This window comes from Gasterosteus aculeatus, chromosome 5 (genome assembly GCF_964276395.1).
Source record: "Gasterosteus aculeatus chromosome 5, fGasAcu3.hap1.1, whole genome shotgun sequence".
Classification (NCBI taxonomy): Eukaryota; Metazoa; Chordata; class Actinopteri; order Perciformes; family Gasterosteidae; genus Gasterosteus; species Gasterosteus aculeatus.
In genome coordinates this window covers 541,122-682,086 of record NC_135692.1, presented here as the reverse complement: position 1 = coordinate 682,086, position 140,965 = coordinate 541,122, and the positions used below count along the sequence as shown (strand labels likewise).

Genomic DNA, 140,965 nt, shown 5'->3' with positions numbered 1-140,965 from the left:
ACGAAGGTGGCAGCGGTGCTCGAGTGGCTGAGACCTGAGACCAGGAAGGCCCTTCAGGTTTCTGGGATTCGCCAACTTTTAGACATTTTATTCGAGATTACAGTCGGGTGGCAGCACCCTTGACAGGCCTCACTTCAACTATTAAACCTTTTATTTGGCGTCCTGAAGCAGAGCATGCGTTTGTCTTGTTGAAGGAACGGTTCACTTCGGCCCCTATTCTCTCCCAGCGAGACCCATCCCAGCAGGTTGTGGTCGAGGTGGACGCGTCCGGTGTGGGAGCGGTGCTGTCCCAACGGTCCGACAAGGGCGGTAAGCTCCACCCATGTGCCTTTTTATCCCAATTTGTCTCCAGCGGAGGCCAATTATGATGTGGGGAACCGGGAGCTGCTCGCAGTAAAGATTGCATTGGAGGAGTGGCGTCACTGGCTGGAGGGAGTGAAGAGGCCGTTCGTCGTGTGGACAGATCATAGAAACTTGGAATACGTGCGGTCCGCCAAATGACTCCACTCCCGGCAGGCCAGGTGGGCATTATTCTTTGGACGTTTGAACTTTTGCCTAACCTACAGACCTGGCTCCAGAAACTGCAAGCCCGACGCGCTGTCTCGGGTCTTCACCAAGGAGGAGACCCTCAATAAGGTTGACACCATAGTACCTGTATTGCAGGGGCGGTACTTGGGCGGCCTGGACTACTGGCGTTTTTTGTTATTTTTGGAACTTTGTGAATAAACTATTCTTTATTCTCCCCACCAATGCAGTCTGCGTTTGGTTCCTGTTCGAGCTTGAGCAGATGTGAAGAAGATGGGAAATATGGGAAAATCAACTGTTCTTTCAACATTCTTTCTTCCTTAAGTGATAAAAAGCAGGTATTGCTTCAAAAGGTCGTAGCGCTCTACTGTAAATAAGTAAATATGATTCACAAGCCACGTAAGTGATCGGAGGGACAGCCGGTGTTTGATGGCTGAAGCTCCTCAGCAGGTCAGTCACAATAACACCACCTCGTGGATCCTCTTGGGTTCTTTTCAGTGCCCGTTTCTGTCCGCAGCAACTCAGTTATAGACACTGACAGAGGTTATGTTAAATTAAACCAATATATGCAATATAGCACTATTACAATGTATTATAAGAAACACAAAGGGGTTTCTCTAACCTGAATACCCTCACGTGTAACAATGACTCTCACACAGCATAGTAGAAAACCGTAAACTCCACAGCTTTCCATGTCTTTGGAGGAAGCCGCTGTGAGCTTGTGTACGGGCTGATGTGTGTACTTAAATATACAAAGGTAGAGAGCAAGAGATCCACCATTGGTGGAGAAAAGGTGCTCAACGTCAGTCACACATCATAGAGAGAAGCCAGCAGACATGTTCACAGGGAGTCGGGCACACGGTGCGGTTTCTCACTGGGTATTGGCCTTCCATCCATCATCAAACCGCTTACCCTGCACACAGGGTCGCGGGGGGGCTGGAGTCCATCCCAGCCAACTTCAGGTGAGACGGGGTACACCTTAGGTTGGTCGCCAGCCAATCGCAGGGCTACACAGAGACACACAACCATTCACACATCTACGGGCAATTTAGAGTTACCAATCAACCTGATCCCCAGAGCAGGTCTCTGGACTGTGGGAGGAAGTCGGAGAACCCACGCAGACACCGGGAGAACCCGCAGACTCCACACAGAAAGGCCACTGGGCGGAATGGAACCCAGGACCTTCTTGCTGGTAGGCGACAGTGCTGACCACCATGCCGCCCTCGGATATTGGACTTGATAATACTACTGTACTAATACTCACTAAATCTTCAATCTTACATTTCATTCTGAGGAAACACTGAATTCATGATATTTTTAACGCAGGGCACATTAGAACCTTAAAATGTTTCATCGCAATCAATATCATGGAAGTTGCGTACTGAGCACTTTGTGCACACACATAAGGTATGTTTTAACCGTAGTATTCCCTTTACACAGTACCAGTTAATATATTTCTCATAAATCTCAAGTTAAACTTTTTGAAATAAAAATAAAAATGTATGGAATCAAAGCAAATATAAAAGGTATTTTCCACTGCCAGTGTTTTATCTATTCATCATATTATGAAAGGTACGTGCCTGTCAGAGTGGTCCAGCACTAAGGACACAGCTGGGACGAACTGCAGGGACGTTTTAGTCTGTGACGTCCATGTTTGTTCTGGGTGTCCTTTGGAGAATCTTTAAGACTCTAAATTTAATGGTTATTAATAACTTTGGTTCTGTAAATGTATGTTTATAGTATAGCGGCTTCATGTCTTACACTTTATGACTACTAAAGGTGTTGACATACATGTCTGACCACTGAAGCCATTCAGAGGGGAAGGTGTCACAAAAACACGTTTTCCACATATTGGTTTATAGTAGAATATTTTCTTTAAATGAACCAAAAATGTGTAATGTGGGAATACATAAGCAACACCACACTAGGGTTTCAACCTGATCAAATAAAAAGCTGAAACTATAGAAAATTGGTCTCCTATGTATCTTACAAATGCCTGATCCTCCACCTTCTGACGCCCCCTGGTGGGCCTGCACCGAGGAGGAGCCCTGCTACATGTTGGAGATCGCAGTAACAGACAGAAAACAGACAGCGAAGGAGATTGAAGCCATACAACAAGCTAAAAGAAGAAAGATGGAACTAGATAACGAGAGAGACACAAAGAAAAGAGGTGACTTCTTACATGTGCCAGGGTTCTGCTGTGCAGAGCGATGGTGGGTCTGTACTGGTGGAAGTCAGTCTGGATCACACACACTCTCTTCTCCATCCTCACAGCTCACAGCTGTCCATGATATCTTCACCCAGCGGGTTGTGAGGAGGAAGTGAAGCATGTGTGTGCTCTCCTGGGGCTGTGGGAATAGAGAGGGTGTGTAAAAGGGTGTTACGCCTGCAACCTGAACCTGAGCGGGAGGGAGGGAGGGAGGGAGAAAGGTAGGTGAGGAGCAAAAAGAAAACCCTCCCGCCCCCATTCCATACACTTCTCCTGCCTGGAGACGGCCGTCCGCCACCGGAAGACTGACTGCCGGTACACAGCAGCAACACACCGCTCAGAAAATGACAGAAACAATGTTGTATCAGGGTTTGGCTCAGATTCATTTGCACTGCTCTGATACTGACGTGGTCGGGTAAGTAGCAGTAAATCAGCTCCAGCTGCATTGCTGTTGATGAAATTAGGCACAGTTGCACAAGAGGGGCAACAATGAGACAACCTCCAAAACAAGACTGGTTTTGCCCGTCGAGGCCAATTCAAGTTTCTCCCTCTTGATCTGTTTGACTGGTTTTCCACCAGCGTCGGCTTTAGCTTCAGTCATTATCACTACTACTCCTCACCACTAGGCGGGGAAACGCCGCCGTAGCTTTAGGAGCTCATAATGCCATATTAGAGCTGATCCATAGATGCTGGTTACTTGTTGTTCCTACAGTCTCAGAAAGTAGGATGGGAGCCTTCAGGTATCAAGCTTCTCTTCTGTGGAACCAGCTTCCACTTTCAGTCCGGGGGGGCGACAGTCACCTCGTTTAAGATGAAGCTTAAGACTTTCCTCGTAGATTACGCAAAAAAGTGTAGCGTGGCGCATGGAGTAGGGTGGGTGCGCTGGGAACCGAAGGGTTGTTGGTTAGAACCCCGGCTACTCCCGGCTATGTCCCGTGCTGAAGTGTCCCTGAGCAAGACACCCAACCCCTAATTGCTGCTGGATGGGTGAAGTGCAGAGAGGAGGTCGGTGTGTCCTAAGAAGTCCCCCGGCAGTGTAGGCCTATAGCAGCTTATATAAGAATTCACATCTCATTGATGCAAATCTGGATCTGGTTATATCTGGACCCAGCGTGGTCCTGGTCCTGCTGTGTCTGCTGCTGCTAGCGTTATTATATTAGTCACAAAATAAAATGAATTGAATTGAGTTGTTAACTACAGATACTTTCTAGAGAGCTTTAAATAGAGTGCACATTGAATTTATTGTGCTCCAAACAATAACCCATTATATTGTTGTGTTCAAAAATGAAGAAACGCCGGACGGACAGAGGTCATCGCAGATCAAAAGGTTAAATCAAATGTATTTAATAAAAGAGATGGTGTTGTGGTAAAAAGAACATCTCAGCTGAGGAGCCGCTGGTCTCAGCGACCAACAGGCCCCAGGTCAGTCCTTTGACCCCCCATAGTGCCCGTCTGTAGCCTCCACCAGCGAACTCCAGAACAATGGTTCCTACAGGTATTTATAACAATGCTTAAAGGTGTGAAAGTTAGTGTCCACACCTCTGGGAGTGGTCTTCTGGTGAGTTTAATGTAACTCGGATTTCGAATGACCCTTAGTCAATATCAGTTGTTGTTCAAGTATTAAATGCATGCATTCCAGTTGATCACATTACATCAAATACAATCATAACTGCATTGGTATTATTCTATTACAGTTGCAGATTTACAGTGGTTTTACAATATTGTCATTACTTTATTCATTACAGTACACTATATGCATTTTATTAATTTATGACCCGGGTCATCAGTTTATTTCTAATATCCTACAATATCTTGGCAAGTTTCCTGTTCAATGAGTTTTCAGCTCGTCTCATTGGCATTTGGGGACAGAAAAATCAATGAATACATGTTTTCAGCTGCACTTATCAACATGGTTTTGATCACAATTTTCCATCCACAAAAGACTCCATGACTACAGGCCCGTCGCCCTGACCTCTGTAGTCATGAAGTCTTTTGAACGGCTAGTCCTGACCCACCTGAAGTCCCTCACCGACCCCCTCCGGGACCCCGTGCAGTTCGCCTACAGAGCCAACAGGTCTGTGGACGATGCTGTCAACAAGGTCCTCCACTACATCCTCCAGCATCTGGACTCCCCAGGAACCTACGCCAGGATCCTGTTTGTGGACTTCAGCTCTGCCTTCAACACCATCATCCCGTCTCTGCTGCAGGACAAACTCTCCCAGCTGCACCGCCCGACTCCACCTGCAAGTGGATCACAGACTTCCTGTCTGACAGGAAGCAGCACGTGAAGCTGGGGAAACATGTCTCAGCCTCTCGGACTATCAGCACCGGTTCCCCCAAAGGCTGCGTTCTTTCCCCTCTGCTCTTCTCCCTGTACACCAACAGCTGCACCTCCAGCCACCAGTCCGTCAAGATGGTAGCCGACCCCTCTCACCCCGACAAAACCTGTTTGTGCCCCTTCCATCTGGCAGGAGGCTGAGGTCCATCAGGACTAAGACCTCATCAACAGAGCCGGTCCCCCACTGACTGACTCTGACGTCCCACCGGTCACTCCCTTCACACTGCACATGCACACACGCACACACATACACACACAACACAGTTGTGTAGAGTATAGTCATCACTTTATTTTTAGATTGTCTGTTCTATACCCCCTTAGCACATTGCCTTTTTATTCCGTAGTTAAATTGTACATTTGTAAATTGAACATGTCATTTTCTTGCACTAAGTTGTCTTATCTGTCTCGTTGTCCATCGTCGTACTGATGTCACGCACCAGCCGCCAAGTCAAAGTCCTCGTATGTCCGACGTCCTTTGGCAATAAATGTGATTCCTTTCCAGTAAAATAGATCACTGCTACAGAAGGTCATAGGCGAGGGTGCGATTCCTGCTGTCTGTTCCAAGCCAACTTGTTCTTTTCCTACATCGAGACAGTTGATTACACAGTACTTCACCGGTCCAGAGTTAACGGTTCTATCGGTACTTTAGAAGTTATGGAGTGCGTAAAAAAAACTCCTGCATGTGTGTTTGGAGTTGTGCCTTACTGACACACACACACACACACACAGTGCTCTTTCTCCCCTGGTATCAGATAAACACACAAACCAGTAACGCACAGCTTCTTTCAGACTCAAATTCAGGATTATACGACGTAGTCAAAAGTCATTTTCCATGAAGCAGCAGGAGAATCACTGGCTTCCACCCATCGATTGCAGTGATCCAGGGTCCTTCTATCAGAGTGATTCTACTATTTAATCTGCTGCTGCACTAAGACGTCAGCCTACAAAGGGGTCGCTTCCCCCACAGCGACCAGGGCAGATCTGGATTAGTTACTGTATGAGGGGGATCTCCGCTCTGTCTGTCTTGCTCCGGCTTGTTCGACACGTCCCTGCATGACGCACGTTTATGGAATGTGATTAATCAACCTTTGACATAAAAATGACAACTTTGGCACAAGAAGAGGTTGTTAGCAGCTGTGTGTATACATCCAGTGACATTTCACACAAGCAGCCGAGAGGAAAATCTCTGACAGGTTGAAATTATTAGTCGTTTATTTGGGTTGGGGTTAAAGGAGCAGATCCTCCTTCAGCGTCCATCGAAGGAACACTGTGTAACATTCAGGGATTCATTGGCAGAGATGGAATATAGAAACCCTCTCACTAGTGTAAAAGCACCGGGACTAAGAATCCTTGTGTCTTCTTGGTCATCTTACCGTCATACGTCCAGTAGGCCGCGATTAAAAGTTTGTTTTTCTTCTTAAGACAAAATCTTAAAAGTAATGAGTTATGACTTTAGAAAGCGTGCATTTTAGACACTGTCGTTTAAACACAAAACGTACTTTGATTACCTGGGAGGCAGAAATCCACCTGGTGGAACATGTTGAACCAGCGACTCTTCCTCGTAAAGCCCTCAAATGTCATTTGTGATTTTGGGCTTTACTAAATAAGATTAACTAATCATATCTAAATCTTTCCCAGGATGGTCTGCCATGCAAAGCCAGAGATCGAGTGACTCTACGCGAACGTCACTAGCAGTGAAACGTCCCTCCTGACCGACCGTTTGCTATGATGATGCTCGCTTCTCTCTTCTCCTCCTCCCTCTGTGATCTTTACTGTCTCCTTTCTCCTCTCCTCTGCTTTCCTCTCCCATCTCCTCTCGTCTCCTCTGTCCTCACCTCCCCCCCCTCTCCTCTGCTTGCAACGTGAACAACTGTATTATTCAGTGTTTCCAACAATGAGAGACGGGAAATAAAGTTCAGGAATCACTAGAGTTGTACGTGACGTCCATAAGGCCTGATTTACTACAGGTTGGTTGTTGAGCTTCAGCTGTTATTGAAATATGGATGTTTTTGACACTAGTCTGTAACTTGAATGAACAAAATAAGCTGTACTACGCACCTGAACATGGATCCAGATATATTTTACCGGGTATCAGTAGAGAGGCAGCTCAGGAAGACCAGGCTGAGCAAGGTACTGGTTGCTTTGTTCCTGTTGGAAGATCTTCTTGTCGTGGATGTACACTGCCGGCCTGCTGGCTGCAAGTACGGCTCCTGGCGACCCGGCGGTCACCAGCCCTTCCCCGGGTTCCCGATCGCCCGCCGGCCCCGGCACGCTTCCTGAGCCGCGGGGCGGGAGTGATGGAGGTGAGGGCAGCCGGGGACCGGGGAGTGGCCACTGATGGAGGTGGGCCAGGCAGTGCGGGTTAACGGGCCCCCAACACCCTCCCCCAGTTACGGATGGGTACCGTTTGGGGGTTTCTGATACCGGTGCCTAAACCAACACTTTTTCTTTTCATTGTTTTGTGCTTTTAAAAAAAAAAGAAAAAATTAAATTAAATTAAAAAACCCTATTTCTTCAAATTGAACAATATCTTAACACTTTGCTTCAAACTACGGCTTTGAACGTTTTAACTTCAAACTATGAAGAAAATATGAGCTGTTTACAGTTTACAGCAGCGGTGCTTTAAGCCACTACATCATGAGTACAGTCATATGATTAATATCTCAGCAGCAGGTGTCAGGACCAGGGTCCAGAAGGAACCACGATCTACGGAGACCTGCTGGGGGAGGAAGCACAAAAAACTGAGTCATGTGCTTTAATAAAACGTGGATTATTGTAGATTATTGAGAGCGTGAGAGGAGCTGGGTGTTGATGACCGAATCTGCCCCCCGGACTGAAAGTGGAAGCTGGTTCCACAAAAGAGGAGCTTGATAACTGAAGGCTCTGCCCCAGCCTGCTTTTTAATACCATAGGAATATGGAATATTATTCCATATGGAATAAAAAGTACTGAGAAGTAGTTTAAAAATACTCAAATGATATAACAAGAATAAATGATGGGAGAACTTGTACTCGATGAGGTCATCTCATGTCCAGTGTGTCTGTTCACTCGTCAGCTGATGTTTAAACATTATTAAATCATTATTTGAATGCACTAACTAATGATTACAAAGTAACTAAGTAAATAAAGGCTCCTTCATTTACTTTTCCTTGTGACCCACCAGTTGAGAACCGCTGCTCTAAACTATTGGACGTGTGTCTGTCAGCGAGTGATTGACAGGTGAGCCCTGTTCACCGTGGTCCTCTGAGGAGGATCAGCAGCTCTGAAGATGACCGACTACACAAAGTACTTTTAGGAACGATTTATTGGCCGTACTGTGTCACATGTGTTTGTGTGAGACGTCGTGAACTAAACGGCTGTGTGTGTGTGTGTGTGTGTGTGTGTGTGTGTGTGTGCGTGTGCGTGTGTGTGAGCGCGCGTCAGATGCACACGGTCCGTGTTGGATGATGCACGTGGCGACTTACTGACTTTATTTTACATGAGAGAACAGTACATGTAGTGTACACTCACCAAATATCAAAGTTACACCTACAAAGCATTTACCGCTGGTCAACGAGGTAAAACAAACTTGTGTATGTAGAATGTGTGCGTCAAAAACACTGTGTAGTCAGCAACTACGTCAGCAACTACGTCAGCAACTACGTCAGCCACTACGTCAGCAACTACGTCAGCCTTCGACCAGAGCTGAAAAAGGCAGAAGACGACTTCTTTAAGTTAGCAAGAAGGTTACAGTGAAGATGGATATTATTGTGACTGGTTCCATAGAACACTGGTGTTGAAATGTCATTTAGTGTTTAACTGGCAGACTGACTGGTTTATTTATGCTTCCTTCATGAAATCATTGTTATTGCTGCAAAAGCCGACGGACACGAGCGCGGATCAATGACAGCGGCTGCACTGGGATCAGCTGCAGGGACAGACGGGTGGACAAACCTCGCCCTGGATTCACGTACTCCTGATTATACGACATGTACCATCTCACAGCGTTCTGAAACTACACCACTTTGTGAAAGGACGACGCTCGTCCACCCGCCTCAGTCCGTGACGCAGTAACGCCGCTTCTCGTTGTTTACAGGGACGTTTCCTACTTTCCTACAAAGAACTGTTTTCCCCCAATGCAACGAAGACCAGACGGATAATCTAAGTGAGATCAAGGGACACGAGGCGTTTTACATAAGGTGTCTCTGCTCTTAGAAGAAGGACGTGTCTGAGGAGAAGGCCCCAGCCAGCCTGAACTCCTCCTTCATCAGCACGCAGAAGAGGCGCTGCGGCAGAGCTTTGGAGTACGGCGCCGGCCGAGGGACACACGTTCGCAGCAGGATCTCCCGGCCCGCCGGAGAAGGGAAGTCAGCCACTTTGTGGCTTCCCCCTGTGGGCTTCTGGTCCCGGCACAAGTCATCGTCCAGCGGTGGCAGGAGGGCAGCCTGAGGGTGGGAGGAGGACACGTTACTCGCTGGCACCACATGAAGGGTCTTATTCTGACGTCTGTGACAAACACAAGCTTTGACACCAACTAGGACACTTTAGTCTTTTCCAACCGACGGATGACGAAACATCTGGAGCTCCATTGTAGGACCAATTACGTGTAATAGAATGCAAACCAATATAGTACCTGTGGAACGTTCTCATTCAATGTTATTTATTTTATTTCCCAAGAAACACCCGTTGCATTTCCAGCATTATCGGGACCGGAGGCCACTGAAAGCCGGTCGAAGCGCTTTTGTTTTTCGAAACATTATTATTCGCTTCAATCGCACTTTTGAGGCCTTTCCCATGTTCAAAAATTCTGAAAATTTGGCGTGCGCATCGGAACTGCAAAACATTTAGATATTTTCGGGTTTGCGCATTTGGGTATAAAGCTCTATAGCGCCCCCTAGAAAACTGGCATGTTTGCGCTGCAACCAATCGCCGGATATTTGCATTCTTTCCGTATTTTAACAAATTCTCGTAGTTTGGCTTTATAAAGAAACTAAGAGTTTAAATCCGATCAAGTCGGGCAGTGTGATCGTGACGCCTTTGTGGTCAACAGGGAAAAATGGCACAGCTCCATTTTCCTCAAAAGGTTCTCAAACACATTCTCAATTCTGACATTTCTTATTTAAGTGGCTTGTGTGGGCTGTGTGACACATGTGTGTTACCATGATTTATTATTAAAGCGTCACCTACTGGCAAAGGGAAATAAGTTTTACCCTTTGATGTGCTACTGCCAGCCATTTAACCAGATCAACTTAAGACTGACCAAGTTTACCAAGAATATCGGTACAAAAAACTGATTAAAAGTTAAGAAAATATTCTTAGTGACGCACACGTTTAAACTATTTTAATGCTTCAAAAGGACAACTGAGGACACAATGTAACTACATACATAATATTTTTTCAGCCTTTTCTAACAAACTCCGCAGTGCTTTCATGCACAGACATGAAGGTTGAACTACTGAGTAGTGTAATAAAGACTGACACGAGAAGAATCATTAGCCATGCGAGACATGGGGATGCTTTTTGCTGGAGTTCTACTTCTAATACACATATTACTACGTGTATTACTACGTGTATTACTACGTGTATTACTACGTGTATTACTACGTGTATTACTACGTGTATAACTACGTGTATAACTACGTGTATAACTACGTGTATAACTACGTGTATAACTACGTGTATTACTACGTGTATAACTACGTGTATTACTACGTGTATAACTACGTGTATTACTACGTGTATACTACGTGTATTACTATGTGTATAACTACGTGTATAACCATGTGTATACTATGTGTATTACTATGTGTATTACTATGTGTATAACTACGTGTATACTATGTGTATTACTATGTGTATAACTACGTGTATAACCATGTGTATAACTACGTGTATAACTACGTGTATAACTACATGTATAACTACATGTATAACTACATGTATAACTACGTGTATAACTACGTGTATACTATGTGTATAACTACGTGTATAACTACGTGTATAACTACGTGTATACTATGTGTATTACTATGTGTCCTCGTCCCTTGAGCCTTTAGCTCTGTCATTCTGCAGGTCACCTGGCATGTTGATTGGCAGGAATGGGTTGAAACGTTCCACAGGCTGAATACGGGAATATTTGGATCATTAACAGTGAGGTTTCACATTTATGGTCATGATGCTACGAGGCATCAGGATATCCCATAATAGACAAAAGCACTACACAGAGACTGCAAACGTTGGTGAATAAATACACGAGCAGTCAACTGAATGTCGTGGACACGAGGACGGAGGTTCAGCCACTGACGAGTTCTTCGGAAGAAAATATTTGTTATTTTTATTTTGGAGGTCGACGGTGAAGCTCGAAGGTTGTTGCCGACTGGTTTAATCGATCTCAGTGAGACTTATTGCCTGAATAATGGACAGGCTGAAGCTATATACAAACATATTTAGTACATATGAAAATGGGTCACTAGGCAACCCCCATTACTACAAAATGTAAATGTTATAATTGGAGCAATAAATTGGTAAAATGAATAAAAAAGGTCCCTTGGAGGCTCGATTGCTTGAGTCAATCATTTCTGCGTGCGTGTTGCTGAGGGTTACGGCCTACTGGTCCTCTACCACTGACTATGCTGGTTGCTGGAGCTGTACTGGGAGTTACCTCGTCACTGGTGAAGTCAGCCAGCTTGATGTAAGCAGCAGGGGAAGAAACAACACACAAATAAAGTCCAACAGAGGAAACACATTTAAAAAAGAAGCACGTTGTGAATGTCTATCTTGCATACGTCTTCACCCCCCTGGACTTTAGATGTTTTCCTGTTTGATCAACTCCACATGCAACGTACTGAAAGTAATCGTGACACAAACAATTATGAGAACAAAGTATTGACTGTATTCCCTGAGTCAATAATTGGTTAAAGCCCCTTTGCTGTAATTACCAAGTCTCTTTGGGTACGTCTTCACCAGCTCTGCACATCTGGAGATGGAAATGTCTGGATTGGATGGAGACCTCGTTAACCCCCCCTGTGTTAAACCGTGTTAAACTGCGTTAAACCTCATTAAACCTCATTAAACCCCCCCCCCCGTGTTAAACCGTGTTAAACCTCCTTAAACCCCCCCCCCCCGGTTGTCGCGGAGTCTTTCCGATGGACACATTGCCTTGAGCCCGATGCTCGGCCCGCTCTGTGCCCTTTGCACTTGGTATTATTTTTGTGAAGGCAATTGGCTGCACTGGTTTCACAGTAAACTTTCCCTCAACTTCTAGATGGACTATTTGATGCAATGAAATGCATATGAATCTGTGACAAGATGTAGAAAAGTCCAGAGGGGGGGGGGGGGTGGGGGTGAATACGTATGCAAGGTGCTGTACATTAGTGTCGTAATGCAAAGGAGCTTAACGGCTCTAAAGCTCCATCAAAAAAGCACAGCTCCACTCAGAAGACGTGTTGCATCTATGGGAATGAATTGGTGAGCTGCTTACCCTCTGAGCGTTGACAAACAGCCTGTGGATGATGCTGCCGGCCGGCCCCTGCCCGCCCCCCATCACCACCACCTCCGGCTCCTCCAGCAGGGAGCTCACAAACCTGGAGGAACACGGGGAACGTCGGTGGGTCAGTGCACCTGGGTCACCTGGTGGAGAGCGTCCACTAGTACATTCCAGTCCCATTCACATGTGGGCCCACTCCACCCTCCTCCTCCTCCTCCATCTCCACCTCCCTCCTCCTCCTCCACCACCACCATCCCCACCATCTCCACCATCTCCACCATCTCCACCTCCTCCACCATCCCCACCATCTCCACCATCCCCACCTCCTCCTCTTCAGAAGCTAGATCAATGTCTCAGTACGCCACAAATACATTTACAATCATTTCTATTGGCAATTTGGAGAATTTACAGATCTTCAGTCCTATATTTTTGACTTAAAAAAAGTAAACGGTAATGTTCAACCGTTTATTTACACAAACACCAGCAGACAACAGCTGTTGATTAACTGATCTCTACAACTTACTTCTCCAGCTCCTCTGCGTCCTCCTCCTTCCCGCCCTCACAGCTGGCAAACTTGGCCTTGAGGGAGCGAGCTCTGGTGATGGCCGTCTCCATGAGCATCAGCTGATTGATGAAGTCCTACACACACACACACACAATGGAGGAAGTTCACATTAGATTGTACTCCATCGCAATGGCAGGTAGAATGACGTCTACATGTGTCAGCATCATCACAGCTTCTCTTTGCTCCCTTTAAAGGAAACTGTAATTTAGGGGAAGCAGGTCTTCTTCTAAGGCTCCGTCCATCTTGGACCACCACGTATCCACACTGGCTTCATGGAGAGAGTAACATTCTGTATTGGTAACACTAATGTGCTTTGTCTGCAGCCAACTAGTGGTGAAAAACACCACGATGACTCTTCATTGAGTCACCAGGCTGACGATCAATGGCTGTACAGGCATTCCTCACCACCGATGGGAGGAGCTACTGTCCAACGTACAACCTGCTGTAGGCCCGTACCTCCTTTTGTATGTCTTACGAGTAGAGAGCACGGCGTGTGTTGTGTTTCATTATGCAATGACTCAAGACGCCTCCTGGGACCGAGCAGCTTCTGGGCTCACTGACCTCTAGCTTCTTGTAGTCATGGTTGAGGGGGTGCAGCAGCTTGCTGGCTTGGCCCGTAGCTTGCTGAATGGTCTTTCTGACTGATGGAAGGTCTTCTATGGACTCTGAGCGGGGGATCCAGAGGAGAAGGAAACCAAACAATCAGAGATGAATAGTCATGTGGAAAATGTCCCACATTGAGCTGTAAGCGATGTCCTACGTCATCACACTTTGGATTGAATGTCATCGGCTTCTTGCATCATGACAAGAGAAACAAACCCTGAAAAGCACAGCTACATCTAATGAACTATTGTTAAGTAACAGTTACATAATGAATTAAATAAGCAATCTGTGCACCAACGAATCGGCTTTACATCACGTCAGCTCTCGCTACGTACTTATTGAGTGACAGCATCCAACCCTAGAAGCACCCTTTGCTGTGTGTGAGCTGCTGCTCAGTTCTCTTCCTGTCGCCCCTCCTTCAGGCGGGACTGTCCTACCAGCACCCCTTCATTAGCAATAATGAGAACAAGGTCGTGGTTCTCTCAGAGAGACGCAGTGTACCGTAGACACAGTTACTGATCGCTACTCCACTTAACGGAGCGTAGATGCACACGTTGTCCACTCTGCGCTCTCAGGCTTTTACTGTCTGACGTCATAACAAATCCAAACCACCTGGACTCACCTTCCTCCTTCAACTTCAGGATAGCCGCGTGCAGGATGCAGGGCAGCAGATGGCGCGTCAGGTCAGCCGGTTTCTGCACCGCCAAGTAGTGCAGAACCTGGAAAGACAGTGAGACCCTCGCATCACTTTCCCACGTCCATCTGCTTGTGTTGGATCCCACAGACCTCCCCAGGTCCTGAGTCTACCTTTTCGGCCTCCTTAGTGTCGTCAAACAGTCGTCTCTGGCGGCGTGCAGGTGTAACCCTGGCCGTCTCCCAAGCCTCCACCCACATGTTGCCTGGGATCTTCATCCTGGGACTGAGCTCACCTTTCACCGCTCTGTTACCCGTCTCATCGACCAGCTCCTCCTCCACGTAATCTCGCGGGGAGTACCAGCGCACAAAGTCCTCCAGGACACAGCCTGGGTTTGCTGCCTGAGAGGAGACAGCTGGCGTCAGTTTGGGTTAAAGGACCTGGTCTGCGACCACCATCTTCTCAAGAACCATGTGATGAGGAGCTGGAGATGCAAGAATCCTTGAGCTACTATTTGACCCCATAATCACAAGAAGGTCCCCTTTGGTCCCACAGTCCGTTTTTAAGTCTCCAATGCGCACAGAACGCTAATTAGCTACATGTGCATATAAATGATTGTGAATACATTAACGCGTTATAAGTGCATCACACAAAGTGGACATGGACCCTGAAGATTAAATCCACTTCACTCTGACAGGGACACGTGCTGCTGTTATTGATACATCGTCTAACTTGTCTATTAAAACTAGATAAAGGCTTTGGAGGAACTTGTGTGTATGCACACACACACAAGTTGAGCTTATAAAGCTCCTTATTTGCTCAGCGCTAACACATGTATGCTACCTATGAATAGTGGAAACGTTGTAGTTCAAAGTAGATCCGGCTCTGCAGCCTCACAGGGAGTCCATGTGGACTGGAGCTGGTCTCAGCGTCACCTTGAAGGACTCCATGTCCGAGAGCAGGCAGGCGCTCTGCATGCGAGCGCGCAGGTGGCTTCCTTCAGCCGACGTGCCCAGTTTGGCCAGAACCTCAGACTGCTCCTCCAGCAGGTCCTCCGTCATGGGAGCAGGTTCCTGGAGACACACAACGCGCACAGGTCACGCAGCTGCACGGATGTCCTTCGTCACGCCTGCTCATCTTCATCACTTCAGTGCAGTGATTTAGGTCACATGTTTTAAGAAACACACATCAGCGTTGTGTTTACTTCACTACTACAATATGTACTACATATAATATATATATACACACACGCGAGTCATACAAGCCGAGGCGGACCTGAGTGACAGGAACGTAGAGCGGCTCGGCACAGCGCAGGAGGGTGGTGTTGTTGAAGGGGTGGAGCCGTCCCTCTGCTCGACTCTTACTGCCGTCCTTCTCCGCCTCCATGTCTCCTTGGTCACTCAGGCACTCGAAGAACTCCTCCTCGCTGTCGCTCCACGAGTCCCACGACTTCCCCGGGGACACCTCCCTGGCCGCGGTGGGCTCCGGCGGGGGCAGCCGGCGCTCTCGGCTCCCCTCCAGCACCTTGCGCGTTTCCTCTCTGGCCCGCTTCCTCTCGATGCAGCAGTTCAACATCTGCAGGACACGGGACACTTCAAACACGGACGCTTCCAGCGTCCTCGTGACGGGAGACAATTCGCGTTTGGGCCTCATTTAGTCCACTTCTCACCGTCCTCAGTCCTTCCTCCTCTCCTCTTCCTCACCTGAGGTGCCGACCAGTGTTCACAATTTCTATTCCTCTGACAAATCTCTCTTGCACTTGGATAATTATTCTATAAAATACATGCTGAGCCTCTGAGTCGTTTAGTCTCAGTCAGTGGCGTCTGATGGCGTCTGATGGCGTCTGATGGCGTCTGATGGCGTCTGATGGCGTCTGATGGCGTCTGATGGCGTCTGATGGCGTCTGATGGCGAAGGCTCCTTTGTGCTTATATACACTGACATCATTACGGTTGTAAATAATAACTTGAATGGATCTAAACACAGATATGTATTTATCTGGCTGATTCTAATGGAAACCTCCAAAGCATTGAGTGAACCCACTGGTTCTGTTGGTGCCACGAGGAACTTTCTCCTATAACCTGTTGCTCTTTCATTTCTCTTGTGTATTCCTGAATAATTCCATGTAAACACCCCGTGTGGGTGTCGTATCACTGCCTACCTGGAGCTTCTGGTGCAGAAGACAACAGCGAAGGTCTGGAGGCCCAGCAGGCAGCCTGTGGGAACATGACAAACTACTTCTTCTATGGCTTCAGTGCATTTACTCTTTGTGCTTTTTGCCGAGCAGCACCAGCTTCTCTGTGCACGCTGGACCTCTGACCGGGCCGACCCACCCGTAGATGAAGTGGTTGTTCTCCCAGCGGTAGCGCAGCTCCAGGACGAACTCCTGCCAGAGGTGGGCGACGGCCCGCAGCCCGCCGTGGTTGTAGTTGACCAGACAGGCGCACAGAGCCAGCCGGTAGGTCAGACTGCTGCTGGGCGCCGACTTCAGCTGGAGGGAGAGGTTCTGGACACGGGGACGCAGAGAAGGCTGCGTCATTTAACACATAGCGCACTATCTCAGGCCTAAAGGGTCCTAAAGGGTCCACGTACACAGTCAGCGTTCTTATTCTGCTCATCTCCCCCACAGCCGCTGGGTGCATTCGTTTTATTCTTGCGGTTCTCTGGTGATTTCTCCACAGCAGCATCTGGGAAGAGATACTGAGACAGAACACACTCACATTAAATATACACTCAGAAGAGACCAGTGAGGATGGAGGAGACAAATCATGTTAAAAAGCATCTCATTTTCCTCCTGTCGTCTGTGTGAACGCATTCACCCGCTGTCACTCACCAGGGAGGGACAGGCGGATACTTTTCTATTGGCGTTGCTAAGCTTACCAGCAGGATGGAGTTGAGCACGTCCGCGTTGAGGGGCGACTCGTCGACGCGGCGGTGGCGGCGGATGTGCTTGCGGGCGCTGTGCACCATGCTGGAGACAGACAGTTTGGAGATTGGCACGGTCGCCGTTGGCTCCGTCAGCTTCGACAGCGCAGAGCTAATGTCGCTGTTTTCTACAAGGAAAGAACGTCAGATCTTTACAATCATTTCATACTGGATTCATTGTGTCGATGGAACACAACATCTTTCTTTGCTTTGTGGAGTGAGAGGCGCTGACAAACACCAGTGAATGTGCGCTGTTTAATGACAACGCTGTCCGTAACCTGACCTTTGCCCTCTTCATCGGCCAATCCTCTTCCCAGAACCTCTTCTGTCGACTCCTTCCTGCAGCAGAGCTTAAAGAACTCTGTGAGCAAGTCACCTGCATGGAAGTGTAACAACGGGTACAATAGTTCAACCATTGATGATACTGCTCAACTCTAAAAGCAGCAGATTCTCTGGTTCGGTCCAAAGGAGCTGGACCCCCACGATCAATGGCGGGCATGAAAACGGGTCACGGGTGAGAAGGTGAGAAGGGCATCGCCCCTCTAGGGGTTTTCAGCTGGTTTTGTCCCAGGGACCATGTTTTGCGTACCGACGAGGGGGGGGTGGGAATTGACAACAACTAATAGGGGACACGTCATTAAATACTCGTCATGCATCATATTGCATTGCATATAATATGTGCTGGTCAACTAGTCTAATTAACTTTAGACAAACGTTTGCGTAGTTTAGAGACAAATGGTACCAGCGTACTTTGAACAGGTTGGCAGGTTCGCTTATTGATAGAACGGTGGAGCACTTCACCTTCTGCCTCGTCAGCCTCACCTCAACATCTACCTCCTCAAGAACGCAGCGTTAGCTAGCTGGCCAACGCCGCGTTAAATGACTCAACTCATCAAGCTGTAGCTAACGTTAGCTAAGTCTATGTCCACAAAGCTCCTGGGTAACTTAACTTAGACTAGAACATATTGAAACCATCACTCACCCTGTTCGCAGTATACTGAGCACGAATACCCCCCAAAAAAACTCATTGAATCTACAAGATTCACGTAGGTCACCTATTTTGGTTTCAAGGAGACGGGACGTCCTGTATGACAACTACTGTTATCAGAGGAGCTCAGAGAGCTGTGATGCAGAATGAGAAGTTAAGGCCAGCTGAACTCAGCAGACTACGAAATGAGAACGTTCAGAATCCACAAAGCGTATTTAACAAAAAAACTGGTGAGAGAAAATGTCTGGCTTTGCAATGAAAGTTCCGGTTTGTAAGTGAAGTTATCACATCATCATATCGTTTTGCAGCCAAACATCCAAATCTGAGAAATGTATTCTAAGGGTTGATGTTTTTACTTGATTGCAACGCAAGAAATCTGCTCTCAAAACTGTGTTTGTTTGCATATGAAGACAAATAAACCTTGGTATCAATCAAAGGGTCATTGCAGGTCCCAGTGGGCCTGAGGAGGACGGCTCAGCATGGGACGCCTACTTCTAAACAGCACGTGTGAAAGAGCATCGTCTGATCTCCACGTCGCTCACTTACCCAGGAGACACTGGGGGTTTTCAGCTGAGCGGATCCGGACCGACCAGTGAGGAGCTTGGAGAGGGTCGAGGTCGCTGCCGGGTCACACAGAGACACACACAGACACACACAGAGACACAGAGAGAGACACAGAGAGAGACAGAGAGACACAGAGAGAGAGAGAGAGAGACACACACAGAGACACACACAGAGACACAGAGACACAGTAAGAGGACGCGTTATGTGGTTGAAGCACATGGATATCGTGTCACACATGATGACTGTTCTCCCTTAAAAACAACATTTTAATGACACTGGGACGAATATGCTGTGACTGCTGCATTGTTCATTGATCACACAAGAGGGTCGATGCATAAACGTCTCTGGTAGCAGGAGCGACCTGTCAATCAGCGCGTTGTGCAATCAAATCCATGTACTAGAATCCACTTAAATATCCACGATAGAAATGTTGCATCAGAACATCACAGCTTGGTTGTTTTTAAATACACATAAAACGTGAGAACAAACTGCTCTTTGTCCCCCTGGTGGACACTTTAGACAATGCAGGTTTTAAGAGAAGGAGCTGAAGAAGTCTGTGTGTCAGCAGGTGGAGGCCCTCACACCGTTACCTGTACACGTCGTTGTCCACAACGATGCCCTCCGTCAGGTGAGGCCAGGTGGCTGCAAGGTGAAGCTCACTGAAACATCAAAAACAGATCATTGGATAACAAAGTGCTCTTCTGTTCATTCACATCCAGCCGGGTGGTTTCTTGTGTAGTTGCCTTTACCCGATTGGCTCTTCGCAAGCTCCAAACGGAAGCTTCCCAAATTCCACGCCTCCCACCTCACCGCCAAGGAGCGTGTCAAAGTCTGCAGGGAGCCAAATCAACACACAACAGTGGTCATCACAAGGGAACGCGGGTAGGAAATCCTCCCCAGTGGGTCCGCCGGGTGTTACACCTTCATCCCGACATGAACGCTCACGCTCGTTGGCTCCTCGGCCACGTGATCCCGCGTGTCCGTGTCTTGCTGCTGGAGTAAACACCACGTGTACTCCAGCAGCAAGAGACGGAGACACACCAGCACACTGCAGCACCTCCAACACCTGCCTCATACCAAGAGGGGTTTGCTATCCCCACCTGGAGGCTGCTGCGGCCACGAGTGCTGCTGCCAGTCCTGGAGAATGTAGGTGAAGCGGATGGAGATGTTGATCGGAGGCAGAGGGGAGAGGGTACAACCCTGAGGGGAAGACAGAAGGAAGCGATTGGTGAAGCAGCGCCATCTACATCCCCATTGGTTCCACAGGAGGAATTATCATTTATAGGGTCAATTACCAGCACTGTGTTAGGTAGAGTCCCTCCCCGTTTTAGCATGATTATCTTCCCTTTACACATCCTGCTCCTGAAGAAATAAACCTTTGCGTAGTTGTGACAGGTACAGCTCGCAGCCTCGTGACCATCGGTCGGAGTTAAACAAGGGGGCTCCACAATCGCATCACCCAGGGGGCCAAAAAGCCCCTGTGGGGGACGTACCGTGGTACTGGAGACCCCCGGTCGCCTCCTTTTGTACCCCTGACACAAGTATTTGGTTTGTCCCTTCAGGGCTCCTGTAGGACATGAGGACTGAGGCAACGCACACAGCTGATGATTTAACGCTGACAATAAATGTAACAGACTATGCCTTTAAACATTCTAGTTACCAACATCTAGAAAAAAGGGCCAGTCCATCCAGGAAATAAAATGACCCTAATAATGTCCCCTGTGTATGTTCAGCACGTCACTCATAAATGTGGTCAAGTATTTAGATGAAACGTCACTCTGGTTTGATTTGAATCGATTGAACCAGCTGAACTCAATAAGGGAAACGTGCAGTGAACCTGCAGGACGGAAAGCTGAGAACAAGTAGATGGAACAAACGTACTATCTTGGACTTGAAGACGTCGAGCAGGCCGGACAGGTGGTTGTACTGGCTCGGCACCTTGCGCAGGTGGACCATCTCGTAGTCGGTGCGCACACCTGGACCCTGGCACTCTCCCGCATAGACGCGCCTCCACTTCTGCTGGATCTGAACAAACACGGGCACCTGGCTGAGGGCACAGGAGCAGCAGGATTACAGCGGCTCCGAGGCAGCGCACAACGCTCCACCCGCTAACCCTGATTCACCACCGTATCTGGACCTGGACCCAGACATGAGAGCACATAGCTGCTGAATGTCCAACTGTCCTACATACGTGTGACAAACACGGCTCAAAAGAATTAAGCAACACATCAGGTCTCGATGTGAAACATACTGATGTTGGAGATCTATGATGACGTGGACAGTTTAATGTCTTCGGGACAAAAGGATGGCGCATCTTCTGATGCACGCATGCTCCTAATGAGACAACGGATGGCGTCTTGTGGGACGTCCTCCCAGATCCGCCTGAGGCCTTCAGTGAGCTCCCACACAGAATGTCCCGGAGGCGTTCAGTTACATCAATTCCTTGGTCCTCCAGCTACTGCCTGCAGACTCTTGCCACGCGCAGGGGTACAAGTCCTCTGGTTCTAAGGAAGGTGGCCCCAGCAGGGGGTCTTCCTCGGCCAGCACTCACCTGCCGCTGTTGGCCAGAGAAATGGAGATGGAGCTAAGGAGCAGATTGCATTTGGACTCGCTGGTGATCGCCTCACAGTTGGTTCCAGGGGAGATGACCACAAACTCTCGTATGCCAAACCTGTCAAAGAGTCAAAGCCCAACATGTCAGCGTCACGTTGATGCTGCATTACATAATGTCCTTCATGGAGTAAGACGGTCAATCACCATCAGCTGTGGTAGAAGTCAGAGGAGATGGAAAAAGGTATTTGTACACATAATATAAAGCATATATTTAGTCTTAGTCAACATAAGCTTTACAGCAGGTAATGTAAAGGGCTACGGGCAGAGTAGTGGAGGGGTGCGTGTCCCAGGAGACACACCTGGACCTCCTCTCATCAAGGGGCGCTACAAAGAGAAGTAGAGGTGAAGGGGAGAGGACCTGGGTAAGCCGGAGATAACCCTAGTTATTGGTTTTGTTTGATTAGAACTGCTCCAACGACACGCTCCGCCTCTGGACTGCAGCGCTGCCATTGATTGAATCCTCTGTGCCATCCGGTTAGTGTTTTCATTCAAAATCAGATGTAATAATCATGGAGTAGGACTTCCCTGCCATTAACACGGCCATCGAAGCTCTGATTGGTCGACTGCACTTTAACCGTGAGGAGCTTTGCCCACTTAATCATAATCCATTTAAAAGGACCAACTGATGACGATCCCAACGTCCAGTCAGTCGGGCTTGACATGAGACAAATAGAACAGGGGGTAAACGGTGACCCTCGTCCCATAGAAGGTCGGCGCCGGCTGAAATCTTTCTACTGAAAGCCCACGGTGGTTGGAAACATCGGTCACCCGCGGTTTCTCTGGGTAAAACATAAAGAACAATAGCACTCACCATCTGACCAGGCAGTGGGCTCGAGGAGGAAAGTCATTGTTCATGCACAGAAGGTCCTGCATTGCCACTGGGAAGGCATCTGGATCAGAGAACAATGTTGGGAATATAGAAATGTAAAGTGTACAAAGACTAAATGTGAACATTAACTTCAGTGCATTAGGGGAGCTTCATATTACTATTCAACACACGCTTACCGTCCTCCAGCTGCTCCTTCCCATCGTCCTGCTCACACTCTTGCTTCAGGAAGTGATGACTTATGTAGAACTTAAAGTCAGCAAATTGGATGTCCTGAGACGTCTCCCCCCAGGAGCCACTGGTGAATTCCCCCTGCGATGAAGGACGCAGCGTCACACCAGCGGGACGCTGCTCACCGGCTCACTGGCGGCCATATGGAAAGTTCCGTACGTACCTTCTGTGGGGTGGAGCTTCCTGCACGGCTCCCAATCAGCTTCCAGTCATTCAGCACCTCCTCCAATCTGGATACGAACCTTCGAGCAGATCAACCAGTGGATGCGTCAGCAGCGTCGCTGCTCCGATCAACACTGTGCTTTTAATCACGTAGGCTAATACTTTGGTGAAGGCTCCTCACGCAGTGAAATGACCCGGACGGAAAGGAGCTTCCATGCTTCCCCACTCAGCTCCTTTAGCATAGGAACCCCTGGACCGCCCATTACGAAAGGACGGAAATCCGTCCCACAATTCCTTGCGGCAGCAATGTTTAAATAGTGACGAATCATTGGGTCGCATGTAAGTAACCGTTAGCATAACGCTTATTTCCTTGTTAAAGGAGTTCAAGCAGCCTGTAATAATGTGCGATCAGGACTAGTGGTACAATGAGTGTGTGTACGTGTTTTATCACCTCGTCTCACCCAGAAACGCTGTCTGGATGGTGGACAAACTAATCCAATCCACACGGCCCACATGAATCACACTTTGATATCACAGGGCTAGAAAAGCATCAAATGGGCCACTTCTTAACACGCGTACATGCAGGAGACCAGAAGGGGCTGAAAGAAGAAAGACATTGGACGAGGATGCTGCCAAATGTGCTGAGCTTACAGATTTATTTTCACCTGGTAAAGTGAGACAGACTAAAGGCCGCCGCGTGTTTCTGTGTCTTTACGCGTCGACGCACTGGTTTCACTTCCTGGTTGTAAAGTCCTGCGTGTGTTGCAGAGCGATTCACCTCCAGAACAACAGGTGGAGTCACGTGTTTTGTTGAAGACGACCTGCAGAGTCACGTCTTTGTGTGTGGAAGTCGCTGGTTGCTTTATTCATTGATCACAGACTTTATCGCCCCGTGCATCCACACTGCTGCTTTTCATCAAGTACACATTTGTCCCGTATTTTCCTCCACGACTTTGTCCCCCTCGTTTGTGGAGATCTCCCTCCATGAATCAGAGGCCATCCGGCGTCCTCATAGTCCGCCAATGACGGCTTGTACAAGCGCTCATATTTAAAAGCTCTTCAATCTGATCCGTTCTCTCGTAAACATTCTTCCTTTTAATAACGGCCGTATTGTGCTGTGAAAACGGAGACGTGAGACTCTAAAGGACGTAGTTGGCAGACCGATCACAGCCTGCTGCTGCAGGACGCTGCAAAGCTTTAGACGCTAGTCTACAAAAATGGGTCGACGCACGCAAGGAGGCGTGAAAAGACACGCGAGGGGCTCTTGCGTGTGCGTGTCCTTGTCTCTCTGAAAACACAGAAGCATAAACTAGGCTTAATGATTAGCAACGTAACTATTCGGCTATCGTTGTAGGGTTGTCAACCGATTCACAAGCAAGGTATTAAATTGAATTAAAATATTTGCCTTTTTAGATCACCCACTAAATGATGATCCATATACTTTGCAAATATTGAGCACAAAAGTCAAACTTTATCTGTGTAGAAACATGCACAGAGAAGACAACATGAATTAAAGAGCAGTGTGTGACAGTACTTTATGAACCAATATGCATGGGTTGCTCAGAAGTGGGTAAAGGAGTAAATCACAATAGCCATGGAGAAAAATGACCATGACGGCCCCCATGAGGTCTCATTCCAACCAATCTGGCCTACTGCCTAATCTGAGCTACTAAAGAACACATCAGACAAACACGGCATTGACGTGTGTGTGGGAAACTGCCCTGGTGCTGCAGCAAACATGCAGGGACTGTATAAAGGGTTCTCTGCATTCCTGTCTGACAGTCTCCAACAGGTGTTATGCACAGGTTGTAAATCTGGTACCGGCAGACCCAACAGGTAGTGTCCTAGTTGGTGCATCTCTCTCCTTAATGATCCTCTCCTCAGGGAGTCTTATAAACGTATGCAGTCTTGGGAAGAGAGAAGTGAGGACAAACCTCACAGGAGCCCAACAGGACCAGACGCTCACCGAGGTCTTTGGGTGTTAATACCCAGGAAGCAACAGAAGACGGAGAATAATAGAAGTCAACAGCGAGGGTCAGAGCAAAGGGATTCATTCAAAATCTTCTGAAATATGAGATTATCCTCTTTGCTCAAACTTTCCATTGCATTTTTCAACATACATCCCCCTCTCCTGCAGACACACAGAACGGATCACATTGTGTCAGCCTGGCGTGCGGTTGAGGGGACGAAGCCTTTGGACTTTGAGGGGGTGAAAGTGCAGCTGATACGTGTGAGTTGGGCCGATGAAAAGCTGGACGATATGGACAACTATGCGCTGGTTGTGCAGACTACACCTGCACAGGAGCCTGTCCGAAAAAGGGAAACAAAGATTTAAGATGATCCGGTGCTGCCTTTGAGTGTCCATAACGTTACTCTGGACACCAGCTAGCATGAATGGGAGGTTCCCAGATTTCGCTCGTCTTGCCCCTAGAAACTTCCCTGAAATGAAGATAGATGGTTCTGACTCAGCACTCACCTCGTGGGGGTCATTTACCTTTACACTACTTGTTGAGCCACGATTCATCTTAAAAAACTCATTCATACAATTTCCACCAGCATGGAAAAAGAAGGTCGGCCACACGAGGCTGTTCCGGGTTTATTTCCACTCCGTCTCTGACCACCGCGCCCCCCACAACCCACAACCACGACCGGAAGTCTACTCTGGTGGATGACGCGCTCCCGTCCACAATGAGCCGTTAACCATGACGTCACATGTCGTCATGGTTTGGCTGAAGCCGACCGATCATTTCAAACCCGCGTGTGTCATGGCGGCAGCTCATAATACTAACGTTAATAATAATAATGATAATGATAAGTCCATATCGGTGTGCAAAGGGAGCCTGAACTAGCGGCTCGTCGCCGGTGTCACTCACCGTTCCCACTCGGACGCGGTGGTGAAGTCGGTGATCTCGAACACCTCGGACTCGGGCTGCAAGAGAAGAAACACTTCTTAAGGCCACGAGACGCCACGCTGGCCTCGTGCAGCGAGCTGAAGTTGAGTAAACTCACATCGCTGTCGGCGGCCATGTCGGTGTTGTTGTTATTCCTCTGCTTCCGGTGTCCTGTTTGCGGTTGTGCGGACGCTAACCGGCGGTCCGTTTTACCGTAAAAACATAAAACGAAAACACTGTTGTTGTTGTTTTTCGTTTTAAATCAAAACGAGAAAACGGATGAGGGCACTCGTTTTCTCTTTTTTAATTTAGAATCACAAAACGAGACAAGCTGACAACGTTTACATCCGGAGTTTTGCCCATAAAACGAAAATACGAAGCGTAGCCGCTAAACCGGAAGTACGTAGATTTTCACAGTAAAGGTCGACGCAATGGAACGTTTGAATGCCAGAAATCATTCTGCGCTGTTACCAGGGTAACGGTCATTAAATATATGCACACGGCGATACTCATCGGTTCAAGGAATATAGTTGATAATGTTGATAATAGAGCTAATAATATAGTTAAACATATTGGTTCAATCAAAGTGGTTTGCGGTCGCACACTCGCATTGTGTCGCTTCAGTGAACAGAGCAGAGCGAACGTGTTCACATCTCCACCACTAGGTGGCAGAACACGTGCATTCAAACCATCGATTTAATTATATTGAACTGTGTTAGGGTTATTTAATGCTGTTTATTTTATGTGATTTTTAGGGTTCATTGTTCATCTTGTTATATTTATTTAATTTAAGAACATGCCTCTAATGAAGAGGGATTACTTGTCACAATGTAACGCAGAGCTGCCAACTTTTCAAAAAACCTTGGAGTGAGATTTTGTCGGGGGTGTCCAAACATTTTGCCGCGCACGCAGCCACACACGTTGGTGGCTCATATATCAGGAAATTGGAATTCACTTGGCGTAGTACCCATGTTGTACGCTGCACTCTGGTGGTTTGTGGGGCCCAAAGTGGTTGATAGGGGCGGCCTGCTGGAGATGGACACTGGTTACATTCTGTGAAGCAGACACAGCTGAAGGTTCCCCCCCAGGACATGTTGGTTTAAGTAGATGTTATTTCATGCATTCTAGTGTATTTTTGGGTGGTCTGCCTGAACTTATTCTGATTCATGTTCATCTGCTCATGACTTGTGGGGCCTTCTAGACTTGAGCTGAACATTCAACCAGAACACTATTGCTGTGCCTCAATGACTGTCTATGTACCACAATATAGCCTAATTAATAGACCTGTGTTTAAGATTTGACCAATTTAGGTTGATTGACATTTTGATTACAATGGTATTTAACTAATTCTTAACTGAAACCTCACCTATACTGTTAATAAATTGCATTATTAAGAGCACTTAATGTTTTATGCTCAGCAAAAAATGACAAATGCTATGTGAGCAGCCTTAATAAACAACGCTATGATGTTTTGAGCATGCAGTATATACGAGGTTAACAAGGTTCTCTCCTGCTGCTTCGTATCAATTCAATTCATTTTATTTTGTAGAGCCCATAATCGCAAATTACAAATTTGCCTCAGAGGGCTTTACAGTCTGTACACATACAACATCCTCTGTCCCGAAACCCACCATCGGCACAGGAAACACTCCCCAAACAATGAAAAAACCCTTACAAGAGGGAAAAAAGGGAAGAAACCTCAGTGAGAACGTCAGAGGAGGATCCGTCTCCTGATGGACGACTACAATGATGCCATGTGTACAGAATGAACAATGTATAATACATGAGACTATATGACAGAGATGATTCAAGTAACTGTGAGTAGTAAACCAGACGCACAGCAGGACCACTGCAGGGACCACCACCATCACATAGAACCACCATCAGATAGAACCACCATCAGATAGAACCACCATCAGATAGAACCACCATCAGATAGAACCACCATCACATAGAACCACCATCAGATACAACCATCATCAGATAGAACCACCATCACATAGAACCACCATCAGATAGAACCACCGTCACATAGAACCACCGTCAGATAGAACCACCGTCACATAGAACAACCGTCACATAGAACCACCGTCAGATAGAACCACCGTCAGATAGAACCACCGTCACATAGAACCACCATCAGATACAACCATCATCAGATAGAACCACCATCAGATAGAACCACCATCACATAGAACCACCATCACATAGAACCACCATCACATAGAACCACCATCAGATAGAACCACCATCACATAGAACCACCATCAGATAGAACCACCATCAGATAGAACCGCCATCACATAGAACCACCATCAGATAGAACCACCGTCACATAGAACAACCGTCACATAGAACCACCGTCAGATAGAACCACCGTCAGATAGAACCACCGTCACATAGAACCACCATCACATAGAACCACCATCAGATAGAACCACCATCACATAGAACCACCATCACATAGAACCACCATCCACAGAAGCATGTGGGGAGGGAGAGCACAGAGACTTTAGCAGAGGGTAATGTTGGTTTATGAGTACAGTAATATGATTAATATCTAAAATAATAATGATGATGATGATGATGATGATGATGGCAGCAGCAGGCGTCAGCAGGGCCACGGCAGGTGTCAGGACCAGGGTCCAGAAGGAACCACGATCTACGGAGACCTGATAGGGGAGAAAGCACAAAAAAAACTCCCGGAAAGAAGCTGAATTAGTCATGTGCATTAATACAACGTGGATTATGGTAGAACGAGAGCACAGTATCACAGTTTACATTCACCACTCAAACTCACACGCACAAACACAACTAATCATTTCTTTCCAGATGTAAAGTTTAAGAGAGTGAGTACTTAATTGAAGCACATGTCATTAATGTACCTTAGTCTTTGCTCCTCCTGAGTTTCTCCCGTGGTTGTGTCTGTTTGAAAACCTTCTTCTGTTGATAACTTGGGGACTCTTTGGGGTCAACAGGATGTCTGTGCAGCGAATAGGTTTACAGACGCGCTGCTTAGCGCCTCAGTTTGAAAAGGAACAAACGCACTTTGGCCCAAAATCAGATTATTTTTTGGGGTTTCTTTATATTATACATTAAGAATAATTAACCCACATCATTATTTGTCACACTTCAATCCTGAATTGAATGGTTAAACCAAAGAGGTCAAAGGATGAGAAGATCTAATGTTGGCAAAAGGCTGTATTCCAAAGAAAATGACTTCAGGGCCCTGTTCTTCGTACGTGGTTCAACTAAGTCAATCAAATGTCCAATTACCGAGATGATTGACATCAGGCAACTCGGTTCCTCGAAGGCGGATCGGCGCTCAAACCGTCTCATTAGTTTGAACCAGATGTCAATCATCTTACGTCAGAAGGCGGAAGAGTCGATCACTGAAACCAGGATTTTTTAACAGTATAACGGCAAATAAAGGAAGCGTGTCTTTCTTCTCCGCTGACGAGCAGGAGATGATCATGAACACATATGATGAGAATGTGTATTTGAATCATTTCTGTTGAATGAATTGAACGTATTATACATATTTTACGTTGTTCATTGTGTACGTCCATCAGTCTGTCCGTCCCTGGAGGATCGTCCCGTGTCTCTAAAGGTTTCTTCCCTTTATTCTCCCCATCAAATACTTTTTCCTGTCGATGTGACGGTTTCTGGACAGAGGACGTCACATGTGTACACACTGTAAAGACACATGAGGCACAAATAACATTAAATGAATCATATAATCATGGCAGAAACTGACAGCGCCCCCTGGAGGCTACAAGCCCGACGAAGTATCACACAACTTAACGTTATGCGTGTTGGTAAAATGTAACGGCTCATTTAAGGCCTCGTCACTCTAATCAATCAGATTATATTTAAATGTGTCTGTTTGCAGGAGGCTTCATGATGATCATCATCCAATGAGAAAAAAGATCTGAACTCTTTCAGAGTATGTCGATGAAAACAAGCTCAAAGCATCAGATTGATACGAATGAATAGGATCTATGTATCATCTTATGTATCTCGGAGAAGTCTCTCCCTATAAAACGTTTATCTGATGTCGCTCCTTCATCAATAAGGAGTGAAGAACTGATCCAGTAGCCTGAACAACTCATCTCATCCTGACAAAGATCCGGCTAACTCAGTTAACCACGTACGAGGAACAGGGCCCAGTTTTATTGCCTCAGATTTGTTGCTATTTCGAAAAAAATAAGCCTTAAGTTATCACTGATTGATACGTGAGCGGTATCAACAAGAGGTGGGCTCACCAACACACATGTCACACTTTGGCACCAACAAAGCGCCCAGAAGCAGAAAGCAGCAGAGTTGGAATGTGCTTTACCCAGATGTTAGCTGGACAGTGCTCTCAATAATTTGCCACAATTTTTCAAGATGGACTCAAATGCCTGATTGGTGTTACAATAAGACATTGTCAGCACTTGTTATCTTTCATCTACTTGTAAACAGGACAAATATAGAATGTGAAATGATGTCATGACCACCATGTTTCACTGTTGGGATTGTGTGCTCAGGGTGATGGGCAGTGTTGGGTGTCAACCACATACAACGTTTGGCATTGAGGCCAAAACGTTCAGTTTTGGTCTCATCTGACCAGATCACCTCTTCCACATGTTTGCTGTGTCTCTCACAAGGCTTGTGGCAAACTAAAAATGGGATTTCTTATGGTTCTTTCAACAGCGGATTTCATCTTGCCACACATTCATAAAAGGACATATTTATGGAGGACATGGCTAACAGTTGTCCTGTGGACAGATTCTGCTCCTCAGCTGTGGATCTTTTTACCTCCTCCAGAGTTACCATGGGCCTCTTGGTTGCTCCTGATTAATTTACTCCTTTTGTGTCATGTCAGTTTGGGTGGACCCCCTTCTCTTGGTAGGTGTGCGATTGTGCCATATTTTTTATAACCTAACCCTGCTTCATACTTACTGTAGCTACGACTTCATCCTTGAGCTGTTTGGTGTGCTCCTTGGTCTCCATAATGCTCTTTGAGCTCCTTGGTCTCCATAATGCTCTTTGTTCAGAAATGCTCTAAAGCAAACTGAGGCCTTCACAGAACAGGTGTCCTCATGTCGACCCTATTTACACATGTGATTTGCAAATGTGACTTGTGAAGGCAACTGTAGTAGTCATGAAGTCTTATGAATGGCTTCTCCTGTCCCACCTAAAAACCCTGGAGATGGTTGTGGATTTCAGGAAGAACGCAGTCCCACCTTCCCCCGTCACCACTGTGGATTCCTTCTGTTTCCTGGGCTCCATCATCACCCAGGACCTCAAGTGGGAGCTGAACATCAGCTCCATCACCAAGAAGACTCAGCAGAGGTTGTTCTTCCTGAGGCAGCTGAAGAAATTCAACCTGCCAAAGACGATGATGGTCCACTTCTACACGGCCATCATCGAGTCCATCCTCTGCTCCTCCATCACCGCCTGGTACGCTGCAGCCACAGCCAAGGACAAGGGCAGGCTGCAGCGTGTCATCCGCTCTGCAGAGAGGGTGATCGGCTGCAATCTGCCGTCCCTGCAGGACTTGTTCGCTTCTAGGACCCTGAAGCAGCTATAAAGATGGTAGCCGACCCCTCTCACCCCGGACAAAACCTGTTTGTGCCCCTTCCATCTGGCAGGAGGCTGAGGTCCATCAGGACTAAGACCTCCCGCCACACCAACAGTTTCTTCCCGTCGGCAGTCGGGCTCATCAACAGAGCCGGTCGCCCACTGACTGACTCGGACATTCCCCCGGTCACTTTCTTTCTCACTGCACATACACAGACTTGTCACTTTCACATACACTCACAACACAGTTGTGTAGAGTATGGTTGCGTTCGCTGGTGCACTTTATTTACACATTATTATAAATTGCACATCTTTTCACTATCAACAGTGGATTTGTCCACTCTGTCCTACAACAGACTCTAAATGAAACTCATGACAGACTGTGAAGAATTAGGTTTTAATCTTCTTTGACATATAACATACAAAAACATCAATGCCCATCAATTTCCCCCCACGTAACCCTCAAAATGTATATAATAAAAAATAAAAGATCCCTACTGCAACATAAACACGACTTTTACACTCAAACTTACCAACAGCACATGACAGAAGACAAAACAATGTTGGGCCAACTGGGAGGTCAAAGAGGACACAGAACTTGGTCACGTTGTCCTCCATGTCAATCTCCTCCTGATAAACCATCAATGTTGATTTCAAAGGGAGTTCACCCGGTTACTCATTTCTGGCCAGATTCTTTCAATTGTGTGATTCTGTAATTGCAAATAAATAATCATTTTATCCAGACAAATTTACTCGCTCAGACACCTTTTAATTTCATTCTCAGTTATCCACTATGACAAATAAATAGAAGCTTGAATTAATGTTTGAATGACATGTTGATTAAACTGTATAATCAGCAAAACCATTCAAATGTGTAAACAATTTTTAGCTTTCACTCCATGGCGACTATTCAAATAAAATCACCTTTGTAGATGGTGTTTGCCGATATGATGGTTGGCCAACTTCTGTTGCATGAAAAGAGTTAAGTAGAACTCTTCTCCATGATCCACCTGGACCTGAACCCACATCCCATTCTCCACTACCGCACTTCTGTGAGATAATTGAATTGTTTATTGTTAAAAGGATCCCCAGTAGCTGTCACCAACGTGGGACGAGCTTCAGCACAAGCAATTGTTCTCTCTCACCCAATCTTCTCTTTTAGATCATCAGTGTCTTTCTGGGAGAATTGCGGGCTGCTTTACACAAGTTTACTTATAAAATATAGCGCCTCAGAGTGGATATTTAAAACAATTAATGTTCCTAAGTTAAAATCAAACAATTTAACGTCAAACGTATCAGTATCAGGATCTACTGGGTCTGGACCGTGAGCGAGACAGATTACGAGCATCAATCACGTTACCAAGTAGGAGACAGTGGTGTGTACGGCGAGGCTAATGGGTCATTGCTATCTGAAAACATGCGTGTGTCTCGTCAGGTACTGATGAGGTGAGTGGAGTTTTAACTTGCGGCTTCTACAGTTTTCAACAGAAACATATTTCCAGACTACTATGAATGCAATTTAAGACCTTGTTTCAATTACATAGTATAAAAACTCACATTTTGAATGGGTTCTTGTGTCAATGCCAAATCTCAGCTTTTAGTTGCTGGTAGATGTTCTGACGAGAACGTCTGATGTTTAAGACAGCCGTGTTTTCAATTACCTGTGAATGTTGTGGTAGATGGTGAGGTTGCTCCTCACACATCGTAGATTGCTTCTCATGCAAAATTGTTGCACAATCAATTGCCAGCAACTGTTATGTCCAGCCCTGAGTATTAAGTTAAGTTGGCTGGATATTTATAATTTATTTTTCGGTTATGTGTTGTTATTGTTTACTCACCTCTCCTCTCGTTTTGTTTCAGACTCCTCACTCCCCCCCTCAGGTGTGTGGGTTCCACCTGGGTGATTGTCAGCTCCTCCCTGATTGTTTGCACCTGGTCCTCATCACCCGGTGTATTTAGTCTGTGGGTTCCTGTCCTCTGTTGCCAGTTCGTCTGTGATACTCCATGTTCCTAGCGTTCCAGCATTCATTCCTGATAGCCTTCCTGTCACCGATCCCTGCCTGGTTAACGAGTTACGTCTCTGCCTTTTCCCTGCCGGATACCTTGCCTAGTGATCGACTGCCTGCCCGTGGACCGACCTTGGACCGTAACTTTTACGAACTCTGCACCTGCCTGCCTCCTGTTGGGTTATTATACCCGTGTTTGTACTGCCACCCGACAGTAAAGTTGGTTAACTGCACCTTCTTGTGTCTCCGAGTCGTGCAATTGGGTCTGCACACCTCACAGCAACCAAACATCACCAGTTTCTCATTTTGGTCAATGTGGATTTTGTTACCCACGAAGCCAGCGTGATATGGAACAGGGCTGAGGTTCCTTTCTCCCTTTGAAACAGACACAAAAGGACCTCATTACGTGGCACATTGTACTCATCTTTGAGAAAACTGCCAAGACAACATAAAGCATGTCCTACTTCAGTTTGGTGTGCTTGGGTTACTAGATGTTAACGTCCAACATAACGTTAGCTATCAACGTGTCAACGTTAGTTGATGTTGTCTGGTCATATGCACATAGCTCACACCAACTCCGTTAGTTAGTGAAAACAAAATGTCTTATTAATCCAAGGTTCACCGTACAAGTTGTTGAATCCAACTTCCCTTTTTCCTAAACGTATCTGCTTGTCTCTACACTCGTAGGTCCATAGAACAGTCCAGTTCAAGTTACGTAAGGTAATCAAAACAACACGGTCGGGCTCCATGTGCCATGAGCCTCTGCACAACACAAATCATAACGCAAATTAAATCCATCGCCGCAAAACAGGGGACAAAGTAGTCTTCAATTGTGACAGTTTTTAGTAAATCTTGCTTGCGCGAGATGAAACGTGAACAAGCCTCACTGGAGAGGATAAAAAAGATGCAAACATTATCTTCCATTCAGGTTACCTTATGGGAACAATCCAGTATACCAAAAAAAGGACATAATGGTGCTTTAGCCTCTCACAATAACCGAGGACCAAGTTCAACAGCCTCTTCCCCGGGTCCCTTAACCAACTCAAAGACAGAAATACAGGAAATGTATGAGGAGCACCATGAAAACAAAAAGGGGGAGACTAAACAATACACATTTTAACGGCAGAAACAACACAAACCCTGGAATGAACACAATACATTTAACTAAATTTAGAGAAAAACTAAAAAGTCAATTCAAAAATCATTTGAAAAAAAAACCGAATCAACATTTGACTTACTACGTCCAAGTAGGCTAACAGTCCATATCGGCACACTTCAGTCCAAGATCCATGTGCTCAGACTGAACGATGATGTCCGTTACCCAAAGTTCAACACGGTGAAACGTCAACCGCAGACTTTTAGAAACGTAAATTTAAATAAATATAATTTAAGTAACTTGGGTTTGATCTGAGCAGTCTTTTAATGTATTTTATGTCTAAGATAATGGACCTTAAAAGGTACCATTAACCTAAATTAAGTTACCAGTTTTCGTTGATGGTCAATTCCTGTCGCTCAAACTAAAACACGTGGAACTCCGAGCATACTGCTCATTAGCACAGCGCGAGACCAGCGAATTTGAACTTTAGCTAACATTAGCAAACCGTTTCCAGCATGAACAGGTAACCCTTTGTTTTAAGGTTAAGCGTTGGAATGCCTGTCGCCACAGAGGTCCTGCAGACAGCAGCACCCCGAGCTGTACAATACATCCTCGTACTTATACCGCGACCGGTCCAGGAAAGAAAATCCTGTTATTAATTATACTGAACTACATGGTGAGGGGATGTATGCTACAGTATTACAAGTTTAGCATTGGGATTCTCTATATTCTGAATTTTGTGTAAAACATGACTTTATTTTATATTTTTTGTTTTATATCGTGAATTTAGACAGACATTTGTGTACTATGATATAAAAAACGTATTATTTGATATCAGCCCTCTTTGTTATACGTGTGCTTTCCCAGACTGGAACAAGCATACCAAAGCTCTCCTAGAGGGATCTCCTGAGGAAGCAGTGGGAGTCCACCAGCCCAAGCTTGTGTGTTTAGGGCACCCCAGGACAGTAGCTCAGTACGTGATCATTGCAAGGTTTGACATGCGCCATTGACAAACTGTTTTCGTTTAAAAAAAGTTTTGAAAATTTGAAAGAACTGGGATATGATGTCAGTACTTGCAGCACAATTCATGTGGCTACCTATGTCTGTGTGCATAGTCCGATGTATAGAACAGGTTCTGTAGTTACTTTATACTGACTACAGAGGCGAGCGCTTTTTGGAGAGATTGTACACCTGGTTCCCAATTATGATAAAGAAAGGGTACTCATTTTTCTTAGGATTTTAACTGAAATACTTTGATCATTTGTATTCATATGAATGGAGCGGAATGATGATTATGAAATGATTAGTCTGAAGGATATAGCAGACATCAGACCACTAGACTTGCTGTCATCTTTCAGTGGAAACCAACTCCATGTGAATCCTAGATACAAATTGATTGTTTAAATTTGCATTACTTAAGTGCTTAAGACCTATACCAAAACCAACAACTCGTAACAGTTAGCAGAAATGTGCATGCTGCTTTTCCTAACTGTTTAGTGATCCTGCAGATTTGTCGGTGTGGCCTGATCTTCCCTGCAGCGATCCCTTTTCAGATTAGCAAACTGTTATTGAACTACCTCCTATTATTCAGAGGAAACATTTGGGTTCAGTTTCTGTAACTTGATGCTCGTATTTTATTGTTCAGTTAGATTTTTTTTTACTAATTCTTCAAATGAGTTATTTATTATGTATTTACTGCATTTTGTCTATAAAATGTTAGTTTACAGTGGTCATTAGTGAAAAACAAATCTGTGAACATCCGTCAAATGTTTTAATATGAAATTAATGAAATAAAATAATTGTGACCTAAATGTCTTAGTTGTTTATTTTGAGGGTTTTAGAGCATATTTACCATGGAAAAATTGCATTTTAAGAATGCTTTTTAGAAAAAGATGTGTTAAAAAGAACACATCTTTTGTGTTATTTTAACACATAACACGTTGTGTTGAAATACAGAACGTGTTAAATTAGCTGACACTGGGTGTGTTAAAAGCCACACAGAATGTGTTGTCCTTAACTAGACACACAGATGTGTTAAAAATGAACACATGATGTTTTGAATTCTATTACTTAACATTGCATTTAAAAGTGAATGCTTCCGGGCTGTCGCATGAAATACTCGTCGGCCCGCACTGCATGCTGGGCCGGAAAGGACAGATCCGATGTGTCCTCCAAATCGGCCCCCAGCGGGCTGCGTCCCTCGACCGCGTTCGGCGGAGCGGACAGATTGGGACAGGCGAGTCGCGGCAGAAGTGACGTATGCGGTCGACGAATGCGTCCTTAAAGGATGCAGCCAAGCGACTTTGAGACACAGTCAGCATTACCCTTTTGAATTGAATCTACGTTGGATTGGATTTGTTTTTACCGATAGCTTGACTTGTTGTTAACCGCATCTGGCAGTGTTGTGTTTAACAATGAAGAAACCCTGGACGGACAAAAGAATCTAGAACAATGGGTGCCTACAAATATTTACACCGGTCAGAAAAGGTTGGAAAGGCAGTGTCCACGCCCCAGGGCATGTGACTTCTCCTGGTGTGCTCAAGTTCACTAATTATATGGAGTTTTACAGAATATGGTGGATGGTGCATGTCTCTCGGTCAATATCGGTGGTGGTATCAAATGTTACATGCATGTATTTTGTTTGATTCCATTACATTGAATACAGTCATAGTCTATTTTTGAGTCCATGACTGATGATTGTGTCAGTGTGATTAATGTTTAATGAACAAAGACAGAATTTATTATTTGAGTTCAATATTGACAGCTGTTTGGGGGATTTTTTTTATGGGGCCAAAATAGTTATAATTTATAATTTTCTGTACTGAAAGGTTGCTAGCCTACCTACTTTATGTACTTCCTGATGAACAATTCAAGTGAAATTGATGAATAAATATAAATACTGTAAAATGCATGATATAAATGTTGTATTATTTAACTAATTTTAGTTACCTAGTTTTATTACTGATATCCACCCTCCTGCTGGGATCAGTTTAATCCTTATTTTTGGGATCAAAATGATTCCAATCATACCAAAAAGTTTTGAAAAACCCAACTTCAACAAGATTAGATTACGCGATCCAATCCAATTTCTGAATCTTTTTGAACTACCCATTTTCAAGATTTGATCCAATTTGATAGCCGTAATCTGATCAGATTACTTTTGAAGAACCGGCCCCAGGGGCCTCATTTCTAAACAAAAGAAGGCGTACGCCGCTCTCTACGCAATAATTGGTATTTATAAAAAGCAAACTTGACGGGAAAATTTGCAGTCCTTCACACAAGCTCGGACCCACACGTACGCACAAAAACGGGTGAAATGAGAACCGTCGGCAAACGTGTGTGAAATTAGACTGTTGTAAAAGAAATGCCAATACTGCCTCTCATAAATAACACGAACACCCGTTTGTTCGATCTGCAGAAATACAAATTAACACATTTTCAAAAAGAAAAGTGAAATATGTTCTGCAATAATATCGGCATGTTATTAAATTCATCCTCTAAACACAGCTGTTGCTTGTCAGATGCAATCAGACGGACGGTAATAAAATGCCATGATGCCGTCACAATGCGTAATGACGCTGAGTTATGCGTGAGTTAATACTTATGCAGGGTTCTCTCCAGTGTCACGCATTGAGCGTGAGTCACTCATGTCGGTCTTTAGTCACGCACTCCCGCCGCACATCCAATTTGTCACACAAAAAAAAAAATCAGACTTTGGTCCGGGCCGCTAGTCCAATAATTTAGCCGCTATATTTGGTTAATTGTAAATGGAATATGATGCAATCTGCCTCTGAGCCTGTGCGTGTGTCTATGGCGGCAAATCACTGTCAAAATTTGAGAGCGCAAATCAGGTTCACATGCGCACGTAATTAACACCCGCGAGCAAAAATCCGCCTCAAGAGCGAAAGTCCGTCTCGCACGTGATACTTGCTCGCTCGCGGGGTGTGAACTTCCTTACGAGGCTAATCTCTGCTCGCGCTCAAAGGTGTTTTCTGCTTCCGTGCCCTTTTCTATTTGACAGTAAGGGGGCGGAGCCAGTCACAATGCTATTTCTACATCTGATTGGACTAAAGTTGCCAGAAGGCGGGATAAAGCCAGTTTGCGATCGATATTTACAGAAGACGCGGAAGTCAGTATGCATGTAGGCACGGCTGACCAAAATGAGGTATAACTACATCTTCTAAAACGTAATTATCAAGCGATTGTTAACTGTAAAGAAATGAACGTGATACACAAGTAATTTGAATATCTCACATTAAGTTACTCCACTCCATAAGAAGACCGTGAAACTACTTTACTAACGTTAGCTAACGTTAACGCAGTTAGCAAATCTGCGTAAACGTGACGTTAAATAACAAGCTTGACTTAGCATTAGGTAACGTTTAACTAAACCAGAATAGCTATCTAACCAGCGTGTATTCGTTGTTATTGTGGAAGTCTACCAACATTTTGTTTATCTGTATAACTGGCAGAGTTACAAAATGCTACCAGGCGTGTTGTAGATTTGGTAAGAAGTGCCTTCTCAAAACCGTAATCAGGATCAGGAATCAGGAAACATTTATTAGCCAAAATATGTCAAACATACAAGGAATTTGTCTTGGCGGTTAGTGCGCGACAGTAGACAGACAAGACAACAGTGCACAAGTAATAAAACAAAGTGGAATGAAATGCTGATGCAATGGGTTAGTAGAATAAGGCTTATGGGTTAGTATAAAACAAGGGAATAAAGGTAAAAAAATTTAAATATTAAAAAGTTAAAAAGAAAAATATTAAGCATAAAGTGCACTAACAAACAAGTAACAGACAAGAGACAAAGTGATGAATTGCAGTTAAAGTGGCATGTGCAGTATGAGGGGGAGTGACCGGTGGAGTGTCATAGTCAGTCAGTGGGCGACCGGCTCTGTTGATGAGCCCGACTGCCGACGGGAAGAAACTGTTGGTGTGGCGGGAGGTCTTAGTCCTGATGGACCTCAGCCTCCTGCCAGATGGAAGGGGCACAAACAGGTTTTGTCCGGGGTGAGAGGGGTCGGCCGCGATCTTTTTAGCTCGCTTCAGAGACCTGGAAGCGAACAAGTCCTGCAGGGACGGCAGATTTCAGCCGATCACCCTCTCTGCAGAGCGGAGGACACGCTGCAGCCTGCCCTTGTCCTTGGCTGTGGCTGCAGCGTACCAGACGGTGATGGAGGAGCAGAGGATGGACTCCATGATGGCCGTGTAGAAGTGGACCATCATCGTCTTTGGCAGGTTGAGTTTCTTCAGCTGCCTCAGGAAGAACAACCTCTGCTGAGCCTTCTTGGTGATGGAGCTGATGTTCAGCTCCCACTTGAGGTCCTGGGTGATGATGGAGCCCAGGAAACGGAAGGAATCCACAATAGTGACGGGGGAGTCACACAGGGTGATGGGGGAGGGTGGGGCTCTGTTCCTCCTGAAATCCACAACCATCTCCACTGTCTTCAGAGCGTTGAGCTCCAGGTTGTTCTGGCTGCACCACGACACCAGATGGGCGGACTCGTCCCCACCAGAGATTAGTCCAATGAGGGTGGTGTCATCCGCAAACTTCAGGAGCTTGACGGACTGGTGGCTGGAGGTGCAGCTGTTGGTGTACAGGGAGAAGAGCAGAGGGGAAAGAACGCAGCCTTGGGGGGAACCGGTGCTGATGGTCCGAGAGGCTGAGACATGTTTCCCCAGCTTCACGTGCTGCTTCCTGTCAGACAGGAAGTCTGTGATCCACTTGCAGGTGGAGTCGGGCACGTGCAGCTGGGAGAGTTTGTCCTGCAGCAGAGACGGGATGATGGTGTTGAAAGCAGAGCTGAAGTCCACAAACAGGATCCTGGCGTAGGTTCCTGGGGAGTCCAGATGCTGGAGGATGTAGTGGAGGGCCATGTTGACAGCATCGTCCACAGACCTGTTGGCTCTGTAGGCGAACTGCACGGGGTCCAGGAGGGGGTCGGTGAGGGACTTCAGGTGGGTCAGGACTAGCCGTTCAAAAGACTTCATGACTACAGAGGTCAGGGCGACGGGCCTGTAGTCATGGAGTCCTGTGATCCTGGGCTTCTTGGGGACAGGGATGATGGTGGAGGCCTTGAAGCAGGCTGGTACGTGGCATGTCTCCAGGGAGGTGTTGAAGATGTCAATGAACACCGGAGACAGCTGGTCAGCACAATCCTTCAAGGAGTGAGGGGAAACGGAGTCCGGACCGGCTGCCTTACAGGGATTTAGTCTTCTAAAGAGCCGGTTAACGTCTCTCCAGAATAGAGAGGGTCGTTGCTGGTGGGGGAGGGGAAGGTGATAATGATGAAGAGGCGTGAGCACCTGATGGGCTGGGGGAGGGAGGGGAGGGGGACTGCAGCAAGTTGGTGGAGCTGTGGGGGATGGGATCAGGACATTGTCTTTCAAATCTGCAGTAGAACTCATTGAGCTCGTCTGCCAGGCGGAGGTCATTCATGGAGTGGGGGGTTTTTGGCTTGTAGTTGGTGAGGTGTTTGAGGCCTCTCCAGACCGAAGCAGAGTCACTTGCTGAGAACTGTTGTTGGAGTTTCTCAGAGTACAGTCGTTTAGCATCTCTCACCGCCTTGCTAAACTTGTATTTTGCCTCTGTGTACAAGTCTTTGTCCCCACTCCTAAATGCCTGATCCTTCTGCAGGCGTAGTGTTCTGAGTTCCGCTGTGAACCAGGGTTTGTCGTTGTTGTAACTCACCCTGGTGCATGATGGTACACAGCTGTCCTCACAGAAGCCGATGTAGGAAGTTACAGCCTCTGTGAACTCATCCAGACTGTCAGTAGCAGTCCTGAAAACATCCCAGTCTGTGCAGTCAAAGCACGCCCGAAGATCCTCCAGCGCCTCACTGGTCCACTTCTTGAATTCCCTCACCACAGGTTTGCAGAGCTTTAGTTTCTGCCTGTATGCAGGAATCAGATGGACCATGACGTGGTCAGAGTGTCCCAGTGCAGCACGAGGGACGGCGTGATACTGTGGTGCAACAGTGATCCAGCGTGTTCTCCTCTCTGGTGGGGCATTTAATAAACTGTCTGTATTTAGGAAGTTCATGGCTGAGATTTCCTTTGTTAAAGTCCCCGAGGACAATAACTAAGGAGTCCGGGTTGGTCCGCTCCACACGCCGTATCTGGTCGGCGAGTGTCCGCTGAGCCTCGTGCACGTTGCACGCCGGCGGCATGTAAACACCGACCAGGATGAATGAAGCAAACTCACGGGGGGAATAAAATTGTTGATGTTGATGAAAAAAAGTTTCCAGATCAGGAGAACAGTGTTGTAGGATCACCGTTACGTCGTTGCACCAGCTGTTGTTGAAGTAGAAGCAGATTCCTCCACCCTTTGTCTTGCCGGAGAGCTCCGTGTCGCGATCCGCTCGGAGCAGCTGGAAGCCCGCCAGCTGGAGCGCGGAGTCCGGTATCGATCCGCGTATTTCCTCCAGTTTGTTGCACAGTGAGCGCACGTTGAAGAGAAAGATGCCTGGCAGCGGAGTGCGAGAACCACGCCTGCGGAGTCTCACCAGCGAGCCGGCCCGTTTTCCTCGCCTACGGCGTCTCACCGCGTGACGAAAGGTGAGCGCACCTTTGACTAGAATGTCCAGTAATTCCACGGAAGAAAGCAGGAAAGTTGGAAGTAACTCCACTGGAGTTGTTCCACGGATGTTCAAGAGCTCATCTCTGGTGAAAGAGCTCCGGGAATCGCAGCAGCAAACGTAATTAACAACAAAAACAACAAAAAACAAAGCGCACCGAAGCACCGTGGCGGCCATCCATGGCGCCATCTTGGATGTATACTTGGGTAAGTAACTTGTGAGACAACATAGCAGACAGCGTGTTCCATTCCCATTGGCTATATAGGCTACTTCTGTACAGCCATTTAAAGCAATACAGATAACATAAATATGCCAGGTGGAAGCACATGTATGTTTAAATGACACCTGATGAGAGAGGGCTACAGTAGTAACTGCACACTTTCTTCCCCTTTCCCCATACATTTCTATGATACTGATGGACATCTAAAAAATTGTATCACCAGAAGGGGCCTGGATGCTGCATAAGGCTGCTGGTAAAATTCAACTGAGGTGTAATATGCCAGCAGTTGAATACAATTTAATTTCTGCATTCTACTATTATAATGGCCGTTGTTCATTACAATAACTTAAAACACTGTACACAATTCTACACGCTCCCACAGAGGAGGATCAGGCCAGCGGAAGCTGAGTCTTTTGGCACTTGAGGCAGAAGGTTATACAGGGAACCACCTTACCAAAGCTTTGAGTTGACTATATATAATGCCCATCCAGGACACCTTGGACACATCCCCCTTGCCGTACTCATCCAAGGAAAAGATGCCAAAAGCGCAATGTGCCGAAAAAGTAAACTATGGATGGTGTTACACGCCGACACGGCTCCAGGACATATTGTACTGTTCACGGTTGCAACAACTCGTGGCGATTGCTGAATGTTTGGTCGGAAGGAGAATGTTTCGACCATCAACCATCTACAAGGGAGTAAAATGCTATAGATTTGCACTCAAATACGGAAGGCTTATCATTCAAAGTCAACACAGTCTACTAATTATTACGCAGACGAATGTCAGCTTTTTCATAGAAAAAAAAAAGTAAGTGAATACCTTTATCCATTCCGAAGCTATTAATAGATGTGTCAGGGGTGCGCACTTTGAAGGGTTAAATGCTTTTAGTGCAGGCAGGCTTGAGGGGATTACTTTTTCTTTATATTACTCTTCGTGTTCTGTTATATATTAACACACGGATACATACAAACATCTTAATACAAGCATAAGATGGGCTAATGTACCTTCCAAAGCGCGGCGGCTGCATGGCTACAGGCACGACGTCAATACGTGGAGACACACAAGGAGCATCAATCCAACATAAATGCGTTCAATACAAGTTACATATCTTTAGTTCCTGCACAATGATCATAAATTAAATGATTAATATTCCCAAAATTCCAATGAAGTAATACATACACTTCCGGCTCTTACAGAGACTGTATGTCTACTGTAAACTGTTAACAGTTCATGTATTGTGCATAATTTGAAGTAAAATAATGGAAAACAAGTATTGTTTAGGCACCGGTATGTTTTATAGGTATCGTTTTAGCACTGGTATCAGGAAAACCCCAAACGATACTCATCCATAGTGGATAATTGTATAATTATAACATCTTGAGACTGAATTGAATGGTGCAGGAAACACTGTATGCTTTGGTATTCTCATTGTTTAAATACTACATTTTCTCACTTTTTCTGAGATTTTACACTTATTTGGTCATGGAAATTTAATTTAATGTCATGGAAGAGTCATCGAAATCCACTGGTTAAAATGTGTATGACCCCTGTAGTTAGTGTTTTAGTGGAGGTAGAGTCTGAAGAGTGAAATGCTGTCTTACCTTCCTCGAATACCCATCCACTCCACTAAAGATTACAATGTTGTATCAAAGAAAACAGAAAAATTCCAACAGCACCCCTGCATTAAAACACTAATAGATAATTCGGTTGTTATTTTTCCTGCCTATTTATCGCCCCAGAGTTCCGTTTGTGACGGTAATGCACCAAACACCAAGAAGCTGGTTAGTCAAGCGCCATTAAAACTTAACATAAAATAAACGGACAAGGATTGCAGCTTGATTGGACGTGGTTGTTACCACGTTGTCCAACTCCTCGTCACTGATGGAGTTATAAAGTTCTGAAATGGACAATTCAAACGCCCTCATCCTCCTAAAGATTGTGCTGACTGAAACTCCAAGCAGTTTTGCAATGTAGGGCACCGAGCAGTTTCCAACATCTCAGCCAACTGCTGTCTCTCTAAAACCTAGGACGTCCGCTCAGACCAATTACTGGTACTGCTGTATCTGGGGCTGTCGAGTCTAAAGAGCCCCTGCAGTCCCTGTAGTATTTCTTGGGGTATGTCAACACGTCCCGAAAGAGCTTGCAGGAGGTTCATCTCCTGACGACACACAAACTCCAGGAAATGAATATCAAGTGGTGTTCGAATGAGTGCGAGCTCCAATTTTGACAGGAGAACACTTGACGGCGGAGAACATGCTGTGGAGAACAATGATGTACACTTTAGGAAAAAGCACACCTCAAATATTTATTGACTACTGTACAACGTCACTCTACCGTTTTGTGGGGGTGGTGGATATTTAGAGTGCAATTAGCTTCTAAAAACGACAACATGTGAATGTACTTCTTAGAATTGTAGCATCTGTGAGATGCGTGTAGTGGTAAAAACATTCTGTAAATAGTCTTGTGCTAAAAGCCAGGTCGCAGTGGTTGACCCTGAGATGGAGAGATAGAAAGATTTAGGGTTTGCAGCTGTGTTTGGGGAAGGGGGTCATCTCGCTCTCACGGACCTTCGATCAGAGGAGCATGGTGTGTTACCCTCAGCTTCACCTAAGTTCTTATCTCAACTTGATTTGTGGCTTCTCGAGACTGGCGCTAAGAACTGTCGGCAAGTGTATAAAAACTCAGCGTTTTCACTGCTCGGGGACGTCATTACACAGAGCACTGGAATACGTGCTGGTGTGTTGGACCTCCTGCTTGCAAGCAATAGTTAGAGCCAGATATCTGCGGGGAATTGCTCATGTAATCTTTTTCTCACACATCTTATGTCAAATCAAAAATTGACTCATTTTGACTGCAAAAACTACAGGCCGCCGCATCTTTCTGCGTCGACGCACTGGTTTCACTTCCTGGTTGTAAAGTCTTGCTATCACAACTCAGACAGAGACCCAAACGCAGATATGAGGAAAAAGGTTTAATGAAGAGGAATTCGGGCAGGCAGTGTCGTTGTCGGAGGCAGGCAGGAGTTCGGTGCACGGGAGATCAGGGGTTCAGAGGTGGCAGGCAGTGTCGTTGTCGGAGGCAGGCAGGGGTCAGTACACGGGGATCTCAAGAATCGACTGGAAACTACGGGTATATAACGCTGGTAAGACCTGGTGAAACACACAAGACGAACTGGCGACAAGAACAGGGAGAAGACACAGGTTATATGCCCAAGGGATAATTGACAAACAGGGAACACCTGGTGGTGAGGAGACAGGGGAAAAACAGGTGAAAACGGGTGAACACAATTAGGGCGTGACACTTGCGTGTGTTGCAGAGCGATTCACCTCCAGAACAACAGGTGGAGTCACGTGTTTTGTTGAAGACGACCTGGAGAGTCACGTCTTTGTGTGTGGAAGTCGCTGGTGGCTTTATTTATTGATCATAGACTTTATCGCCCCGTGCATCCACACTGCTGCTTTTCATCAAGGACACATTTGTCCCGTATTTTCCTCCACGACTTTGTTCCCTCGTTTGTGGAGATCTCCCTCCATGAATCAGAGGCCATCCGGCGTCCTCATAGTCTGCCAATGACGGCTTGTACAAGTGCTCATATTTAAAAGCTCTTCAATCTGATCCGTTCTCTCGTAAACATTCTTCCTTTTGATAACGGCCGTATTGTGCTGTGAAAACGGAGACGTGAGACTCCGTAAAGGACGTAGTTGGCAGACCAATCACAGCCTGCTGCTGCAGGAGCCTGCGTCGCTTTTGATGCAAGTCTAGAAAAATGGGTCGACGCACCGGTGTTTCATCGACGGAAACTATAATGATATTTTTTTCGTTAACGACCTTTTTCCCATGACTAAGACAAGACTAAGACATGACGAAAATGGATCTTTGAACTTTCGTAAACAAGACGAGATGAGACAATGTTGGTTTTTGACGAAGTTGTCCTGTCTCCATACTCCACGCCCTCCCTGCAAGTGAAGCCCTAGGGACTTGTTCAACATTGCATGACGGCTCAAGGACAAGGTCAAGCGTCTGGACAGAAAAAAAGAATGGATATTTGGACACACTTGAAATGTATGGTGACGGAAAACAAAACCCAGTGTGCTGGAAATAAATCATGTGGTTTTAAAATCAGTGGGAAAAACACGACGGACCTCAGACATCTGAAAGCCCACCATCCTGAAGGTCATGCCATGGTAAGTTCGCTCGTAACTCTCAATGATAGCTAGCTAATATTAACTAGTTATAAGCATATATTTGCTAACGTTAAGTCCATTTCAAAAGGGGCAGTTGAGTGTATAGGATGTCAACTTGGATAGCTACCTAATAAGTATCGATTGAAGCCTTCTGTTAGCCTTGGCAAATGATTGACAACATTTTTAGATAGCTAACCATGAGGTAGCATAGCCAACTTAAACTAGCTATCGATAGCTAGCTGGTAAGCGTAAATGCATTAATCAAGAAAAATACGTTATTGTGTGATTGGTTTACATATCCTTGTCTATTTGGGCAATTGTTATTATCATTGGCACCATTTTCCACTGTCACATCTAGCCGGGTAGCTAAATCGGTTGTTTATCAGTTTATTAGATGAGGATATGTGTTTGATTTAGCTCTAAAGCCAGGAACGCATAGAAGTTGCATTGTGCTATCACGTCATTTAAATCTTCAAAATCTAGACTTGATATTCTGTCATATTTTAATGATAAAAATGTTAATTAAGCATTGTCGTAAAGAGATTATTTACATTTAATTGATTGTAATTCAGCAGTAGGCATTTAGTAGTGTTTTATGATCAGATGCAACAACTCTATCAAGCATTCTTCTGTTCACCAGTGAAGTATAAAGCCGACTCAGGCGAACAACAAAGCAAAGAAGAGGCTATTGCCCCGTGGATCGGGCGCACTGGCCTACCTACCCGTTCGGTTGAGGACGAAGATTTAGTTAAAATGATGCTGACCATTGATAAGAGGTTGACCGTTCCCAAGAAAGCTAAAATAACAAATGTAGTTGATAAACTTTACAATGCCGAAAGGCAGACATTTAAAGACAGACGCACGCAAAGTCACGATTGGGCTGGACATATGCACGAAAGAAGGGCTCACGGCAGCATTCCTTCCTATTATTGCACTCAGCAAAACGGGGCAACAGACATACTGCTGATGCTTGAGCAGATCTCCCACCCACACACTGCAGAGTGCATCATTACATTACATTACATGTCATTACATTACATCATGTCCCACTGCGCAATGTGACGTCACAGTGACGTCTTTTATATGTCATTTTGGACGTCCAATTCTGGTCCACTGAAGGGGTTGTTTTGTAACGCCAGGTGACGTCTTTTTTTGACGTCTACTGCACGTCTAATGGTCACGTCCGTGGGACCTCCATATAAGGGCTATTTATAGTACAAATGTGGTCGTTTTAGACGTCTTTTCAACGTTAATTTTAGACTAATTTTAGACGTTTTATACTACTTCTATAACTTTCAAGAGGGTGGGGGACATGTTTTCTGTACCAGTTAATTTGCCTTTGTTTAGCTCAGCAGCTAGCTTGAACAGGGAATGGATTATACTTTTGTGTGCATCTCCAATTAACACCCAATGCTGTGAAAATCAAATGGGATTTTTTGGACAATTATCTGTAACAGTATGCCACCTTCTGAAATGGGACTAGATCATTTACCAAAAACTCCATTTGATTGTCTCAGCAACAGATAAGAGAAGCATACAAAGGTGTAATAGATTCAAACTAGCTGTCCTCCACCCTCTGGAAACATGAGACTAAAGATACACACACACAAATAAATCATTCCATCTTTATTCAAAAACAAATGGCCCTGAATGGCATAGGAAGGGCACCAGACTTATCAAGCATAACACAGTTGAAGCAGAATTATAAATATATATGTATATATATATATATATATATATATATATATGGATGGCTCATGTAGCTCCCAGTGTTATAAAAAAAAGGGAAACACAATCTTGACTAAATGTCCACGCCTCTGTCGCCACATCACTGGTGAGGTGGAAGCCGATATCATTTAGGACCGTCTTCCTGCATGGAGTGAGGGGGCTGGCTTATCAGGGCGTTGTAAATCCTCCACGTCTTTGCGGCGCGGCTTCAGGTGCTCGGACACGTTCACTTTGATCTTCTCCTCGGTGGCTGTGGGATCGAATTTCATGAGCCCTTCTGCACGAGCAGAAAAAGACAAATGATTATGCAAAGTCAATCTGCAGTCATACACCCAAGTCCCCAGATTTGTAAGCAAAAATATGTTTCCTGTACATCCACTACCAATACTGGATAAATACAAAACCATCAACTAACACTAAGGCCACATGAGGGCTTACCTTGTATTGCTCTATAAAGCTTTGTTCCCTCTAAAGGACGTTTCCCCATTTTCCTCTTGCCCTTAAATTAAATTTGGCCGTGAGGCTGTTGGTGAAGAGCCTAAAGAAAAATACATTTCAATAAATGAATGTGAACACATTACAAATGCAATAAATCCTTTACACTAGTTGATCAGTGTCCCCTAGTCTTCTTTTGGAAATTGATCTTGATCAAAAAAATAGGACAAATCCAACATTTAAGGACCCCAATTTTCTTTATGAATGAAAGCTAAAATAACAAATGTAGTTGATAAACTTTACGATGCCGAAAGGCAAACATTTAAAGACAGACTCGCCACAGCACGCAAAGTTTAACATAGAGGCAGGCAGATTAGCATGGGTGTGTAAACTAATGGGCACAACTGTATTAACGTGACCTATTCTGACATGCTCATGCAGATACCTGTCCAACACTTTGTGGGCACAGTCCTTGGTGTTCCGCCCACCATTTCTGGAAATTTGCAGCACCTGTTGAAATAAGTGCATAATATAGTTGACTGACACTCCACAGAGGAATCTTAACAGTGTGTGAGTGCACTGTTTTATTTTATTTTAGGGTATCCATTACTTTGAGACTTGTAAAACCTACTAGGGTATCAAAGGTCTGTGCGTCAGAGAGGCGTTGCTCCTCAAACTCCTCCATGGTGTCAATCCTCTCAATATGGACAGCTGAAGAGGCAGGCTGTGTTTCCTTCAGGCGATTGCGGATATCCACCTGTAGGTTCAGGACTCTTTTCTGGAACACTGAAATAAATAAACACATTTATTGATTATAACCATGTTCCAATTACAATAAAAAGGTTAGCTTGCTTACAATTGTTTTTGTAATCAGCTTCAGTGTTAAAGAAAGTCCAAAGAAATATCATCTGACATGATGGAAACCAAGCTACGCCTATTTCTGTGGACAGGGAACAGTGAATGAAGAGAGAAGGTGGTACAATTAAAAGGGTTTTGTAGCAACTGAGCGACTGCTCCAGCTGTGTGGACTTACTCTGGTCAAAGACTGGTCACTAGATGGTCCAGCTCATATCAGATGGTCTCCTGCCTTCTTGAAGTGAAGGACTCAATTGTCCAGGTGGCTGATGGGATGGACTGGGACTGTCTCCTGCCCAGTGAGTGGCAGAAGCTGGCTGCTGTCAGAGACCTGCTCCTCCCCTTTGCAGAGCATACTAGGATGCTACAGAGCGACACCATGTCCTTATCCCTGGTGGTGCCCGCCCTCTTGGACCTGAGTGCTCACCTGTCCCGCTTCCCCCAGAGCGCTGGGGAAGATTACATTTCTCAAACAATATGACCACAGGAGGAGGATGACGCTTATGAGGAGGAGGAAGAGGGAAGGGAGGCACCAGAGACATCCCCATCTTCAAAGTACAAGTCGGCCATTAAGACCAAAGTCCTCTGTCAGGCAAGAGCTACAAAAGTCCCAGAAACCCTTTGCTTTTGACCTTCTGGCAACGCCAGCATCCCAAGCATTTGCTGAGCGGGTTTTTAGCATAACAGGAGACCTCACTCGTGGTCGGCGAAATCGAGCAAGGCTCATTTTAGAGAATAAATAACTTGATGGGAAGCCTCATTCTGCTGAGGTGGGGGTTCATGTTGCTGTTAAGACTGACCCATATAATTGTTAAAGCGTGTGTTGTTACACTGTTCTGTTTAACTCATTTCTTGTCCATGCACACATAAACCCCAAAACCCCACAAACAACGAGCCTACACACTCACGCACACACACACACACACACACAAAACTTGTTTTTCTGTACGCACACATAAACACTGTTAAAAGTTTGAGATATTTGTGATGTGTTTTATGTAAATATGTGTTACGTTTTATTTGTCAGAAAATAAATAAACCGACTAGACAAAGACTTTTGTTTCTTTTTGTTGGAAACTGAGATTTTTCTAAACTCTTAACACAGACTCACACCTACAAGACACAATTGGCACACACAATTTTCTTCTCAAAAACACATTTTGTTAAATATATACTAACTCTTAATTTCTTTCTCTGCACACACTAACTTTACCAAAACACTGGAAATCTGACTCAAAATGAAATTATTCTGTCATAACATTTGTTTTCACTTCACAAGGTACATGCAGTCAAACGAAGTACACCAGGTTTCAGAATTCTGGCTATTGTTGACATTATAAACATTGCATAGACGTATGTTTCAGGTAACATGCAATGCACCATTTACACTAAATGTATTGGTTTGGAACTGTATGTGCACATGTGCAGTAATGTTCACACTCAAACGCATTCCAGTAAAAAGCAAATTGGTTATTTTTTCTTAACTGTTTACCAAAGACGGTACAGTAGAAACAGTATAATAGAACAGAAAAGGTTTATTTTAAAAAAATATCCATGAAACACACGAGCATTCTGAAAAAAACAACAGCCAAAAGCCCAGATGACAAGGGGGGAACTAAAAATGGCAAACAATGTATGCATCTAATCCCTGCGATCTTCAGGGTTCGGCCACATGTTTTCGTCAACATCACATCTGACATCATCTAAGGCGATGCACCTGGGATCAACCCGCGTGGCATGTCGGATCCACCCGTGGCCATCGTGAACTGTGATGTCCCTGCAGCCAGCATCCATGGCTTCAAGGAGGGACATCGGGTCCTGTGGCTGATGGTCAGAAGAAGAAGAACTCCTCTTCCTGCACCTGCAACTCTCACTGCACCTCCTTCTACATCTGCACCCCTTACTCTTCCTCTCACTGCACCTCCTACTGCACCTCTCACTGCTCCTCTTCCTGCACCTGCTCCTCTCACTGCACCTCCTACTGCTCCTCTCACTGGACCTGCACCTCTTACTCTTCCTCTCACTGCACCTCCTTCTGCATCTCTCACTGGACCTGCACCTCTTACTCTTCCTCTCACTGCACCTCCTTCTACATCTCTCACTGCTCCTCTTCCTGCACCTCTTACTGCACCTGCACCTCTCCCTGGACCTGGTCTTCTCCCTGGGCCCCTTGCTCTTCCTCTTCCTCGTCCAGACATTACAGTGTTTGTCTTTTTCTGTTTCCAAAAGCATCACTCCTCAAAGTCCTCCTTAAATAAGCCAGACTGGAATCAGCTGTTGTTGATTTACCAACATAAATCAGCTGTCAATTATTCAATAGTTTGTTCATTATCAGCTGAGATATATTGTTTTTGAACTGATATCATTGCAGAAGCAGAGGTTTTTATTCTGTATCTACGGTTTGGAATATTGTTTTTTCTATTGTGGGATGGTGTGTGTTAACATTTGTGAATTCTACTAAAACAATCCATCGTTTTGTTGGGAGGTTTGACTTGTCTGTTACGATACATGTAAGCATTGTGGACATGTGTTCACTGACTGCATATTGTGTGAAAACGACGTGAAATGTGTGAATGGTTTGGCCACAGAACACCGATGCTGTGCTAATTGTCTTTAGAGTTTTGAAAATGTGACTGTTTGGACAAACGCTTGTTAGCGGTTGAAAAAACTGTAAATGTGACTAAAACTAATTACCTAGTCTAGTTTTCATCGATGAAAACTAGACTAAAACTAAGGATTAAAATGACTAAATGAGACTAAAACTAATATGCATTTTCGTCTTAAGCCTAAATCAAAAATAGCTGCTAAAATGAACACTGGATGCACGCAAGGAGGTGTGAAAAGACACGCAAGGGGCTCTTACGTCTGCGTTTTCTTGCGTAGCTCTTAAAACGCAGAAGCATAAACTAGGCTTTAATGCTCCTTTTAATATTACATGTATTTAGAAAGAAATTTTAATACAGTAGATTTTCTAGGTAACTTAGATTTCAGGGACCCAATATAATCCGTGTATCGTTCTTTCGTTTAATTGATAAACCAAAAACGAAAACGATTTGTTTTTTTGTCATTCAATTCAGAATGACATTCTCAGTACTGAGGCAACGAAATGCAGTTTAACATCCAACCAGAAGTGCAAAATAGCAAAAAGTGCAGAGTGAGTGCATATGTAAAGTGTAATAAGTGAATAAATAGATATGTACAGTAAGAAATAGTGGTGCAACATGAACAGTAAGAAATGGATATACAATAACAGTGCAAATGTTCAGGAATCAGGGATCATTTGTTACCAAAATATGCCAAACATACAAGGAATTTGTCTTGGCGGTTGGTGCGTGACAGTTCAGTGGCTGGAGGAGGGTGTGTGGCAGTCAAGCCAGGGTGGAGGGGGGAGTACAGTCACTGAGGGAGATGTGTGTGGGGTGGGGTGGGGGGCAGAGTTCAGTAGAGTGACAGCCGCAGGGATGAAGCTGTTCCTGAACCTGCTGGTCCAGGAGCGGAGCACCCTGTAGCGCCTCCCAGGGGGGAGGAGGGCCAACAGTCTGTGGCTGGGGTGAGAGCTGCGCCCTCCAGACATCTCTTGCTCCGGACGCCTCGATGGTGGCGAGTGAGGAACCAGTGATGCGTTGGGCGGTTTTCACCACCCTCCAGCAGTAGGCGGACCTCTTTGTTCATCCATGGCTTCTGGTTGGGGAAGGTGGTGATTCGTTTAAGTGTGGTGACACGGTCGATGTTGATGAAGTCCAGAACGGAAGAGGCATAGGACCCCCAGAGAGGCATAAGAGGCATAGGAGTCAATGTCCGTGTGGGAGTCCAGTGTGGCCTGAGTGGCAAACACACTCCAGTCCGTGTGTTCGAACCGAAGCTGTAGTGCAGCGTCTGCTCCCTCTGGCCACACTTTAACTGTCCTCACTGTGGGTTTCACACGTTTGATGAGTGGTGTGTATTTAGGGAGAAGACACAGGGAGAGGTGGTCAGACGGTCCTAGGTGGGAGGGGGGCTGCCATGTAGGCATCAGCCATGTTGGTATAGACCTTGTCCAAAGCAGCGTCTCCTCTCGCGGCAGGAGACATGTTGGTGGAATTTGGGGAGTACAGTCTTCGGGTTGGAGTGGTTAAAGTCACCCGCAACTATGAAGGCTGCCTCCGGATGTAAAGTCTGTTGCTTGCTAATGGCAGTATGCAGTTCTTTCATTGCCAGTTTAGCATCCGGGGGGATAAGCTGCAGTCACAACAGTAGATGGAAACTCCCTGGGCAGATAGAACGGCCACAACAGACCTGGGCATCTTACGGCCCGCGGGCCACATCCGGCCCTTTGTGCGTCCCTGTCCGGCCCGCGTGAGGCCAATCATAAATTACAACATAAATAAAAAACATATCCATGTCGAGGGTGCAATACAACTGTGCTGCTTTTATTTTGAAAAGTGTTATTTATGGACGTAAGTCCGTGCGTAACCTGTGAGTGAAGGTGCACGGCGACAAGTGATGACGAATGCAGTGTTTTCAGCAAGACATGGACCGCCAAGTATTTCTTTACAGAAATTAAAGGTAAAGCCGTGTGCTTAATTTGTGGTACACAGGTTGCTGTGTTTAAAGAGTATAATTTGAATCGCCACTACACGACGAAGCACGAGGATAAATACCGGAATCTGATGAAGAACACGCAAGGGAGGCTGATGCGTTGATGGTAAAACTGCAAACCCAACAAGGACTTTTTACCAAACTTCACACCCCCAGAGATGCAGCCGTCAGGACAAGTTTAGTCATTTCTCACAAAATCACCGGCCGACTTTGACTGTTTTTCTCTGGCTTTGGATGAGAGCTGCGATGTACGTGACACCGCCCAGCTGCTCATCTTCTTACGTGGGATAACTGCACTTTCAAATCACGGAGGAGCTGGCAGCCAATTAAAGGGACAACCACAGGTAATGACTTGTTCAGAGGTAAATGCGTGTTTGGACATGTTAGGACTGAAATGGGACAAGCTGGCAGGCGTGACAACAGATGGTTGTCCAAATCTGACGGGGAAAATGTTGGACTTTTGAAGAGGATGCAGGATAAAGTGACAGAAATTAACCTTGTGCAAAAATTGACATTTTTGCATTGTATTATACATCAGGAACTGTTGTGTAAGACAGTGTTAAAATTAACCATGTTGTTGATGCTGTAACTAAAACAGTTAACTTTATCAGAGCGAGAGCGTTAAATCATAGACAATTTGTTGCACTTTGAGGAAAATGAGCGTGAACATTGTGACATAAGCTACCACAGCAACGTCAGGTGGCTCAGCCTGGAAAAGTCCTGAAAAGTGTCTGGAACCTGAGAGACCAGATTCAGAATTTCTGTAAGAAGAAAGGACATGTCATCCCAGAACTTTCAGATGAAGACCTCGGATTCTCTGTGGATGTGACTGCACTCATGAATGGACTGAATGTCAAACTGCAGTGCAAGGGCCTTTTTGTGCATGAGATGTACAGTGCAGTGACGGCTTTCATGAGAAAGTTGCAGCTTCTCTCAAGCCAAGTGAAGGACAACATTCTGACCCACTTGCCAACACTAAAGGAAGCCACAAGATCAGCCGATCACCTCCACAAGTACTCAAGCAAGTTTGAAGCACTCCATGGAGAGTTTGAGGCATGCACATGGTTTCTTCTCCCTTCAACTGCAGTGTGGACAATGCACCAAGCGATGTTCAGATGGAGCTCATTGACCTGCAGCCAGATTTCAATGCCCTTGTTCAAGCCCAGAACAGGCTGGATTATTCGCACTGAAGAGGTAAAACGAGGTGGAAAACATAAGTTATTGTATTGCAGTATTTCTATAAACGTGTTAAGTTGTTTGTTGTTTTTCCTTGTTTGTGGAACAAAGTTAAAGTGACAAGTTAAAAATAAATTGCAGTGATTCAATGATTGTTTTTGTTTTCTTATTTCAATATATATATATTAGGCTAAGAGTTTAAATAAAACCATCAAAAGCAATCTGCTTTTGTACAAAGTTAGGTTAAATTAAATTACATTTTTTATCTTACGGTATATCAAAAATAATATTGAGCAAAATTGAATTGAAATATTGTCGATGTGGCCCTCCAGCAGTGCTCGGGTTGCTCATGCGGCCCCCGGTAAAAATGAATTGCCCAGCCCTGGTCTACACCGAACCATGAGATACTCAAGGTCAGCAGGGCAGTGTCTCTCGATGATAGCAGTGTCCGTACGCCAAGCATTGTTCACATAGATGCATAGTCCACCGCCTCTGGTCTTACCGGAGTCCTCTGTTCTATCCGCCCGGAGGATGTAGCGCCCCTTTAGCTCGATGGCGCTATCGGGAACGCCGCTGTTGAGCCATGTTTCCGTGAAAATCATGACGTTGTAGTCTATGATCTATTTATGAGTGGTGATCCGCAGCCGCAGTTCATCCATTTTGTTCGCCAGAGACCGAACATTGGCGAGGAAAATGCTGCGTAGAGAAAGCCGGTGAGGAGTTAGCTTTAGCCTAGCTCGTAGCCCTCCTCGCTTCCCCCGCCTTTGTTTACGGTCTCTTGTGAGCATTTCCGGTCGGCGTAGCCGGGTTGGTAGCTACCGCTGTCTTGGAGATCTCTGGAATGAGCCGGAGACCGTCGATAAAGTGGTCGAAATCGCCATCTATTGTCTATAATTAGTCAAATTGTCCTCCATGTTTATGACTTGTTGGCCAAGCAGGTGTACCAGGGCCTGTTTTAATCAGTAGTTCTGTCAGGGCGGTATCCGTGCGAGGGGAGAGGGAAGGTAGGACTCAAGACGCAGTGGGGCCGGAACCGGCGGGGTCGGGGCCTGGAGTCGGAACCGGGGTCGGGCCATAAAGTCCTGGGGCCGGGACCGGGGTCGGGTCAGGCGGTCGCTGCGGCCCAGCGTGGAGGCCTTGGGAAGCCTGGTGTTGGACCTCGAGGTCCATCAACCGGTCCCAGTACGATCCCCCGCCTGAAGACCAGGAGATCGGAGGATGGCACAAACGGCACTGGGTCGTTGGAAGTTGGCGTCATTCTGTCAGGACGGTATCCGTGCGAGGGGAGAGGGGAGGTAGGACTCAGACGCAGAGTTCTTTCAGGAAACAAAAAGGGACTTTAATAGTCAAAACTTCCAAAAACTTAAAACTGCAAAAACATGGTCAGAAAACTGTGACAAGGACAAGATCAAAATCAAAAACATGAGCATGGCATGCGCTTCGGACCCCCAACAATTAGTAATGACGCGAAGTGACAACAGACACACGTGGCTTAAATACGCTAGGGAGGTGCAGGTGATTGGAAACAGCTGGAAACAATCATGACATGACAGACAATCACAGGGGACGACAGGACAAGGCAGGAAGTGAAGTGACCCAGGGAGAACAGAGGCAAGAAACTACGAAATAAAACCAGACATGAACCCAAACTGTGACAGCGCTCCCCCCTCAAGGGCCAAATTCCTAACCTGACGAGGAACAGACAAGGGGCGGGAGGGAGGCAAAATAGGGACGAAGGTCAGGCCACCCGGGGGACTCCGGCGGGCGGCCCGGCGGGCGGGGAGCCTGCAGGGGTCGGTCTGTCGCTTGGCCCGGGGGGCGTCCGGAGGTTGGACCGGCGGTCCGTCGCTTGGCCGGGGGGCGCGTGAAGACGCTGGCTGCATGGCACCCGAGACCTCCGGAGTCGGAGGCTCAGCCCCCGCCATAGCCCCCCCCCCAGAGCCGGATCCCAGACGGCCCTCAAATCACCAAGGGGAGGGCGGGAGAGGACCACGGGATGGGGGGGAGGGGGCCGCAATCGAGGAGCGGGGCCTGGAGTCGTGGAGCCGACCGACCGGCTGGGCCTCTCACTCCCTCACCCCCCTGACCAACCGGCTGGGCCTCACCCGTCCCCACACTCACCCCCTCGAGAGAGAGTTACTGTTCTTTACTCCTGTTGGCGGTGTGCTGATATTTTCTTGTGGATCCACACAAACATAATTACTATATATATATATATATATATATATATATATATATATATATAAAATTACTATAATCACAACCCAATAAAGAAGATTGGAATCACATCTGCGTTGTGATTGATGCTCCACATCCAGCTGTTCCCCTTCGTTTCTCCTGTTAGGGCTGCAGGTTAGAAAAGGAATGCTGCCTCCTGGTGGTATGAACGGAAAACACCTATTTTCTTAAGTCACCTTTAGGACATTGTGGATATGAAACATACTCATGTGTTATGTATTCAAATTCTCAATTTAGACACAACGTGCTTCTCTGAGAGCAGAGACTCTTTATTCCCCTCCGGTTCATACGGAGGGTAAAAGGAAACATAAAAGAATGTTTAACCAAACTAATTGAATGGTTGCATGAAATAAATGTAGTCTGTCCGAATATATTTGAATGGACGTTCTGGTAAAATAAACCTGAGGTTTGTGTGTTGCACAATCAACGATGCCAAATCCTTTTCCTAGTAATTAGAACTAAACTACACTTATTCCTCTTCGCCATCACAGTTGTGTCTTCCCAAAGTCGTTTTTCTTCTTGCAGTGGCGTTTATTTGTATTTTTAATTTTGTGATCTTTTAATAATTGACACAAGTCAGAATGAAGGGATCAGCAGAACACCTTTATTAGTCATGAACAACAATACTGGACATAAGAACTCGATGCGGCCCCTTCCTTCTCCTGCTCACCACGAGCAGCCTGCAGGCCCCCCGTCATAGACCACGGGAAGGTCTCAGGCTGCAGGGCCTGGGGGGCTGCTGTGGTGAGGGTCTTCGGAGTCAGAGGCCGCTCCATCAGTGACACTTGGTGCTCAGTCACAACTCAAAGGTGGATTCTGGGGAGGAAGTGAGGATAGGAGACAGCACGGTGCCGGTCACCAGGTCGCCCCTCACAGCACCCTGCAGCAAACAAACCAACCTGCTGGGAGGAATGGGCGTGGCCTCTTTGGCCCGTCACATGACATGGAATCCGACCCATAAGGACCGTGAACACAGTGAACCGGACTAAATGAAACATCTTCCTCTGTAGGAAAGTTGGTGCCATATAACAACATTAACATTTTTAATTTCATTAGTATCACGGCATTTTAGGAAATAGGGGAACTTCAAAATAAAGAGAATCCCCTTGTAAACATCTATTTTATAAACCCCTGTGTCCTGTCGAGGTCATTCTGTAACATTACTTCATGGTGAAAACCAACACATGAATCCAAATAACCGACTTTTAGTTTGACGCCAGCGGGACAAAATATATAAAACATCCAGGGATTCTCCCCCAACAGTTATTTGCCACAAAATAAGCCAATAATAAATATTTGATTAAAATAAAACTGATTACCAATGCGGTCAGGTCAACTAATGCAATCGTGCTCGCTCAGCATTCATTTGTGTGTGTGTGTGTGTGTGTGTGTGTGTGTGTGTGTGTGCGCGCGCGCGCACACACACACACACACACACACAGCTTTTGGTGGTAAAGGACATGAACGTGTCAGTTAACATAGAGGTTAGTGGACTGTTGTGTCCAACAGCTGCCTGTTTGTACACTGCTGAACTTGAGTTAGCTATGCTATGCTACACGCTACAGGTGGGACACGCTTTGTAAGACTATTACAGTCCAGACGGCAGGCGGCTGGTACGATCCTCTGCAGCCGATTGAAGGAGTTTGTCGACCTCTTCCAGCTGTTAGTCAGCCTCGAATGGCCCTTCTGCTCCTCTTGGTTTGAGTTGCAGTGCTCGTCTCCCTGCGAAGGTCTGCAGAGCTACTCGCGTAGCATCTTGCTGAGTGCGCGATGACTTCCAGCGGCCCCACAGACCTCTGTGACCTCTGTGACCTCTGTTCATGCTGCCTGACACGGAGCCCGTCTTTAGATGTGAACGCCATTAGCGCTCAGGGGGCGAGCTAGCTTTGTTAGCAGGGAACGTGCACCGGCAGCTCATTAAGGGGAGATTCATAATGCAGATGTTTTACTGGTATTTTCCATATTCTGAATGTGAACAGTGTTAATTATTAATGAATCGTGGGGCTAAAATGGACTGTTGGGTGGAGAGATTTCTGCTTCAAAATGAATCCCTGTTATAATTCAAAACACGGCGGAATGTAACATACGTGTCCTTCAGCACACAGAAGCTGTGACAGCTGCTGGAACGGACGATTAGAACTAAATCAGAAGCGACGGGTGCAGTAAGGTGCGTTTGGGACACGGGGGAAGGGGCTGTAGAACAACGTGGTATCAGTCCGATGGTCAGCTGCCCTCTAGCTCGCCCTCGCACCGAGCCCAGCCAATGAGCTGTGGATGATGCTGCAGATGGACTCCGCCCCCTCCCCTTCCAGGAAGGAGTGGTGGTCCCCCTCAATGACGTGGACCGACAGGTCGCCATCGCAGACCTGATGAAACAGATTACAGTCTTGTAAGGGGGGGGGGGGGGGGGGGCTGTGCAACAGTAAAAACAGAGGATTGTGTGTGATATTTGAATGATTAATAAGTGTTTATCTTAAGATGAAACACTTGTGTATGGTGTGCATCCTGTTGATCCGTCCATTGATGAAGGTCTACTTAGGGTTCGTACAGCTGTGACTTCATCCTACTACAGATGTTACCTCGCTGAGCTTGTAGTCGGCTCCCAGGCTCCGCTCGTAGTCGCTGCTGGTGTTGGCGCGCAGTAGCGCCACGCTGCCGTGCAGCTTGGACGCCGGCACGTAGCAGTCAGCGGCCTTCAGCTTGTAGTAGAAGGTGGTGGCTGCAAAGTGCAGCGAGTCCCGGCTGATGTTCTTGTGGCTGGAGGCGATGAGGTCCACCGCGGCGTTGACCCGGGCCTCGAGGTCGGGCAGCGGGAGGAGAGTCTCCAGGAGCTGCAGAGGGACACAACGTACACGTGAGGACGAGACGTGTCTCTCATGCTCCGGGATGCAGGAGCCTTCTGACGATAGAGGTGATGTGTAATAACTCAGGCCGATTAAAATGAACTAATTTAATAGTATTTAACACAAACTCCACACGCGTGATCACGCGGGGAACGTGTTGAACGGGCCACAGTCTCATAGTAATTAATCATTTGTAGATTCTGATCTGAGCCAATGAAAAGATGTTGTTTGATTAGCATCTGAACTCTTCCTCACAGGTGGTCCTCAGAGATTAAAGCTAGCTAGCTAGCTAGCTAGCGGGTCATTGTGGCAGCACTGCGAGTACCTTGTTGTACGCGATGCTGGTGAACTGCTGGACGAAGGCACACAGCGCCTCGGTCTCCGCCTCGCACTCGTTGCCTGGTGTCAGCTTGGCCCGGTAGCTCTGGAGAAACAAGCGGGGAGTCGGCATGAGCCACTGGAGTCGGCGTGGCGGCGTGCGCGCGCTCTCACCTGTGTGTACGCGGCCACATACGAGTGGGAGCCGTCGAGCAGGAAGAGGTTCTCCACGGGCAGATTGTGGCTCTGCAGCTGGGCGCACAGCTCGAAGGCCACGCAGGCCCCAAAGGAGTAGCCGGCGATGCGATAGGGCCCGACCGGCTGCACCTGCCTCACGCAGCCCACGTAGTAGGCTGCCAGGGCCTGGATGCTCTCCAGGGGGGCAGCTGGGGGGCGACAGGAGGCTCATTAGATGATCACATGGTTGGTGATGTGGCACGTGCAGCGGTTGTGGCGAGCGTTACCCTGCGTGCACTGCAGGCCGTAGCACGGCACGCTCAGCCGGGAGGCCAGAGTCCTGAAGGCGGAGACGGAGCCCTCGATGGGATGGACCAGGAAGAGAGGCCTCTCCTGGCTCTGGACGTGGTTGAGCGGCGCCACTGTGGGGCTGCTGGGGTCGACCAACAGGAGGCTGAGATCAGACTCCAGCGACGAGCGGACGCCGCTCCCCTTCGCCGCTGCACTTTGACCTTCTGGATACAAAGAGAAGAATATCATTGGGTCCGTTTGAAGAGCGGCTTCCCGCTGGGAGTCCTGGAGGAATCGTACCGTCCGGGCCGCCGGGCTTGCTGCTGGCCAGCTCGCGCAGCTTGTTGATGGTGACCTGCCGGATGTCCCTCATGGCCATGACGATGTCGTAGTCGCGCTCCAGCGTCTGCCGAACCTCGACGCCCATCAAGGAGTCCAGGCCGAGGTCGGCCAAGGAGGCGTCCGCGTTCAGGCTGCTGACGTCACGCACGCCTGGGAGAGAAGAGCGCGGTGAGCGGGACTCCCTCCACAAACTAGGGCGCCCACCTTTAGTGCAGAAAAATGAGGGGCGATCTGGACGCGGGGGGGTATGAGGAGCTGCCTCCGCCATGAGACCCGCCCTCCTCTGACTGGTTTGCTTCAAACCAACGATGGCGGCGAGTATCAACCAATCAGGGGCCGAATAGGACGGGATTATTTGCATTGGATTTGATTTGATTCTCAAATACGGGACGACTCCGTATTTTAAGGGAGGGGCGGCGCGCTTATGAAACAAACATGTCCGACCTTCCGTCAGTCAGCATGAATACAAGCACCACGTTTACGTTACTAATCTACTCACAGCGGCCGTCCTGCTGCTTGGTGACCTACAGATCAGCCACGTCACACTTCCATTGGTGGAGCTTACCGAGGATGTGAGCCACGGCGTCCACCAGGTCCCGGCGGCTCCCCGCCTCGCTCTTCGCCGCCGCCCTCTCTGCCAGAACGAAGCTGGACATCACCGGCCGCCGCTGGCAGAGGAAGCGGTCCAGCACCTCCAGGCAGGAGGCGATGCGCTGTGGGAGGGTGCCGCCAATCACGGCGTCGTTGCCGCCCATGGTCTCCAGCACCACGCCCACGTCGCCTATGGCCCCCCACTGCACTGCCAGTCCAGGGAGGCCGTCGTGGCGGCGCTGCTCACACACGCGCTCCATGGCGGAGTTGGCGTAACCGTAGTTACTCTGGCCGGCGTTGCCGCGGCCACAGCTGACCGAGGAGAAGGCCACGAAATGGCAGAGGTCGGGACACGAGTCTCTGGTAGCTCTGTGGGGGAGGACATGAGCGTCAGCACCTTCACTCAGGGGCCGCGGGTCAAAGGGAGGACGGCCGCGCTGGTCTTACTTGTCCAGGTTCACGGTGCCGTCGTATTTAGGCTTGTTTACGTCCAGGAAGAGCTGAGGAGTCAGATTCTCCAGCATGCCGTCTTTCAACACCTGGCAACGCAGCAGACGGACACATACGGTGGAGTCAGTCAAATCAGTAACGCACTGGAAGGGGGCGGGCAGGACGTGAACAGGACTATATGAAATAAAGCATGTTTCCCCCTCGTGGACAGCCCCCTGCACGTAACGGAGATCAGTCCGTCGCCAACGTGGTGCAGCGACACGGAGCCACCATAGCATGCTAGCTGGCGCGGTGGCTCCATGCTAGCTAGCTAGCTGGCGCGGTGGCTCCATGCTAGCTAGCTAGCTGGCGCGGTGGCTCCATGCTAGCTAGCTGGTGCGGTGGCTCCATGCTAGCTAGCTGGTGCGGTGGCTCCATGCTAGCTAGCTGGTGCGGTGGCTCCATGCTAGCTAGCTGGTGCGGTGGCTGAGTTTAAAGGTGTTATTTGGATACGGAGAAGGGCTTCGATCTTAACTAAGCTTTAGCAGTTTAGCACACGGATGTTCAATGCGTGTAGCTGGCAGATGGAAGAGGACAGCATCCATGAAGCTACGCTACAAGCTAACGGTGAGCTAGCTGCTCCTTTAGCCGTCACAGTTGGACATGGATTCTGATTTTTACTGCCTGGGTGGGACTGATGATGCGTTACCATGGCGAGGTGGAAGACCCCGCCCACTGGGCCCAGTGAGCTGGCCTCGGCGATGAGTCGCTGCGTTCCCCCCAGCGTGCTGACATCATTGGTCGACACCAGCACCTCCACATCTCGACTCCGCCATTCACGCACTCGCTTCGCCTGGTAACCTGGCAACGATTACACAAGGACAACCTGTAGAGCTGCAGCACACTGGAGGAACACTCACACGAGCCACTAGCTTCTCCCTGATCCCCAAGTGGTCCATAGACTCCGCAGGGGAAGGACGCATACAAACCAGCTGTGGCGTGCATGAGGCCGACGGATACCACCTATGATACCAGCTCCTCCTTCGGCCTGCTACACCGTCCAAAGGGGACTCACCAGCTTTAGTTCTGTCTCTAAGGATTGTAGTGGATTCATTACTAGATTCACCCGTTTCATTCTAACATAGTAACAATGGTCCGGAGCCTTTCCAGATAAAGCAACGGGATTAGAATAGATGGAGGAGGAATAGAAATAAAGCCTCCACCCAATGTGTAGAAGCACTCAGAGACATCGGGCTCCTTACCGTTCTTGATGCCCGACCTGGAGGTGAGCACTAGTTTGCGGGCTCCTCTCTCGGTCAGCCACTGAGCCAGCTCCAGGCCGAAGCCCCCCAGGCCCCCGGTGATGATGTAGGCGTGGGAGGGGGGGCAGAAGGTGCGGCAGATGGCCAGAAAAGACTTTGTGGGAGCAGTTTGGGCCGAGGAACCGCTCTCCTCGTGACAAACCTGCGAGAAGAGACGTGCTGTAGTCACAGTAACATGGAGCAACATGGAGACTTCATGGAGTTATTATCAGTCTGACCTGCAGGAGAACCTTTCCAATGTGTTTGCCCTGAGCCATGTATCTGAACGCTTCCTCCACCTGGTCCCTCTCAAACACCGTGGTCTTCAGCGGCTGGACTACACCTCCCACAATGCCTTGCTTCAGCAGCTGGGACACTTCCTCCCACTCCCGGTTGCCCTCTTCAAAGAGAGCGTCCAGCAAGATGCCGTGGAAGGCCACGTTCTTCAGGAACAGAGCCATGCCTGCAGAGATCAGACAGCGGTCGTTGGCAACGCGCTTTTCCTCCGGTCATCACAACGGGCCACAACACGGCGAGGGGGCCCGGCGTTGGTAACATTTGCCCCGCCACGGTTTCTGATTTCTTTGCAGGTTCCGGGTCAAACGAAGTGTGAATATTGGATAAAGATAATGATGATTTCTTAACAAGGGAGAGAATGTGTGACAAAGTAACGTGACCCAGTAGCTGCTTGTGCCTCTGATGAGGAAACGAACTCTTCATCACTGTGACGGGACGTTTCTCTCATGGACGCCATGTAACCCGTCGCGTCTCGATGGTGAGTCATGACCTTTGACCTGAACTCAGGCCTGCAGTTCTGTGGCCTGAGAAATGGCAGTAACTTTTTCACATGGGGCCTGGTGGGTTTGCATATTATTTTTCCCTTAATAAATGCATCATTAAAAAAGATGTATTTTATATTTACAGTGTGACAAATGTACAAAATAAAAGAAACCAGAAAAGGGGAAAAACTTGTACGTCAATGTGTATTAATTAATGAATTGATCACTGGGAGACGTTTCGGGGAGAGCCTGGTCTGATTAGGAGGGACGGCATCCATCCCACTTTGGACGGAGCTGAACTTCTTTCTAAGAACCTGACCCAGTTTCTTAGTGGACTTAATCCATGAGCCAGAGTTCAGACCAGGGAGCAGAGTCGCAGTCTTACACACTTCTCTGCGCTTCAATCTGAGCAGTCACTCAGCATAATGAACCTTATAGAGACCTTGTCTGCCCCACGGACACACTTATCTAAGTTAAAGGTAAACAACCCAGGAGTTGTAGTAAATAACTTAAAGTTAAAACTAATAATGCAATAGTGCAACAAAATAGGAGAATTAAAGGGGGTCTTTTGAATATCAGATCTCTGTCATCTGAAGCTGTTTTGGTAAATGAACTAATATCAGATCACCATGTTGATGTATTTTGTCTTACTGAAACGTGGTTGTTGAATGGGGAATATTTGTTTAAATGAAGCGACTCCTCCGAGTCATGTTAATACTCATATTCCCCGAGGCACAGGCCGAGGGGGGGTGGCAGCTATTTATGACTCCTGCCTTTTAATAAACTTTAAACCTAAGGTGGATTGTAACTCATTTGAAAGCCTGGTTTTCAGTCTTTCGCAACCGACCTGGAAAATAATCCAGCCGGTTCTCTTTGTAATAGTGTACAGGGCCACAGGTCCTTATTCAGAATTTCTTTCTGAATTTTCACAGTTCTTAACGAGTTTGGTCCTTAAAACGGACAAGGTAATTATTGTGGGTGACTTTAACATTCATGTGGATGTGGACAACGACAGCCTTAGTACTGCATTTCTTTCATTGTTAGATTCAATTGGTTTCTGTCAGTGTGTAAATAAACCAACTCACTGTTTTAACCACACTCTCGACTTGGTTCTTGTGTATGGGATTGGGATTGAACATTTAACAATTTTTCCACAGAACCCTCTCCTGTCGGACCATTGTCTGATAACCTTTGAATTTCTACTATCAGAACCACCTCCTCCTGCCAAAGGTTTCTACAGTCGACGCTTATCGGATACCGCTGTAGCCTTATTTAAAGAAGCCATTCCTTCTGCTCTAAGTTCAGTGCCCTGCCTCAAGATACAAGAAGACTCCTATGAAAACCTCAGTCCGTCTCAGATCGATAATTTTGTCGATACTGCTACAGGCTCTTTGAGAGTGGCGCTGGACGCCATTGCTCCTCTGGAAAGAAGAATAGCAACAAGAAGGAAGTCTGCTCCGTGGTATAACCCTCAAACACGGAACCTAAAGCAAACTGTGCGGAAGCTTGAACGATTATGGCGTTCCACCAAATCAGAAGGATCTAGGCTAGTTTGGCAAGACAGCCTTAAAACGTATAAGAAGAATCTTATTACTCATCATTAATAGAGAAAAATAAAAACAACTCCAGGTTTCTCTTCAGCGCTGCAGCCGACTGACAGAGTCACAGCTCCGTCGAGCCCTGAGGTTTCTTCCCTTTTCCCCATGGAAGGGTTTTATCTTTGGGGGGAGTGTTTCCTGTGCCGATGGAGGTTTCGGGACAGAGGATGTCGTATGTGTACAGACTGTAAAGCCCTCTGAGGCAAATTTGTAATTTTGGGCTGTACAAAATAAAATGAATTTCATTTCATTTTCTTACTTGATGGGAAATAGAAATATTTTACCCAGAAACTATTCTCCCATTTCTGATTCTCTGAAACCATTAAAACGCCAGGGAGATTTGTCCTGATGTATGGAGGAACGTGTAGTTCTACAGGTCAGTGACAGCGTGATGACACGGTGTGCGTGTCCTGCTCACCCAGGGGGGAGTTGTTGGACAGGTCAAATTTGCCGATCTCCAGGAAGCGTCCGTGTCGGGCCAGGCAGCGAATGCTAGCATGTAGCTTCTCCTCGGCCAGAGAGTTCAGCACCACGTCCACGCCTGAAACACAGGTAGAGTGACCGCTTGTTCGCCAAACTAAAACACCGTGCAGCGAGCCCGCTCTGACCTTTGCCCTTTGTGTGGAGCAGGACGTGCTGTTCAAAAGACGAGTCTCTGGAGTTGGCGAAGGACTCTGCTGAGAGCCGGGGGAACCTCTCCTGGAGGTAGGCCCGCTTCTCCGCCGAGCCTTGGGAGGGAAGGTCAAAGGTCATCAGCGTCTTAGATACTGCTCACATTTCCGTGAGGGGAACGTGAGATGGCGCCATACGCACCGACAGTGGTGAAGACTTTACAGTCCTGGCTGAGTGCGATGGCGATGGCAGCCTGGCCGACGCCCCCCGACCCTGAGTGGATGAGAACAGTCTCTCCGGGGCGGAGCCTGCCGCGCACCACCAGGGAGTAGTAGGCCGTGGCGTAGACCACCGGCACCGAGGCCGCCTGCTCCAGGGTCCTACACACACACACACACACACACACACACACATCAGCTGCTGGGAGACCCCCCCCCCCCCCCCCCCGAGTACCACGGCAGGTTGACCCATGCGGCACTGACCAGCTGGAGGGGACGGCCCACAGGAAGCGCTTGTCAGCGTCGACGCTCGTCGCCAGGCCTCTGGCAGGCAGCAGCCCCATCACACGCTGACCCGCGGGGTCACGGCCCGAGAACTCCATACCCAACATGCACTGCTGCAGAGCCAGGTCCCCTAAACACGCAGAGCAGCACGTGTCATTTCTCTGTGAGCAGAGGAGACTTCCTGCTGCAGGTCTCCACCCACCTGGGATGGCGTCGGGCGGCAGCTTGCCGGTGGCCAGCATCACGTCTCGGAAGTTGAGCGAGCTGTAGTAGACGCGGCACAGCTGCACGTCGGGGCTGCTGGTCACAAAGTGGCGCAGCGGGGAGGCGATCCAGCGCAGAGACGAGAGGTCGCCTCGAGTCAACACGTTGACGTAGGCCTGCTCCGTCAGCTCCTCGTTCAGATCTGAGGAGCACGACAGGATGAGGGGAGGTGGGACACATCCGGCTCCTCTGGACGGACCTTCTGTAAACCAAGTCGACCCGGGTACACAGAGAGAGACCCACTGTTCCACAGCGCTGACAGAATGAGAATGAGGGACCTTGAGCGATGAGCTGATGCCTGAAGACGCCCCAGCGTCCGTCCCGGAACACGTTCATGACCAGGTCCCCGTCCAGCACCGACTGCATGGACTCGTGGGCCGGCTGGAGGGTCGGTGCTGACGAAGACGCGTTTAGATTGGACACAAACGCACAGCTGTTGAAGAGCACACAGAGGCTCACTGGGGGATCGATACTCCGCAGTCCGGCGCCAGAGCAAAGAGCGGCGTGACATTGGACTGAGCTGCATTGGGTTTGCTGGCGGAGGACGTGTCCTACCGTATTCGGTTGCCACCTGGCTCCTGCCGTAGACAATTGACCATCCCCACAATGCCGCAGTGGGACTTGGAGGCCGTCAACCACACGGGACAGTCGGGCGACGCCGCCATCTTCTCCTGCAGCACAGAACCACGCGGTTATGAGCGATGACTCAGGGTCCTGCTGGACAACACAAGGTTGGAACCCACCTTCAGCGTCTCCACCCACTGGTAGTCGGCGCCGTCCACAGGAAGGAAAGCAGGCCGCTTGCTTGGAGACTGGCGGCGGCGGCACAGAAAGAGGGCGGAGCCATAGAAGGACTTCCTGACGGCCACCAGGTTGAGGGAGGCTTCGGAGAACACCTTCTCCCACTCGGCCTGCGAAGCAGAGGAGGACGTGTCAGCACCTGCCGTTAAAGGTACCGGGGACGTGGACGCCGTCTCCACCGACCTGGGTGAGCAGCCCTCGCTGGCCGCTGCTCGCCGTGCTGCTGGAGAGGAAGGCAACGGTCTCCCCCAGCGTCTCTCCCTTGAGCAGCGTGTGCAGGAGAACAAAGCCCCCTTTTTTGGCTCCAGAAGCCAGATTGGCCATCAGGAGCTCGGGCTCCGCCCTCAGAGGGCCCCAGGCGTGGTTACACGCCACAAGGTCCGCGCCCTCCACCGCGCCTCCAGGAGCCGGCCCCCCCGCCGGGTCCCACTGAGCGGACGAGATGGCCAGCTGCTCCAGGGCGGCCTGGTGAGGGGCCAGAAGGTCCAGGCTGGGCGCCGTGGCGGTGTAGTCCACGCGCAGCATGGGCTGGATGCCGAGCAGCGCCGCCACGCGGGGGAAGAGCCGGCCCTCGCTGGAGAGAGCCTGGTGGCCGTCACAGGGGAGAAGGTTGGACACTAGATGTTCTGGGACTCACCGTTGGTGGAATCTGGTTTTCCGTCTTACCTCCAGGATCTTGATCTTGCCCGGTGTGCTGTTTTCTAGGGTGGTGTCCAGGCAGTGTCTCAGGGCCGGGCTGTCCAGCAGGCCCTGCAGCAGGCCGTCCTGCAGCAGACACGTCCTCTCCTTCTCAACCGTCTGTTCCAGCTCCGACTGCAGGTTTCCGTTGAGCTCCAGGCTGCACAGCAGGGCCAGCAGGCGCACCAGGCCGGGCTGCGAGGGCTCGGGGCTGGGCAGCGGCCGCTCAGACTCCCCCTGTAGTCCAGGGAGGGACAGCTTGACCCCGTGGGAGGACAACTTCTTCTGCAATCTTTTGGTCAAACCTGGATGGGGACAGTCGGACAAAGATGTGATTAGACGGCAAAATGAAAAGTCATTTTTAAACTAAACGATTGCAGTAAATGTGTCAAACAGCAGCAGGAAGTCAGACTGCTGCACCTTTACAGAGCCTCAGCTGCTCGGCGAGGGTCACGTCGTCCCTCAGGCAGTCAGCGTCCACATGAGGAACAAACACAAACTCCTCCAGCGTGGGGGGGCTCTGCTGCTGCTGCCGACGGGGGGCCACAGTGGCGTGAAGACCGCACATCTGGACTCCGCCAGCAGCAATGCTGTCGAGGCAGCGGTTCACGTGCACATCCAGAGCTGGGGAGGAGAGAGGAGTGTGAACACACACACAGAGACAGAGACACACACACAGAGACACACACGCAGAGACACACACACACACACACACACACACACACACACACCTTGCTTCCCGTCAGTGTGCTGGCAGACCTTCTGCAGGTGCACAGCTGGATCTACGCACACAGAGCGGATCCTGGTTGGCAGACGCAGACTGCGACCCGGCAGCCCGACCACGATCATCTGCAGCATGGTGTCCAGGAAGGTCACCCAGTTCCCCGCCCACTGCAGCTTGCCTCGGTCTCCTGCAGATAACCACATGAGGTATCGGCTCTGTCTCGTATCTATTAGCCAACAGCAGTCCAGAGACCAGCACACGCACCTGCATTGTTGGACTCCAGGATGCCTTGGAAGGTCTTCCCATAGTCGTAGCCGCGCAATCGCAGCTCTTTGTAGATGTCGTGCGTGCTGAGTTTCATGCTGGGGTCCTCGGCGCTGTCGGCAGCCGGCCGGCCTATCTGACCGTGGAAGGAATCGAGCGCTGCGTCCTCCAGGACGCTCACCTTGCCTGAAGGCCACACGGGGAACAAGGTGAGAAGGACGGCGGTGAGCGGAGCCTTTTCCAGCGTGGAGTCACAGGCAGCAGCAGCCACTCACCGCTCACAGCCAGGTTCCCGTTCTCTGAAACCTCAAAGCGGTTGGTGGCCGGCATGAGGTGCACCTTCAGCTGGACCGAGCCTGAGGAGAGACAGACAGTCATCAGAGGGAGTCCCCCCCCGGCCCCCGGCCCCCCGGCCCGCCGCTCACCGCTCTTTGGCAGGATGGTGGCCCTGTGGATGGTGACGTCCTCAAAGGCTATGGGCGTGCTGTCCATGACCGCCCCCAGACTCCTCACCAAGGTGCGCCAGGCCAGCACCAGGTAGCCCGTCGCCGGATACAGGACACGCCCATCGATGCAGTGGCCAATCAGGTAGTAGTCGGAGGACTCTGGGTTCATTTCTGTGGGACAAATGAAAGGAGTTAATGCGACACGGGGGGACAAACGGACGACTGTCTCCTGCCAGCGTCTCTTCCTCACCGATGTTGTAGACGGTCGCCGAGTTGGGTCCCGCTGAGCCCCCGGAGAAGTCCTCTGCTTTGGGGACATCCCAGGTCTGCGAGTGGTCCCACTGCAGCAGGGGGGAGATCAGCGGGGTCCCGACCGGCACGGGGTACGTGGCCGCGGGGCAGAGCCCGTTCCCGTCCACGCCGACACTGAGGACATACACATGTGATCGCTCTGCGCTGCCAGGAGCCACAGCCACAGCGAGCAGCAGATCCACTCACCCGCTCATGTAGACTTTGCCGATGTTCGAGAGGAAGAACTCGAGGTTGTTGGTGTGGCTCCTCTTCATCAAGGGCACGATGGAGCAGGTGTGCTTCAAGCTCCGCTTCAGGATGGCCTGTGAACCGGTCCAGCAGAAGCTGATTCTCGGGCCTAAATGCTCAGAGTAACAATCCGAATATGACGAAATGAAATGACACACGCAAGGTGTACCTGCAGCAGCGCATGAGGAGCGATCTCCAGCACCACGGCGTTGTCGGGCACCAGGCCCAGGCCCTCGTGGAACAGCACCGGGCTCACCAGGTTGTTGACGTGGTAGTCGGCCGAGCTGTACCGGGCCAGGGGGGAGTCCCACTGGGACTGAGGGATGCTGGTGCTCACCCAGCGGGGGGACCGCAGGCGGGGCTCCTTGATCACCTGCAGACACCATGACGACCGTGACCACAGGCTGAGGAGAGTTCCTGTTCCTACAGCAGGCGGGGGGCGGCGAGCTCGGTACCTTCTTCAGGGCGGCCAGCAGGGTCGGCGCGATGGAGGCCATGTAGTGGGAGTGGAAGGCCACGCCAGCGCTGCGCACCTCCTTGGCGAACACTCCCTGCTCCTTCAGCTTGGACACGTAGGTGGAGATCGCTTCCTGATGAGAGACGCGTCAGATCAACACCAGCCTGACGACATCACGACGCCTCTACAGCAGAATGAGACGCGTGTATCGCTGTGTGACAGACGGCTGCACCTGAGGCCCGGAGATGGTGACGGTGTCCTCAGAGTTGTGGCAGGCCGGGACCACTCCCACGGGACACTGAGCCGTGCACTCCTCCCAGGTCAGCCCTGCGGAGGAAACGCTCATTACAGTCCACAGGGTGGAGCCTCGGCCAGCTAGCGTTAGCCAACACCTCCTGCTGCTAGCAGCCGCGCTTACCGACGGCGGCCATGCCCCCTGGGGGGAGATTGGCCTCCTTGATGCAGCGGCCTCTCCAGTAGGCGGCCAGGACGGCCTCGGCGTGGCTGAGGGAGCCGTCGGCGTAGCCGCAGGCCAGCTCCCCCACCGAGTGGCCCACGATGCCGTCGGGCCGCAGACCCAGCTTGGTGAGCAGGTCGATCTGCGCGATCTGCAACGAGCCGGCACACACACAGTTAGTCAGACACGCCGGCGTCACCAGGCCGGACCCTCTGCAACAAGGCCTCCAGGGTCAGAATGCACAGGTTCACACATGGACATGAATAAGTAGAAGGGCGGTAAACGCCGTCATCCCTCGCACACACACGTTGAAGCAAAGCCATCGTTCAGTGTCAGGGTACCAACGCTGGACAACAGGAACCTCTAATGATCTACGTTCAGTCCTCAGCTGGATCTACTTCATTTAAAGTCAGAAGAATAAAGAAGAAAAACCCGGTTTCAGTGAACGACGTCTAAGGCCCGCCCCCTAATGCGCTCATTGGTTCAGACGCACGATGACGCCCCTCACAGGCCGATACGGATCAGCATCCCTCCCTCAGGCGGACTCTTATAAACGTATTAGGCCGAGTAAATATAGTGATTTATTAAGGGAAAAATAATATGAACACACACCTGGACCTGAAAAGGTCATTTTACAAACCTTTTTCCACACAGAAATCATTTAAGTTATAAATATGCAAAAAGAGAATCTACCACAGCGAGCTGAGCCCACGCGCTCCGTCCTGCATCCTACCTGTATGGCGGCGAGGCCAACGAAGGCGTGAACGGTGTCCTCAAAGGTGGCGTCATCGGCATCCATCAGCAGGCGGGACACGACCAGGCCGGTGTCCTTCAGGGCCGCGTCCGACCGCAGGACGGACTCTCTGAAGTCCGCCAGCTGCATGAGACTGCGGCCCATACCGGCCCACTGGGTCCCCATGCCTGACACACACACACACACACACACACACAGAGACACACACACACACACGCACAGAGACACACACACACACACACACACACACGCACAGAGACACACACACACACACACACAGAGACACACACACACACACACACAGAGACACACACACACACACACACACACACACACACACACACACACCTGAGAACGAAGCCGAGCCTCCAAGTCGCCCACCCTGTGCACGCTTGTGATGACTCACCTGAACAGACGTACCAGAGCGGCCTGGCGGGCGCCTGCACCTGCTGCACCTCCCTGGCGGCGCTCTGGGAGCCAATGAGAGCGTAGCCCCGGTAGGGCATGCCTGCAGGGGGGGCTCCTGAAAGCTCATTCAGCAGAGACAGGAAGCTGTCATCTGCGGCGTGCTCCTGCCCCTTCTGGAGCAGGGCCTCCACGCCGGCCTCCGTGCGCCCGCAGGCCTGCAGCAGCCTGGGGACCGTCCTGGGGGGCGCGGTCGCGCCCGTCTGCCGCTCAGCCGGACGGAGGATCACGTGAACGTTTGAGCCTCCAAAGCCAAAGGAGTTGATGCCCACGATGCCGCCTCGGACGGGGAGGGGCCGGTCGACGACCTGGACCCGCCCGTCGTGGAGCGCCGGGATGTCGGGGTTGGGAGAGCTGAAGTGCAGGTTGGGCGCCCAGACGCCGTGCTCCAAAGACAGCAACACCTGAGGACGGGGAACGAGCAGTTAACTGAAGCTCGACGTGAGCCGAGTCCGGCCAATCAGAGCAGAGCCGGCACTCGCCTTGGCCACAGCAGCCAGGCCGGAGGCCGGTTCGGGGTGGCCCATGTTGGACTTGGTGGAGCCCATGAGTAGAGGCTCCCGCTCCGATTCACAGAAGACACTGACGATGCCGTTGACTTCCTGTGGGTCGCCCACCTGCGCGCAGAGAGCAGAGGAGCCCAAAGGTCAGAGGTCAGTGACGCAGGGAGCCGCGCGGAGAGCCGGCCGAGAGCACTGACCTTGGTTCCTGTGCCGTGGGCCTCCACATATTCCACCCGCTCTGGAGAGATGTTGGCCTCCTGGTACAGAGCGCGAACCAGCCTCTGCTGCATCGCGCCTGAAGGGAACGTGACACCTGAGGGACGGAGAGCGCCGCGTCAGGACGGGGCTGCTGCTCTGCTCGCGTGGGACGCCATGAGCGCTGCACATCGTGTACCAACGGGGAGAAGAGAAGCGGGGGACGCGTCCTCACCCTGCTCCTTGTATCCGTCCGTGTTGTTGCCCGCGTTGACCACGGTGGCGTAGACGCGCTTGGCTGCCGCCCGCTTGGTGAGCAGCACCGCCACTGCAGCCTCCGAGCGGCAGTACCCGTCTCCTGGGGGCCACGAGGGGTGCGTCACACCACGAGGGGGGATGAGAGCACAGCACGCCGTCAATGTGCGATTGCGGCTACGGGTTCGTGGTAAAAAGGTCCGGCTGAGGACGCGAGTTACCTGATGCGTCAAAGGACCTGCAGGTCCCCCCAGGACTGAGCATGCCCAGCTTCATGAACTGCACGGAGGTGTTGGGCTTGAGCAGCAGGTTGACCCCCCCCACCAGAGCGGCATCACAGTGGCCCTGGCGAATGGCGTGGAAGGCGTTTTCTAAAGCCAGCAGGCTGGAGGAGCAGGCGGTGTCGATGGCCGTGCTGGGACCTGGAGGACGGGGGGACCAGTAAAGACAGACTACCAGTGCAGGTGGGGGGACAGCTGGTCCCTCAGAGGGTCTGCAGCCTCACTTACAAGCACCCTGATGCACGAGGACCCCTGCTGAGCCAACGCGCCGTCAGTGTGTGTGTCTGTCTGTGTCTCTGTGTGTCTCTCTGTGTGTCTCTCTGTGTGTCTCTCTGTGTGTCTCTCTGTGTGTGTGCGTGTGTCTGTGCGTGTGTCTGTGCATGTGTCTGTGCGCGTGTGTCTAGGTGCCTGTGTGCGTGTGTCTCTGTGTGTGTGTGTGTGTGCCTGTGTGTCTAGGTGCCTGTGTGCGTGTGTCTCTGTGTGTGGGTGTGTGTGCCTGTGTGTCTAGGTGCCTGTGTGCGTGTGTCTCTGTGTGTGTGTGTGTGTGCCTGTGTGTGTCTCTGTGTGTGTGTGCCTGTGTGCGTGCGTACCGCTGAAGTCGAAGTAGTAGGACAGGCGGTTGGCCAGCATGGCGCGCTGGCAGCCCGTCATGCTGTAGCCCAGCAGCTCCTCTGGATCCCTGCTGAGCGCCTCGCCGGCCTCCGAGCCGCTCACGCCCACGTAGACGCCCGTCTTGGTGCCGCGCAGCGCGGCCGGGTTCAGGCCTGCGTCACAGGGTCAGTGCTTTTCACCTGACCGGGAGCACTTGTCAGAGTACATCTCCCCTGCGTCCCCTCACCTGCGTCCACGATGGCCTCGTAGGCCACCTCCAGCATCAGGCGCAGCTGGGGGTCCATGGTGTTGGCCTGCTTGGCGTGGACCCCGAAGAAGGCTGCGTCGAAGTGGCTGATGTCCTTCAGTTTACCGTTCCTCTTTGGAAGGCCGTGCAGGCCTGCAAGAGAGCAGCGGGACAGGAGACGTCACGCCGGAGCAGGACGAGGACAGGCCGCCTGCTGGGCACGTTGCCATGGCAACCATGGGCCCGACACTAGCGGGACCCCTTTGGGATCAGACAGTCTGGTAGTGAAGTGACCTTATAGTGTGGTACTCATTTTTGACAGGACTCAGGACATCTTGTCAGCATGTCCCTTGACCCGCCCCCTCAGATGTGGCCCCGCCCCTCTCAGCCAGAACAGGTCCTTCTTCATTGCCTGCCTGCCCCCCCCCTCTGAGGAACCCTCTGGGCTGTTGGCCCTGCTCTCCCATGATGCCTGGGTGGTCTAAAGTGGCACAGTCCAACTCAGAACATTGCGTGCTCAAGGGAGTTGCCCTGAGGGGGGGGGGGTATTCACAGGGAGGGGAAATAACTGCAACCTGGAGGGGGGTAGTGGGACAGCAGTGACATGAGGTGCACCAATAACCCAATGAAACAGCGAAGGGTCGTTTGGAGGACGACCCGTGTGAGAATCCTCCTCATTCATACGAGTCCCGTCAGTAACAAAGGGCCCGGCCCACACCGGCCAATCAGATGCATGCAAGCACCCGGCCCACACCGGCCAATCAGATGCATGCAAGCGGCCGTTGCTGCTCTGAATCGGGTCTCTGTGCACGCTGCTACAGCAGCACTCTGAACCACAGCAGAGAATGCTTTGAGGGACGCTGAGGTTCACTTCCTGACAGCGCAGATCGTCATGGTAACCGTCTGAGATCAACTCAGACAGAACGCACTGACATATGGATCTTTATAGAACTAACACATAAAGAATGTAAACGCAGGACAGACAGCAGTTATTATCATAGAACTTACAAGTCTAAATTAGGTTCAATCGTCAGACAGGAAAAAGCAAACCGGCATGATGACGCATCATGCGTTGTGTTCAAACCCTGACCCCCCCCAGCGCACCAAAGAGGCAGAGGGTCTCGTGTACGAACACTTTCGTTCTGCAACGTGTGCGTTACAGCACAGCGAGGTTTCTACAAACAAGACGCACGGAGCTGAAAGCGCAGACGGTGGAAACTGAAACAGGCTAATCGTGCTTTTCCGTGTCATGAACATGCAGTGACGGGAGCGTCAGGGGGAAGGGGGAGTGTCCCATAAAGCGATGGGCGGGGACGGGTAAAGTGGCGGTGAGAATGATCGGCCTTGTAAAAGCAGAATGCGGGTTTCCTCCCATTTGGCTCCTGGTGAAATGACAGCAGTCATCAGAGCCACAGAGGCCGATGAGACGCGTTACAGATGAAGCAGCAACATTACAGTTACTGGAAGAAATCAAAGGTGACATTGCATCTCCTACTCAGCGTCCACATTCCATCGCTGCAGCTACATTCCAATGGTTGGACCAGGATCATTTCAGACAGTCACAGCATCAGCAGGGGGAATATCTCAGTCTGCACTCAGCACAAGTACACAACGCTTTGCTACAGCGCACACGTCTCCCACCACGCAAATAACACATGGACTTCTCTCTGATCCGTGATAGAAAGAGAAGGAGGTCCGTTCACGCCGCGTTTAAATGCTCGCGCTGTGCGGCGTAGTGGGAGGAGAAAGGCGCTGATCACCTGATGTAAATACGGCGTGAACTAAAGTGTCACAGCGAGCGCTCTCTGCACGCCGGCTGTGGCGCTGAGAACGCTACGTTTGCAAATGTACGTGCATGAGGGCTTCAGGAAACCAGCGATACCCAAAGAGACAGACCGGGGACTGGCAGCCAGCACAGGGAGGAACAACAGGGCGTCTCCGTCCTCAGAGTGTCTCTAACCAGCAGAGCAGGTCGGTCCCTGATATGCAGCGAGAGGAATGTGGTCGTCCTGCACGTCAAACAGCTTTTATTCAAAGTGATCAGAACAAAGAAAATCCACATCCATCACGGGGGGCATGTTGGGGCAGAGCTGCCGTGCCTGTAAAGGTGGGATGTAAACGTATTTGAAAAGCGCCCTGTTAAATGTGGAAATATGTTTTGCACTGTTCAACTTAATATTAATAATATATAGATATTATAATGTAGTGATTTAAAACTAGCGTCCTGCCACTAGTGGGAAACCCTCCCCAGATACCAGCTGGGTTTCATGCAGCCTGTGAGGACGCTCACCTGGTGTCCACCGCCGGTCGTCCTCAGTCACCATGTCGACGCCATTGATGAGGTTTTCCCAGAATTCCTCCAGGTTGTTGGACTCGGGCAGACGGCCCGAGATCCCTGCGATGACGATCTCGTCCATGCTGAGTTACTGTGAACAGAGAGCGTGAGGATGTACGTCAATGGAACAAAAGCAGGTGGAACATGGATGAGCCAAGAACACGGTCACAACATCCTACCGGCCCCGTGTGATCCTGTCTGGGACATTAGGTCCTCTACCCCCCGTCCTACAGGCTTTAGCCTTGCTCAGGACCAGCTGAAACTGATGGAGCCGACGTGGGCTTTTGTTTCTGCATCTGTAGCACGTGTGTCTTTGCAGTGGGCCGATACGGAGGCTGACTAGCGGTCATCAGTGGAACCCGTGTGCAGAGATCCAGTGAGGACATGGGAGGAGAAATATGTAGCCCAGCCAAGTGCTTCCAAACGTCAGCCGTGATGTGTGGAAACTGAAGCACGCGTACTTGAGTCCCTGTGAGCACGCATGAGAGAGCACTTACAACAGCCCTGTGTACGCCGCGGAGCACAGCCACGCTGCACTGCCTGCTCTTTGTTCCCTTTCTAGGCCAGGGACGGGCCCACGGGCCCATGGGCACGCAGCTGGGGACAGAGCCTCAGAGTCTCATAGTAGACACCCTCCCGTCATCTAGCACACTCCTGAGACTCCGTCACAGGGATCTGGAGCCACAGCATTCTGGAGAAATGTGTGATCTGTATGAGAAAATATGCACTTCCCATAATGCACCGTGATAACGGCACAGCGACGGTCAAACCCGCCCATGAGCAGGACGAACCAGTAGGACGGAGGCCTGTAGCTGCAGGGATCTGGCAGGACACACGAGCCGAGGATTAGAAGCAATGTAGCACCTTGAGGAGGACACGCCGCGGCCTCAGCTGACCCCGATCACAGTCACTCCGCACACGCGTGTTACGGCTCTTTCTCAGTTTTCTTGGGACATTCAGTTGCGCTTGTGTGACGCGAGCGGTTACGACACGGCGGCTCATCTACATTCCGTGCTTCTAAAACGCGTCCTGTTGTCACAGCAGGCGGACGGCTGCATTCCGGATGTCAGGCTGCTGAGCTCATCAAGACCAGACAGGCTGGAGACAACTGCAGAGACAGGTGTACCGGTGTACCTGTGTACCTGTGCACCTGAGTGCAGGTATCGGGTCAGAACACACAACGTGGGACCAACGTCTCCTGTGCCAGAGAACCTCCAAACACACAGCAAAGCCCTCACAGAGCTCGGTGGGACACCTGCTGGACCCACCTAGGCCTCCCGTGACGTCACTGGTCAGGTGGGCGCAGCATGTGAATCAGAACACCACCGGCCAGGCTCTCCATCCCACAATGCAATGCGGGATACGAGTCTGTTTAATCGGTTTTCATTCCACGAACATCAATTATGTCCACCAGGAAGACACAGAAACACGGATTACATGTCCGATGTCCCGCTGAGCCGGTGTGTAACGCAAGGACACGTGACTGACGGGACACAACCCAGCGACACACCGGTGGGAATAACAAGCGAACACACAGTTTTGTGTTACGTTCTTATGAAGCTAACGACACTTAGCAGAGTTAGCTTACCGGCGGTGCTCTGTTGTGTAGCTGCGGACGTGTGTGTCTCCGTCCCCGTGGTTTGCAGTGAGTGTGAGGGGAGCGTTTCCTTCACAGCCTCCTCCTCTCGTCTCCGGTGAATTATAATGTGTCACATCGCGCTGGCCACGCCACATGGGCTGACTGTGCGGCGCGGCTGCGCAGTCCAATGAGCGGAGAGGCTGGGCTCGGATCCAGCCACTGATGGAGGGACTCGCTCTAAACACCGCGCGGGGGTAGAGGAGTTCAGCGTGACGCGGCGCTTTAGCCCCGCCCCTCGCAGCCCCGCCCCGCCGGACGACCCGGCACAGGACTCAGCACGCATTAAACCTTTCAGCTTCTAGGATGCAGCTTACTATTGTAACGTTTTTATCCGGGGGGGGAGACAGCGAGCGAGTGATACTGTTTGAGTCAGTGAACAGACGTGCGCGTGTTATCGCGCAGCTCCGCCCCGGATGGATGGATGCACGATGTCACCTTAACCCCCTGATGGATGGATGCATGATGTCACCTTAAACCCCTGATGGATGGTTGGATGGATGGATGCATGATGTCACCTTAAACCCCTGATGGATGGATGGACAGACGGATGGATGGGTGCATGATGTCACCTTAAACCCCTGATGGATGGATGGATGGATGGATGCATGATGTCACCTTAAACCCCTGATGGATGGATGGATGGATGCATGATGTCACCTTAAACCCCTGATGGATGGATGGATGGGTGCATGATGGCACCTTAAACCCCTGATGGATGGATGGATGGGTGCATGATGGCACCTTAAACCCATGATGGATGGTTGGATGGATGGATGCATGATGTCACCTTAAACCCCTGATGGATGGATGGATGGATGGATGGGTGCATGATGGCACCTTAAACCCCTGATGGATGGATGGATGGGTGCATGATGGCACCTTAAACCCCTGATGGATGGATGGATGGGTGCATGATGGCACCTTAAACCCCTGATGGATGGTTGGATGGGTGCATGATGTCACCTTAAACCCCTGATGGATGGATGGATGGGTGCATGATGGCACCTTAAACCCCTGATGGATGGATGGATGGATGGGTGCATGATGGCACCTTAAACCCCTGATGGATGGATGGATGGGTGCATGATGGCACCTTAAACCCCTGATGGATGGATGGGTGCATGATGTCACCTTAAACCCCTGATGGATGGATGGATGGATGGATGGGTGCATGATGGCACCTTAAACCCCTGATGGATGGATGGATGGGTGCATGATGTCACCTTAAACCCCTGATGGATGGATGGGTGCATGATGTCACCTTAAACCCCTGATGGATGGATGGATGGATGGATGGGTGCATGATGGCACCTTAAACCCCTGATGGATGGATGGATGGGTGCATGATGGCACCTTAAACCCCTGATGGATGGATGGGTGCATGATGTCACCTTAAACCCCTGATGGATGGATGGATGGATGGATGGGTGCATGATGGCACCTTAAACCCCTGATGGATGGATGGATGGGTGCATGATGGCACCTTAAACCCCTGATGGATGGATGGATGGATGGGTGCATGATGGCACCTTAAACCCCTGATGGATGGATGGATGGGTGCATGATGGCACCTTAAACCCCTGATGGATGGATGGGTGCATGATGTCACCTTAAACCCCTGATGGATGGATGGATGGATGGATGGGTGCATGATGTCACCTTAAACCCCTGATGGATGGATGGATGGGTGCATGATGTCACCTTAAACCCCTGATGGATGGATGGATGGATGGGTGCATGATGGCACCTTAAACCCCTGATGGATGGATGGATGGGTGCATGATGGCACCTTAAACCCCTGATGGATGGTTGGATGGGTGCATGATGTCACCTTAAACCCCTGATGGATGGATGGATGGATGGATGGGTGCATGATGGCACCTTAAACCCCTGATGGATGGTTGGATGGGTGCATGATGGCACCTTAAACCCCTGATGGATGGATGGATGGGTGCATGATGGCACCTTAAACCCCTGATGGATGGATGGATGGGTGCATGATGGCACCTTAAACCCCTGATGGATGGATGGATGGGTGCATGATGGCACCTTAAACCCCTGATGGATGGATGGATGGATGGGTGCATGATGTCACCTTAAACCCCTGATGGATGGATGGATGGATGGATGGGTGCATGATGGCACCTTAAACCCCTGATGGATGGATGGATGGGTGCATGATGGCACCTTAAACCCCTGATGGATGGTTGGATGGGTGCATGATGGCACCTTAAACCCCTGATGGATGGATGGATGGGTGCATGATGGCACCTTAAACCCCTGATGGATGGTTGGATGGGTGCATGATGTCACCTTAAACCCCTGATGGATGGTTGGATGGGTGCATGATGGCACCTTAAACCCCTGATGGATGGATGGATGGATGGGTGCATGATGTCACCTTAAACCCCTGATGGATGGATGGATGGATGGATGGGTGCATGATGGCACCTTAAACCCCTGATGGATGGATGGATGGGTGCATGATGGCACCTTAAACCCCTGATGGATGGATGGATGGGTGCATGATGTCACCTTAAACCCCTGATGGATGGATGGATGGATGGATGGGTGCATGATGGCACCTTAAACCCCTGATGGATGGATGGATGGGTGCATGATGGCACCTTAAACCCCTGATGGATGGATGGATGGGTGCATGATGGCACCTTAAACCCCTGATGGATGGATGGATGGGTGCATGATGGCACCTTAAACCCCTGATGGATGGATGGATGGATGGGTGCATGATGTCACCTTAAACCCCTGATGGATGGATGGATGGATGGATGGGTGCATGATGGCACCTTAAACCCCTGATGGATGGATGGATGGGTGCATGATGGCACCTTAAACCCCTGATGGATGGTTGGATGGGTGCATGATGGCACCTTAAACCCCTGATGGATGGATGGATGGGTGCATGATGGCACCTTAAACCCCTGATGGATGGTTGGATGGGTGCATGATGTCACCTTAAACCCCTGATGGATGGTTGGATGGGTGCATGATGGCACCTTAAACCCCTGATGGATGGATGGATGGATGGGTGCATGATGTCACCTTAAACCCCTGATGGATGGATGGATGGGTGCATGATGGCACCTTAAACCCCTGATGGATGGATGGATGGGTGCATGATGGCACCTTAAACCCCTGATGGATGGATGGATGGGTGCATGATGTCACCTTAAACCCCTGATGGATGGATGGATGGATGGATGGGTGCATGATGGCACCTTAAACCCCTGATGGATGGATGGATGGGTGCATGATGGCACCTTAAACCCCTGATGGATGGATGGATGGGTGCATGATGGCACCTTAAACCCCTGATGGATGGATGGATGGGTGCATGATGGCACCTTAAACCCCTGATGGATGGTTGGATGGGTGCATGATGGCACCTTAAACCCCTGATGGATGGTTGGATGGGTGCATGATGGCACCTTAAACCCCTGATGGATGGATGGATGGATGGGTGCATGATGTCACTTTAACCCCCACGATGGATGGATGGATGGATGGATGGGTGCATGATGGCACCTTAAACCCCTGATGGATGGATGGATGGGTGCATGATGGCACCTTAAACCCCTGATGGATGGTTGGATGGGTGCATGATGGCACCTTAAACCCCTGATGGATGGATGGATGGGTGCATGATGGCACCTTAAACCCCTGATGGATGGTTGGATGGGTGCATGATGGCACCTTAAACCCCTGATGGATGGATGGATGGGTGCATGATGGCACCTTAAACCCCTGATGGATGGTTGGATGGGTGCATGATGGCACCTTAAACCCCTGATGGATGGATGGATGGGTGCATGATGTCACCTTAAACCCCTGATGGATGGATGGATGGATGGGTGCATGATGGCACCTTAAACCCCTGATGGATGGATGGATGGGTGCATGATGGCACCTTAAACCCCTGATGGATGGTTGGATGGGTGCATGATGGCACCTTAAACCCCTGATGGATGGTTGGATGGGTGCATGATGGCACCTTAAACCCCTGATGGATGGATGGATGGATGGGTGCATGATGTCACCTTAAACCCCTGATGGATGGATGGATGGATGGATGGGTGCATGATGGCACCTTAAACCCCTGATGGATGGATGGATGGGTGCATGATGGCACCTTAAACCCCTGATGGATGGTTGGATGGGTGCATGATGGCACCTTAAACCCCTGATGGATGGATGGATGGGTGCATGATGGCACCTTAAACCCCTGATGGATGGTTGGATGGGTGCATGATGGCACCTTAAACCCCTGATGGATGGATGGATGGGTGCATGATGGCACCTTAAACCCCTGATGGATGGTTGGATGGGTGCATGATGGCACCTTAAACCCCTGATGGATGGATGGATGGGTGCATGATGTCACCTTAAACCCCTGATGGATGGATGGATGGGTGCATGATGGCACCTTAAACCCCTGATGGATGGATGGATGGGTGCATGATGGCACCTTAAACCCCTGATGGATGGATGGATGGGTGCATGATGGCACCTTAAACCCCTGATGGATGGATGGATGGGTGCATGATGGCACCTTAAACCCATGATGGATTTCACACTTATAGGTGGTTGCTGTGGTCTTTTATTTTGAAAAGTGAAACTCATGGTGGTGCTATTTTATTTTTAATCTTATTTTATTTTATATAAGACAAATCCCTGGCTTCTGATTGTGATTCTGATCAACCATTTAATTGTCTAATATTATGTATTTGTGTTGTGAGCTGTTTTGTTGTCACATCAAAAAATGTACAGACAGTATTGTGTGCTTTGTTGCGTTATTAGACACAATGAAAAGCCTGTTATCCTGTATACAGAGTGACAGACACGCTCACAGAGCGGGGCTTCGGACTGGGACGAAGGGTCATGTTTAAACATCCTAATTTAACACCGAAAGTGAACTTGAAGACCGGTGTAGGCACACGTGGGAACAGCAAAGCGTTCTGGGTGACATGCACATAGGCCAATCACAAAGCGCGGTGGTGGAGTTCCGTCCAATAGCAGCAGAGGGGCGGGTCTGCCGGGGATAGGGTGATTAAGAGGCGGGGACAGGAGCTGTGACGTAGCGGGGCAGCTCGTCTGACTGGTGCGGGTTACTGGCGTTCATCCTGTCAGACAGCGTGATGTGTTTCTCCACTGACCGACTGTGGCAACAAGTCAGTGAGCACAGACAGGAAGTTACCAAAATAAAACACATGAGCTTTGCAGAAATGGTCTTAAATTTGATAACACATAGAAATGTTTGTTTTAACCCACGTTAATTAACTGACACTCTTTGTTTAACAGAGATGAATTTCACAGCCTTTATGCAGAATAACAGGATGGAGCTCTGCAGCTTTATTGCAATGAGGTGAGTCAGATTTCTGAGACATTACGGAGCTTCAACAATGTAAAGTTTCTTTTCACCTTGTGGCTTTATTGCAAAGGCTTTTTATGGTATTTGATGTATTTTTAAAGGGTTCAAGGAAGAGAGATGCCAGTGAATGTGAGGAGAGATAAAGGCCTCGGGGGGACAGAGCAGCTCTTGGTTAACACAGGATGTCCTCTGGCTGTCTGGTGAACTACGAACCACCAGGGGGGACCGACTTTGGTGAGGCCACCGTTGGAAACTCAAATGGACCTTTGTGGAGCTCTTTGACCCTGGAGCTTCACGGTCACATTTACCTCTGAACACTTCAATCAATAAAGAGACAATTTGGCACATCTTGGAACCGTATTTAAGGGAAAGAAAAACAAAAAGGGAATTTACTACAAAGCAGCTACATCCACACTCCTACATAAGTGACATAATCAGGGTTCTGTTCTCAGGGGACGAGTAGGACTTATGACCAGACACTGACAGAGTGACACGTGTCCATGTCAGTCTTTAACGTTGTAGTTTCTGATGGTGCAGGTCCTGCCAGTGGGTGCAGGCTTGCTGGTCTTGGTGGGGTTTGATGGGCTTTTAGGAGGGCACTTCCTGGGCTGGACCGCGGATGGGGGCAGGCCATGGATGGGTGCACAGCGACCAAACACTGTCATCTGAACTCCAGCATCACCAGAGTCCGCCAGCTTCTTCCCGCTCAGCTCACCCTCACCTGTAGGTGCACACAAGAGATTTGTCATCATGACGTTTAAATCTGTGGGTGTCCGAGTGGGGAAATGTGTCCTAAAAGAGTGAAGTAGTTACATTGGTGGTCATAATTGACCTTCAACAGAAGATGCAGATGTTCCCTGTTCGCACTGAGACAAAGTGGGATTTGATTCTATACGATCAGAGAATGTCTCATTAGAGAGCTAGATATAGATCTATATACAGGTACAAATATAGAGCTAGGTAAGATCTATACCGAGCTAGATACATATCTCTATAGAGCTAGATACATACCTATATCTATATACATATATACAAGTAGGTACAGATCTATACAGAGCTACATACAGTTCTAGCTACGGATCTAGATACATATCTACAGGTAGGTACAGATCTAGGTACAGATCTATATACAGCTACAGATATAGAGCTAGGTAAAATCTATACAGAGCTAGATACATATCTATATAGAGCTAGATACATACCTTATACAGATATAGGTACAGATCTATATACAGATATAGAGCTAGGTAACATCTATACCGAGCTAGATACAGATATTTATGCAGATACAGATCTACACAGCGGTAGATATAGATCTATATACAGGTACAGATATAGAGCTAGATAAGAGCTATACGATCTAGGTACAGATATAACAGGTAGGTACAGATCTATATACGGATACAGATCTAGGTACAGATCTAGATCCATATACAGATATAAAGCTAGATACAGATCTATGTACGAATACGGATCTAGATATAGAGCTACACATAGAAAGATCTGGAAATGGAGCGATACCAGTTGACCAATCGTAAACTTCACTTTGGGATTTGTGCTCGCTCACAATGATAGAGAGGAACTTGATCTAACCTTCACCCATCAGCTGTTTGATATCTACAATAAATGGTTTGACCTGGTGAGGACACTTATCAAAGTGTACTGAGCCATTACACAAGGTTTGCCTGGTTTCACAACTATTCGATGGCATGAGTGTGTGAGCCTGATCTGGTTGAGAAATTGTTCCCTGGACAGTTGACAGAGATTACAGACACGAATTAGGCAACAATCCTCCTTCCATCTCTCCATCGCTGATCCGACTCCGGGTTCAAACTGGGCCATTTTGTGGCAGACTAAATTTCAGCCCCTTTTTCAGGCCGGGAAAGGGGCATCAAGTGAAGACCTCCGACAACTTGACAGACATCCTGTCCCTCACGCAGGGACGAACTAGTGCAGGCAGACACAGCTATTAAATCTCCATGTATCCCAGGCAGGAGCCTGACAGGAGTAGGACCTGTAGATCCTGACCTTTGAACCGCCTCAGCAGCCCTGGCAGTGGTCGTCCAGGGAAGGTCTGTGCAGGGTCCAGTTCTGCACGATGATACCAGATGGTGGACAGACATGGTAGTTCGTTTGGTTATGTGAGGTTGCTTTTGAATATTTCTGTCTCACTGTACCAATGACATTAAATGTTAGATGCTTCTATCATTCTGAAAGCTCCCACATGCTTTACCCTCACACCGAGCGTGTGGAATGAGAGTACATAACAGGTGCTGCTAACTTGAGTGGGTGGATGAGAAAGCACCTACATTATTGTCCAGAATGTTTCCACAGGACGCCGACGTGCCACGAAACAACGTGACTGGAACACGGGCCAAAGGTCACCGGTTTTGTCCCGTCTTTGTATGAGCATTAACATTGTAGATGTTACAGGCAGGATTGTCACATTGTAGGTGCTGCACTTTTTCTTAGATGTGTGAATACAAACCGTGGTCTCTGTAACAAAATACCACACACTGACTACAGGAAGCACATCCTAATGTACAATAGACCAACAATGCTGAAACAAACCCTTCATGCATATCCACAACGGCTGGAGCTGCAGAGTGTGTAGTTAGGGTACAACATTTTACATCCTGGAGTGGTTACCTTCTGAGACAATAGATGGACTGAGTCCACCGTCCAGAATCTCCCACAGCTCTTTTAAGGAGCGCAGTGACCCGTCTGATGATAACCGACACCCGGACAGCTCCACGTCCAGCGGGCCCTGGGACTGGCTGAGGCGGCTCTCTCTGTCCTGGGGGGACAGAGATGTCTCCAAACAAGGAATACCCTTTCTGTACTTTGTACACCTTTGCTTACAACGTTATTATTATACATACACTGAATGAACATGGAAGATATGCATTTTACATGAAGAGCTGAACACGGTGCTCATCGGTGAATGCAATATTGACTCTGTTACCTCAGGCCTGTCTCTGGTTTTGTGGCCCCGGGACCAAGGGTTGGCAGGTCCTTCAGTGGTGGGACCGGGGTGGTTGGTTCCAGGTAGGAGTGGTGCAGCCAAAGGGCCAGGTCTCTGCATCAGTGCGTACTGCAGCTCCTGAAGGCACAAACACATTAGTGACCCCACAGCGCCCCCTGGAGGTACAACAGAGGAGCCCCGTCCCCCCAGTCCTTCAGGCAGACCCAGGTTTGGACCATGGGAACCGACGCGCTGTCTTCATGGCTCTAGGTGCATTGCTTTGCTAAGGTGTTTGTTGGAGATAAACCCACGGTGGACATCATGGACTCCTGTCATGTCAGGTCTGTGTGCACCAGCGTTCTCCACAGAAAACGGCAGACTTTTACTTGAGCTTTTTGACTATGAAAAGAAAATACAAAGCGCTGTAGCTAAACAACGCAATGGAACGTTAGTATGCTAGAACTCAGTCTGCGAGGTTAACATCAGAAGAACATTAGCAGCAGTAGTTGACTACACGGGCGACTGTGGGGGAGCTTTCCTCCCGTCACGTCCGCACATTGATCGATACCTACAATTGAATTAAAATAACATTCCAAGAATGAAATGTTGTGTTGTGTTTTGACCTTAAATGAATACATGTGCTGTGATGACCCTGTGGTGACGGGGTCGGGTCCTCCAGCTGAGTGTTCGCTGCTCCGGGGGCTGAATGCTAACGACTGTGGGTCAGTGGGGAGCAGGTCGTCCTCCAATCAGAGGGTTGTCGGTTCCATCCCAGGCCCTGCTAATGTCGCATGTCGATGTGTCCTTGGGCAAGGCACTTAACCAACATGGCTCCTGTAGCTGCGACTACAGTGTGTGGATGTTAGTGACTGATGGCAGGTGTCACTGTGTGTGGTTCTCCTGTCATCACTGTGTGAATGATGTCATGTAGTGTTAAAGCGCTTTGAGTGGTCAGAAGACTAGAAAGACGCTGTTCAAGTTCAGTCCATTTACCATTTACACACAGATGTGATTCCATTCATCCATGTACATCATTAAAATCGGTTCCCTGTTGTGAATAGAGTTAATAATGTAGGTAAAAATATAGTTTATTTAAAGTGATTTGTGGTTAATTTTCCAGTATTGAGCCGTTGCTTCAGTGAACAGAGCAGTTTGAGGAGACGCAGAGGGAACGTGTTCACATCTTTACCACTACACTACATCACATGTCATTTAGCTGACGCTTTTATCCAAAGCGACGTACAATAAGTGCATTCAACCACAGGGTACAAACTCAGGAAAACAAGAAACAAGAAAGTGCAATTTCCTCAAATAAGCCAATTGACAATTTGCTCTACCACTAGGTGGCAGAATACGTGTATTGTATGATTGCATGACGAGGTGAGCACAGCCGGGCTGTGGGAGGTACGCTGGTACCTGAGTGGTCAGCTGGTACTGCAGTCGCTCCAGAGCAAGGAGCCGGTCCCGCTGCTCTCTGGGCTTCTCTGGGTCCACTGGTGCTGTCAGACACACACGTTCATTCCAAGGTATCCCGTCTCCCCTCCTAGCTCCTAGCTCCTAGCTCCTCCATCCTCACAACAGTCTCCCTGTGTTTGGTCTACTAACGGTGGCTCTATACTTATTTATGTTTACACATACAAATATATGTTAGATGTGCATTTCAACCATAAAGAAATTAGTCGATTCACGAAACACCAGCTTGTCCTTTCCTAACTCCTCATGAACTCTCCTATCCATCCTTCTCTGACCCTGTGACATGTTCCACAGAGGTCAAGGAATAGTGGTTAGTGACGTAAAGGCAGGCGATGTTTACTCTCCCCTCTCCTGGTTGATTTATTCTAGTAATAAAGCTCTAAGGCACAATGACTACAGCCAGGCGTTAATCAGAAACCTGCTGCACCCTGCGGTCCAGCAGTGGTGACCTGGGCTCGGAGGCGGTTCCCCATCTCTATCAGCTGCTGCTTCTCTCTGCTCAGACGGGCGATGCAGGAAGCCGCCCGCTTCAGCCTGGACCGCAGGAGAGGAGGCTCGCGTCGTAAGCCAGCACCTGACCGGCCTCTCTGTCGGGGAGAGGAGACGGATGGAAGCAAGTGGGTTGTCACGATCTCCCCCATCATGTCACTAACGGACAGCACCCTTCCTGCTGGGACACGGTCCAGTACTGAGAAGAGTTCTGCTCCACAGACGGGTGTCACTGCTTCAAGCAGCCGCCTGGCCAGAAGCTCAACGAGGAAACTTCTTCTCACACATTACCTGCTCTGTGACATCGGCCGGAGCCGACTCGCTGTGCTCCGGGCTGAACTCCTGCTTTGCCCAAGTAGAGGCGTGGCCACTTTCCTCCCAGCACAGACCACCTGACCATGACAAGAGAAAACCACGTCACTGCAAACCCCCTCCTCATGCATCCATGTAACAGCTCAGAGTATCGCACTTACTCACTAGAGGACTTCTCTATTAAAACCATTCAATGCTGTGTGTGTGTGCTAATATCAGCAGAAGGGCTTTCTTCAATACCGTTACAGTGGCACAATGTTCCCGTAGCTACATGTTCAGTCTCATACTGGAACGTTAAATGTTTCACAATAAGAGCCTTGTCAGGACAGTTGGATGCAGGAAGCACGCTGTTGCAGCAGCACCACATGACTACGAACGTGCTTCTAACGCATCCTGTAGATGTGGGGAGGAGGTCAATGCGGGCTGCTACAGGGCGAATACACATCGTGGGACCAGTCTGGGTAAAAACATTGATTGATCATCTTTGATCTGGACGTTTTGCGTAATAGTTTGTTCCCTCTATGATTTAGTCTCCTAACCAACGTTTAGCGGATAGTCTTATTTGACATTATGAAGACAAATAAGGAAGTTGGTGGAAGGAACACTTGAGTGGTTTGTTTACATCACATTTACTAAATGTATTAAATCATTATGAAACCATAGGAATATTTTGCATACATATAATATAACTAGTTACCAGTCCTCTCCCCCCACTAGTTACCAGTCCTCTCCCCCCACTAGTTACCAGTCCTCTCCCCTCGCTAGTTACCAGTCCTCTCCCCCCACTAGTTACCAGTCCTCTCCCTCCACTAGTTACCAGTCCTCTCCCCTCGCTAGTTACCCGTCCTCTCCCCCCACTAGTTACCAGTCCTCTCCCTCCACTGGTTACCAGTCCTCTCCCTCCACTAGTTACCAGTCCTCTCCCCTCACTAGTTACCAGTCCTCTCCCTCCACTAGTTACCAGTCTTCTCCCCTCACTAGTTACCAGTCCTCTCCCCCCACTAGTTACCAGTCCTCTCCCCTCACTAGTTACCAGTCCTCTCCCTCCACTAGTTACCAGTCCTCTCCCCTCACTAGTTACCAGTCCTCTCCCCCCACTAGTTACCAGTCCTCTCCCTCCACTAGTTACCAGTCCTCTCCCCTCACTAGTTACCAGTCCTCTCCCCCCACTAGTTACCAGTCCTCTCCCCTAACTAGTTACCAGTCCTCTCCCTCCACTGGTTACCAGTCCTCTCCCCCCACTAGTTACCAGTCCTCTCCCTCCACTGGTTACCAGTCCTCTCCCCTCGCTAGTTACGCCAGAGGGGACTGGTAACCAGTGTCTGTAAGATTACTGGATCTTACATTATTAATTACCATTATTATTATTATTATTGGACGTGGCTGAAATCCGGTCATCCTAGTCGACGAGCTGAAGTTGTGTTGGGGCGCTCGCTCCTTTTGCTTGACGCACGTCCCGATCGTGAATCTAGAATCGATTGCTCTTCCTTGGGTTCCTGGATGTTGAATTTATTTGCATTGAATTATCACTAAAACTATTGAGATACATGATTTCAATGCATAAATATTTAGTGCTAGAAATTCAATCACCTTTTTCTGTCAAAATCCGATGACACAGATTTACTTCCATACATACGTCCCCTTCTAGAGAGTCAGGAAATAGACAGAGTTGTGCAACAGATTCATTGAGACGTCCATCTGTTGTCTGACTGTGCTTTTGGTGTAAGTCACGGGCAAAGACAATCTTTGTGAAACTGCTAAAGTACACACAGCAAGGAATGGTTACTGTCAGCGGAATGGACTTCAGTGTAAAATAGTGCCCTCCTCACCTCCTGGGCCAACTTTGAAGGAGATGTTAGTGGATTGGTCCGGTGGTCCTGTGGGCCTCTGAGGGTCAGCTGTAGAAGGGATGGCGACGCCAGCAGGGGGTCCTGGATTCTGACCTGGCTGAGGGGAGGAGGCCTGTGGCATTGCCTGATGATGGGGTTGGAGATGGATGAGACCCTCCATGTCCTTCCTCATGTGAGTAACCACGTCCCGCAGGACGCTGTTCTGCTGCTGTAGACCACGGATCTCCTCTAATGCCAGTGAATCTGCCTTTGGTGTGAGACCCTGTGGGAAGAGAAACACATCATCAAATGTGAGAAAATAATCTGTATTAGAGTTGTTTTATGATCTCTTTGCCTCAGTCCTCCGATACTTCCAGTGGTCTCGCTGAGTCCAGTTCCAGTCCAGCTCGATCTTACGTCGTCTCGGAGACACAGACCTATGCAACACCACTTGCTCTTTTTGACTTCAACCCGCTAAACCGTCTCAGTATCCTCAGGGGACATGTTAAGGAGGAAACTCTGAATACGAGTAAGGGTCTTTAAATGTCTCCTTTAAGGCAGGTCTTCTGGCTTTTCAAACCCACTTGACAGTTCCAAGTATAATTTCTCTAGATCATAAGCTGAGTCATGTGCTGCTTTGTAGTGCACCGTTCCAGGTATTTGGTCCAAGTGCTTTTGGTGTAATTTGAGGAGGTTTGTATGGACCCGTTTCCTCACACAAAGGCTGGCATGTTGTCCCTGAGCCAGACTCAAAGGCCAGCATACTTCCCAGATGCTGGAGGAAAAGGCCAAAGGCCTAAAAACAGGACAGCCCTGAGTGTGATCCGTGGCAGGAGGGCAGGTTGGCCTTGAAAAGGTCAGACATCTACCCAGCAGTGACACAGGAGAAACATCACATGCAGATATTCTTTACAGTAACTACCCAGACATCTACACCGTGGGCCGCAGCACACTGAAAACAGTGAACAGGGGAACAGCCCGTTTGTGGGTGATGGTGGCTCAGCTGGTCTTGGTGGATTCATGCATTTATCTCCAGTAGACTCGACTACTGTAACAGTGTGTTTACGCGTCTCTGTAAAAAGTCCATCAGAAAGCTGCAGCTCGAGTCCTCATAGGACCAGGAGAGTGGATCACATGACGCCACTTCTCAGGTCTTTACACCGGCTTCCTGTCAAACAAAGAATTGACTTCAAAATCCTGCTGTTGGTTTATAAAGCTCTGAATGGTTTAGGGCCAAAGTAGATTTCTGATCTGCTGATTATCACCTTATGAACCGTCACGAACCCTCAGGTCGTCTGGGACGGGTCTACTTTCTGTCACCAGAGTCAGAACTCAACCAGTTTTTCTGCTCCACATTTCTGGAACAAAGTCCCAGAAAGAGTCCCTCAGCTCCTTTAGGTCCAGATTAAAGACTTTTCTGTGTCCTGCTGCCTTTAATTCACCCTTTCTGCCATTCAGAATGACTTGAATACTAGACTGCAAAATGTGTTCTATTTCTATTTGTCTTTTGAATGATTGTTTTTCTTTTATGTTTCAATCAATATCCTTAACTGCTTGTAAATGTCTTTGCTTTATGTTTCAGTGGTTTTAATGGTTTTATGTGAAGCACGTTGCTCCTGGAAGGAAGACATTCATGGAGGCCGAAGGAACGTATTAGTGTTGGTGTGATGCTCAGTCCAGCTGCAGAGTGGCGAACGTGGAGGTTGGTTGTTCATATGGAAATGTGTGCAGGGAACAGCTGCTGGTATTTCAGTGAAAGGGATCATTGGGTCAAACGGGTCAGTCAGCTTTTCCCTGAGATGCCTTAGCAGCTGGAGTATCTCATCTTACCTATGCAACAGACCACGCAGTGCTCAGAAGGCTATATGAGGATGTGCATATCAATTCTTGTTGTTTGTGTGGAGCCTCATAGAAAAGGTCGTTACCAAAACCAGTGATCCTCTGCAGAAGATCGAAAATAGATCTGTCTCTGGCTCTCATGGACCACGCTCAGCGAGCTGCAGCACAGCCAATGGCTATTCAGAGTCATGCATGCACACAGTTCATGGAGCATGTAGATGAAGAGACTGCCATTTAAGAAGCATGTCCATGTTAGATGCACTTCATCTCTCATGTAGTCTCCAATCATTCAAAGACGACTCTGCTCTCCGCTCACCCACAGTTGCCCTAAACTCAACAAAGCTACAGGAAGCAGTTGCCACACTGACTGCAACTGTTCAAAGCGGTTCATTGGTTAAAAGTGGTGTATGCAATGCAGCGGTGACGTAATCAATGGAGCACATTGGTCCTCTTTAGAATCACACCTCTGCCTTTGTTTATAGCCCCATGTGTCTCTTCAGGAGAAAGGAATGATGGATCTACAACCACAAGCAGGAGACTGCTGCTTGTTTGAGTGACTGGAATCAGTGTGTGTGAAAGCAAGGCCAGTTCTCCCCACGTTCTAATCTCTGTTAAGAGGATGATGAACAGTCTGCACAGCCTGAGGTGGACGTCTTCTCACCTGTACTGCCTGGTCTCTCTCTGTTTCTACACAACGTAGTAACACAGTCAAGTCCTGCAGGTCTTGTTTTCTCTCCTTCAGCTCTGCTGCAGCCTGAAAGAGACCAACATTAGACTTTGACGTCCTTATCATGAACCACTACACGTCTGTCTATTCACCGGACCCCCCTTAGCTGACGCCTTAGCAGCCGCTGATCGTCCCGTAGAACAAGTGGGCCTGCCCGTGAGTACCCATGGAGTCCTGCATGAGCGACTGACCTGGTCTCTAGCCGCAGTCAGGTCTTGTATCAGCTGCTCATTGGAGAGGTAATGTTGGGCCTTCATGTCCTCACAGCGGCTCTGCCACTCCACCTCCAGCTGGACCTGCATCTGCTCTAAGGCCCTCTCTCTCTTCAAACCATCACTCAGCTGCTGCCTGTACCTGGTAACACACACGCACACATGCACACGCACACACGCACACATTGTTTGAATCATGACAGCGTCTCGGTTGCTTCTTTCCTCACCAGCGGTGAAATGTCCTCCTGGTACTGAAAGTGTCTCTACCTGCCTACTCGTGCTCCTGCTGTCTTCTCACCTCTGCATCTCCTCCCTGCTCCTCTCGCTCTCAGTCTTCAGTTTGCTTTCTCTCTCGTGCAGGGAGAGGATCTCTGTCTCCTTGACAACCATCTCTCTGGAGACCTGACGGACGTACTTGTCCCAGCCAGTCTGGGCTGCTTCCAGCTCTTTGCGGAGCCTTTGGGAAACACACACAGACATGCACCAGGCTGTAAGAGCCATGACGGCGCTCTCTGCTTATTGGCACCTGAGTGTCTCTTCACCTGTGGATTGTCTGGCCTGTTTGTTGCTTCGCCTCCTGTTGCTCCTTCTGTATGCGATGCAGCTGTGCAGCCACAGCCTCCAGCTGGGCCTGACACTCCTTCTGGGCCTGGGCCGCCTCCTCACATCTGTTCACAGACAGCCATACAGTTAAACATCTGGAGACATTGCAGGGCCGATGGTACCAGTGGAGGCAGCGAGCAGGTACCTGGTCCAGTACCATCACAGAACCCCGCACCTCCATGGATGCTGCGTTGGTACCAGCAGAGAGGAGGAACGAGTAGCTTTTAGCGTCTCTGCTACGCCCACAGGGTAAACAGAGCAGACTCCTCTGCTACGCCCACAGGGTAAACAGAGCAGACTCCTCTGTTACGTCCACAGGGTAAACAGAGGGCACCGGGGGGGAACATGTCCCCGTGTTGGGGGTCATAGAAATGATTGTACATGTAGAACAGTTTAGTGTAGAATTGTAGTGTGTGTGTGGTGGGGGGCAGTAAGCTCAGCTGCAGGGGGGAGAGCGGGGGACTGGTTCAGGGGACAGTGCCACAGGTGGAAGTAATATGGACTGTGTCTCCCTGTTAAAGCAGAGAGCAGGATCCGGAGGCGTGTGACATGGAGAGCAGAGCAACACTCTAAATCCTGCTCACTGCCACTTTGAGAAATAACACTTGCAACGTGTGTCCGTGCGTCCTTAAGAGGAACCCGACGGTGGTAGCACATCACGGCTACAGTGTGTTATTAGATATTAGTTATTACATTAGCATGTTAGATGAAGTGAATGCAATTTGAATCAAACACAAGTTATAGTCATTTAAATCATAAACACTGTTCACATTAACATTCTGTCACAATGTGATGTTAAAACCTGGGGACGGCTGATAGTTGCCTTTATGGATTTCTCCCAATTTTCGCCCCAAAGAGGGTTTTTTGGGAGTTTTTTCACCTGTCAGGTAGTAGATGAGCAACTGAATGTAAGACTGTATTCGATCTTATGATGTAGTGTGATGAACGGTGATCATCAAAGTGTACTAGCTATAAGATGAAGACAAACTCTGCATGCTTTGTTATATTCACTCATTGAGGCATAAAGCCAACTGTATCTACATTGACTGTATTGGAATGTGAGGGACAGAGAAGGTCTCAGGTTACAGCTTTACACCTGGATGTGTCAGGGTTGTGTGGGGCAGGCAGGACTCAAATGCAGGGGGGGGGGGGGCAGGAACGAGGAACATCCAGAACAATTGACAATGACGCAACAAGTGACAGGAGACACACGGCTTAAATACACCAGGGAGGTGCAGGTGATTGGACACAGGTGGAAACAATCAGACAATCACAGAGGACGACAGGACAAGGCAGGAAGTGAAGTTACCCAGAGAGACAAGAAGCAGAAAACTACAAAATAAGACAGGAAATAAAACCACACCGTGACGGGATGTGAAGGGGACAATCCAGGAGGAGACACGTTTGGAGGAGAAGCCATTGACATTCAAAAGACATCTCAGAGTTTTCAAAGGACCAAAGCGGGGAAAGGTTAGAATTCTCCTGCAGCCGCTTTGATAAGTCACTTGGTCCAAGAATTCTCTATTTGGCAAAATATTTCACTGTATTTCCCTTTGTAACTGTATTCCTCATCACTTTGTTTAGTTATTAAATACCTCTAGATTTTTAAATTTCAGCCAGTTGACTTTGATTCATCGTTTCTGTCCGGGACGAGAACCAAGGAGTGCGGCCTCCTCGAGGGCTTTCTGAACCCTTAACACAGCCACATAGTGCCACAGGTTGCGTGTGGATGTGATCCTCCACGTGGGCTCGTACTGTTCAGTAGCTCCGAGTTATTTGTGATCAGTGACTCACTTCTTCATGTGATCTTCCCGCTCTTTCTTCATTTTGGTCTCCATCCATTTCAGCTCGTCCTCAAGATCCTTTATCCTGAGACAGAAGATAGTGAGAAAATGTCCCTGTCACACTCACACACTGTGCAGGAACATACTTGTGGTCCTTGACAGCAGCGAGGTCTTCCATCTGGTGGCGTTTGTGGTGCAGCTGCCTTTGTAGCTGCTGACACAACTCTTCAGAGGCTCTGAGAGCCTCTTTGGACTCACGTTGAGCCTGAAGGTGAGCTTCAGTCTCGGAGACCAGCTTCACACGGACAAGGACACAAACAGACCAATGTGATGACGCCGATGGGTTTGAAGGACCAGCCATGGGAAGATTGAAGGTCCACAGGAAAATCGTACTGTAATAGTCTGTCATACTTATAGTGGAATTCGGTCCAACTTACTATAATTCCTAGAGGGGACACACATGGACTCTTCTCACCTTCAGTTGACAGGACTGCAGCACAGCGCCCATGGACTCCATCTTCAAGCTGAAGTGTTGCTGCTCTGTGAGTCTACAGGCAGAAGCGTCCGTCGTCTCCTGTTGGCCATGTAAAGTAAACCTTCTCATACACATTTAGACTTCCAGTTAATTATTTAATTATTTTCCTAAATCACACTAGAAAGGAGTGAAAGCAGCAGTGTCCGAGGTCAGTAAATGAAGGCTTTAGTCCCACAGACTGACAACATTTAAGTGATGGTTTGCTGTTGTTCAGTAGCTCAACAGGACGAGGTCATAACATCTAACAGGTAAGAATACATGAGTCATTGGTCCTTTCCAGCTGAGCTCCCCTCTTCATTCTGAGGACAACGATGAATATTTGAGTTATCATCACAGCAACATGGACGACATCTATTTAAATACACACACGGGAGGACAAGAGACACAGAGACACGCTGCAGGAGGCTATTTAAGGAGAGAACGCGTCATTCCGGCTGTGTGCTTCGCTTAAAGAATGAACTCTGTCTGATTCCATTTTCACAGTCAGCAAGCGGAGGACTGAGCGGGTGTCCACGTCCCACATGGCTTTATTCTTTAGCCGTGGTCGAGGACAGGCAGCTTTGCTACACAACGACAGGAAGGCATTGGTACAAAAGGAAAAGTGCTGGCAACAAACAACACAGAAGGTTCACAGGGGGGAGGAGTCAGCGGGACGCAGGGGGACACAGCTGGACACACAGCTGGACATGAGGATTGTCAAAGTAAAACAGGAAACGATGGAGACTGAGATAACTACAAAGGTACTCCACTTCCTGGACGGGTTCAAGAGTAGAGGAGGACCAGCAGCTCAGACTTCATCAAGGGACCTGCTGTAAACTTTGACCCCAAGGAGACACACACACACACGCACACGCACACACACACACAGCCGCTGTCTCTGGGTCATGGTAAAGGTCTGAATGTGTGCACGACGTATAGAGTTACTGTTTGTCCTCAAACATACTCACCCATGTTGATCGTTACATTACATGATACACAAGCGTGTTATATATAGACACGGGACATTCACAGGGATGAAAGCGTGTGTGTGTCCTCACCTGTCTCTGCAGGCTCAGCTCTCCCTCCACCTCTTGTATTCTGCACTGCAAATCCCGTTTCATCCTTTCGTGCTCCTCTGTTAGCCTTTGAGATTCTGCAGCCGCAGAGCTACATGCAGCACACACACACGACGACAGCGGTACATGGACTGAACTTGAACAGCGTCTTTCTAGTCTTCTGACCACTCAAAGCGCTTTAACACTACATTACATCATTCACACACTGATGACAGGAGAACCACACACAGTGACACCTGCCATCAGTCACTAACATCCACACACTGTAGTCGCAGCTACAGGAGCCATGTTGGTTAAGTGTCTTGCCCAAGGACACATGGACGTGACGGGAGGAAAGCTCCCGATCGTTTTAGAGGTCGGATCATTGATGAAAGGCGTTTGTCGGGAGACGACCTTTTCCTGCCTGTTTGTCACATTTAAGAGTTCCATGAGCACTAAAGGAAGAAACACGCCTCCTGCAGCCGCGGACGCGACGCCTCCACCTGTAGTAACGGTAAAATATGGTTGCTCATGTCCTTATTCCATGTTCTAGTTCAGACAAACTAACATTACTTAGGACGGAGCGTTTTCATGTTACTGAAGATTCAATATCAACATGCTAACTCTTCGTAGCCGTGCTGCGCGTCCACAGACGTGGGCGGTGGAGTTGGAGGCTGCTCTCATGCGCATGAAGGTGGGTTCCTCCCTCCGACTCACCGCTGCTGCTCGTCCAGCTGCTGCTGCGTCTCCACAGCGTCTCTGTCTCTCTGCTTCTCCAGCTGAAGGACGAGGACACGGAGGCTCTTCAGCTCCCGCTGCCTGCACAGGACACCAGGACGTCCTTATCAGTCTAAATATAACACCATCAACCAACACCGAGTAATAGTCTGTTAATGATGGTGACAGTAATAACGATGAGTACATTTCTTCCTATTCCTAATCCTACTTATCGGATCGATCCCAGTTTGTGCTTGTAAACGGTGAATCCTCAAAGACCACCAATGTTGGTCACGGAGTCCCACAAGGTTCTGTACTTGGACCGATTTTATTTACCCTCTATATGCTTCCTTTGGGCGATCTTATCAGGAAACACCACATAAACCTCCATTGTTATGCAGACGATACTCAACTGTATCTGTCGATCAAGCCAGAAGAGACAGACCAGCTAGTTAGACTTCAAGAATGTCTTGGAGACATCAAAACTTGGATGACCGACAACTTCCTAATGCTAAACTCAGAAAAAACAGAAGTTATCCTGATAGGCCCAGAGCGCCTTCGAAGCCAGCTGTCACGTGATACAGTTTTTATGGATGGAATTGCTCTGGTACCCAGCAGCACCGTCAGGAATCTGGGAGTTCTTTTCAACCAGGATATGGCCTTCAACTCGCATATAAAGAAGACTTCAAGGACTGCCTATTTCCATCTACGTAACATATCAAAAATCAGGAACTTCCTGTCTCAAAGTGATGCAGAAAAATTAGTTCATGCGTTTGTCACTTCCAGACTGGACTACTGTAATTCTTTGTTATCAGGCTGCTCTTGTAAATCTCTTAAGCCTCTCCAGTAGATTCAGAATGCTGCAGCACGTGTATTAACAAGAACTAAGAAAAGGGATCATATCACTCCTGTATTAACTTCTCTGCACTGGCTCCCTGTTAAATCAAGAATAGATTTTAAGGTACTTCTCCTCACCTACAAGGCACTTGCTGGTGAGGCACCGTCGTATCTTAATGAGCTTGTAACACCTTATTGCCCTACAAGGCAGCTGCGCTCCATAGATGCTGGGTTACTTGTTGTTCCTATGGTTTTAAAAAGTAGGCTGGGGGCCAGAGCCTTCAGTTATCAAGCTCCTCTTTTGTGAAACCAGGTTCCACTTTCAGTCCGGGGGGCAGATTCGGTCAGCTCTTTTAAAGTAAAACTTAAAACGTTCCTCTTTGATTCTGCCTATAGTTAGGGCTGGCTCAGGTTAGCCCGGACCAGCCCTTAGTTAAGCTGCTATAGGCTTAGACTGCCGGGGGACTTCTTAGGACACACCGAGCTCCTCTCTCACGCTCTCGTTCTACCATAATTCACGTTTTATTAATGCACATGACTAATTCAGCTTCTTTCCGGGAGGTTTTTTTGTGCTTTCTCCCCTAGCAGGTCTCCGTAGATCGTGGTTCCTTCTGGACCCTGGTCCTGACACCTGCCGTGGCCCTGCTGACGCCTGCTGCTGCCATCATCATCATCATCGTCATCATCATCATTATTTTAGATATTAATCATATTACTGTACTCGTAAACCAACATTACCTTCTGCTAAAGTCTCTGTGCTCTCCCTCCCCACAGGCTTCTGTGGATGGTGGTTCTATGTGACGGTGGTTCTATCTGATGGTGGTTCTATCTGATGGTGGTTCTATCTGATGGTGGTTCTATCTGATGGTGGTTCTATGTGACGGTGGTTCTATCTGATGGTGGTTCTATGTGATGGTGGTTCTATGTGATGGTGGTTCTATCTGATGGTGGTTCTATCTGATGGTGGTTCTATCTGATGGTGGTTCTATGTGATGGTGGTTCTATGTGACGGTGGTTCTATGTGACGGTGGTTCTATCTGATGGTGGTTCTATGTGATGGTGGTTCTATGTGATGGTGGTTCTATCTGATGGTGGTTGTATGTGATGGTGGTTGTATGTGATGGTGGTTCTATGTGATGGTGGTTCTATGTGATGGTGGTTGTATGTGATGGTGGTTCTATGTGATGGTGGTTCTATGTGATGGTGGTTCTATGTGATGGTGGTTCTATCTGATGGTGGTTCTATGTGATGGTGGTTGTATGTGATGGTGGTTCTATGTGATGGTGGTTCTATGTGATGGTGGTTGTATGTGATGGTGGTTGTATGTGATGGTGGTTCTATGTGATGGTGGTTCTATGTGACGGTGGTTCTATCTGATGGTGGTTCTATGTGATGGTGGTTGTATGTGATGGTGGTTCTATGTGATGGTGGTTCTATGTGATGGTGGTTGTATGTGATGGTGGTTCTATGTGATGGTGGTTCCATCTGATGGTGGTTCTATGTGATGGTGGTTCTATGTGATGGTGGTTCTATGTGATGGTGGTTCTATGTGGTGGTGGTTGTATGTGATGGTGGTTCTATGTGATGGTGGTTCTATGTGATGGTGGTTCTATGTGATGGTGGCTCTATGTGATGGTGGTGGTCCCTGCAGTGGTCCTGCTGTGCGTCTGGTTTACTACTCACAGTTACTTGAATCATCTCTGTCATATAGTCTCATGTATTATACATTGTTCATTCTGTACACATGACATCATTGTAGTCTGTCCATCAGGAGACGGATCCTCCTCTGACGTTCTCACTAAGGTTTCTTCCCTTTTTTCCCTCTTGTAAGGGTTTTTTCATTGTTTGGGGAGTGTTTCCTGTGCCGATGGAGGGTTTCGGGACAGAGGATGTTGTATGTGTACAGACTGTAAAGCCCTCTGAGGTAAATTTGTAATTTGCGATTATGGGCTCTACAAAATAAAATGAATTGAATTGAATATCTGATCTGCTGATTATCACCTATGAACCACCATGAACCCTCAGGTCTCCTGGGACGGGTCCACTTTCTGTCAGAACTAAACATGCTCCACAAGTCCCAGAAGGCCCCTCAGTCCCTCAGCTCTTTTAAATCCAGATTGAAGGCTTTTCTGTTTGCTGCTGCCTTCAATTGACCGTTTCTGCAGGTCGACATTCTTAAATGACATTTACAATTTGATTGTATTATAGGCTGTATTATTATTATTATTTAAATTCTTTTAACGTCTTTTTATCCTTTTAATGACTTTTTTCTTTTATGTTTCAAAGAACAACCCTTTAGAAGACTAGTTGTGTTCTGCGCCACAGACTAACCTACAGTAACTAGACTAAGCCAGCGGTTTCCCGTGGTCGTGGATTGGGTGGAGATACCTGTCGCTCTCCTCACTCAGAGCTCTGGCCGCCAGCACGTCGGACCTCTCCAGCTCCAGGTCTCGTTCGTCCAGGATGGCGAGGTTGAACTGGAAATCTTCCCTCAGTTTCTGGTAACGTTCTCTGACAAATGAAGCATCACAAAACACTCAAAGAGAGAGATACTAAAGCAGTGACGCCCCGCAGCAGGAGCCCTGATGTGGCCTCTGAATCCCTCGCAAGGCCACTTTAGTAAGACGCACATTATTACGTTGCAGGTCCTTTAGCTGACGCGTTTATCCAAAGCGACTTACGATGCATCTTTAACCCACGGCGTTTACATTTTAGCAATTAGGGGTCAGGTGTCTCGCTCAGGGACACTTCCACTTGGGACATGGAGCAGCCGGGACTCAAACCACCAACCTTGTGCACCGTCGACCCTACACGCGACATATACACATATATGCTGGACAACGGGTACATGTTTTAATGGCGGTTCATTGATTATACAAAATTCTATAATTAATTCAAAAGTAATTTTTTGCCCGCTTTTATTTATGTTAAAAATCTGTTAACGCTGAAGCACTTAAATTACCACATCAAATGAATGAAATCAAATCGAAATGTAAAACCAAAGATATTGGCTGAGTGTTACTTTTTACCACGTCTGTCACAGAAAAACAAGTTACATTATAACAGACACCTTCTGAGCAACAGCGCGTTATACACACATATATATATATATATATATATATATATATGATTTTATCTGTGTTCACCCCATGACGAAACGTAGCACGCTGGGTGAGTCCTGCATGTCACTGTATCTGCACACTCAGTAGAGGTTGGACGGACGGACCAGAGACCTTTAGGTTCAGCTGGTAGATGGACGACGGAGCGTTTCAGTTTTGAAGTCAGAAGTCAAACTTGAAAGGACATTATTGTGATTGAATTAGATTGAGAATTCATTGATTGGTAAAGCAAAGTGAGCAAAATGAAGAGCAGGTAATTGGTGAACCTTCGACTATACTACAAACTTGTACAAGCCATTGGCACGTTAGAACCTGGTCAAGCCCCCTCACACCCACATGTGACGTCACGCTATCTACTAAAGGAAAAACCTTTCCATTAGGAGTAGGAAACGATACCCAAAGCTGATAACATCACAGGCTAACAGCTCAACCCTGACCCCTAACCCGCGCTCAACAAGATCTCTGCCCATGCATGAAGCAGTATCCACTCAATCTAGAGGGAAGCGAGGGCAGTGGGGGGGACAGCGCCCCGCGGCCGGAGCCGTGTCTCAAAGTCGCTAGCCTGCAGCCTTGTAGCCCGCAGCCTTGTAGCCCGCAGCCTTGCAGCCCGCAGCCTTGCAGCCCGCAGCCTTGTAGCCCGCAGCCTTGTAGCCCGCAGCCTTGCAGCCCGCAGCCTTGCAGCCTGCAGCCTTGTAGCCCGCAGCCTTGTAGCCCGCAGCCTTCAGGTCTACCTGGGCTGGTCCTCCATCAACTGCATAGGCTGAACCCAGTGGTCTCTGAAATGGGACGGTCTGTCCTACGGGGCACTTCCTGCCTGCGTCATCAGCTTTACCTCCGCTGCTCCCGTTGCCTAGCAACCTGCTGCTCTAAACAAAAAGCCTTAAAAGCCAAAGAATGACAAAGTACAGAAAAAGAAGATAATCTTCTTAATTCATTACGACGGCGAGATGCTGAGCGGCGCTCAGCGCGTGAGATACGGAGCTGCTTTCAGGGCGCGTCGGAGAAACAAAGCTGTCGTTCTCGCCGAGCGCTTCATGAGATTAAAGAGCGAGAGACGGCGCCCTTTTCTCTACGGTAGCTGAACCATCTTAACGGGGAAATAAGTTATTCTAAAGGCAGCAGAAGATTTAAGGCGTGGATGGCGAGGGGGGCGGCGGGAGCGGACGCACCTCGCAGCATCGATCGGACCCTGAAAGCACCGTCTCCACCTCCCCACACCCCCCCATCCACCCCCATCCACCCGCCCCGACGCCAAAACACGGCCCTGTAATCCATCGTGTTATGCAGGTAGCAGAGCGTGTGAATATGTATCCTGCCTGGTTCATGGATGGGGAGCAGTTTAGTGGGACAGAGGCCCCACGTGTGTGTGTGTGTGTGTGTGTGTGTGTGTGTGTGTGTGTGTGTGTGTGTGTGAGAAAGAGAAAGCACATCAGCTATTGTGGTCCAAAAAAGATAGGAGAAGAGTTTTTTCCATGACGTACACAGAGGAGGGAGTGAGGCTGCTCACATGGAGCACAAGGCTGGGTTCTCTGTGCCAGTTAGTTCGCAGATGAATGAGTTCAGATGAAGTTAAACCCCTTATTAAGAAATAAACCACAACAAATAAAGAACTAGATAAACAATACATGCACAATGAGAAGACACCGTATAGAAGTTGCTGAAACTAAGTCAAAGAAAATCCTGATTTTCTTTGACTTAGTTTCAGCAAACGCAAGCAAGCCCGGGCTCGTAGGTGCCCTCAAGAACAAGCCTGTACGAGTAGTCCGCCGTGAAGCCCAGTGTTTCAGTTTGGGTTTGAGATATCTGCCTCCACCCTAACACAAAGGAGGAGGATGGAATTCAGTTTGTGGTGCTCACAGAATCAAATATGACATTTCAACATTTCAACAGCATGCGATAGCAATGAGTCTGTCCCGACACAATGTCCTGGTTACTCTGGATAATCTACAAGCCTCCATTGTTTTGGGCTGGAGGCCGATATCCCGACACACATTTCAAAACCTGTGTTAATAATCTGCATTCAGAGAGCACTGCATGCAGCTGAGGAAACATTCTTTGACTAGGAGGGTTTTATTCACTGCACAGTGCAGACAGAAGTTATCTCTGACCACACTGACTTCTGCCCATGATAAAATCCATGGTTGAACATGTGGTGTGTGTTGGGGGAAGCACTAGCAACCCTAAACTATCGGCACCTGGACATGTATTAGATGTGAGATCAGAGGGGTTTTGGGTCCTGATTCACAAGCAGTGGATTGTGTCAAATAGTTTCAGTCTGCACAGGAGTTAGTGTTACAGACGGGACTGATGGGAACACACAGGCAATATAAAATACAGTTCAATGGGTTTAAAGACACCCGTCATTTCCATGCACCGATGCATGCTTTTTCTACTTAAGCAGGTGAAACAATTATATTTCTATTTTATAGATGTTTATAACAAAAATTGAGCTTGTCAGTTTTACACCAGAGACAAAACAATCTGTCCACCCTGAGACATCGCAGTGTCTCTCTGCATGGACTCAAGCACCAGCATCAGTGTTTCCCCTAACATTATATTGGGGGGGCACTGACCACAGAGAAGGGATGACTGAAGACGTGTTTGCATAAAACTGATGCGTTGATCAGATGCTGGTTATTAATGATTTTTTATCAAGCAAAAAAGGGCTTATGAAAACACAGAACAGATTTTGGTTTTGCATTGCTGATCAAAAAAGAAAGACTTTTTGGAAGATTGTGATGGGCAATTTTTATCGTTACAATTCTTTTAAAATATAAAAGACTGAATTATTAGCCGCAAAATAATTAATAGATGAAGTGAAAGTGAAAAAGTAATTTTGTTGCAACCTAACAATGTGTACTGGTCCCGTGAAAGCCAGAGACCAGGCTCCATGTGGAAATCCTACATTTTTTAGGAATACTTCCAGCTAAAAGCTGAGGTTCACAGTCATTGTTATTCTGAGGTGAGGTGGACATGAAGCAGGTACCTGAGGGACAAGCACTCCTCCTGAGCCTCACTGAGGGAGCTCTCCAGCTGACGATCCCTTGAAGCCAGGAGCTCCTTCCACTCACGCTCTTTACTGGCCAGCTGGGCCTCCAGTTCTCCCAGTCCACTGTCCATGTGCATGGTGGAAGTGGGATAAGCCTATTAGACACAAATTAGGCCATCAAGCATTGTACTACTTATACTTCCTGTCATCAGAATACACCTCTAACGACAGTGACGCACCACTTCCTGTCAGCATTATACACCTCGAACGTCAGTGACGCACCACTTCCTGTCATCAGTATACACCTCTAACCGCATTGACGCACCACTTCCTGTCAGCATTATACACCTCGAACGTCAGTGACGCACCACTTCCTGTCAGCATTATACACCTCGAACCGCATTGACGCACCACTTCCTGTCAGCATTATACACCTCGAACCGCATTGACGCACCACTTCCTGTCAGCATTATACACCTCGAACCGCATTGACGCACCACTTCCTGTCTTAAGTATACACCTATAGCCATAATGACGCACCACTTCCTGTCTTAAGTATACACCTATAGCCATAATGACGCACCACTTCCTGTCTTAAGTATACACCTATAGCCATAATGACGCACCACTTCCTGTCTTAAGTATACACCTATAGCCATAGTGACGCACCACTTCCTGTCTTAAGTATACACCTATAGCCATAGTGACGCACCACTTCCTGTCAACAGAAACGTTATATACGTTTAGCCACAGTGACGAAACGTTACCATAAAGTCGCATAAATGTAATAATAACTGTACCCACGGTGACGTACCGGCGGCCTCCCTCACATCTCGTTGCTCGTGCTTGTAATGTAACGCTAAAGTTAGTTAACGTTAAATACGTTAAAGAGCGTTAGCTTAGCACTGCCGAGCAGCTGTGTGGGAGCAGACTAAGCACGGGTTGGTTTCAGAAGTCTTCGTACTCTTTAACTCGTAACGTAAACAGATCTCCTTCCTGTGAGTTGAACATGTCGTCAATGGCAACGGTACGTCTGTATAAATGTTCCCCAGCTACAGCGACTTACGCGAGGGTTCCTGCGCGCACCCGTATGATAAACCCGGCAAGGGGCGCGCCCCCGCGGTTATGTAGACGCGCGTGTGAAGGAGGAAGACAGCATCTCAGCAGGTAGGTCCCCGCGCGAGGACTTTGTCTTTTGGATGGATGTTTGCTGTCTGTGTTGGTGCGCGTCGAGCCGCTACAACCTGTTGGAATGCGCGGCGCTCTGAGCAACAGGCAGCGCAGCTGCTGCTGATTAAACACGCAGGTACATTGAGGTATTAAATGGCAGCGTGATGCACGTGTGAGAGGTCCTTATTCTCTGGACGATGTACGTTATGACCGATGGGGTCACCCGCCTCGGTCCTCACAGCCCACCGGGGAGGAGGAGCAGCAGGTGGAGGTGGCGGAGCAGGGCTCGGGTTTGCTCCGGGCTGGCGGTGTATTCATTGGAGGACCGGTCGGTGGACCGCTGTGTGACTGTAAAGCGACACGTGAAATAAAGCAGCAGAGCCCCGGGGGCCGGTGGGGCGTGACGGGTCCAGGTGATGGAGGAGCGCATCCCTCCCCCTCCCCCGGGTCCGCGCGAGGCGCCGGACTGCCTACGTGCGCTCGGCTGCATAGCGGAGCCCGTGACGTCACGATGACTTCTCGGATGGGAGTTCTGGTGTTCTGAGTTCTGGTGTCGCGCAGAAAGTCGCGGAATACGTCGTCCGCGTCCCGGTCTCTCAGCTGTCCCCTACCTATAAGCAGGTTTATTTCTATTTGGCGTCATTGAGCAGAGGACCGGCGGTTTGGTCCCCAGCTGGTGTCCACGGGGACGTGTCCTCTCACTACCCTCAACTCGACTGCTTATGGATCAAAAGGGTCCGGTAGCGCTGCCGTTACATTTAAAGGTCCTTCACGGGTCACAACATTCTAACCAGGTGATTCAGTGGAGTCTCCTTGGAGAGCTGTGTGGGACGGCGTTGTCAGGCAGGGGTCAGATTGTGACCTCTGTGTGTGTCACACAATGCACGACCACTTGCCTTTCATCTGCATGCCAGCGTGTGTGCGTGCAGGCTGGAATGGAAGGGTCTTATTTTAGTGTGGGGGGCGTGGGTGCCCTGACAGAATGCCTGTGGCTCACACTGGGGTCATGAAGGGGGGGTTTGAGGAAGCTGCACAGTAAAATATTCAGCCTTGTAGAACGTGTCCCTGAAGCCTCCAGGAAGTCCAACGACTGCGCTGGACCTTCAGAACTACAACCGCTGACCCTATCGCTGATGATCCAGGGAGTTTCCTGTAGATGTCACGGATAAAGACGGCGTGATTGGCAGGACGTTTGTCAAAAAGAGAGTCGGCCAGTTGTTCACTTCTCTATAGAAAACGGACGCTTGAAGTGAGATGGACCATGTAGAGATGTGATGTGGTGTTTGCTGCTGAAGGTCACGCGTGTTGTTGAATGGGGGGGTTATGGCAGCGTGGTGATGCATCCCATAAGGTCGTCTGAAGGACACGACAGCAAACGTGAAAAACGGACCAGGTGACTGAACGCCGCCTCGAGGGCACTTTCCCGAAGATCACTCCATGGTGGATCCCCCACAGGGCCGTGCTGTTCGTTCAACATGGGGCACCGAGCTGGGGGGTGAAGGTCTAAAACCCGGCTTTACAGAACAAAGGTCAAGCAGGCAGGAATGTCTGGAGCACAGTGTTTACAAACTAACAAAGGAAAGTTTGTCTGTGTGTGTGTGTGTGTGTGTGTGTGTGTGTGTGTGTGTGTGTGTGTGTGTGTGTGTGTGTGTGTGTGTGTGTGTGTGTGTGTGTGTGTGTGTGTGTGTGTGTGTGTGTGTGTGTGTTCACTGAGGGGTCATGTGACCGGTGAGGTACAATCAGGGTGTGCAGGTGGTCACGAACTGACTGCGGTTTGAGGAAATGTAAACGTGTGGCAGGAACACCCACTGCCCCCCCCCCGTGAGCTCAGTCACAGGAAGTGGTGATGTGGTCCGATGTCATCATTTGGGAGAAGGGGGGGGGAACCAGTGTGAGCAACCCTTTTGCATCATGAATATGACGCTGAAGTGTCGTGTGCAGCGCAGTGTTCCACTTAAAGCCGGTCAGCGCGTGAAGGACTTGATGGTGGTGACGGAGCGGTGGGGGGGGTGAGGCTCAGGACGGCCGTCTCGATGAGCTGTTCACATGTTGTCCTCTCAAACCCTTCACTGCACTAACAGAGGAGCTCACGCAGGCCTTCGAGGCCACTTAATGTGTAAATGGTCGTCTGTTGATCTTCTGTGCTTCATGCTTTATTCTGCCTGTGTGTACAAATACATTTGATTTGTGGGTTGTGTAACATCAGCAGCCGAAAGCCCCCCCTGCCGTCTGCCATCTCACCACAGGGTTCAGAGCCACGGACCTCGACATAGCATCCAGAGAGCATCATGGGGGGAGCAGTGGTGGACGATGGACCTCCAGGGGTGAAGGCACCGGACGGCGGCTGGGGTTGGGCGGTGTTGGCCGGCGGCTTCGTCATCACCGGCTTCTCCTACGCTTTCCCCAAGGCCGTCAGCGTCTTCTTCAAGGAGCTGATCCGAGAGTTCGATGTGGGCTACAGTGACACGGCCTGGATCTCCTCCATACTGCTGGCCATGCTGTACGGCACAGGTAGAGCACCATGTGATGCACTGTGTGCGTGTGCGTGTGAGTGTGCGTGTGTGTGTGTGTGTGTGTGTGTGCTCACTGTGGCTGTGGTTCTGCAGGCCCCCTGTGCAGTGTGTTGGTGAACCGGTTCGGCTGCCGACCGGTGATGATGGTTGGAGGCCTCTTTGCCTCGCTGGGAATGATCCTGGCCTCCTTTGCCACCAGCATCATTCACATCTACCTGTGCACTGGAGTCATCACAGGTACACAACACATCAGAGGCCTCCATCAATTCGTACTACTACATTTCTAAATGCGTTTGAGCTTGAAGGCCCACTAGATGTTCTCTGGTCTCATCTCCTGAGCATAATCATGCTGTAAGGTGGGATACATGCTGCATGGACACACACAGTCCTTGACTCGGTGTCAATACCACGTGTCTCCTCAGGTCTGGGTCTGGCGTTGAACTTCCAGCCGTCCCTCATAATGTTGAATCGCTACTTCAGTGAGAGACGTCCTCTGGCCAACGGCCTGGCAGCGGCGGGCAGCCCCGTGGCTCTGTGCTGCCTCTCCCCACTGGGGCAGATTCTCCAGGACAAGTACGGCTGGAGGGGCGGGTTCCTCATTCTGGGAGGCATACTGCTCAACTGCTGTGCCTGCGGGGCCCTCATGAGGCCCCTGCTGCCCCCAAAGAAGCTGGAGGACGGCACCGCCCAGGCTGCCGAGGAGGAGAAGCCCAAGAAGAAGCTGTTGGACTTCAGCGTGTTCAAGGACCGAGGTTTCCTCATCTACACCGTGGCGGCGTCCATCATGGTGCTGGGCCTGTTTGTGCCCCCTGTGTTCGTGGTGAGCTACGCTAAAGGCCTGGGCTACGAGGACACAAAGTCCGCCTTGCTGCTCACCATCTTGGGATTTGTTGACATGTTTGCTCGACCTGCGTCGGGACTCATCGCGGGCTTGAAGTGGGTCCGGCCCAGGACCGTCTACCTGTTCAGCTTCGCTATGCTCTTCAACGGGATCACCGACCTCGTAGGGTCACAGGTACCCGGCAGCACACGCAGGGACATGAGGACATTCTGTCCTCTAGTGGAGATGACAATCAGCGGGTTGCTTTCCTGCCCACCATGCTCAGGAACCCTGTGTTCTTCTCCCTGCAGGCAAAGGACTATACCGGTCTGGTGGTCTTCTGCATCTTCTTCGGTATGTCCTATGGCATGGTGGGCGCGCTGCAGTTCGAGGTCCTCATGACCATCGTAGGGACGGAGAAGTTCTCCAGCGCCATCGGCCTGGTTCTGCTGATGGAAGCGTTTGCCGTACTCCTGGGACCTCCTGGAGCAGGTCAGAGCATGTGTGAGACAGTGGACCTTTGCTCCATGTGTTGATGTTCTTACTGAGGCTGTCAGAAGGTCCTAGATAATAGGACTGCTGTGTGATGAAACCATCACCTCCATCCACTAAAGATACAATAAATGTGTTTGTTATGAGGTGATCTTCAACCTTTTTGCTTTAGTTTATTTGAAATAGTTTCACCTGATTTCAAAAATGTAAATGAAGAACTATTCCATAATGTCTGATTCCAAGTAGCACATCTTTAAACTTCTACTGAAGGTGCTGTTATCAAGCAATGAACGGGCTGCATCGGTCTGCTCTGTCAGGGAATCCAGATGTGTTGGGGTCTTTAGGGGTCTCTCTGCCTACCAGGCGTGCCAGCGACTAACTCACGGACTGAAGCCACCATCTTTATTCCATAACGATGGACACAAATGTCCTCTAACGAACCGTTATCTTCTCTATATTTTCCGACGTGTCTGGTTCTCTTCGTGACTCCGGCTTGTTGGGACCAAGTACTCACACTGATGTGCTCATCCTCTCCACCAGGTCGCCTCCTGGACACCACCCACCAGTACATGCACGTCTTCTTGCTGGCGGGCTGCGAGGTCACGGTGTCGGCCATCGTCATCGCCCTGGGTAACTTCCTCTGCCTCAGCGGGAGAAAGGAGGATCCCGAGGCTAAGATGGAGATGGCGGTCACTACTACAGAGATGGAGGGGCTGAACTGCGTGGTGGAGGAAGATGAAGAGGCGACAATGGGAAAAGAGATGGGAGAAGACTGCGCTCAGAAGGCAGGGGAGGCGGAGTGATCCAAGAGGACCCAAAGAGCACTGGGGAGGGTCTGTGGCGGGGGGGTGTAAACCATCTGGAGGGTCAATATTTATAGCATATAGAAAGAAATCAGGCCAAGGATCGGAGAATGAATGTGGAAGTATAGAGGGATAATTCAGCTAATATAAAGATAATTAAATGAAATAATAAATGTGGAAATGTATGTATAGGCGTGTGTGTTATTTATAATATAAGCATTTTCACTTTTAATCCCAATTGCTTCATGTGAATTGATATAAATGAACAAGCTAAAAATACTTACACAGAGCGCGATATGTATAAAGAATAAACAAAAGTATACAAAGAAATAAATGGAACAATTTCTCCGTACTTCCACATTCAATTTAAGTGTATTTATTTTTATTCTATATATTTCCACACTTCTTTTGATAAGTCTTTCTAAGGAGATGCTCCATGTGGGCCTGTTATTCCTGTCGCCCCATGATGCTCACACACGACACACGCCTCATGCTTGGGTCACGTGATGCCCGTTCAGCACGCGGCCTTCATGGACCGTGAGATAAAAATTGATAACTCATGCTGAAAAAGTGGTTTTAAGAATAGTATTTGAAGGGAAACGGGGGCCTCCAAGATGTTTGTGCGTCTGGACCGACCAACCACGGCTTCCTAAAGGGACGTTCCCTCACCAGCAATGTGAAGCTCCACCACCAGGTGTCACTCATACTTCCGCTGTGGGATACTTGAACCAACATGACATGAGTGCTGATGAATGTATGTCGATGGTCTGCGTACTGCAGTCCCACTGGGACCGGCTGTGCTGTACTGGTGTGATGCCAGTTGCTGTAATCCGTGTGCTTAATGCCTCCTGTACGGTTCAACACTGCAAATAAATACACGTTTTCTGTCTGAATGACATCTGTTCTATTTAGTGACACGCTGCCCCCCCCCCAGAGACACCCCGCTTCATCCACAGACCCCCCCCCCAGAGACACCCCGCTTCATCCACAGACCCCCCCCCCAGAGACACCCCGCTTCATCCACAGACCCCCCCCCCCCCCCCCGAGACACCCCGCTTCATCCACAGCCCCCCCCCCGCACAGAGACACCCCGCTTCATCCACAGCCCCCCCCCCCCCCCGAGACACCCTGCTTCATCCACAGCCCCCCCCCCCCCCCCCCGAGACACCCCGCTTCATCCACAGCCCCCCCCCCCCCCCCGAGACACCCCGCTTCATCCACAGCCCCCCCCCCCCCCAGAGACACCCCGCTTCATCCACAGCCCCCCCCCCCCGAGACACCCCGCTTCATCCACAGCCCCCCCCCCCCCCAGAGACACCCTGCTTCATCCACAGCCCCCCCCCCCCCCAGAGACACCCCGCTTCATCCACAGCCCCCCCCCCCCACAGAGACACCCCGCTTCATCCACAGACCCCCCCCCCCCCCCCCCGAGACACCCCGCTTCATCCACAGCCCCCCCCCCCCCACAGAGACACCCCGCTTCATCCACAGCCCCCCCCCCCCACAGAGACACCCCGCTTCATCCACAGCCCCCCCCCCCCCCAGAGACACCCCGCTTCATCCACAGCCCCCCCCCCCCCCACAGAGACACCCCGCTTCATCCACAGCCCCCCCCCCCCCCAGAGACACCCCGCTTAATCCACAGCCCCCCCCCCCCCACAGAGACACCCCGCTTCATCCACAGCCCCCCCCCCCCCACAGAGACACCCCGCTTCATCCAGACCCCCCCCCCCCCAGAGACACCACGCTTCATCCACAGCCCCCCCCCCCACAGAGACACCCCGCTTCATCCACAGACCCCCCCCCCAGAGACACCCCGCTTCATCCACAGACCCCCCCCCCACAGAGACACCCCACTTCATCCACAGACCCCCCCCCCAGAGACACCCCGCTTCATCCACAGACCCCCCCCCCCCAGAGACACCCCGCTTCATCCACAGACCCCCCCCCCCCCCCAGAGACACCCCGCTTCATCCACAGGAACAAGGTACAAGTAATTCATTTATTTACAGTTTAAGTACACAAATATAAATGCGATCTCTCCACTTCCATAATTCACTAGGTGTTGAGCGGCTGACCGAGAGGTCAAGGGTCAAAGTCCAAAACAAGAGAATGAGCAGCAGCGAGAATGAACTGACGGGCCTTTAGTCCGAGAGTCACACCAGTCGTGTCACGGTGCTGCTGTGGGACGACTCACGTTCGGGCAGCGCGGCTTCTCTGAAGAGGTCACGTGTTCCTGGACCCGGTCAGAACCAGTGGTGACGAGCCGACATTTACACGCTGTTCACAGCTTCAACATGATACAACTTAGAGAATGAACGTGATCTTACAGACGCAGTGTTTGCTACGCTCAGGTTCAACCAGCACTCCGGCCTCACACACCTCAAAAACATGCAAACAAGGACTTTGTTTTTATTCAGGACGGCTCTGCAGTCGATAAACAGAACCAGAGACACGATGGGAAAAGCTGCAGACTACACGTAGACTACTATAGATCATGGAAGCTGCTGGTTCAGCATCACACACAGTTTATTGACTGTGAGCGGCCGTACGGCACAGACGTGACCGTGGAAATGGAGCCATCGACGACACGTGTTTGAGGACAGCGGTTGTCCTCAGCGTCCTAGAAACCACCGGCCACGTCAGTCCTGGACAACGTGTCCCGGTGTGTTGGTCGGTCAGACAGGAAGGGAGGGAGAAAGGAGGGCTCGTGCCGCCAAAGTGCATCGTGGGGGCTCATCGAGGAGCCAGGAGATGGAGGCCAGCAGTCGGTACAGCAGAGACCATCTAGAGGAAACAGGAAGCAGGAGGGTGAACAGCAGAAACCACTAGAGTGCATCTCAAAGCCGTAGGACTCGCTGTGGAGGAGGCAGGCTCATAACGGAGCCGCCCAGCGGTCCATAGCACTGAACAACATCCACTGGATGGATCATGCAGAAGCACCCGTTGATGACAGGAACATCTCCCACAGCCCAGGTGGCCATGAGTTCACCAGCAGCCAGAGACGGCGTGCAGACACTCAGGCTTTGGGATAGTACTACATGTGATCTGGTCTGCGCAGGAACAATAGCAGCGATGCAACAATACTTCTCATCTCAGGTCTCCGTGCCGGGACGGGAGGACATCCCTTAGTGGGGACACTACAAGTACGCAGTCCTCATTAGCTGTTAGACTTCCCTTACAGTGGGAACCAGCAAGTTTATGTTGTTTGTTTTACAAGCACTGCCTTGTAACGGCAGCGTCATTAGTAATGAGACCGATGTAATACCACCTCATGTACCAACAGCAGGCATGTTTTATCCATTACAAGTATGTGATCAAACTGTCTTCTACACTTCATCTAACATATAGGAATTGGACGGACACAGAACACAGAAGAGTGAGAAGCAATGTGTGGAGTGGTGGAGTATTATTCTGCCACTGTAGTGAAGCTGCTGCTGAAAGGACGGTTACACCAACAGTACATCCTGCTCCTAGTCGGTGAGCTTTTCCCCTTCGGAACAACCGGCAACGTGCTGATCACGGACTTCCACATGAAGCTACACGTGCAATTATTAAGGGAGAACTCTGCCGGCGAAACCAGTGAACTGCAGCTGAGGATGGAGGGCTGGGTGGAGGCAGGGCGCTATAGGTGTGGGCCGGCCATCCAGCGCGCTGGTTAAAAGAGGCATTATTAGGGGCAGAGGAGGCACCAGGATGCGTCACCCAAGCCAGTTGTCAGAGGAGCCTCAGCATCTGGCCAGATGAGGTCATCCACAAGCGTTTGCCCCTGACTGCAGGCAGGGTCGCTGTGTCAGCGCTGCCTCCTGCTCATCGCATGTCTCCCTCTCTGTCTGGAGGGGAGCAACGCCGCTCTGAGGGCGCGGCCCACAACTGCAACGTGGATGCATGCAGCGCTGGCGTTTTAGGGAGGAGACTCACCCAGTGTTGCCGCCGTCACACAAGGACGTGGCGAGCGTCTACTTGGCGTGGTGCTCGTAGGGAATGCTATTCTGAGGTTGGGGAAGGAGAAAGAAGGCCCAATGTGTCAGGTCAGAAGCTACATCCTGTCACTACCACACAACGCAGGAAGGTCATGTGACTGTATTTACCGTGTCACAGGCAGACGTGCACACATTTCTGATACAACGTTTTAGACTGACAATGTGTGAGTAGAACTTTATTTTATTTAAGTTAGAGATCTGATAACGCCGTTATTGGAACCAGCAATAATGGTTGATGTGATTTGGGAGGCGTCAGTCAGCCAACTTTCTAACATTCGCACGTTAGCCTACGTAGCACGTTAGCCTACGTAGCGCGTTAGCCTACGTAGCACGTTAGCCTACGTTAGAGGGCCCAACGTTCTTTCAACAGCACCCGTTAGCATCTACGCAACTATCTTAATAGACCGTTCAAAAAGGTTTTTTTGAGATACCTTCACCTGTGAAAATAGAGTCAGACAGCTGACTGACGAGACATCAAGGTAGAGTTTTCCCAACAGACAGAAGCCCGTCTCCTCATGTCAGCGCAGCACTGATACACTGACCACGAGTAGTTAGTTTGTTAATGACTAGCAGCTTGTTAATATACTTTATGAATAGATTTACCGGTAATATCAAAACAGCCTCAACAGGCTGCTGCAGTGTGACAAGTTGCCCAACTGGCGCTTTTTGATGGATGATGAATAATGGAGGTGATGTTGTACTTTGTGTCATACATACATCCACCTCTCACGGCTGTAAAGTGAGTCTACTGTAGACAAATAAACTATCAGGATCAACACAATGTTTTATGCTGATGTTTGTGGGACACGAGGTTCCCAACCAGCTGAGCTCAGTGTGCAAAGTCTTCTCCTCAACTACATTTAAGGTCCCCGTTTGGCACTTTTTTTCTTTTTTTAAATTCCCCAAATTCTCGTGGAAGCTTTCCATCCCTCTGCACCCCGAGCCGGAGTCTGCTGGTTCTGTTCGTGCGGCCTCATTCACTACTGACGGGAGGAAAAACGCTTTGGGGAGAAAATTGGAAGAAATCCATAAGACAAATTTAACATTTGTCTCCTGGTCTTAACGTTACATTGTGGCCGGATGTCAATGTGTACAGTGATTATATCAATTAAATGACTATAAATTGTGTTTGCTAACGAATATCTAACATCATTACTGCATGTATCAGGATTTCTACTGCTCAAACCCCTAACACATTAAAGTGGGAAGTCTGAATGTCTCCACAACTTCAGCAATGTCTTATCTCAGAATGTCAACATTCCAACCCCTTCATGTTTTGTAGTGCAGAAGTTCCATAGTGGTGGGAACGCATGACACTCGACCGATGCGATCCAATCCCAGACAGGGTGTGTAACGCGAGCCAGGAGGCTTCAGCCGATGTTTGACTGGTGGTTTTATACCCATGGACCAGTACGGTTGGGCACCACTGGGTTAAGAGACACAGAGCAAGGAGAAAGTGAGTCTTTAGGGGTGTCTTGTACCTGCGAGGTGGACATGCGAGACGCGTCCTGCCGTCCCGTGAGGTCGGACGAGGACACATTGACGGGAGCGCCGCGGTGCAGACGCATGCTGACCTTTCGCTCTCGCTCCATCCCAGAGACTTGACGGGGGGACGTGTTTGCTGTGGACCAGAGGGACAAAACAAAGACGGCCATCAGGTGGGGATGGATGTCACAGTGGAATCCAAGAACACGCTTCATAGTGGAAGACGTTTTTCTTATTGAGGAGAAGAAGCCTGGTGCATCGCTTCATACCAACAGAAAGCTGAACTCCAGAACGAACTGCACAATGTTACTGTTGAGTGGGACCAGTGGTCTGCAACACAGACCTGTGTGTGAGGTGGGTGTCAGAGGGGCGGGCGGGGCTCCTTCCTGGGCTCCTCGTGGTCGTCCTGAGGCAGCAGGTATCCCGCGGGCCACTGGGTTCCTGCCGTGTCTCAGCCGGTCCTCGCGGTCCCGGCGCTCTCGCTCCGCTTCCTCTGCTGCCCGGTTGGCTCCCTGAGCGCAGCGGAGAGTCAGAGTCACAGCACTCAAACCTTCCAAGTGTACGTGGGAGCGCTTCGTCACTCACAAACTTGAGCATGTTCCAGTCAAAGACGTAGTCGTAGGAGAAGCCCTGCCTGTGGAACAGGTTCCTGAAGAGCTGCCGTAGGTACGAGTAGTCCGGCTTGTCATCGAAGCGCAGGCCACGACAGTAATTCAAGTAGGTCGCAAACTCAGCTGCGAGAGAAGGGGAAGACTTCTCAGCGCTCGATGACTAAATATAGAATCGTGCAATAAGCAGTTGGTAAACACTCACAGGGGTATCCCTTGCAGAGCACCTCAATGGGAGTGGACATTTTCTTCTCACTGATCCGTTCATACTTCTGCCTTTTGGTGGCGGCCTTGAGGCCTTGCCAGGGCAACGAGCCCAGGTTAAAATACATGAGAACATATCCCAAGGACTCCAGGTCATCGCGCCTAGACTGCTCTGCAGAGGGAGGACAAGAGGACGCATGAAGACAAACATACATCCTGCAGTAATGTGTTCATGTGCTCACCGATCCCCAGATGTGTGTTGATGGAGGCGTAGCGGGCGGTGCCCGTCAGGTTCTTGTTCTCGCGGTAGGGGATGTGCTGGTGTGTGCGAGCATCGCGATACTTCTTAGCAAGGCCAAAGTCGATAATGTAGACCAGGTTGCCCTTTTTGCCCAGTCCCATCAGGAAATTATCCGGCTTCACATCTCTGTGAATGAAGTTCTTGGAGTGAATGTACTCAATGCGACTGATCTGGAGGAGAACAGAGTCATCAGGTCACGTCACCGCGTTAATGAGGGCGTTCCAGCAGCTTATTCACCTCACATGTGAATGAATTCTCTGGATGAGCATAATGCAGTGTTTCCCCGACCGTCAGGGAGGCTGGGGAGCATCGCTCGGCTTGCAATGGCAAAGCGGTGCAGTGCTGCGTTGAGGTTGACGAGGACTCGACACCCTTCTTACCAAACACCTGCTTCTTAAAGGACACAAATCGCTTGTAGCATGTGGTTTGTTTTGGAACAGCAGTCAAATCCAGAGGGTGTCTCAAAAGTGTCAGATAAGTTTGTCCAAACACAACTATGTCTAAGAAGAATATGGATGAGTTAGACGATGAGGCAGAGCTCCCGTGTCTTAAAAGCTGGGATGTGAGATAGAAGTGTAAATTTGGCTCAATTACAACGCTGTTGGTAACCAAAGAGTACAATGACCGTTGACTTGTATAAACAATACAAAAAAACACTTAGAGGTACAAGCTCCTGAATTCAGTATCTCAATAAAGTACAAGCATGTAAGACTATAAAACAGGAAACTTAATTCAAGCATAGAAGTAAAAGTACTTACTTTGCAACCAATTGGGCGGTTGCATTTTATATAATTCATTATAGTATTATTGAAGCCGGCTGGAATGGACCTCTCATTATTATGTTTACACTGTCAGAGAGTTGCTCCCTGAAAATGTACATCCACAAAATTGGGGGAAAAAGCTATTTTAAGTGAAGCGGTCCCACATAATGAACGAGGCGCCTGCTCATTACTGCTAGAAAGCGCTACGCGGGCGTGTTGTGCTGAAGGCGTGCGTCCAGCCTCACCATCTGATCAGCGAGCAGCAGCACGGTCTTCAGGCTGAATTTGCGCGAGCAAAAGTTGAAGAGATCCTCCAGGCTGGGCCCCAGCAGCTCCATCACCATCACATTGTAATCGCCTTCTGCCCCGCACCACTTTATGGTTGGAATGCCCACTGAAAAAACAGGCGGGCAAAAGCAACTTTAGAGATGTTGGGACCATCTAGGCTACAATATTGGTTTTCTCTATTTCTGAATTGATGTCAGTGATGATAAGAACCTCAACTGAAACCTCAACTCAACTGAACCTCAGCTGAAATATTAAGACTTAAATGAGAATCAATTGAGTAGCAGTGTTGAGATCCGATACATCACCTCCTCCTTGCATCATCTTGTAGATCTTGCTCTCGATGTGCAGCTGGGGGTGTTTGGTCTTCACACATTCCAACTTAATGGCGACCTCTTCCCCCACTGAGATATCTGTGCCTGGAAAAAGACAAAAGTTAGTACATATGGTTACTTTAATCAGTTCAACCACAGTACAAGAGCCACGTAGAGACGTGGTCATCTGGGGCCTCATTTATAAACGTTGGCGTACGCAACGCTCTCTACGCAATAATTGGTGTTTTTAAAAAGCAAACTTGACGGAAAAATGTGCGGTTCTTCACGCAAGCTCGGACCCACAAAAACGGGTGAAATGAGAACGTCGGCAAATGCAAGAAACACGCAAACGTGTGTGAAAGTGTGTAAAACTGGACTGTCTGTAAAAGAAATGCCAATACTGCCTCTTATAAATAACACGAACACACGTTTGATCTGCAGCGTAAAACAAACAGAAATACAAATTAACACATTTTCAAAAAGAAAAGTGAAATATGTTCTGCAATAATATCGGCATGTTATTAAATTCATCCTCTAAACACAGCTGTTGCTTGTCAGATGCAATCAGACGGACGGTAATAAAACGCCGTGATGCCGTCACAATGCGTGATGACGCTGATGGCTGATCTGCGCTCTTAGAAGACGTGGTACATGGAAGGATTGGCGCTGTAGTGCAGCACCATCGGCCTGTTTAAGGGCGGATGGCGCTGCCTCGACTGCGCTGGAGGAGGTTGTTGTTTACTCCTGAGAAGGTGTGTAACATCGTGCTGCGTGTGCTGTGCTACATGATGTGGCACAGCTTCCAAACGTGCCTCGACCCCCTGACGCCGATGTTGGCCCAGACCCTGTCCCCGATCCCCAACCACTGCCCCCAGTCTCTCATCAGGAGGGGACAGCTCCGGTGTCCCTTTCCCCCCCCGTGGGGACACACCTTGGCGATGGCGCTAAACGCTTCTTTGCTTCCACTTTGATGTGAGACCATTTTTTCTTTATTTGGGTCAGAGGTTGTGAGGCTGCAGCGTTGCTCTGCAACCTTTTGCCCCACAGGTGCCTTGTTGGCATCAGTGATCCACACTGTGTCCTCCAAAGAGCATCTTACTTCTCCTTCCCACCTCCCAATGATCATTTCCACTTCACACTGAGTGAAGTTACGTTTCTTCGTTTTCCTCTCAGTGTTTGTCATGATTTCCCAATCGATGAATATCAATTTGTGGGCGTTCCACAGACCATATATGGACAACTATGGGCGTGACACGAAGCCGCAAAAGCTGCGCTGCATTTACCGATTGTGATTTATTAAGGGAAAACTGCGTAGGACGTTTTATAAGTCTGAATGTTTCTGTGCGTCCGCACGTCCTACGTTTCATCCGTGCGCCACTTCTGGAGCAAATCCTACGCAAGGTTTAATAAATGAGGCCCCTGGTCCAGAGTGCTTCAGTTTTATTCAGCAGAATTTTGAAATACCTGCTGAGACTTTGTTTAATAAAAACTGGTACGGAGAGATGACCTAGAATAACTGGACACGTTGTCCCTGCTGGCTTCAAGCCTCACATTTTCAAATGTATGTTTTAAAGCTGTGAGGTACAATATATTTATCACGGACAAGCAAGTGACGACAGAACAAATTTGGTTGAAAAGGAACTTTACTGATTACTTTTTCTTATGCTGTGACAAAGTCTAGTAAAAGAATATATGGTGAGATACAGTACATGTGTTTAGTTGTTCAAGCTGAAATTCATTCAATTACAGGTTAAACAGGAGGCCTCAGCGGGTGTTTGGTAACTGCTGGCTGGATCAGTTACACTAAGCTGAATAAATCCTGTGCAAATTCAGAAACATCTACACGTCCTGAATATGTGGAAGCACACACACGACAAGTCAACTCCTCCAACATGCAACTTCAGTTCAAACGGACCAAGAAGTCTCCTCAACCTGCAGATCAACACCTGCTCTGCAGACAGGTAACCGATGCCTCCATCAACCAGAGGAGATATAGCCTGCCGGGGTTCAGACGTAGCCGGGCCGGGGTTAGGAACCAGGCCGCCCGGGCCCCGGTGGGTCCATGTCACGCATCAGTGGCTTCATCGGGATTAAGCGCGGAAGTTCGTCACAGCGCGCCATGTAAGCACCGCGCAGTGTCACGTGACCATCAGGGCTGTGGACCCGTTAGCTAAACTAGCGGACTAGTGAGGCGCTGGTCACCGGGTTACCGGTCTGTCACTAACCCGCCTGGTGTCCACATGAAGCCCGCAGAGCCACACGTCGGCCACGCGTCTTCAAATAACATACAACTTACGTTAAATCATTCCCGTGTGTTTGTTAGCGTTACGTAACGTTAGCAGCCACAACAAAGTTAGCTAGACGGGTGTTATCGCAACGAGGTCAATACAACCAGGAAATGAACATTAATGACGCCGGACTGTGACGGGGTTAAACGCATGGCTATAAAGCAGTGAATTCAAGGATGACATTTGGTTTTTAAGTTGGATTTAACACATGTAGTCTCCTTACCCAAATAGATGTCCCCGAAAGACCCACTTCCGATTTTCCTGCCCAGTCGGTACCGGTTCCCCACCCTCAGCTCCATGCCGCTGGTCGCTACTGCGGACAGACGCGATGTCGGCGGTGAACGGCTGCTCGTCGTTGACGCTCCGCGTTTAACCTTCGTTCGCCTCGGTCAGTGCGCCTTCACAGCCCCCTCAACCCACGTCCCCGCTGGAGCACCGCTCCTACCGCCACCAGGCGAGATGTCCACATCCCTTTCTTATCTTTTTGAGAGACGAAGACGGAAAATATCGATATCATTCGGTGGCGCGAGACGCGTAGTTGATGTTACCCGTATTTCGGGGGTCATTCTAGTCCCAAATTAGAAGGATGGAGGCGGATTTTGCAGGTAGATTAACATCGAATCGTTCGCCGCGTCACTTTACTGTGCAGTTGGCTGTGACGTCACTTCCCCTAGCAACACGAGCAGAATAGCGTCGTGGGAGCTTCTTCTGATATAATAGCTAAATATTTCTGTGCTTGTGGATCATATATTGTTTTTTATACTTCGAGGCTGTTGCCTTTTGCAGTAAAAGTAAAATTGTTGTAGTGTAAGACATTATTGGGCTATTGCTGCTGACTGAAATATAATATTAAGACTACTTTTCTCCAGTCCGACTGTCTACTGGAAATAATAAAATGAAGCAAAAAGTAAGAAAACAACAAACTGAACATGATCGGACCATGATTGTCAAACAAACTAATTTGATTGAGAAGGGAAATGTAAATCTTGTGGGATGTTCCAGCGTTAACACAGAAACTTCACCCCAACATAAATTAGACTGTAATGGACAAGTTGAAAAACTGAGGTTAGGTTTTGTATTGGGTTCATCACACAAATCTCTCTATCAGAACAACGTTCCTCTTTAATGGAAATACATCCAAATGCAGTCCGAGTCATGCCCGCAATGTTAGTCCAATGTTGCATTGAATATATTAAATATTTTCAACGAATAAATGAGTAAGGTATTCTTTCTATGAGAGAAGAAAACTTAAGAATAAGGCATCTCAAGGCAAAATAATTCTATATATATATATATCCATTGTCAAACCGCTTATCCTGCACACAGGGTCGCGGGGGGGCTGGAGTCCATCCCAGCCAACTTCGGGCGAGAGACGGGGTACACCTTGGATTGGTTGCCAGCCAATCGCAGGGCTACACAGAGACACACAACCATTCAAACTCACATTCACACATCTACGGGCAATTTAGAGTCCCCAATGAACGTGATCCCCAGAGCAGGTCTTTGGACTGTGGGAGGAAGCCGGAGAACCCGGAGAGAACAGTAGTTTAGAGTGACAAATCGTACCAGCGTACTTTGAACAGGTTGGCAGGTTCGCTTATTGATAGATAGATAGACTGATAGATTGATAGACGGTGGAGCACTTCACCTTCTGCCTCGTCGGTCCCCTCACCTCAACATCTACCTCCTCAAGAACGCTAGCGTTAGCTACCGCAGCTTTAGCTAGCTGGCCAACGTCGCGTTCTCTCCTGCTGTGTTAAATGACTCAACTCATCAAGCTGTAGCTAACGTTAGCTAAGTCTATGTCAACAAAGCTCCTGGGTAACTTAACTTCGATAGACCAGAAAATATTAAAATTATTGAAACCATCACTCACCCTGTTCGCAGTTTACTGAATATGAATACCCCCCCAAAAAAACATAGAATCTACACGATTCACGTAGGTCACCTATTTTGGTTTCAAAACGGCGAATTTCGCCGAAAGGTGAGGGATTTTCATGCCTGACGTGAGCGTGACAGGGTGGAAGAGGCATGTACAAAGATAACTGGATGGTGTCATTAAAGAACAAAATAAAGAAGTGGAAATGTCTCAAGGATTATTTAAACGCGTCAAAACGAACTCAAAACACCAACCAAGGGGACCTAACTTTTGATAGGCAAAAAGGGTCTTTACAATACATTTTAACGTTATTATTTACTTTTTTGGGGGGGAAGAAAAAAAATGGATAGAAAACAGCATTTAACATTCCGTCTCAACTTAAAAGGAAATATGGTTTGAATTGGCATCAAACTAAGCTTGTTTACAATATGTTTAGCTGAGCAGCAGAGGGAAGGCTTCTGCATGCGCATGCGCACAGAGGGACAGACGGACAGAAGAGCAGTAGGGCCGAGTGCGAAAAGTGGCCGGTGGTAGCTGCCTTTGTGTATTGGCAGGTTGCATTGGCCGGTGGTAGCTGCCTTTGTGGATCGGCAGGTTGCATTGGCCGGTGGTAGCTGCCTTTGTGTATCGGCAGGTTGCATTGGCCGGTGGTAGCTGCCTTTGTGGATCGGCGGGTTGCAGTGGCCGGTGGTAGCTGCCTTTGTGTATCGGCAGGTTGCATTGGTCGGTGGTAGCTGCCTTTGTGTATCGGCAGGTTGCATTGGTCGGTGGTAGCTGCCTTTGTGTATTGGCAGGTTGCATTGGCCGGTGTTAGCTGCCTTTGTGTATCGGCAGGTTGCATTGGCCGGTGGTAGCTGCCTTTGTGGATCGGCAGGTTGCATTGGCCGGTGGTAGCTGCCTTTGTGTATCGGCAGGTTGCATTGGCCGGTGGTAGCTGCCTTTGTGGATCGGCAGGTTGCATTGGCCGGTGGTAGCTGCCTTTGTGTATCGGCAGGTTGCATTGGCCGGTGGTAGCTGCCTTTGTGGATCGGCAGGTTGCATTGGCCGGTGGTAGCTGCCTTTTGTGTATCGGCAGGTTGCATTGGCTGGTGGTAGCTGCCTTTGTGTATCGGCGGGTTGCATTGGTCGGTGGTAGCTGCCTTTGTGTATCGGCGGGTTGCAGTGGCCGGTGGTAGCTGCCTTTGTGTATCGGCAGGTTGCATTGGTCGGTGGTAGCTGCCTTTGTGTATCGGCAGGTTGCATTGGTCGGTGGTAGCTGCCTTTGTGTATTGGCAGGTTGCATTGGCCGGTGGTAGCTGCCTTTGTGTATCGGCAGGTTGCATTGGTCGGTGGTCGGTTCTTCCGGTGGTCGGTGGTCGGAACCTTTTTCAGTGGAGATATGGACCCGTCTCCTCCTCCTCATGCAAATTACATGTTAATGAGTATCCTCACGTCCACGCGTTCGCCGTAAATCATTGTTTCTAACTTGATTGAGAATCAGGCACAACACAGCGACCTGCAAGTAGCGCAGCGTCTTAAATAAAGTCATGTGTGTCTTAATGCGATGCTTTAGAAATGAACACAAAGGGATTCTGTATTTGTTCATTAAGTCTGAAAAGGGTCATTTGGGCAACGTTTTGTTAACCGACCGCAGCGAGCGGAGAGAGAGCACCAGCGGACTGACAGCAGCCCCCCCGCCCCGCACCCCCCTCCGCACTCCGGCCAAACCGTTCACTCGACCACTACAAATGGGTTATTTAGCGTGCGCGGTCGATACATATGTCCCTTTATTGTTTTAGCCTACGCTGTGGACGGCAGCTCGCCACAACCTCGGTAGCTACCTATGATGTGAACGGCAGCTCGCCGCGACCTCGGTAGCTACCTATGATGTGAACGGCAGCTCGCCGCGACCTCGGTAGCTACCTATGATGTGAACGGCAGCTCGCCGCGACCTCGGTAGCTACCTATGATGTGAACGGCAGCTCGCCGCGACCTCGGTAGCTACCTATGATGTGAACGGCAGCTCGCCACAACCAGCAGCTCGGCCTGTCAATCTCTGTGATTACATCTACCACTCATGAACGTTAGGTCAGTCTGATTCAATCCTTAACAATTTTCCACCAACTTAAATAGGATCCATATCAGTGTATTCCCCCTTTCGACCTCATCAGGAATCAGGAAACAATTCTTGCCAAAATATGTCAAACATACAAGGAATTTGTCTTGGTGGTTAGTGCGTGACAGTAGACAGTGTAACAATAGACAAGACAGCAGTGCACAAGTAATAAAATAAAGTAAAATGAAATGCTAATGCAATGGGTTAGTAGAATAAGGCTATGGGTTAGTATAAAACAAGGGAATAAAGTTACACATTTTAAATATTAAAAAAGTTAAAGAAATATTAAGCATAAAGTGCACTAACGAACAAGTAACAAAGTGACGACAAAGTGATGAATTACAGTTAAAGTGACGTGTGTAGTATGAAGGGGAGTGACCGGTGGAATGTCAGAGTCAGTCAGTGCGGGACCGGCTCTGTTGATGAGCCCGACTGCCGACGGGAAGAAACTGTTGGTGTGGCGGGAGGTCTTAGTCCTGATGGACCTCAGGCTCCTGCCAGATGGAAGGGGCACAAACAGGTTTTGTCCGGGGTGGGAGGGGTCGGCTACCATCTTTTTAGCTCGCTTCAGAGACCTGGAAGCGAACAAGTCCTGCAGGGACGGCAGATTGCAGCCGATCACCCTCTCTGCAGAGCGGAGGACACGCTGCAGCCTGCCCTTGTTCTTGGCTGTGGCTGCAGCGTACCAGACGGTGAAGTGAACTTTATGTTTAATATTATTTAACTTTTTAAATACTAAATACTAATTTTTAACTAACTTTATTCTCTTGTTTTATACTAACCCATAGCCTTATTCTACTAACCCATTGCATTAGCATTTTACTTTATTTTATTACTTGTGCACTGCTGTCTTGTCTATTCTCACATTGTCTACTGTCACGCACCAACCGCCAAGACAAATTCCTTGTATGTTTGACATATTTTGCCAATAAATGTTTCCTGATTCCTGATTCCTGAAGTACAAAGGTTCTATTAAGTGGGAGAAATTGTTCTGGTTGTGACAAACCAATAGAAATTAAATTAAGAACAAAACTAGGCCTGGCTAACAACCTCTGGGAAAGAAACACAAAATGGCCCTCTTACTTCTCTAATAATTCCACCAAAATACAGAGGGAGCAGCACCCAATAACCTAACGTTTCTATACACAAAGTACCTACGTGAGTGCACAATAGAAATAAAATTAAAAAAAAATTATTAGATTAGTTAATACGGGGCAGTGCACATTAATAAAACATTTCTGTGAATGTGCCAGTTAACCAAAAGGCTATTTTTCATCTTTAGTCCCACGAGGCGGATGTTACAAAATAAACGTGAAAAACGGAGATTAAAAAGGTTATAGAAAATTGACGCGACAACAACTGTGCAAACATGTTCACATTAACAAGTTTGCAGAAAGCCAGATGCAGAGTGTTCAGGAGGTTAACCATAATTATACATGAAGATAACAAGGCAAAGTTCAACAGCCAAAGCTGATTATTCAGGGATTTAAAATCTAAAGCTAATATCCAGGGATATATGTTTCTGTCAGGAGACAATAGCCCAACAGCTTAATGCCGTTTTCACCTGCTTGAGTTCAAACTAAGGGGGACATCTAGAGGATGTTTGGAAGAAGTGCAAAGAATTGGTGATGGCCGAAGGAAATCAGTAAAAGACCTTTTGCAAGATAAAGTCAATGACATTGAAAACTACAGATAACTAATGACGCAGTAAACATGGTAGATCCCAAACAGCCCATTCCCTTCAGCAGGGTTACACAACTAAATGCAGTAGTCCAATCACTACACAGGGAAACATAACTGCTGCAGTCATATCGAAAGATGTATCAAGAACATATAATATGCAATATAATTAAGTAGGGGCTCAATAAATATTGCTTCTTACTGATGCAATGTTTATTGGAGCTTTTAAAGTTGACACATGTTTTTTGACTAATAAGTGACTGAAAATGTGATTCCGATAGATCAAGTAAAATAGTTCTTGTGTGTCCATCAGCAGGCTGTGTGGTGGTTGGTTCTGCTGGATAATACATATTGTAGTAGTGTGGTGGTTAGCACTGCCAACCCACAGCGAGCTTCAAATCCTTACTGTGTGGAGTCTGCATTAGGGCTGTCAACCAATATTCGATATTGAATATATATTCCAATAGTTGTTAAAAACGGAATGTTCAATGTCGCTACTGTAAAACTTTCAGTTTCAATCACTGAAAGAACCCTGATGTGTGTGGGACAAGAATCGCGACCTCAAATGGCTTGGACAAAACTCTTGATCAGCACTCAGCATTTGTTTATTGCTGTCGTTCATTTAAACCGTGGCCATTCGTTCATTTACTTATTTTTGTGTAGGTGATGTGTCCAAAGAAATTCTCTGGGTTAATTGGTTACTCTAAATCGTGTGATTGGGAGTCATTTGCAGGGCTGAGACTCCCAATCAGGGCCTGTTGGCAGGGATTGACTCCAGCAACCCTGTTTGAACTAATATTTGTGAGACAAGTTCAAAACAGCTATTTCATGTTCACTGAGACAGAGGAAAACATTTCTTCTGAAAAAAGACACGCTGTGCTTCTATTTTGTTTACCCACTGTGGCAACCAACGGGTGTGTGTGAAATCACCGGACTCGGATACACGTCTCGCTGCACAAAAAAAGGGTACGATTTATTGTAAGGTACAAAGTAAAGAGAAAGGGAAAATTAGGTTATTCCTCTTTTAGGGTGCAGTTCGGTCTCCTTCCTGCAGGAAGCAAAATAAAAACGGATTTAACACGCATGCAAACAACCCGGCGTGAAACCAGCTTCTACTCATGTCTGGTCTGCTGGGCTGTTGGACTGGTTGGTCTTTTATAGTGTGGCCAACCTTCATCAGCCTTACGAGCTGCAGCTGAGGGGGCGGGGTGTTTCCCCTTTTGGTCACCTGACCTCTTGCTCGTGGGTGCCCCTGCCCTTGGTGCTGCTCTCTTGAGGCGCTGTCCAGGGTGCTGCGCCCGTGGGTCGCCACACCACACACAGTGATTTTATTTCCCCCCTTTGGGTTAGAGTTTTCCTCAGAACCATTAAGCTTTGCTGGAGTCTCTTTCGCTCCTATTTCCCCCCGTTATACTCCTCCACATGTTTGGAGGATCAGGACTGTGTGGGAAGATATAAAGGATGACCTGCAGACGTGACAACAACCTAAGAAAAAACACACACTAAGAAGAAGGATAAATACTGGACTGTGACATCTGTAGTAGGATTCCTCTACTTTGCAAATAACTTCTTATTCAATTAAAACAGTAGTGGTGCAACGCCACGGTGGGAGGTGAGTGACAACCAATTGCTGCCATATCCAGAAGTCTCTTAGACAAGTTGTGCTGCTCAGGCCTAATCCGTCCTCCATCCAATTGCCTGCAATTTAACAAATAAACAAAACACAGATAAAATTTGCAGGGCTAAATCATAATAGATGGTCACCATTTGCCGGTGGCCGGGGATCAACGTTTCTCTTTGTTGTGTGTCATACTTCTACTGGATCTGGTACAGTGGGGCAAAAAAGTATTTAGTCAGCCACCAATTGTGCAAGTTCTCCCACTTAAAAAGATGGAAGAGGCCTGTAATTCAACTATGAGAGACAAAACGAGAAAAGAAATCCAGAAAATCACATTGTAGGATTTTTAATGAATTTATTGGTAAATTATGGTGGAAAATAAGCATTTGGTCAATAACAAAAGTACATCTCAATACTTTGTTATATACCCTTTGTTGGCAATGACAGAGGTCAAACGTTTCCTGGAAGTCTTCACAAGGTTGTCACACACAACTGGTATTTTGGCCCATTCCTCCATGCAGATCTCCTCTAGAGCAGTGATGTTTTGGGGCTGTCGATGGGCAACACAAACTTTCAACTCCCTCCAAAGATTTTCTATGGGGTTGAGACCTGGGGCCTCATTTATAACGTTGGCGTACGCCGCTCTCTACGCAATAATTGGTATTTATAAAAAGCAAACTTGACGGAAAAATGTGCGGTTCTTCACGCAAGCTCGGACCCATGGGTACGCACAAAAACGGGTGAAAAGAGAACCGTCGGCAAATGCAAGAAACACGCAAACGTGTGTGAAAGTGTGTAAAACTAGACTGTTGGCGCGGTAGTGCAGCACCATCGGCCTGTTTAAGGGCGGATGGCGCTGCCTCGACTGCGCTGGAGGAGGTTGTTGTTTACTCCTGAGAAGGTGTGTAACATCGTGCTGCGTGTGCTGTGCTACATGATGTGGCTCAGCTTCCAAACGCGCCTCGACCCCCTGACGCCGATGTTGGCCCAGACCCTGTCCCCGATCCCCAACCACTGCCCCCAGTCTCTCATCAGGAGGGGACAGCTCCGGCGTCCCTTTCCCACCCGTGGGGACACACCTTGGCGATGGCGCTAAACGCTTCTTTGCATCTACTTTGATGTCAGACCATTTTTTCTTTATTTGGGTCCGAGGTCGTGAGGCTGCAGCGTTGCTCTGCAGCCTTTTGCCCCTCAGGTGCCTTGTTGGCATCAGTGATCCACACTGTGTCCTCCAAAGAGCATCTTACTCCTCCTTCCCACCTCCCAATGATCATCTCCACTTCACACTGAGTCAAGTTACGTTTCTTCGTTTTCCTCTCGGTGTTTATTATTTTGATGCAGGGCATAAATACAACGTGATAGTTGATATGTTGTCCACCAATCACAACATCAGTATGAGTATACAGACTTTGAAGTCATGTTTGAGTGAAGCAGGGTTGTACAGCAGGAAAAACTATTCACAACAGGATGAGGTGAGACGTGCCATCCTTACAGAGCTGCGTGGACCAGGGCAACTGTTCAGCTATCGGACTATGTGGCAAGTAGTTCAGCAAAAACACCAGCTACGTGTTAAACGACACAGTTATGAGATCGCTGAAGCAACTAAATCCACAAGGAACAGATATGAGAACACATGCAAGGCGTACGTATCACTCCAAACTACATCTACACCAATCTACATCTAGATGGATACGATAAGCTGAAACCCTTCGGCTTGGCTCTCTCAGGATGTATAGACGGGTTTTCAAGAAGGATCATGTGGCTTGTTTGTGGGGCTACTAACAACAACCCATCGGTCATCGCCCACAACTAAATCAATTGTGTCAAGAGTGTTGGTGTGATCCCAATGAGACTGAGGACAGACCATGGAACCGAAAATGGCACCAAGGCCGCAGTACAGTGCACACAGACACGAGCACACAGACTACTATGCAGGCTCCTCAAGCCACAATTATGGATCATCGGCTGGGAATCAATGAATCGAGGCGTGGTGGTCCATTTTGAGAAAAGGAAGGTATGTAATTCACTGTTAGTATTCATCTGCCCAAAAGTAATTTTAAAAGGTATTCGGTATTTCAGCAGGTAAAACAGACTGGATGCATGCGGGCCATGCAGTGCCTTTCCACCTATGCAGTCACACAATCAGAATCATATTGAATGACAATGAATTGATTATATCCATTCTTACACAAATATGTGTATGATATAATAAATTGCACCACACAGGAATTACATTTGGGTCTAGTCATGTTTTCTCTTTATGGTGAATTATTGTGTCACTATGCAGGTGTGGTTCAAGGGACTGTGGATTGGCCATTGAAGACAGGGAACTGTCAAGGCAAACTCTTCATCCATGCAGGGATCCAGACATCCAGGATTATCTTCAACAGACTGTTGAGCAACATGATTGGGAGTCAGCCTCAGAAATATATGTCACCTTGAAAGAGATAGCTGGCCTATAAATATGGTCCACTGCAGCCCACTCTTAAAGGCCAGATGTTAAAGGAAAACATTCTCAAATGTGGCTTAGCTGTTTATTGATGATCAGGTTCACTTAAGTAATGAACGGCAATAACAATTATTAGAAAACTTGGAACTGAACTGAGCATGCACTCTTTTTATGCTTTATGAACTGCATGTTCAAAGACATGACAAAAATCCAGACTTGGCACAGGATTAAATGCACCCAAAGCCTGGAGAGTTCTGTAAGACAAACTCCATGTTTGTCTTAAGGACACTGTAGGTTATTCCAGCAGGTGGAAGTGATGCGAGTCCTGTAGCAAACATCAGCACATCCTCCAGGGACACAACAGTCGCCTTATCTGAATGGGAAAAGTCATTGTTTTAGTTATGGGCGGTCGGACCCCACCCTTAACATAAAGGCGAGACACACACAAACCGGCTCGTATCACAATAACCTTGGGGTATTTTATTTAACAAAATGGATTAAACAAACTAAAACAAAATACAAATGTGGAACGTTTTTCACTGCGGCTGCGGCTGAACGGCGATCTTGGCAGCAGCAAGCACCGTTGTGCAGACTCAAGGATCTGTGTGGCCCCCCCAGAATGGTCCAGGAAGCCTTTGTAGCGCCAACACAGGTTCTGCTCAGGTGTGGCTCATCTGTTATCAAGACACTGCATGCACCCAAACACATGTAGCACCAAACACCAGAGCTGGGGGACGTAACGGTTTTAGTGTCTTTATCGTCCAACAAGTCAATTAAGTTAACACAGTGTGAAAACGAAAGGTTCACTTTTTACACCATATGAAAAACAGCTATAACAAACCTTCACAATCAAGAAGAAAATCTGCCCCAAATCCAAGGGCTTTGCCTGCTTTCTGCAGACTATTACTTCCTGCTGGACTGAGGAGTGTGAACAGGCTTTCCATGTCGGCAGCTGTAAGGTTTGTCTGAGTGGCACAACACACACGGATGCTGCTGGAGTGCGGACAAAAAGTGCAGACTTGCAAGTCCTTCTTTGAATCTAGTAGGAGAGTCGCTGAGGGGGAAGGGGCCTAATGTTCCACCACACGTGAAAAACAAACCACACACCAACTATTGACACCGAGGTGCACTGCAACGAAAAAATGAAGGGAACCACCACCGGGACCAGCCAGTCACACCTACCAGTGGCACCAACAGCTCCTGTTCATCAAAACAAAAAGAAATCGCAACCATTAATAAAGAAATACACACACACACAAAGAAATGAATGATTAAATCACTACACAGAAAACAGCCCAGACAGAACAGCAGTGGGGGGGTCCCGCACTGTTTAGAGGCCCGCTTCAGCAGGTGAGCCACTGGCGGGACGTAGAAGCTTCAGTGCTCCTGCGCCAGGGTGGTGCACCACAACGACGCCGCTTTAGCTGCAAATCAAAGGTAACAGGAATCTATGAAACAGCTGGACGAGGCCCATGTGCATGTAAGCAGCACAGATGAGACAGCCTACCGTAGGAATTGGATGCTACGCCTACGGGGATCTGCACCGGCTTGAAGGCCACGCTTCCGCCTCCAACCTCAGTCGGGCAGACAGGCAGGCGCCGTCGATGACGCGGAAGGGGGAGGCAGAAAAGACGCTCCGTGCAGCACATGGGACGCCACGCGCACAATGGAGCAGCCACGCTCGCTCGCTCGAAATAGTTTTGATGAATGGAGGCAGAGAATGAGTCTATAGGACTGTTACCTTGGAATAACTCTGGTTTCTGTGTAGAATATACTGTGACAGGTTCGTCCTATGGGGGGGTCTCGGAATGACGAGAATGCAGCGGTCTGTTCCATTATACACACTTTATTTAATGTTTCTCACAAACACACGGCCGGCGCCGGCCTCCTCGCCTCGCTCAGTCTCGCTGTGAGAGCAGAACACACACAAACATGATTCATTTCACCTGAGGCCAATATGCCTCCTCCTGGCACCATTCCCCGATCCACTCGCTTCTCCGTCCCCTCTGCAGCCGAGCCAAACCACCACAAATACCATCTAAGGTATTCCTCCACAAGAGTTTGCTGGTCCTCAGAGGTCTTCACATGGAGGAAGTATCCAGCGGTCTGGAACATGGAGCTGTTTTGCAAAAGAACATTTTGCAGACATTCCACAGATTCTGCTTCCTGGACCTGTTAAAAAGACTTCGTAAGACTTCGTAAAGCCCATCCCTGATAGGGTAAGAACCTTGCAATGGTCAGTCAAATAAACGGAAAAAACAAAACAGGGATCAAAGTATTTTTTACTTAAATGTAATGATAGAAGTGGATATCTGAAACTTCCGGTCTGTTCATTTCACTATGACCTTACTCTAAAATGGAACCAATGTGCTCTCTTAGTAAACACACTGCTTGAATCAAGGTCACGTCATACCTGATGCAGAACTCTCCCTATCTGTAACATCTTCCACAGTGGCACCCAAACTGGGATTCCCTACTATGTGGTTACCAAGGTCCTTTGACAGGAGATGTGGTGCTGGTCCCCGTGTACTATGGACACAGCAATGATCTTTCCTGCCAGGACATTTTCATTTTCCCTGACAGCTAATGGCCATCTCCATCTGTTAATAGCGACTTTCTGTTAGATTTAGGCAGGTGGTGATCCAGGTGACATGACCCCATTATTTTCCATTCAGAATTTTTTTTCTAAGATACTATGTATGGCCAGAAAGTTTAACAAGACTAAAGGGATCGTGTACACCCTCAACCCTTATTTTAAAGTGACTTAATGTACAACAAAAATAATACTTTCATCAAAATATATTGACAAAAAAGAATTCCATGAAAAACAGACACCTGTAGAGTTGTACACCAGGTAACGGCTTTCTGGAGGTCCGTCAAAGATGCTTCAGATCATTCATCAGAAGCGTGAGGAATTCCCGCCTCGGCCCGCCGGTATCTACGCCTTCTTCATGTGAGCCAGCATCATCGGTAAACTTCCAACATGTCATTCTCCTCGGAGTACGTGCAACGCTGAAAACCTCTGACAGCACCATCCCATACATTAGATCTGGACACGTTGAATCTGCTGACTTTGTTGTGGTCAATGGGAAGCGCCAAATTTGCAATTATTTCTGGTGCACTTGTGTGCCCTGAACCAAAAGTAGAAAAGTTACATTGTGTGTAAAAAAAGATGCTCCAAGCAGAATTGTATAGCTTATCATTCAATATTCATAAATTGTACTCCTCTTTGACTCCTTAGGAGAGTAGGCAGTTAATAAAACAATAGGCTACATTTAATACATTCAGTTCCTTACAACAAGACATCTCTCGTCTCTAGTTTTTCTCGGCACAGTAACTGGAATTGTCGTTTCTTCTTAATACAGTGATGTTTATTTGTTTAATGACTACTCGTACAAGACCACCTACAAAGACAGAATGATGGATAATACTATAATAATACAGCACTCGTGACTCACATTGGTTCTTTAGAAGATGCCTCATTATTTTCTTTGACAGTTAGATCTTCATCGTCGTTGTCGTCATCATCAATGACGATAGGCGCATACAGGTCTGTGTACGTGTCAAAATGAACTGAAAACACCAACCAAGAGGACCTCACTTTGATAGGCAAAAGGGTCTCTACAAGGACAATATAAGCTAAATACATACATTTAAAACAATTATAAATAACTTCATGTAATCTATTTGCCCCCAGACTCCCGCTGACGTCAGCAGTGTTTAAATAGAGGGAACAGATTGGCTCCTGCAGGCTCTGTTTCTTAGCATGTACCCTGTGTGTTCCAAAAGAGATAATGATGATCTGATGAAATGCACAAATCAATCACTGAATAGGAAAAGTACTGAAGAGTACTTTGATCACTGATAGTGATATTATATGAACTGTCGTTAAACACAAACTGGATAATAAATGTCTGAAGGTTCAGATCACACTGGAACTGTGGCTGAAAATCAATTAACAAGGATTAGTCAAAATATGGCTGTGAATAATGGACAAATGGTAAGTTGTCACCCACTTTCACATTGAGGTTTACCAATAAAAGCAATTTTAAAATGCTGCCTTGGGCTCAGTAAATATTCAACATTCTTCACATAATTTATGTTTTGAACCATTGAAATACCCGTTTGACGATGTGGAAAAAATAACTTATATGAGTTATTTATAACTCATTGTTATAAGTAGGTTTACTCCTGAAACATGGTTCTCTTATTTATTGTCTATTCAACACAGCAGATGAACTCACCCTGTCCAGTCTCTGTTTGGCTCACACAAACACACACACACAAACACACACACACACACACACACAAACACACACACACACACAGGAACGCTCCGTCCCATCGATCAACAAAAAATGATTGACAGGATCAGAGAGGTGACTTTAAAACCCACATCCAACAGTCTGATTCTAGGTGAGCGCCGTGCTGCAGGTAAGACACATTCCTATTTTATTTCATCTCATGACTTCCTGACAGGAAAAAAGATGAAACAAGACAAGTAATCATTTAAAAATAAACTAATATCAATAGTGTGAGTTTGAGTCTGTGTTTTTATGAACAGGCTAATGTCATTACAGCCATTTATTACACACGTCTGTGAGCGAGTCCTCTCCTGTCGTAGGGAACTCAAACAAGTATTTGAGTGAAGCAGATACAGAGAGTCATTTCATGTCTGAAAGCATTGACCGTCATCAGGGACAATCACCTGTCTTGCCACCTGGTATGCCCAGATGTGAACATCTGTATACCTGTATACTTACTTTTAACATTCTCCACCAATTGCATCAAATCCGAAATACCAGACAATTTATTTTCAGTCTGCAAAAAATACCAACATATTCATGTAATTACTCGGTTTACTTTCAGGCTAATTTTGAGAAACGAAGATTCACTGTTAATTAAATAATAGTCTTTAAACATCCTTTGGTTCTGTGGAGTTCTGAACCTCTGATCAAGGATCGCCCCTTCTGAGACGAGACGAGAGTCAACAAACCTGTTTAAACCTGTTTTAACTAGCAGAAGCAATACAATTACAAAGTAAAAAACAGTATGAATAGTATAATATTTTGCGAAATAGCGAAGTCCCACGGTCCAGGTGTAAAGCCATTTACCAAGCTGGTTCCAAAATAATTTCCCCAGCCCTTCCCCTGTATTTGTCCTTCAAAAACTGCTCCATGGTATTTATGACTTCGTCCTGGCTCCATCTGATGGTCGAATCTGAAATCCCTCACTGACCTGACCGATCGCTGTTCACTTAATACCAAAGTACATTCAACGATCACACCTGAAGCTTAAAGATTCTTCATGTAAACATGAAGAAACATGCATAATAACATCATCTAATAGCTAGTGCACTTTAACAAAACTCATACTAAATCATCACAGTTCATCACATATTAACCATAATGTGTAACAGTTGATATGGTCCAAAATCAAAATATTTGCCTTGCAGGGCTGTCCTACATCCTTTGTCCATAAACAACATGACAGGAGACAAAAACCTCCACAAAACCATCTGTGGGGAGAAAATGAAATCCATCAAGGAAGAATTAAGAGTCCTTCCTCAGATTTAACGTTACATTGTGACAGGACGTTAACGTGAACAGTAATGGACTATAAATGGTTTGATTCAATGTGTAATTATTAATATAACATGCTAATGTTATAACTAATTTCTAATAACCCACAAACTACAATTCTATCCCTAAATATACACATGTATTCTATTTTCTACCACTAGGTGTGCTCTTCTGATTAAATCCGTAACAGATTTGAGCATTATAGAAGAATTCTTTATAAGAGCCAACCATGTGACTATCAGCGTAGGAACAGTACTTCACCTCTAAATATGAGTCCAAGAGCAACAATTAGCTGGTAACATATTATTTATTGTGCTAAATTGGCGAGGAGAAAACATTAAAAAAAAAACATTTTACAGTAAAACATTCATGACGTGTTCATCTGCTTTGTCAAAGTGTTTCAAACTCAAGTGAATTTCCAATTTCCTCTTTTACAATTACAGTGAACATTTGTAAAGAACAAACCACCGCATTTTCAGAAAGATGTCCTCCCAAGTCCGCCTGAGGCTGCTGCCGAGAGCCAGATGCATGTTCGACGAGCCCGTCCAGGTGAGGGTGGCCGGTCTCAGGTCGAGACAGATGGTCACCCTGAGAGCCAGATCCACTGACGAGAAGGGAGCGGTGTTCAGCTCCTCTGCCACCTTCAGGGCTGATGGAAGCGGGCAGATCGACCTGGAGAGGGACCCCTCCCTCGGCGGGACCTACACCGGCGTTGAACCCATGGGTCTGCTCTGGTCCATGAGGCCGGACACTTTGCACAAGAAGTTCCAAAGAACTAAGTCTCTAAACCCCCACGTGGTGAAGATCTCAGTTCATGACCAGGAAAAGGAGGAGGGGGGCAGGATCCTGGCAGAAGCGACCAATGAAAGGGTCCTGATCGGAGACGGGGTCATCCGGCGCACGGTCAAAGAGAGGAATATTCGTGGGGCCCTCTTCACTCCGCCAGGTTCTTCTTTGTCTCTATCAAATATTCAAATCCTTCAATAACCAACATTAAAAGTAATGGATTATCAATTATGTTTTGATAGGATTTAGTTTAGTATAGTAGTGTTAATCTTCTGTGTTTTGATCCAGGAGAAGGTCCGTTCCCCGCTGTGCTGGATCTCTACACTTTTAATGGAGGTTTATCAGAGAAAAGGGCCTCCCTGCTGGCCCGCCAAGGGTTTGTGGTTCTGACTGTAGCGCTGTACGGTCACGAGGACATGCCGAGGAACATCAGAGAGATCCATCTGGATCATTTTGAGGAGGCAGTGGAGTTTTTGAAAAAACAATATAAGGCAAGTTGTTTGAACTATAAACTCTTAATCTCTGAGAATACAGTTTTTATTTTTTGGGACATCGCATTTTGTAGTTTTCCTGTCTGCAACACTGCCAAAATATTTAATAACAAGCAGCTAATCGTTGGTGTGTTGGACCACAGGTTGGTGGTAAAGGAGTTGGTGTGATATCCCTTTCAAAAAGTGGAGATCTGGCACTGGCGATGGCCTCTTACCTGCAAGGTGTCGAGGCCGTAGTGTGGATCAACGGCTGCTCCGCCAACACGATTCTTCCTCTCTACTATAAGAAGAGCCAGATCCTCCCCGCGTTAACGGTTGACCTCAGTAAGCTGATTCCTACTGAGTCGAAGGCCTTCAATACCAAGAAGGTTATGAACGACCCTCTGGCAGAGGAGAACAAGGCCACCCTGATCCCTGTGGAGCGGGCGGAGGGACGTCTCCTCTTCGTGGCCTCAGAGGGCGACCTCATCTGGGACAGCAAGGCTTACGTGGACATGATGGTGGAGCGACTGCAGCGTCACGGGAAGGACAACTTTGAGATTGTGTGTTACCCCGGAGCGGGACACATTCTAGAGCCGCCTTATGGACCCTACTGCCCCTCCGGTTTTAATGCAGTTGTGGGCGGGCCGGTCCTGTGGGGCGGCGAGGCCAGGTCCCACGCTGCAGCTGAGGTCCACCTGTGGAAGAAGATCCAGGAGTTCTTCAGGACTCACCTGAGCTGTGACGCAGACTAAAGCTAAACTCTAGATGCAAATATCACAATGTGAGAGAGAAGGGTAACAGCTGAGGGGGCGTTACAACTGCAATCAAATGAAACAAGCAAATAATAAAACTACACAAAGCATGAATTACTAAGTTTGTATTAGTATGTGAATTTAACGTATTAAATTGAGATGTTTTATCAAGTATACAAAGCTGTCTAATTGCCTCTTTGTCTTTCACCCAAATTCTGACATTACATTCTCTATTAATTCACTTCTACCAATGAATCATTTAGGAAGAAGTGTGGCTATAAAAATGATAAAAAAGTCACTCCACTCGAGGAGGAAAACAAAAAGGCTTTTAACTTCACTCCTTAAAACTGGAGGCAAAGATTATCAAAACAAAATTCACTCCTTACGGAGGGAACAAAAGACTATGACAACATTAACCATCAACCTAAATGTATGATTTCACAAAATCAGAATTACTCTCTTGGAGGAAAAAAATAATGGAGCAGAACACCATGACGTGGTTTTCGAGGGTCAGAAACTACGGCGAGGCTGAAGCGAACACAAGGACAGAAACAAAAGACACTGGCACAGGACAAAGGGAAACGCAGACTATTAGTACACATGGAGGGCGATGGGGAACAGGTGGACACAACCGGCAATCAGGGAACTCAGTAGGGCCGGGTGCAAAAAGTGGTCGGTGGCAGGTTCCCTTTTCGGAGCGGCAGGTTGCATTGGTCGGTGGTCGGTTCTTCCGGTGTAAGGATCCTTTTTCAGTGGAGACATGGACCCTCCTCCTCCTCCTCGTGCAAATGACATGTTAATGAGTATCTGCACGCAGCCTGATCTCCAAAACCTGTTGGTAAAAATGTATACGAAAATCTTGTATGGCGGCAAATCACTGTCAAAATTCGAGAGCGCAAATCAGGTTGATGCGCAAGCGTAGATCAAACATCCACGAGCAAATCTCGTGTGTGAACGCATCACTCCAGCCAATCCAAAGACGGGGTTTGTAACCAATCAGGTGTAGAGACCATGGTGACTGGCTCCGCCCCCTTACTGTCAAAAAGAAAAAGAGCGAGCGCGTAGAAAACACCTTCGAGCGCGAGCAGAGACTAACCTCGCGAGCGAGCAAATATCTTGCGCGAAACAGACTTTTTAAAAAAAATTTATTCCGATTCAGAAAAGTTAATTTTCTGAATCGAGACCAAATCGTTAGAGAGAATCGAGAGGAATCGAAAAATAGAATTTGAATTGAAGTTCTGTTCCAACAGCAATTTCAACTGCTGCCGCTCCAAACTGCCGCAGCTCAATCTCAATGAAGCAAGTTTTTTGACTTACTGTAGAGACCCTTTTTGCCTATCAAAGTTAGGTCCTCCTGGTTGGTGTTTTGAGTTTGTTTTGACACGTTTAAATATTCCTTGAGACATTTCCACTTCTTTGATTGTCTTTTATTTTGTTCTTTAATGGCACCATCCAATTATCTTTGTACATGCCTCTTCCACCCTGTCACGCTCACGTTCCTCGCTCTTGTTCCACACTTCACCTTCCACACTTCACGCTCACGCTCAAAAAACTATTTCGCTTCTCACCAACACCTGTGCCAGGTAATCCACCTGATTATATTGACCTTGCGGCCTAATTGAAACATCCTCCCACCACCTAAGGGGGTGGAGCTAACAATCAAAAGTACAAAACAAAAATGGCTCTTACGGTCCTCAAAGCAGTTGCAGATAAAAATCTCCATATCGACTGTTCTGTAACAAATGCAAAACTCAATTCAAAGATTTTTCATTGTCATTTACACACGCCCTGTGTATTGAAATTCTTCTGCTTGCCTTTCCTGAAGGCCGACCAGTTTTAAAATAAATTTAAAATAAGAATACAATATTTACATAAATGTACATGAAAT

General features: G+C 48.4%; 7 protein-coding genes and 1 long non-coding RNA gene across 42 annotated transcripts in view; 2 read left to right on the top strand and 6 right to left on the bottom strand.

The window, feature by feature from the left end:
- LOC120819216 (putative uncharacterized protein MYH16) overlaps positions 1–7,148 on the bottom strand; it is a 36,137-nt gene extending 28,989 nt beyond the window's left edge. The window contains exons 1-2 of one of the 2 annotated variants that reach the window (XM_078103051.1): positions 7,131–7,148; positions 2,708–2,873 (exon numbers count right to left, since the gene is read on the bottom strand). In XM_078103051.1, coding sequence (XP_077959177.1) covers positions 2,708–2,791 — 84 coding nt within the window. In that variant the 5' untranslated portion in view covers positions 2,792–2,873; positions 7,131–7,148. Of the gene's footprint in view, positions 1–2,707; positions 2,874–4,749; positions 4,874–7,130 lie in introns of those variants that run through there. The other variant, XM_040176407.2, reaches the window with a different exon arrangement.
- A 1,363-nt stretch (positions 7,149–8,511) lies between these two features.
- Positions 8,512–25,956, bottom strand: rab3gap1 (RAB3 GTPase activating protein subunit 1). Of its 5 annotated transcripts, none has more exons than XM_040176405.2 (25): positions 25,657–25,956; positions 25,521–25,576; positions 22,649–22,727; positions 22,434–22,566; positions 22,240–22,318; positions 21,367–21,486; positions 20,697–20,862; positions 19,916–20,015; positions 19,565–19,646; positions 19,406–19,474; positions 18,798–18,871; positions 17,547–17,639; positions 17,219–17,391; positions 16,931–17,038; positions 16,672–16,844; positions 16,500–16,554; positions 15,615–15,914; positions 15,275–15,412; positions 14,513–14,740; positions 14,328–14,424; positions 13,664–13,767; positions 13,061–13,176; positions 12,532–12,634; positions 11,713–11,736; positions 8,512–9,496 (listed from the first exon to the last, which is right to left on the bottom strand). In XM_040176405.2, the coding sequence occupies exons 1-25, from the start codon at positions 25,672–25,674 to the stop codon at positions 9,263–9,265; spliced, it is 2,922 nt and encodes a 973-aa protein (XP_040032339.2). In that variant the 5' UTR covers positions 25,675–25,956; the 3' UTR covers positions 8,512–9,262. The 5 variants fall into 5 exon arrangements, with proteins under 5 accessions (XP_040032339.2, XP_077959173.1, XP_040032340.2 ...); XM_078103047.1 differs by having other exon boundaries at positions 16,672–16,868; positions 25,657–25,944; XM_040176406.2 differs by lacking the exon at positions 11,713–11,736.
- Positions 25,957–47,807: 21,851 nt separating this feature from the next.
- Positions 47,808–48,462, bottom strand: LOC144407966 (uncharacterized). The gene is made up of 2 exons (XR_013467699.1): positions 48,360–48,462; positions 47,808–48,198 (listed from the first exon to the last, which is right to left on the bottom strand). It is a non-coding gene; the product is annotated as an uncharacterized LOC144407966 (long non-coding RNA).
- Positions 48,463–57,785: 9,323 nt separating this feature from the next.
- On the bottom strand, positions 57,786–79,052 carry fasn (fatty acid synthase). 2 transcript variants are annotated; one of them, XM_078103046.1, is made up of 42 exons: positions 78,833–79,052; positions 77,200–77,335; positions 74,910–75,062; positions 74,662–74,835; positions 74,012–74,212; positions 73,771–73,893; positions 73,538–73,653; positions 73,320–73,454; positions 72,779–73,241; positions 72,352–72,539; positions 71,580–71,769; positions 71,394–71,488; positions 71,160–71,294; positions 70,874–71,077; positions 70,663–70,778; positions 70,415–70,590; positions 70,144–70,335; positions 69,994–70,074; positions 69,719–69,904; positions 69,462–69,641; positions 69,151–69,354; positions 68,719–69,035; positions 68,236–68,637; positions 67,995–68,162; positions 67,807–67,922; positions 67,530–67,684; positions 67,190–67,393; positions 66,967–67,117; positions 66,686–66,864; positions 66,481–66,600; positions 66,291–66,413; positions 63,735–63,958; positions 63,457–63,658; positions 62,904–63,055; positions 62,213–62,304; positions 61,740–62,134; positions 61,133–61,324; positions 60,829–61,056; positions 60,539–60,750; positions 60,372–60,470; positions 59,783–60,034; positions 57,786–59,569 (listed from the first exon to the last, which is right to left on the bottom strand). In XM_078103046.1, exons 2-42 carry the CDS (start codon positions 77,324–77,326, stop codon positions 59,438–59,440), a joined length of 7,554 nt encoding a protein of 2,517 aa, XP_077959172.1. In that variant the 5' UTR covers positions 77,327–77,335; positions 78,833–79,052; the 3' UTR covers positions 57,786–59,437. The 2 variants fall into 2 exon arrangements, with proteins under 2 accessions (XP_077959172.1, XP_077959171.1); XM_078103045.1 differs by having other exon boundaries at positions 66,967–67,393.
- A 5,167-nt stretch (positions 79,053–84,219) lies between these two features.
- On the bottom strand, positions 84,220–107,002 carry ccdc57 (coiled-coil domain containing 57). 24 transcript variants are annotated; one of them, XM_078103018.1, is made up of 21 exons: positions 106,551–106,775; positions 105,734–105,891; positions 102,017–102,139; positions 98,792–98,893; positions 98,078–98,186; positions 96,981–97,079; positions 96,652–96,800; positions 96,516–96,590; positions 94,661–94,786; positions 94,417–94,575; positions 94,098–94,260; positions 93,841–93,933; positions 91,341–91,623; positions 91,102–91,155; positions 89,491–89,591; positions 89,129–89,297; positions 88,654–88,736; positions 87,238–87,375; positions 86,922–87,087; positions 86,301–86,363; positions 84,220–84,993 (listed from the first exon to the last, which is right to left on the bottom strand). In XM_078103018.1, exons 2-21 carry the CDS (start codon positions 105,871–105,873, stop codon positions 84,776–84,778), a joined length of 2,613 nt encoding a protein of 870 aa, XP_077959144.1. In that variant the 5' UTR covers positions 105,874–105,891; positions 106,551–106,775; the 3' UTR covers positions 84,220–84,775. The 24 variants fall into 24 exon arrangements, with proteins under 24 accessions (XP_077959144.1, XP_077959146.1, XP_077959143.1 ...); XM_078103020.1 differs by having other exon boundaries at positions 86,922–87,069; XM_078103017.1 differs by having other exon boundaries at positions 106,541–106,771.
- Positions 106,788–112,427, top strand: slc16a3b (solute carrier family 16 member 3b). 4 transcript variants are annotated; one of them, XM_078103041.1, is made up of 6 exons: positions 106,788–106,903; positions 109,153–109,417; positions 109,513–109,656; positions 109,842–110,434; positions 110,551–110,731; positions 111,272–112,427. In XM_078103041.1, exons 2-6 carry the CDS (start codon positions 109,195–109,197, stop codon positions 111,532–111,534), a joined length of 1,404 nt encoding a protein of 467 aa, XP_077959167.1. In that variant the 5' UTR covers positions 106,788–106,903; positions 109,153–109,194; the 3' UTR covers positions 111,535–112,427. The 4 variants fall into 4 exon arrangements, with proteins under 4 accessions (XP_077959167.1, XP_040031802.2, XP_077959170.1 ...); XM_040175868.2 differs by having other exon boundaries at positions 106,815–106,903; positions 109,113–109,417; XM_078103044.1 differs by having other exon boundaries at positions 106,891–107,042.
- A 1,095-nt stretch (positions 112,428–113,522) lies between these two features.
- On the bottom strand, positions 113,523–122,472 carry csnk1db (casein kinase 1, delta b). Of its 3 annotated transcripts, none has more exons than XM_040175871.2 (10): positions 121,987–122,458; positions 119,470–119,580; positions 119,122–119,270; positions 118,057–118,285; positions 117,816–117,986; positions 117,588–117,736; positions 117,346–117,514; positions 116,999–117,138; positions 115,456–115,526; positions 113,523–114,321 (listed from the first exon to the last, which is right to left on the bottom strand). In XM_040175871.2, exons 1-9 carry the CDS (start codon positions 122,060–122,062, stop codon positions 115,494–115,496), a joined length of 1,227 nt encoding a protein of 408 aa, XP_040031805.1. In that variant the 5' UTR covers positions 122,063–122,458; the 3' UTR covers positions 113,523–114,321; positions 115,456–115,493. The 3 variants fall into 3 exon arrangements, with proteins under 3 accessions (XP_040031805.1, XP_040031804.1, XP_040031803.1); XM_040175870.2 differs by having other exon boundaries at positions 115,456–115,521; XM_040175869.2 differs by lacking the exon at positions 115,456–115,526 and having other exon boundaries at positions 121,987–122,472.
- A 13,363-nt stretch (positions 122,473–135,835) lies between these two features.
- On the top strand, positions 135,836–139,184 carry LOC120818895 (acyl-coenzyme A thioesterase 1-like). The gene is made up of 4 exons (XM_040175769.2): positions 135,836–135,918; positions 137,510–138,012; positions 138,141–138,343; positions 138,487–139,184. The coding sequence occupies exons 2-4, from the start codon at positions 137,550–137,552 to the stop codon at positions 139,075–139,077; spliced, it is 1,257 nt and encodes a 418-aa protein (XP_040031703.1). The 5' UTR covers positions 135,836–135,918; positions 137,510–137,549; the 3' UTR covers positions 139,078–139,184.
- Positions 139,185–140,965: the final 1,781 nt, after the last annotated feature.

What these genes read in the sequence shown, in the direction of transcription:
- csnk1db (XM_040175869.2), bottom strand. Translation starts at nt 122,062, where the DNA reads ATGGAGCTGAGGGTGGGGAACCGGTACCGACTGGGCAGGAAAATCGGA. An exon ending in TTTCGGGGACATCTATTTGG is followed by an intron (nt 119,581 to 121,986) that starts GTAAGGAGACTA and finishes GTCTTTTTCCAG; the next exon opens with GCACAGATATCTCAGTGGGG. An exon ending in TGCTGCTCGCTGATCAGATG is followed by an intron (nt 118,286 to 119,121) that starts GTGAGGCTGGAC and finishes GTTCTCCTCCAG; the next exon opens with ATCAGTCGCATTGAGTACAT.
- ccdc57 (XM_078103018.1), bottom strand. Translation starts at nt 105,873, where the DNA reads ATGCACATGGACAGTGGACTGGGAGAACTGGAGGCCCAGCTGGCCAGT. An exon ending in TGCAGTCCTGTCAACTGAAG is followed by an intron (nt 96,801 to 96,980) that starts GTGAGAAGAGTC and finishes GTCCGTGTGAAG; the next exon opens with CTGGTCTCCGAGACTGAAGC. An exon ending in TCCATCTATTGTCTCAGAAG is followed by an intron (nt 86,364 to 86,921) that starts GTAACCACTCCA and finishes ATCATCGTGCAG; the next exon opens with AACTGGACCCTGCACAGACC.
- rab3gap1 (XM_078103047.1), bottom strand. An exon ending in TCTCTGGCCAACAGCGGCAG is followed by an intron (nt 20,863 to 21,366) that starts GTGAGTGCTGGC and finishes CTGTGCCCTCAG; the next exon opens with CCAGGTGCCCGTGTTTGTTC. An exon ending in TGTTTGTCAACGCTCAGAGG is followed by an intron (nt 11,737 to 12,531) that starts GTAAGCAGCTCA and finishes GCTTACATCAAG; the next exon opens with CTGGCTGACTTCACCAGTGA.
- fasn (XM_078103045.1), bottom strand. Translation starts at nt 77,326, where the DNA reads ATGGACGAGATCGTCATCGCAGGGATCTCGGGCCGTCTGCCCGAGTCC. An exon ending in CCCACGGCACAGGAACCAAG is followed by an intron (nt 73,455 to 73,537) that starts GTCAGTGCTCTC and finishes CTCTGCGCGCAG; the next exon opens with GTGGGCGACCCACAGGAAGT. An exon ending in CTCCTCATGCGCTGCTGCAG is followed by an intron (nt 70,779 to 70,873) that starts GTACACCTTGCG and finishes ACCGGTTCACAG; the next exon opens with GCCATCCTGAAGCGGAGCTT.
- LOC120818895 (XM_040175769.2), top strand. Translation starts at nt 137,550, where the DNA reads ATGTCCTCCCAAGTCCGCCTGAGGCTGCTGCCGAGAGCCAGATGCATG. An exon ending in GGCCCTCTTCACTCCGCCAG is followed by an intron (nt 138,013 to 138,140) that starts GTTCTTCTTTGT and finishes GTTTTGATCCAG; the next exon opens with GAGAAGGTCCGTTCCCCGCT. An exon ending in TTTTGAAAAAACAATATAAG is followed by an intron (nt 138,344 to 138,486) that starts GCAAGTTGTTTG and finishes GTTGGACCACAG; the next exon opens with GTTGGTGGTAAAGGAGTTGG.
- slc16a3b (XM_078103041.1), top strand. Translation starts at nt 109,195, where the DNA reads ATGGGGGGAGCAGTGGTGGACGATGGACCTCCAGGGGTGAAGGCACCG. An exon ending in GGCCATGCTGTACGGCACAG is followed by an intron (nt 109,418 to 109,512) that starts GTAGAGCACCAT and finishes GTGGTTCTGCAG; the next exon opens with GCCCCCTGTGCAGTGTGTTG. An exon ending in GTGCACTGGAGTCATCACAG is followed by an intron (nt 109,657 to 109,841) that starts GTACACAACACA and finishes GTGTCTCCTCAG; the next exon opens with GTCTGGGTCTGGCGTTGAAC.